We start from the raw sequence: 144179 nt of genomic DNA on the forward strand, positions 1-144179 counted from the left end.
CTGTTTTCCATTTGTTCTTTTGTGCTGAAGGCCTTATCAACAACTGTGTGGTCCTTCTAGCTCTATACAAACCATGAACCCTGTGAGAAATAGAAGTTATTTAAAGGGCAAACAAGATCTCATGCTGTTCTCTCCCCCCACGTTTATGGGTAATCAATGTCCATTTAGATGTGTTCTCTAATGCATGGTGTCTACCCAGTTACATAGAATGAAGGATCTTTTATTTGTATATTAATAGTATTTATTGAATTGTTTTCTCAAAGTGAGAATGGCAAGTTTTAAGCACAGAGTGTAAAGAAATTAATAATTGTTAGTAAATATAATCCCTTTCATCTCAGGATACATAAAAAGCCTATATGCCTAAGTAAATAAATACAGTTTAAATGTCGAGTCCCCAGGAAATCTCTGTATAAGAGTTAAAGTGTAGAAGATATGGGAAAAAAAGGAAAGAACTACATTTGGATGGTAAATGAAAAACCTCTGTAGGCAGCCAGCTGCTCCTTGTTAACAGAGCATCTGTGGAGAGAACCTTCTGCGATTTTCTTCTCTTGAGAAACAAGGTTGAATTTTTTTTTTTTTTTAAGTATAGCCCTATAGCTGTTCCTACAATGAATAAATACTTGATGAAAGAGGAAAAATTGGAGAGTGGAGAAATCCAGAATTGGATTTGAGAAATGGACTGTAGAGAATGTGGGAAAAGTTTGCCTAACAACTAAAAATAGGAGAAATAGGTTGTCCGTTATGGCAAAAGGAAAGATGAGAAATACAATAAAAGAATATGAAAAGAAATGTGAGTTCACACATCTATTCCCATGTTCTTTCACTAAATCGTCACTTCTTACTATCAACAAATGGGAAATGGCAAGTGTGGTGATGCTAGATAGCCCCTACAGTAACATGGGTAATCTCAGCAACCAGGCAGATTTTACTTGATAATATATGACATATTCATGAAGAAATACATCACCATAGTGATATACCATGGCACATCGCTAGGTATAATTATTTTTATGAGAACAACCCAGATCAGTTTGTCCTGGGCCATGGGTATTTGTTAAACTTAAATCTCCATTGGTTGTAGACCAAGTTTCTATGCAACATCCCTACTGGCCTTTCTAAAAATGATGTATTTAAATATTGAAAAGAGGTACTTAGAAGATACAACATGAGGAGAATTAATGTTATTTGAGGAATCAACTCATATTCTTTGGAAAAGACTCAATTTCAAATATTTAATTCTGTAGTCTAAGAATTTCAGTTTGATTTGGCAAAATGTAGTTGAATGAAACAGATGCAAAAATGGGAGATGGGATAAGTAGAAGCAAAAATAGTCAAATAGCACATGTTCATATACTAATTGTTCTTTTAATTGTTCTCTCTACCATATTCTTGATTTACTGCTCCCCCTTCCATTTCTCAGTCTGAAAATTCCAACCTTTCTATCAAAGCCTGTTTTTCGTGTCTCCTCCATGGTGAGAGTGTCCTAAAAAACCTCATTTCACCCTTAATGATAATCGTTTCTTCCTTTGTGAACCCATGGAATGTTGTTCTGAGCATTTATTTACACGATTTTTTCCCCATCTTCGCCTTCACTGAGTCTCTTCATATCCTGGACTTATCATAGAGTACTCAATAAATGTTTGTTAAATGGAATACATAAGGAAACACTGGAAGGACTCGAAGCTGAGAAACATAAACTTTGAGACATTTCCATTACCATCTCTCTTTCCCAGCTCTCTGTCCTTCACTTTTCTTCCTTCCCTTCCTTCTTTTCTTCTTTTTCCATTTTTATCTCCTGTTATTTTCTTCTTCTCTCTCATTTATTGTTTTTCAGTGGAGTTCTTTGGCTTTTAAGAGATCTAAGAGCCTAGAGGTTTTTGTGTTTTGTTTTTGTTTTGAGACAGAGTCTCACTTTGTTGCCCCTGGTAGAGTGCCTTGACGTCACTACTCACAGCAACCTCAAACTCTTGGGCTCAAACAATTCTCTTGCCTCAGTCTCCTAAGTACCTGGGACTACAGGTGCCTGCCACAACACACAGCTATTTTTAGAGACAAGGTCTCGCTCTGGCTCGAGCTGGTCTCGAACACTAGAGCTCAGGCAATCCCAGAGTGCTAGCATTATAGGCGTGAGCCACTGTACCCGGCTGAAACTAGAGCTTTTTAATTAATTGAACAATTTAACTTTTAAGTTGATTTATGTAACAGTTTTCTCTTTGATCTTACATTTTTAAAGAATATAGGAAAATGTATGTTATATTTTCCTCTCTATCCCCGCTTTCCCAAATCCACCCATTCTCCTAAGACTTACAATAAAAGAAAACTCAAGTTATTTCGATTTCGCTTTAGGTGTAACCAGTTTTTTGTATTTGTCTATGAGGAAGAGGCTATCAACAAAAAAATAGTTTCTTTTTCTTGGTGCGCAAGAATGTTTATTCCTGGCATCTAACTATGTATGTGCTCAGTTATGCCTGGGAAATTCTCATTCCTGTTGGATGAATTATAACCCCAAACAGAAGAATTTATTTAGATTCACATATAATCCTGTGAATTTTAATTCTTATGGCATAGGAATAAATCAGCACAGAGAAAATTGTTGATTGGCAGCTTCTACTTTAGCTCAATACCTCAAAATTGAAATTCAATAAAACAATTCACGAAGTTCAAGCTCCTCCTTTTATTATTTTGTTTTGTTTTGTTTTATTTCTCTCCTAGGTAAGCAATTTTGCTGTAATTAGTTCTTACTTGCAAGTATATTTCAAAATAATTGCTACTTTTTTTTCTATTGGAAATAGATCATATTCCTTCTACATAAAAATTATTTACATTTCAAAACACAACATGGGGAGTGTGCTTGCAGTTTTCATTTTTAGCAGTCTACGTTCTTGCTTTTGTTTTTGTTTTCAGAAAAACACTTTTGTTGTATTACCCAGCTCAACCACAGGGTAATTTATATTACTTCTTGACACTAAATACTTTTGAAGGCACTTCTCATCACAATGTCCCCAATATGATAGAAAAAAAATTAGTTATTTTCCTCATTTTATAGAAGAAGATACTGAATACTACCAAGGTCAAGTGAATTTACGAAAAGCATAGACCAAGTGGCAAAGAATATGATATAGAAATTTATAGTTGCTCACATTTTATTAACTCTCAATTATTCTTAACTGAACACCAAAATTACACCTACACAACTATAATTTGGTGTTTTTTTCCCTTTTGGAAGGGAACTTGTTGATCTATACCTTTGATAAAATAAGCATTACAAGATACGTGACACCAGTCCAACAAAAGAGACAAAAGAAATACACAACGTATTTTTTCTTGGTAAAATGAGGTAAGTTTTGTCTTCTGAGTAGGGTACATTGGAAAACATGAGTCACTTTGACATTCCTGTTGACGTTTGGTTGTTAATACCAATACAATTAATCTTAACATATGCACTTAGTACTGGAGAAAGTAAAAATAAATTCCAAAACCATTAACTGTGCATCTTTCAGAACACCTTACTTCATTCTATTGTTCAAGGTTCTCAGTATCTGTCAGCAGAATCCACTTTAGCTCGTTTACACAGAAAAGAATTTATTAAGCCTTGCTGGAGCATCACAGAATCACTGGGCTTTGCAGTGTATTGCCAGGAACGTCTTCTGCCACAGAGAAGGTGGCCTGAGGAGATTCTGATCCTAATGACACCAGGGCAAATTTGGCCATGCCACAATTAAGATTCCTAATCTGAAATGCTGTCACATTACCACATCACACTTCTGGCCTTCAGAATGCCATGCTGCCCTGGGTTGATTAGGAATTTGTCAGTATTGTGACAGAATCAGGAGTCTCTGATTCTATCCAGGCCAGCAAAGCACATTTTCCATTCTGAGCCTATTTCTTCATATAGTTAAATTATTAGGCAAATCAAAGTCCAGGGAGGTTGATTCTCATGGGAGAAACTTAGACCCTCTGTCTGATCTTAGTGGGAAAGCAATTGGGAAATAAATACATTTTATTCATTCTACCTTGAGAGGGCAGCATTTTATAGGACAGGGTTGAAAAACACAGACCTATCAAAATCTGGAGGGAATGTTCAAAAGATTTTTGACATCTCTGAATCACAGATGATCATGATACCTGTGAAAAACCATCACTCTCATTATAGACACATATAGAACAGAAGAAAAAACTAAATATTAACCATCTTCTAAATTTTTTTCATGCTCACAGCCCACAGAATACTGATTCTCACATGCATCAATGGAAAGAGAGTCTGAGGCAAATTTTATTTTTAAATTACAAAGTTAAAAGTGTTCCTGTGTTTTGATTATAGTTGTTTGGAAAGGTAATCAAAGTAGACTTCCAAAATTATGTTATTCCAAAAGTTAAATTATCCTTGGATCTAGGTGAAATACATCTGTTTGACAGTGATAGGATTCATAAAGCATACTGCTTTCAGAGTGGAACCTTCTTTACACATAAGGTACAAGGCTAAACCATGCAGTAGAACCTCCATAGCTGACCACTTCCTTAAGTTGACCTAATTTTCATAGACCTGACGTGCACCACGTAAACATATTAGTCAGCACAGTAGCCTAGTTCCTTAGTTCCTTCTGTTGACCACCTGTGTATGTTGACCAGTTTGTTACAGTTCTTGGGTGGTCAACTTACAGTGGTTCTACTGTATTTTTTTTTAATATAGACTTCCTAGATTTTTCTCTTTATTTGCTAAAACTTTATTAAATACTGTTATTTCTAGATAATTTATTTTAGAAGATATGCTTCATCAATAAAGACATATTATTTTTCCTTGGTTAATTAATCTAATCCATGATTTATTCTCTTATCTCTCTTTTCCACATATTTGTTTGAGCTATATAAAGTTCATTAATTAGGTGAAGGGGAGAGAGTGTTATCATCCAAATCATCAACCGTAGGGAACTACATATTGGCAAAATATTGAGCAAGCGAGCACATTTCCTGGTTCGTTCATTGGTACATTTGGAGTCTACTTTTGACTCTGTAATTAGATAAATAACCTTGAACAAGTCATTTAACCTTTATATGTTGTACTTTTCTACTGTGGTAAAAGGAAAAACTAATAATACATGACTCTTGTTTCCCAAGAATGTTATTAAGATGTAATTGATAGCATCTGTACCCACTTTATGTTTCTTTCAAGAAATGATATGAGATAAATATTAAACTCTGGTCAGTTTTGAGTTGGAGAAGAAGGTCTGGTCTTCTGTGTTTCTGTGGACCATGCATACCTTCCCCCTTTATTAGGCAACAAAACTCTCCTTGCCTTTGGGGATAGTCTCTTCCCCTACTTCACCCATGTGATTTCCCAGGGGCTTCCAAACACAGCACATTCTCCCATCCAGAGATGTGTATGTGTACTTCCAGCCACCCCTGTTGCGGTTTTCTACTTCTCTGCATCTAACAATCCATACAAAAGTTTGAGCATAATGGAAGCCAGGCCATGTAGAGTCCCACTCTGAGATCATTGCATGATAAAAGAGAGACTCTTATTCTTTCCACTAGACCAATGGTTCTCAAATTTTAGCATGCTTCAGAATCACCTGGAGGATATGTTAAGACACAGATTGTGGGTGGGAAGCTCCAGTCCAGAGTTTCAGAGTCAGTAGATCTAATGTAACCAGTGATATGACCCTGAGATTTGCCTAACAAGCTTCCAGATGTTGCTGATACTGCTACTCCCAGGACCACACTTTTAGAACCATTCTTCTGTGGTCACTAAGTGAGGATGGGGCAAGCTTAAAACCACTACTGACTAATAATTCCCTGCAACACAGATAAGATAGGCTCCTTTTTTAATGACATGTAATGAGGCCAAAGCTTAAAATGTAGCAGAGGAAGAGAATAATGAACATATGAGATAGAGAGAGGAGACAGTGATGTCACCATTTAGGCTCTAGAACCAATTGATCAAGGAACTATGCTGGCTGGCTTCATCCCTATGTTTTCTAGTCATGTGAATCAATAACTGTCCTAACTAGCTTGCTCTAATTTAAGAAGGCTTTTGGTTAGGGGAAAAAAATGTTTTTTTACCTGAATTCCAAAAAAAAAAAAAAAAGGAAGATTTAATTTGATAGCAGCATCATTTAATGGTCTATGTTTTATTTTAAAAGGTCCTAGGAAAATGTATGGCACTTTGGCCATATTTGATTCTGTAGAAAGAAGCTATCTAGGCCTTTTTATATACAACAATATTTTGTACCAAAGTAGTTTGTCAGATAAATTTACAATTTCATGTGTCAATCACTGGAATATATTAGCTAGTACAGAGTATTAGTTCATTGGTGATTGGTTTCTTAAGATACACGTAGTTATTTTGAATTATCATTAAAGATGGTATTTAATTTCAGCATAGACTTGTCTCTGAACATCACTCTCAGTTGAGTTTTGAAAGAGCTCATCAACAGAGTGCAAATTTTAATAACATAGAGCACCATAATATCTCACTTACTTATACATCCAGCACTCTAGCCTGGAAAAAAAAAAAAAAACGTAATAAGGGGAGAATCTGTCATTTCATTGGCTTTCACTATCTGTTTTACTAATTCTCCAGTGACTCCAATCACAGAACCTACACAAAAGTTTAAAATCATTTCTGGAAAACAAAGTGGCAGGACATCAGAGAGCGGCACAGACAAGGTGAAGGAGAAGAATTTCAATGACTCTGCTAGGTAATTAACACAACAAGTAATGCCTTCCTTGCATGAGCTCTCAATTCCCCAACAGAGCCAAAATCAAAGTCTTTTCATCTTTTATTTCGCCTCCATTTCTAAGGATCTTTTCTTTACACTTCACTGAAAAGTCCTTCATTTCTCATTAATGCTTTAAGTACAAAGCTGGTTCTGGTGATGATATAATTTTTCCCAAGTCTAAATTAGGTTTCATACAGAGCATTATAAAGTCAAAAGGCAGAGCTCATGCTGTTTTGCTATTTTACTTAGTGTTTATATGAATGAAGAAGCATGGAGTTTCAGAACTTTGGAGTTTATTTTTTTCCCCGTCTTTTCCTTTTTTAAAAAAAGCAAACTTTTGCAATTGATTTAGCATTTGTTCTCTTAAAAATAGAAGTGACAAATTTTGATTATTTCTATCATTAGACATTTTATTCTTGCACAGTTTTAAAAAGGATAAGCATTTCATCAAAAGAGAATGTCTGTGTATATATAGTCCAGAATGGATCATCTAAATTTCAGTAAAGATTTTAGGTGTAATTGCATTGAATGAGACTCTATCAAATTCCTGGTTCTACTAAAACTCCAATTTTTATTAGTTTTCTTGGGATTTTTATTAATTATAATGATATCATTCCACTGATATTACTGATACTAAATTTGGCCCAACATTGCAATGTCACTATAATTTTTCAAGGGCTTATTCAATCTTGGCTATTTATCAGCAAGTGTATATTAAATAAGTGTTTAGAAAAAAAATACTGCATTAGGCATCATTGAAGACACAAAATAAGTTTCCTTTCTCAAATTCAGTCAATGATAGGAAGAATATCCATTATACACACAGTCTCTCTCCCTCCCTGACTCACTGTCTATACACACAAATATTAATATATACCATACATATTATGCTTTTTTAGTATTTTTATAATACTACTTAATTTGTATTTTATGCAGTTTTTGGCTGGGACCAAGTTCAAACCCACCACCTCCGGTATGTGGGGCTGGCACCCTACTACTTTGAGCCACAGGCGCTGCCCCTTAATTTCTATTTTAATTACTCAAAATCCTGGGCAACAATATAATATTAAACAATTCTTGCTTAATACAATAATTTCTATTTTAATGTCTATTCACTAAGGTTTTACCCCCTTCCTGATTGCTTTCTGGAAGGTAGTAATTCCTAGGACACAGTCAGCTTACATTGTAAGGTACAAGAGCTTAATAGGGTAGGGGACCTTATTATCTGTATTCATCCATTATCCATGCTAGCATTTACTGACATGATGATAACTGCCCTTTCTGGTTAAAGCAGAACCATCCCTCAATCTATTTAGACTGTTAGTCTCCAGTCTACTCCAATTCTGTCTAATTCTTCCAAATTTATGGGCCACTCTTGCTATTTCTCTGACTCTAGTAAATAGGAGACTTTCAGTCTATCCTTATCACTTTGGGACTGTGATAAATGTCAAGTTATATCACATTAGCATGTCCGCATGTGAATTCCAGGTCTCATCTTTATCACCTGCTTTACCTCATTCTTCCACATCTCAGGAATGACAGTACCGTCAACCTAGTTGGTCAAGGGAAAAAGCTAAAAGTCTTCCTTAATTATGTGCCCAAGTCCTCTTTATTCCTGCTTCTCATACCAAAAGTTCCTGCCGTGATCCAAGCCTCCATCATCTCCTACTAGCATCACTGAAATAGGTTGCCTACTGGTTCTCTTGCCTTGCTGTTAGTTTTCTCTTACCTATTTTCCACACAGAAATCACAATGCTAATAGTTGCTCAGTGGCTTCCTTAGCATGGCTGTCACAGTCCACAGGAACCTGTCCTTTGTCATTGCTCCAAACTTACTTTGGTCCTTTCACTCTGTCACATCTGACTCAACACCATTGGGTTTGAGCCAGTTAATCCTTCTTCCAGCTATTTTATTATATCAGGAATATTCTTGCTCACCTTTGTTCAGGCTAGTTTCTCTTCCCAGAATTCTCTTTTCTTTTTCCACCTGGCTTATTTCTTATACCTTCAATGTCACTTTTCCAAAAAAGACTTCCATGCTTACACTATCTGGGTGTATCTCCCTCTTCCTCTATTCTCTCTTTCATTGTAGCTCGTATGTTTTCCCTGTGTCCTTTAAATGTTAGATATATTTCTTCTTGTTGTTTATTTGTTGGTCTTTTCATTAGACTGAACAACAGAAACTGTCTTTTTCCTTCATCCTCCTATGACTAGAGCTATTCTTAATTCTACCAAATGGACTAATGCAGAAGGATCACACTCAGCAGGTTAACATTTTCCTCTGAAGCAGTATTTCAAGGACAGCTCAAGATATCCCAGAGATTTATCCTGAAAATTCCTGACCTTTGATTTTGCTTAGTTACCCAAAACTCTAAAGTTGTTCTGGAATCCTCTGTCTAGTTCACTCATCTCTGCTAGTCGTAAATCAGGCCTGGTCTGATAGTCTTATAACCTAAACATTTTGTGAACCTGAACATGTCTGCCCTGGTCCACATTCCTTGTCCAAATCATCACCATCTCTCTCCTCAAGTCTCCTCACAGACTGCTGACCCCTACCCTCATCTCTAGTCTTGCCCTCTTCCCACTGGCAGCCAGAGTGACATTTCTGATCCCGTGGCAGTCCCCTATTTCTTTGGAGATAAAGATAAACCTTAACACAGATGGTGTGATCTTCTACAATCTTGTTGCCTGCATTTCTAGCCCCATTCATACCACTCTCACTCACTTATGACAAATCTCTACCAGACTTCTTTCAGCTAATTCTTCCCTCCAGGCCTCCCTAGAATGTTACTGTCTTTCAGTTAGGCCTTACTTTATCTGGCGTACTCCTAGTTTTTCTCCAGGTATTAACCTAAACATTCCTCTAAAGAGGCCTTCCCCCAACTATACTAATTCCTCCAGCTTCTTATAGTCCTGTGAATTTCTTCCATCATAATATCTCTCATGACATATAGTAGTTATTTATTTAATGTCTATTCTTACAAGCCAGACTAAAAGCCACCTAAGAGTAGAGCCAAAGTCTGACTTTGCGCTGTGCTATACTATTCTCCTTAGCACAGAGTTTACCACAGAGCAGCCTCTCAATCAATTTCAATTTAAATAAAATTTCAAATTATACATAAAAGAGACTTCTACTTGTATAGTTTAAAAAAGACTGTGGATGCACATCAAGGTATGACTCCTCCCTTAAGTTTTCCCACATGCACCCTTCCGACTGTGTGTGCATGTGTGCATGTACGTGTGAATATGTGTGCACTCTTATGAATGCACGTTCTCACCATAGAAGATATTGGACTAGCAGAACCATTGGCAACAAATGAATACTGAGGCCTTCCTGCTCACAGCGGTAAACCCCAAGAATCTTAGAAGACAGAGACTTCCATTTCCATCTTCTAAAATGAGACTATAAGTAGCTATTTCCAGATCTTACCTAGCAACTTGGAACTTCCTTCTTTATTCCATTTCCCTGGCACTGGCATTCCTTGAAGAATAACTTGAAATATCTAGAGAAGAGTTGATGCTCTGTCTATTTAGAGACCTCTACAGACACAGTATCCGTAAGAAAGTCTGACAATTAAGTTCAGGAACTCATCCTAGGAAAGGTGCTACATACCTCATGGCTGAATGTCACTATAGTGACATTCCTTTCAAGGAACTCCCCTTGGAAAGCGATGCACCATCACCAGCACTTAGTTCACCCTTCAAAGCAATTTTGGAGATTCATTATCTGGACTGGCCATAAGAACTGTTATGTTATTACCCCTCATGTCCTGAATGTCATTAAAAGGTCTTCCTTTCAGTATTTCCTTTATCTCTGAGTAAAGAAAAAAGTCATTAGGGGCCAGATCAGATGAGTAGGAAGAGGTTTCAAATGTCATTGTTTGTGTACTGGCTAAAACCTCCCTTGCAGACAGTGCTATGTGAGCTGGTGCCTTGTTGTGATCTTAGGGAGTGAGAGAACTGTTTAAAAGATCATCATTCTCTTCCCTTTGGCTTCACTGCATCTGCTACCATGATAGGATGAGGAGAAGGATGCTCTGTCCTTAAAGGAGCTGTGGCCTGTACACCCTTTAATTTATATTTTCTTCAGCTGCCTTCTAAATTTAGAGATTGCATGACCAGAGCTAATCACATTACTCAGTACATAGCAAAATCTCAATGAATGTTATTATGATTAATATAACTTAGTTGAACACGAAAAAATAAAACCATAGAGGTTTAGTAACTTCCTTAAGATCTCAAAGCAGTTGTGCCTGGTAATTTAATATTCATAAGGAAAATTTTAGCCCAATTTTACCATATTTCAAAGTGCCTTGCAATAGTGTGTTAAAATAGAAAAAAATGCTATTCATATTACAACAAATGTGTCATCATCTTAATCATTCTATATTCCTTTTCAGCACTGTTCAGATGCATGTCAATGTTATAAAATATTCTTTCAGTTAATCAGAATGGAACCTTATCTACACATGGAAATATTTTGAATTTAAACTAAGATTTATTTTTGAAGGAAGATAACTCATGCCACAAATAAATGGGTTTTTTTTTTATTTTATTTTTTTTTCTAATCTAAGGATAGCATGAGGTATTCATGTTTTGTTTACATACTTTGATTTTTGGAAAAATTGAGTCAAGGTTATACGTGTGCCCCCCACCTGTGTGGTGTGCACCATCCCTTATAGGTGTGAATTTACCCTTCCCTCCTCCCCTCTCCCAGACTGATTTTCATTGAGATTTACTTCCATATGTGGATTAAGTGTTGATCAATCATGAACCAAAAGCATACATTAGACCACTAGTTAAATGTTAAAGAGATTGTAGATGGAAATTACGATAATTATTACAATATTAAGGATAATGTTTACTTCCTTTTGGCAAATATCTCTTTACTGGGAACATACCTGTGAATTAACGTAACAAACTGTTAAAAAAAAAAAAACTTACAGAGAATTATAGCATGCTGCAGAATCTGAACAGAATTTTAAATGCCAAAGTAATTTACATCTTGCCTGACTTTTTGCTACTCTATTTTGTCTCTGCAGGAATCTAGATTGTTAAGAATTAAAAGATCTATAACTTGCACTTATTGAAAAAATTCTTTTTTTTTTCCCCCTGAGATTAATGAGCTACTCCTTAACAGCCTAGCCACAGAAAGTAGCCTCTCCCTTAAAGCATGGCTTTCATGAGTAAATGAGACTGAACTAGCCTGTTGTGAATTCTCCAGTTTTAACTATGTATCAGAGACCTGGGTGAATAAAACATATTTCTCACCACACAAAGTGTACCAGTGCAATTAAATAATCAAATCACATAGTTTGCCTATCATGCTATTAAATCATTTCTATGTTGGATTTGGAAAACCACTGAGTGGAGATGATCTAGGAGAATAAATGACCTGGAAATATAACCAGAACTGACACAACTTTTCTCCAAGTTTTGCTGTTCAGAAAATGTGCTTCTCTTTAAACATTTGAGTAATTGCCATTATAAAGAGCTAAAACAAGTGGTGATTTAGACAGCACCCTATATAAAGGCTTAAATAAGAAAATAAACAAGAAAAGCTCAAAATTAATGAACCACTCATCCAAATTAAGAAGTTAGAAAAAATTTATCAAAACAAATATAAAAGAAATTGAAATAAAAATAAATACAAGAGAAGTCATTAATTAAATTGAAAACAAAGATAAAACACACAATAATAAGAAAAGGAAAACTTGTTTCTTAGAAAAGAAAAATGAATGGATGACTCTGGTGAACTTGTTCAAGAAAGGAAGAAAAAGAGAAAGAATTCCCAAAGAATAAATTTAGACCCAGTAAGATTAAAATAATATTAATAATACTACAATATAATTATATATGATATATAATTAATACACTCTAACAATATGAAAACCTACATAAAATGTAAAAATTTATATACATACATATAAAAATCATTATGTATGCATACATAAATCTTTCTATATATACACACATGTGTAAATCTTCGTATATACAAAGAAGAAATATATTTATTTCTTCTTCTAATGCAGTGGTTCTCAACCTCCCTAATGCTGCAACCCTTTAATACAGTTCCTCATGTTGTGGTGACCCCCAACTATAAAATTATTTTCCTTGCTACTTCATAACTGTAATTTTGCTACTATTATGAATTGTAATGTAAATATCTAATATGCGGGAGACCCCCAAAGGGGTCACAACCCCCTGGTTGAGAATTGCTGCTCTAACGCAAGAAGAAATAAAGAGCAGGCGGCGCCTGTGGCTCAGTCAGTAAGGCGCCGGCCCCATATACCCAGGGTGGCGGGTTCAAACCCCGCCCCGGCCCTGGCCAAACTGCAACCAAAAAATAGCCGGGCATTGTGGCGGGCGCCTGTAGTCCCAGCTACTCGGGAGGCTGAGGCAAGAGAATCGCTTAAGCCCAGGAGTTGGAGGTTGCTGTGAGCTGTGTGAGGCCACGGCACTCTACCGAGGGCCATAAAGTGAGACTCTGTCTCTACAAAAAAAAAAAAAAAAAAAAAAAAGAAGAAATAAAGAGCCTGACAAAACTTATATAAAAATATCCAGTTGGTAATTTGAGAGTTTTAATTTTAGCAAATACTACATCAAAATGGTTTAATGGTATATTGAAGTATCCTATCAACAAGTAAATTATCATAGCATTACACAAACACTCCAAAATAATTAATCAATATTGATAAAATCCTGCCAATTTATTCAAATAATTATATTTTCAAAATCTGGAAATGAGAGGATAAGGAAAAAAGAAAATTTATAGGACAATCTAATGAACATAGATGTAAAAATACTAAACACAATCTTAGAAAAATAAATTCAGAGATTTAGAAAAAGATATTTTATGTCCAAGTTGGTTTTATCCTGAAAAGTAAAGGAGGTATCAATGTACAAAATTTGTAAATATAAATTACCACCCTACTAGATTTAAAAATGCATATCTTTTGATTCAAGAAAAAACTTACTTGGTAAAATTATGCAGGCAGAATGGTGACCAAAGATATCATTCTTGGCAAGGAAAAACACCCCCTAGAAAAAGGGAAAAATTAAAAAGTAAGCTGAGTGAGTTGGAACAAAGGAAAGTCAGCTAGTTTAACTTTAAACCAGCCACTACTGAATTTCCTATCTGAGCAAGTTTCTTCCTTTTCCTACAACTCTGGCCTATTGGGGATATAGCTTTCAAACATCCCTGCTGGGTCTGTAAACACTCTAAGGAATAATGGCCACAGAAGATGCCATGGCAAAGCCTGGAAAGATACATTAACTAGGCCATTTCCTACCCAGTAAACAGACTAAGCAAATACCCATTGTGGATATTTGTATTTGGCTGGGGCAGAGATCAAGGGAACAGCTCGAACCCTGATATATGGGCAGGACTGCTTATATCCCTAATCATGGAGGAAGAACCTCTGTGGTGGTGATGAGATGAAAATTCCTCTCTCCCACTAATTCTTCAGAGGAGATTGATGCCAGTGGCATTTTACTCTACATCAGGGGTCCTCAAACTTTTTAAACAGGGGGCCAGTTCACGGTTCCTCAGACCGTTGGAGGGCCAGACTATAGTTTAAAAAAAAACTATGAACAAATTCCTATGCACACTGCACATATCTTATTTTGAAGTAAAAAAGCAAAATGGGAACAAATACAATATTTAAAATGAAGAACAAGTAAAGTTAAATCAACAAACTTACCAGTATTTTAATGGGAACTATGGGCCTGCTTTTGGCTAATGAGATGGTCCGGTTCCATATTTGTCACTGCTAGTTGTAACAAGTAATGCAAGTGTGCATCAGTTAGTCTAGATCTGGTTGGAGATTTCAGATGTTTCATTCTGTAAAAAGTCTGTTCACAGACATAAGTGCTGCCAAAGATAGTTGTCATTTTGAGTGCATGGTTCCTGAGATTAGGATATGTCTCAGAGGGGAGAGATGCATAGAAATTAGGAGCTCTGCTTAACTTGAATGTGTCTTTTAGAGAGTCACAATTCTGCAGTTCAGCCAGTTCCATTTGGTAAATTGTATCCACATGTTCAATGTCAATAGAAAATGGGTTATGGAAAAACTGTATGTCCTGTTCATGGAGATGAAGCCCCTTAAATCTAAATTGGAACTCCTTTTGCAACTTTTCCAGTGAATCCACACGTGTTTTATTTGGGAATGCAACCAATGGATTTTCCACTAACAGATTTTGAGTTGTGGGGAGATGGCAGAAATTTTCCTCCTTCACTTGTTTAATGAGGAAGCCTAATTTTACTTCAAGTGCTTTCACATGTGATTGCATATCACAGATGAGCTTCCCGTTTCCTTGAAATTGCACGTTGAAACTGTTGAGTAGCTCTGTTACATCTGTCAGAAAGGCAAGGTGCCATTTCCATTCTGTGTCATTGAGCTCTGGTACTTCTTTGTTTTTTGAAAGCAGAAAAGCTGTGATCTGTGGAAGTAAGTCATAGAAATGTTTCAAAACTCTCCCTCGACTCAGCCAATGGACTTCTGTGTGGTACAGAACATCTTCACAGGCAACATTTAGCTCAGACAGAAATTCCTGAAATTGTATGTGGTTTAGTGCATTACCTCTAATAAAGTTAACACAAGATACCACAGTTTTCATAACAGAGTCCCACTTCAGTGATTTACTACACAGCGCTTGTTGGTGGATGAGGCAGTGTATGGCTATTGGATGAGAATGGTTATGTTTGTCCATCTCTTGGTTAATGCGAGAAATTACTCCTTTCTTAGACCCCACCATGCTAGGAGCACCATCAGTTGTCACACTGGCTAGTTTTGCCCAGTCCAGCTCCAGACTATTCACAGTTTGGCAGACCTTTTCATAGATATCCTCTCCTGTAGTTGTTCCTTTGATGTTTTGCAGTGCAGCAAGCTCTTCTGTGACTTCGAAATAGTCATTCATCCCATGAATAAAAATTAGAAGTTGTGCAGAATCATGAACATCATTACTTTCATGGAGTGCCAAGGAAAAATAGGAAAGTTTTTTGTGCAGTTTTGCAAATGCTGATGCAAATTGTCTCCCATTTCTTCAGTCCTTCGTGTAATTGAGGATCCTGAACAACTCACTATACTAAATAAATAGGCCTTCTCTGGACACATCTCTTTGGCAACAGAAAGAAGGCATTCTTTAACAAATTCTCCCTCCACAAATGGTCTGCCAGTGCATGCTATTAGCTTGGCAACTTAAAAACTTGCTCACAGTGATGAAGTATTTAGCTGTTTCTGCTTCACAAAAGTATTTTGCTGAGTTGTCAATGTATATTTCAGTTTTAATATTTTATGTTTTCTCACTTCTCCAACCAGCCAATCATATTTATCTTTATGTTGAGTTTGATAGTGTTGACGCAAATTGTATTCTTTGAACACAGACACTATATTCTGGCATATCAAACACACAGCTCTTTCCTTGTACTGCACGAAAAAGTAATCATAAGTCCACTGTTCATTGTATATCCTACACTCCAAGTCAATTTTTGTCTTTCTTGATATCATTGTTTCCTAGGGTTTCCAAACTGCTATTAGTAAAATACCAATATATATATACAGCGCTCCAAAAACAATATACCAGCAATAATTTTGCCCACACAGAGACATATAGACTGCATTGCCCATCAATGCAGTCTGATCAGTGTCCATCAATGCAGCCTTGCCAGTCCACATCATTTCAGCCTCACCAGTGCCCATATTGGTGGAACTCCGCTTTTACCTCAGGCTCACACTGGTGTGGTGTGGGAACCAGCACGATTACAGAGCCAGTTCCTCCACCACCTTTCCAGTTCACACTATCCTGTGCGAGTCGCACTGTGATCTATGAACTCTCACAGGAATCTGACTGCATGGGTGAGAAGACTGCAGGAAAAAAGAAGACATGTATGCCTTTTTTCTTCCTAATCTAATGCGAGTTCAGCCATACAAGCATATGCTCAGAGATTGCAACAGGGTGAACTGGGGCTTACACAGCACGCAACATACAACATCATACACAACTGAATAGCAATCAGAATATAAATGCACTTACTGTCAATTAAATTGGGTTTCCTACTCCTTGGCTGTCTGCAGACCCAGATTAAGTTCCCATGGGGCCCTAGGCAGATTACCAGTTTGGGGCCCCCATGCGATACCACTGAGCACTGACCATTTGCATTAACACTGACTGCTGACAATTTGCGTTAATACTGAGCCCTAACAACTTGCATTAACACTGAGCATTTACAATTATCATTACCACTGAGGACTGTTTGCATTACCTCTGAGCTCTGACCATTTGCATTACCTCTGAGCATTGACATTTTGCATTAGCACTGAATGCTATTTGCATTATCATTGTGATGCAACCCCCCTAGAAATCACCCCCAACTAACCAACTTAAAAAAAAGGCTCTCCTAACTTCAAAAAAAAAGGCTCTTCTAACTTCAAAAAAAGGCACCCCCTATCTGCAAAAAAAAAAGGACCTCCTAACTTCAGAAAAAAAGGCCCTCCTTAACTGCAAAAAAAGGCCCTACTAACTCTTACTAACTGCAAAAAAAAAAAAAAAGAAAAATCCTAACTTGTTCTTACCTCAGTCCTTAAGCAGCAGCAGGCTCTGCACAGGCAACCTAGTGACTCCTCTGATTATACCAGAGACTCAGAGGAAGAGTCAAGAGACAAAGAGAAGGAGTGGAGTTGGAGAGTTGGCATACATTCCACACATGCGCACTGCAGGCCTGGATGAGTGGGCTGCTAAGCAGGATGGCAAAAACACCCAGAGGGAAGAGACAGAGAGAAGGAGGGGCGGGGAGAGACAGAGAGAAGGAATGGAGTTGGAGAGTTGGTACACATTTCACACATGTGCACTGCGGCTCAGGGCGAGTCAGCTGCTGAGCATGACAGGCAGGGTGGCAAAAACACGTGGGGGGCCGGGACAAGTCGGCTGCTAAGCAAGACAGGCAGCTGTGGCAAAAATACCCAGTGGGCTGGATAAATGTCTTCGGTGGGCCACATGTGGCCCACGGACTGTAGTTTGAGGACCCCTGCTCTACATGAACTAGCAGAGTTTAACACTTCCCTAGGAATCTGTTTGTGTGACCTCAGACAGGAGGCTGCCCCAACACAAGCCTCAGGTTCTGGATTTCTCAAGACTGCTCAGACTCTTAAAATTAATGATTATAGAAACAATAGGAGTTGATATGCTCATTCAGAGAATCTGCTGAAGTATTTGTTCCCTTCTTCAACTTACCCTGTGGGCTAATGAGCAAATAGCTTTCAATAAAACCTAAGTGGGGTTTGTTAAAACCCCACAAGTGAGTGGTGGTCCCCTGAGTTCCCAACTTTGAAAATTGTATTCTGGGTGTCTTGTCTCTTTCTTTCTCATTGTTTCTAACTTTATATATATTTCTTCAGTCGGTTGCTGCCAGATCCACAGGTCTTAACAGATCCTGTCCCCATGGTAAGACCCCAGCAAAATTATACATGCATTAGTTACCTAAAAAAATGAAGAAGAAGAAACCATAGCCACATGACAACTGGTCATGTCTCTCAATAATTAGTATCATAAAAATGATTCCTTAAAGAGGTATAACTGTTGGATAAAATGCATCATTCTAGAGGTTTGGATCTGGATATGGTAAAAACGAGTGTAAAGAATATCTTGGGAACATTTTTGTAGTTACTGCAAATGGGATTGTTTTCTCTTTTTTTCTGTTCTTTATTTATTTATTTATTTTTCAGATTACTATAACGGTACAAACAATTAGGTTACAATCATTTGTTAGGTAAGGTCCCTGTGGTAGTTATGTTCCACACCTAGGAACGTGCCATATACTCTTACCTTCTGCTTCCCTAGGTAAGAGCACATAAAACCCTCCTCCTCCCTTTCCTGCTCCCCTCCTTTCCCCCCTCAACTTGAATTATGTTGAGTATTTCCCTTGTGAGGACATGTATTAGTTCATCCACTGGCTTCCTATTAGTATTGAGTACACTGGATGCTTATTTTTCCATTTTTATAATACTTTACTAAAGAGAATATTCTCCAACTCTATCCAGGTTAATACAAAAGTGTAAAGTTTCCATCCTTTTATGGCTGAATAGTATTCCATGGTATAATACATATACCAAAGTTTATTAATTCATTCATGTGTTAATGAGCACTTGGGTTGTTTCCACATCTTGAGATTATAAATTGAGCTGTGATAAGCAATAGTGCAAATGCCCTTATGGTAAAATGATTTTCTTTTTCTTCTGGATAAGATGTCTAGTAATGGGATTGTGGAATCAAATGGAAGGTCTATTGTAAGTTGTTTGAGCATTCTCCATACTTCTTTTCAAAGAGAGTGTATTAGTTTGCAATCCCACCAACAGAGTAAAAGTGTTCCATTATCATCTTAGTTTGGATTCATATTTGGAAAAAGCAACTGTAAAGAATATATTAGGAACTTTTTTTGTAGCAATTACAAATGGTATTGTTTTCTTGAATTGTTTTTAGCTAATTCATTATCGAAGTATAGAAATGTACTGATGTTTATATGTTGACTCTGTATCTAACAGCTTTACTGAATTTATTTGTGATATCAAAAAATCTTTGGTGGGGACTTTGGGTTTTACTAGATACAAATCATATCATAATACAAAGAGAGACATTTTGGCTTCCCTTTTTCCAATTTATTTCACTTGTTTGATTTTTCTTATTAGGATGTCCAGTAATATATTAAATAAGAGAGGTAAAAGTAGCCATCCTTATCTTCTTTCAATTTTTAGAGGAAAGATTTTCAGCTTTACTCTTTTCAGTATGATGTCAGCTGTGAGTTTGTCACATAGAGCTATTATTATGTTGAAGTATGTTTCTTCTATTCCTAGTTTGTTGAGCATTTTTATCATAAAGAGATGTGAATTTTATCAAATGCTTTTTCTGCATCTATTGAAATAATCATATTGTTTTCGTTCTTCATTCTGATGATGTGAAAAATCATGTTTATTGTTTTGTGTATGTGAAACCATCCTAGAATCCTTTGCAAAAATCTCTCTCAATATGGTATGTTATCTTTTTGAAGTGTTGTTGGTTGGGATTTGCTAGTATTTTGCTGAGGTTTTTTCATCTGTGTTCACCAGGGATATTTTCCTATATGTGGAATTTGAAGAGAATTAATGTTAGCTACCAAGAAAAATAAAGTACCTAGGAACAAATTTAACCAAGGAGGTAAAGTATCTGTATGAGGAAAACCATAAAATACTGAAAAAAGAAATTTGAAAGGACATAAATAAAAAGAGATTCTCTACTCTTGGATTGGAAGAATTAATATAATTTAAATGATCATACTGTTCAAAACAATCTGCAAATTCAATGCAAGCCCTATCCAAACACTAATGTCATTTTTCACTGACACTGAAAAAATTATAAGATTTGTATGGAACCAAAGAAGACCCTAAATAGCCAAAGTAATCCTGAGAAAAAAACAAAGCTGACTTCAAAATATACTACAAAGCTATAGTAACAAAAACAGCATGGTATTGACATAAAAACAGACACATAAACTAATGGAACAGAATAGAGAATCCAGAAATAAATCAATGTATTTGCAGCCAACTGATTTTTGACAAACTTTAGAAACATGCATTGGGGGCTCGGTGCCTGTAGCACAGTGGTTACAGCACCAGACACATACACCAAGACTGGCAGGTTCAAAACCAGCCTGGGCCAGCTAAACTACAATGACTACTGCAACAAAAAATAGCAGGGCATTGTGACGGGCGCCTGTAGCCCTAGCTACTCGGGAGGCTGAGATAAGAGAATCGCTTAAGCCCAAGAGTTTGAAGTTGCTGTGAGCTGTGACACTACGGCACTCTACTGAGGGTGACATAGTGAGACTCTGCCTCAAAAAAAAATTGCATTGGTAAAAAGACACTGTCTTAATAAATGGTGCCGAGAAAATTGTATATCCATATGCAGAAAAATAAAACTGGACCCTATATCTTACTACATGCAAAAATCAACTCAAGATGTATTACAGATATAAACTAAGAACCTGAAATATGAAATTGCTAGGAGAAAACATAGGGGACACACTAAGACATTGATTTAGGTAAAGATATGGTGAAGAGCCTTAAAAGCACAGGCAACAAAAACAAAAGCAGATAAATGGGACTATATTAAACTAAACAGTTTCTGCACAGCAAGGAAAACAATCAACAGAATGAAGAGACAGCCCATTGAACATATTCACGAATTTATTATTCAACAAGGAATTAATATCCAGAACATGTAAGAAACTCAAACAACTAAAATTTTTTTCAATTAATAAAAATGCTGTCTATAAGATTTAGCATGATCTGTTTTTTGAAATTATCTTTTACTTTTATTTATTAATATTAGTTGTCTATTTTTTGATACTTCTGATGACTCCATACTGAATCTCAGAGTCAAAGCATTCTATAATAGACATACTCTTATTTGACAATGTGAATGTTGCTTTCTTTGCATTATTATTATTGCTTAATATTTCAATGAAGCAATTGTCTGATTTCTTTTCTGAATGTATTTATGTTCATTTTTACTTTACAAAATTTTTGTTTCTAATCCTTATCTTAAATATTGTTATTGCTATTAAATTTTAAGTCCTTTTAATTTAGTGAAAGCAAAAAAATGGAAACCTAATTAACATGTGTATATGTAACAATTAAAATTAAAATTAAAAAATAAGCAAAGGACATGATTAATCCTTTCTCAAAAGAAGACATACAACTGGCCAACAGATAATATGGAAAAAGTGCTCGAAATCACTAATCATCAGATAAATGCAAATCAAAACCACAGTGAGATGTCACCATTCCCCAGTAGATATGGGCATTATGAAAAGGACAAAAAATATCAATAGTACCAGTAAGGCTACAGAGTAAAGGAAACTTTGATACACCATTACACATTTCCATTCATGAGAGTGTAAATTAGTAAATGGAAAACAGCATAGAAATCCTTAAAAAACTAAAAATAAAAGTGCCATATGATCCAACATTACCTTTACTGGCTATATACCCCCCAAAAGGAATCAGCATATAAAAGGAAAAATTGCACCTCCCTTATTTAGGTGCAGAATCAAGTTAGGTGTCCAGCAGCAAATGCATAGATAAAAAAAATATGATTTGTATACAGAATGGACAACTATTTAGTCATTTAAAAAATGAAATTATGTCATTTGCATCCATGAAGATGAAATCGAAGGTCATTATATTAAGTGAAGTAAGCCAGGCACAGAAAGACAAATACCACATGTTCTCACTCACATTCGGGAGATAAAAATTTAATCTTATGGAGGTAGAGAGTGGAATGATAGACACCAGAGGTTGGGAAGGGCGTGTGGGTGGGAGGGCAGAAAAGAAGAAGTTAAGGGCCACAAACAGTTAAACAGAAAGAATGGGTTACAATAGCAGAGTAAGATGACTAGAGTTAACATAGTGCATGTCTCAAAATAACTAGAAAAGAGAACTTGAAATGTTCCTAACACATATGAATAAACACCCAAGAAGACAGATACCCTAAATATCCTGACTTGAACAATACACATTCTACGCATGTAACAAAATATCACATGTACCCTATAAATATGTATAAATATTATATGATAAAATGGTAAAAAATAAAAAAAGAACATATTTGGGATGGTAAAGGAGATTTAAATATGAACTGGGTATAAAATAAAATAAAAATTTGTTGATATAGAAAATTTGGGATTATTAAATGAAAACAGCATATTACAAATGGCATGTTCAATAAAATGACCCAAAATAGCGTTGGCTTCTTGGGTCTATCTCTGTCTCTCTCCTTCTCTTTCTGTCTCCACTAAAAGCGTATGAAGCACAATTATTTTACAAGATGATAGAAAATATTAAAAGATTGGAAAATACTAATTGTTGGCAAGAATGAGGATTAATGGGAACTCATATATCACTAGTGCAGACGTAAATTGGTTAGCAATCATTATTTTACAAACTAAACCAGATGCCTTAGCTCCATAATTTTATTACATTCATATGTATAATACAAATTTATATAAACATATATATATATATATATAATATGAAGTAGTGATTCTCAAATGTTAACATGCATTGCAATCACCTGGAGAACTTATTAAAGCTTTCAGGAAGCTCCTCAAAGATTCTGAGTCAGGAGGGCAGGTGTGACCTGTGAATCTGGGTGAATCTAACAGCTCCTGGGTGGCTTCAATGCTTCTCACTTCAGAACCACACTCTGCGAACCATTTCACTGGAGAAACGCATTCACACACCAAGAGACATGTGCATGGATATTCAAGACAGCATTGTTCCTAATAGCAAATCAATCTAGAAACAAGCTAAATGTTCATTGACATGGACTATTTGAACTATAATAACAAGTGAATTAGTTACAGGTAATAATAAGAATAGATCTTGGAAAGTTGCACAGGAATATACACAGCGTGATTGCGATTTTGAAGCAAGTACCAAAGTAAAATTAAACAATATATTTTCTAGGCATTATAAATGCATAATAAAATTATTTAAAATGATAAACACACAATTCAAGATAGTGGCTTGCTCTGAGGCTAGAGCAAGGCAAAGGAACAGGTAAATAGTAACCAGGCAGATTAAATTATATGTACAGTGTCTTATCCTTTCTTTACTGAGTGTTCTTTTATTATTACACTACCTTATTCTGCCATTAATACCTTACATCACTTCCTACTCCTTTCTCAGTGTTCTTTTCACGGCCCGAGCAAACAATTTGTACTCAAAAATCTTATCTTGGAGGCTACTTCTGGAGGAACCTAAACATAGAGGAAACAAATTATTTCTTTTTTTCTTAGACAGTGTCACTTTGTCACCCTTGATGACAAAGTGTCCTGGCATCACAGCTCACAGCAACCTCAAATTCTTGGGCTCAAGCGATTCTCTTGCCTCAGCCTCCCAGGTAGCTGGCTGCAGGTGCCTGCCACACGCCCAGCTATTTTATAGACAGTGTCTCGCTCTTGCTCAGGCTGGTCTCCAACTCCTGAGCTCAAGCAATCGACCTGTCTCAGCCTCCCAGAGGGCTTGGATTACAGGTGGGAACCACTGTGCCCCCCAAAACAAATTATTTCTCAGCTCTCTAGGGGCATGCCAGCCGATGCTCACAGGGTAAACCGCCCTCATGTATATTTTCTAGGGAAGGATCAAGTGAATGAATGCTGCTTCCTATAAAGCCACAGTGACGGATGGAGAAAACAACACTCCCCCTTCTCGTGTTTTGCCCCCGCCATTTTTAGCATGTCTGGCTGCTTTAATCAGGGTGTCTTTGGGCACAATATAAAAAGCCTCAATGTAAAATCAACACCATAGAATTCACGAAATTCAGGCCATTCAGAACCCACCATCGTAATTATAATTGGCCCCACTCACTTACTAACCAGCTTTGCTTCTTCATTTATTAGTTTGCCATTTAAGATGTCAGTGAATTATTAAAATATTATCTCCTTTCTGAACCATTATTATGAGGCTATTCTTTTTCTCTGACTTTAGAGAACTAAAATCAAAATTAGATGCAAATTAGTGCCAATTTAGCTTACTTTTTAGAATTTCAAGCAGTGAAGTGTGAAATGGTTGTGATAAAAATATATTTATTCTTTCTGACTCATGGCATCATGTTGCTGTTTTAGGGAGTGAATGTCTTATCTTTCCGAATACAGTTTTGCAGCTGATTTTAATAGACTTTACACAGAATATACTGGCTTCCAAAAATAGGGCTGTATGTCAAGACTATACTTGTATTGTTAGCCTCCAAGATTTTCTATTACTTAACATCTTCACCACATCACGGACCATTGCTCGGTACCATAAAGCGCAGTTATTTCCTGTGGAGAGTTTCTTTTGTGACCAGATTACAAGTTACGTTTAGGCAAATGAAAAGAAACAAAATGTGAGCTTACTGAGAGAAGTAATTAATAAACTATTTCCATTACTTTCGGCAAAACACAATTTAGGTTTGAATTAAGAAAGATGTGGCCGAAAAAAAATGTTATAAAGATAACATATTGCTGCATTTCTTTTTTTTTTTAACATATACAAGTGTTTATTAGGTTTACATTTTTTGCCTTCACAAAATTAAAAAGGCTCAAAATTTAATAACATTGTTTAAGATAAGGACTAGAAACAAAAACTTCGTAAAGAATGAATGAACATAAATACTTCAGAAAAGAAATCAGAGAATTGCTGATTGTGAATGTGAATGTTACTTTCTTTGCATTATTATTATTGCTTAATATTTCAATATTTTCGATGCAGCAATTCTCTGCATTTCTAATTTGCTTCTTTTTGTCTGAAGTCCTCATTGGTCAAAGAGAAAACCCACATCAATTTCTACAAATGAGTGCTATGATCTTTTAAGACAGGTGCTTTCGTGCACACTGTTTGTGAACAATGAAAGGTGAAAAGGATGCTGTCATGAGAGAAAAAGAAATAAAACGGGAAATTTAAAGGCACTTAACCACTTTTCTGCTCTTTAGTGTTTTCATAGAAAGGAATATAAAAAGAGAAGAAGCATGGAGACTGGGGCGCAACAAGAGAATAGGTGCATTTTATTAACAGAGTAATGAGACAAAGACTCCAATGTCACAAAGAATTTCACCTTGCCAAACTTCAATGTAAAGCCTTACTTAAATGAATCGTCTTAGGGAAATTTAATGACATGTTATGGTTCATCTGAACTTGTCAGTTGGCCCCAAGCTGCAATAATCAGCTTTTCAATGTCAGACTCATTTACTCCCCGAAGAATCCTGAAATAGCCATTTTCTCCCCATGACTTTCCCCAGGAATTGGCAGCGATCTGCAGAAAAACAAAAAATGAAAAAGTTGACTATTATACTTTAGTATTTTTTAATCCTGTCTATGAAAATACAGGAAACGCATATGTAGTTGTAAAAGACTGGGACTATTTACTATAATTATCAAGAATTAAATATTTTCTAAATAACAAACAGTTTTATTATGTAGGTAACACATGCCACATTTGAAGATGGTAATGAAGCTTCTACTCTGTGAATAGCCCTGTGGTTGGTCCTGGAGACCAAAGATAAATCACACACTACCCCGTGTTCAGGGAGCGTATCATCTACTGAAGGACAACCACCATAAGGCAAGTGCTAAGACAGAAACACACACAGGGTGTTATCAAGGTCAGAGGAGGGACATGCTTTGGACGGTTTGAGGAAGGTGTTGGGGAAGAAGTGCTTTGTGGGATGTCTGAACGTAAATACACCAGAAAAAAAAGGAAGAGAGATTCAGGTAAAGGGAAACAGCAAAAGCATCAGCACCAAACCACGAAACAGCATGAAGCAGTGAAATGAAACAATAAAATTGTTATAATTAGATCATAAGGAGGAAGCAGGTTGGGCGCAAGAGAGTAGCTAAGGACATTCATACTGAGAAAATAGCGATGAAGATGTGAGGAAGTCATTGAGTTGCTTCCGGCAGGAGAGCAAAGTGGGGAAATTCACATTTGTGTTTACATTACCCCGTATGATATGAAGGTGATGCATTGAAGAGGGTGGAGACAGGAGTTAGAGAGCCGAGCTAGCAGACTATGGGAACTGTTCAGGTGGATACCCTCAGGGAGGCAGGGAAAATAGAGTTAAAGTATCTGAGAAATATTCAGAAAGTTAACTCAACAGGAATTAGAATCTTTCAACTCAACAGGAATTAGAATCTTTCTTTCTTTCTTTCTTTTCTTTCTTCGCAGTTTTTGGCCAGGACTGGGTTTGAACCCGCCACCTCTGGCATATGGGGCTGGTGCCCTACTCCTTTGAGCCACAGGCACTGCCCTTCTTTTTCCTTTGAACATATGAGGATAGTTAGAGTATAAAGCTTGTGTAGATAAGTGCATAGTGGAGCAAAAGCAAAAGAAGGGATCTCTCTGACCACAACTAAACACGATAGAGAAAGCCCCATAATTTGGAGGCTTCACAACAATTGCTCCCATTTACCTCACATTTACTCTACATTGGGCCTAAGAAGAAATTTTCTTAGGTGTTGGCCACATTGACATTTTCAAGGCACATGGGGTTGCGTTGAGCTTCCACTGTGTTCTACCATGTAAGATGGGGGCAGGTTCGCTCAGCATCGGAAATTGTCCTGACAACACCAGCTTTAAGAACTAGGTGATCAGCATCAGCTAATCCATTACCTTCTGCTCCATTCTGCTCTGATCCTTTACGTTCTGCTTCATTCTGTCCTGCTCCTTTACATCATGCTCCATATTTTCTGATCCATTGCATTCTGCAACATTCTGTCCTGCTCCATTCCATTCTGCTCCATTCTGTCCTGAATAATTCCATCCTGCTCCATTCCATTTTGCTCACTTACACACTGCTCCATTCCATCCTGCTCCATTCCGTCCTGCTCCATTCCATCCTGCTCCATTCCATCCTGCTCCATTCCATCCTGCTCCATTCCGTCCTGAACCATGCCATCCTGCTCCATTCCATCCTGCTCCATTCCATCCTGCTCCATTCCGTCCTGAACCATTCCATCCTGCTCCATTCCATCCTGCTCCATTCCATCCTGAACCATTCCATCCTGCTCCATTCCATCCTGCTCCATTCCATTTTGCTCCATTCCATCCTGCTCCATTCCACTCTGCTCCATTCCATCCTGCTCCATTCCATCCTGATCCATTCCACTCTGCTCCATTCCATCCTGCTCCATTCCATCCTGCTCCATTCTATCCTGCTTCATTTCATCCAGAACCATGCCATCCTGCTCCATTCCATTTTGCTCCATTCCAGTCTGCTCCATTCCATCCTTCTCCATTCCATCCTGAACCATTCCATCCTGCCCCATTCCATCCTGAACCATTCCGTCCTGCAACATTCCATCCTGCTCCATTCCATCCTGCTCCATTCCATCCTGCTCCATTCCATCCTGAACCATTCCATCCTGAACCATTCCATCCTGCTCCATTCCATCCTGCTCCATTCCATCCTGAACAATGCCATCCTGCTCCATTCCATTTTGCTCCATTCCATCCTGCTCCATTCCACTCTCCTCCATTCCATCCTGCTCCATTCCACTCTGCTCCATTCCACTCTGCTCCATTCCATCCTGCTCCATTCCATCCTGCTCCATTCCATCCTGAACCATTCCATCCTGCTCCATCCCATCCTGAACCATGCCATCCTGCTCCATTCCATTTTGCTCCATTCCATCCTGCTCCATTCCACTCTCCTCCATTCCACTCTGCTCCATTCCATCCTGCTCCATTCCATCCTGCTCCATTCCATCCTGAACCATGCCATCCTGCCCCATTCCATCCTGAAACATTCCGTCCTGCCCCATTCCATCCTGAAACATTCCGTCCTGCCCCATTCCATCCTGCTCCATTCCATCCTGCCCCATTCCATCCTGAACCATTCCGTCCTGCTCCATTCCGTCCTGCTCCATTCCGTCCTGCTCCATTCCATCCTGCTCCATTCCATCCTGCCCCATTCCATCCTGAACCATTCCGTCCTGCTCCATTCCGTCCTGCTCCATTCCGTCCTGCTCCATTCCACTCTGCTCGATTCCATCCTGCTCCATTCCACTCTGCTCCATTCCATCCTGCTCCATTGCATCCTGAACCATTCCATCCCGCTCCATTCCATCCTGCTCCATTCCATTCTGAACCATGCCATCCTGCTCCATTCCATTTTGCTCCATTCCATTGTGCTCCATTCCATCCTGCTCCATTACACTCTGCTCCATTCCGTCCTGCTCCATTCCATCCTGCTCCATTCCACCCTGAACCACTCCATCCTGCTCCATTCCATCCTGCTCCATTCCATCCTGCTCCATTCCACTCTGCTCCATTCCATCCTGCTCCACTCCATCCTAAACCATTCCATCCTGCTCCATTCCATACTGCTCCATTCCATCCTGAACGATGCCATCCTGCTCCATTCCATTTTGCTCCATTCCATCCTGCTCCATTCCATCCTGCTCCATTACACTCTGCTCCATTCCATCCTGCTCCATTCCACTCTGCTCCATTCCATCCTGCTCCATTCCACTCTGCTCCATTCCATCCTGCTCCATTCCATCCTGAACCATGCCATCCTGCTCCATTCCATTTTGCTCCATTCCATTCTGCTCCATTCCATCCTGCTCCATTCCATCCTGCTCCATTACACTCTGCTCCATTCCGTCCTGCTCCATTCCCTTTTGCTCCATTCCATTCTGCTCCATTCCATCCTGCTCCATTCCATCCTGTTCCATTACACTCTGCTCCATTCCATCCTGCTCCATTCCATCCTGCTCCATTACACTCTGCTCCATTCCATCCTGCTCCATTCCATCCTGCTCCATTCCATTCTGCTCCATTCCATCCTGCTCCATTACACTCTGCTCCATTCCATCCTGCTCCATTCCATCCTGCTCCATTCCATTCTGCTCCATTCCATCCTGCTCCATTACACTCTGCTCCATTCCATTTTGCTCCATTCCATCCTGCTCCATTCTGTCCTGCTCCATTCCATCCTGCTCCATTCCACTCTGCTCCATTCCATCCTGCTCCATTACACTCTGCTCCACTCCGTCCTGCTCCATTCCATTTTGCTCCATTCCGTTTTGCTCCATTCCATCCTGTTGCATTCCATTTTGCTCCATTACACTCTGCTCCATTCCATCCTGCTGCATTCCGTCCTGCTCCATTCCATTTTGCTCCATTCCATCCTGTTCCATTCTGTCCTGCTCCATTCCATTTTGCTCCATTACACTCTGCTCCATTCCATCCTGCTCCATTCCGTCCTGCTCCATTCCATTTTGCTGCATTCCATTTTGCTCCATTCCATCCTGCTCCATTCTGTCCTGCTCCATTCCATCCTGCTCCATTCCACTCTGCTCCATTCCATCCTGCTCCATTCCACTCTACTCCATTCCATCCTGCTCCATTACATTCTGCTCCTGTCTGTACTGATCCATTCGTAAATCTTTTTTACGATTTATTTTTTTGCCCTCTTAATCAGCCCTAACACCTTAAAGGAGCGCTCTCAAGTCTGTGTCTAAAATTATGAATTCAATTTACCACTTCAAAAATGGAATGAAATTTAAATAGGTAGAACTGAGACAGCATCAACGTATGAGAGTCTCAGCAACAGGGAACTAAACCAAACTCCAACTAGAGGAACTCTCTAGTCAGTTCCTCAATCTCAATGTCAAATAAAATTAGTCAAAAGAAAATTGTGAGGAATACTAATATATTAAATTCATGAGTGTATGGTAAGGAACACTGTTCCTGTTCTCCTTTGGATGTCTGAAGATTGTCACTATCCAAAGGTTCATAATTAGTTCTTTGGTAAATACGGGAAGGGTATGTAAAAGATTTTACAAAAAAAAAAAAACATACTAATGAGAGGTAGATTTACAAGAAAGGCAACATTATTATGAAGAATGGGACTTTGTATTAGTGCCAAAACAATAAATCCCAGGATGGGCATTTTGTTTATTAATCTGACCCTTCCTCCTCTCATTCCTTTCATTTCCTCACCTATTATATTTGGTTCTTCCAAATGGCTGCATTTGTTTGTATTTAATTATAAAGTAAAAGGTGGCAATATAAAGGATTCTGAAAATGTATTTCATCTTTTATATTGAGATCTATGATATAGTTATGTGTGTAAAGTCTATTAATCTCAAGAGTATAGTTTTGTGGATTTATACATGTGTCTGTGAAGTTTATGCCTTTGTATGTATATAAAATGTAAAATCTCCACTTACATAAAGATACAAACCACTTATGGCAACCATGGTCCACCATGTTGCCTTCCTGTCAACATCCACCCTCCCTTCACCCATCAATTTTTTCTTGTCATTGATATTTATAAGATTATAATGAAATAACACAAAATATACTCTCTCTTTTTAAACTTTCAGGTTGACGTGAGGGTGCAAATGTTTAGGTTACATTGTTTTTTGTAAGGTCAAGTTGTAGTTGAGCTCTTTACCCAGGGGCTGTACTGTATACTCTAACATTGTGCACCTTAGGTGGGACCCTGCCTATCACCCTCTCCTCACCATTTCTCTCTTTCCCTCCTCCCCCCCTCACTAGAATATACTTATGTTTTTCTTTTGTGTGGGAGGGAAGAATCAACAATATTAAAATGTAAATACTACACAAAATATACTTTTTTGCACATAGTTTCTTTAGCTCAAAATAATATTTCTGAGATTCTGATATTGTGGTATATGTAAGTAATTAGTTTATTTTATTTCTGTGTATTTTCGTTGTGTGTCTATACCACAATTTATTTATCCATTCTCCTGTTGAAAGACATGCTAGACGTAAGTAGTTGTACCATCATTACGTTCATTACTAGTACAAGAGTTGTAGTTACTCTGCATCCTCAATTATGCTTGGTATTGTCAATCCTTTTAATTTATACCAATCTAGTGGATGGGCAATGATATCTCATTGTGTTATTAATTTGCATTTCCCTAATAATTAATAGTTATAACTAAGACCACCTTTTCATATGTCTCTTGGTTATTTAGATTTTCGATTTCCTGAAGTGCCTGTTTGAGAATTTTGTCTAATATTTTATTGAGTTATTTTTTGGTCTTCCTAAACATGTATAAGAATGTCTGTGTATTCTGTAAGTAAATCCTTGTCAGATATTTTTCCAAATAGATCAATGGTTAGGTAGATGGTTAACAGGTAAATTTTTCTGGTTTCTGGCTCACCTTTTCTATCTCATAAGGCTGTCTTTTGAATAGTTATTTAAATGTAGTCTGATAAATTTGCCTCATAGAGTTTATCTGGTTTGTGTCCAATTTAAGGAAGTTTTGCCTAATTGATATCATGAACGTATTGCCTGTTTCCCTTGAGAGACCTTACTATTTTGTAAACACATTTAGGTCTATGTACCATGGAAATTAGTTCTGTGTGTATTTTGTGAGCTAGGGACTGCCTTTTTTTCTTTTTTTTTTCATCTGTATATAAAATTTCTGTAGCATAAGCATTAGCCAACTTTGACTCATGGACCAAATATAGCTTATGGAGCCCTTTAAAAGAGAGGCTAGAAGTCAGAAATTTTGTTTTTCCTAATGGTCTTAAAGATGTAACCTACTATATCGTGAGATCTGTGAGAATGTCTTTCAGGGGTCCATGTGGAAGAAACTTCAGGCACACTTTAGGATCTGAGAGTAGCCTAGTCAGGAAGAAAATGAGGACTTGGCCTCAAAACCACAAGAACTCAATTCCACCAACAGCCATATAAGTTTAAGCAGAAGGCCTTGAGCTTCAGAAAGGAGGACACTCCAGTCACCAATTGGACTGGATCCTTAAGAAGGCCCAGCTAAGTTTACTGGAGTTGTGATCCACAGAAACAATTGTTTTAAGCTGCTGAATTTGTAATAATTTTTGCACAACAATAGAACGCTACTTCTGGTGCTAAGTTTTATTAATGCATTTTCTGTCTCAATTAAGGTCATTGTGACTTTTTTCCTCCTTGACTATGATAATGTGATGAACCATAATGACTGATTTTAGTATTTAAAATCAACCTTGCAATGCTGAGATGATAAACTTCCCTTGGTCATGATGAATTATTCTTTTATGTATTTCTTAGTTGTATACGTGGTTTGGAATTGTATGTTCACAGGAGATGTTGACCTGTAATTTTCCTTTTTTTATATTGTCATGTTTTGGTGTTGATAATGCAGCATTATAAAATGAATTGGGAACTAATTGTTCCTTATTTTTTATTCCCTTAAAGAGTTTGATGTAAAAGTGGTTTTATTTGTTCCTTTAATTTTGGGAAAATTCACCAGTGAAGTCTTTTGAATCTGAGTTTCTTTGTGAGAGTATTTTAAAAGGAGTCAATTTTTTTTAATTGTTTTATTTTAGGGTTTCTATTTTCATCTTTGCATTTTAGTAAGTTTTGTTTGCCAATACATTTATCTATTTCATCCATATTTAAAAATATATTGGCATAACACTCTCATCATATCCTCTTATTAACTACTTAGTATTTATTGAGTCTACAGCAGTGTCCTCTTTTTAATATCCATGGTTATTTGGTTTTGTCTCTCTTTGTTTATTTTTTCAGCTTTTTAAAAAATCTGATCCTTTCAGAGTATCAGTTTTCTTGCTTTGTTGATTTTATTGATTATATGTCTTCTCATTCTTTTTTACCTTTCTTGGATTTGAGTTATTGATCGCTTTTTTCAAGCCTTTAAAATATATCAACTTTAATCTTTCTTTTTTTCTAATACATGCATTGTCTATTAAATTCAGTATTGCTTTAGCTAAACAACAAAAGTTATATCTTGGTATCTTCTGCATAATTTCAATCCTTTGACTTTATTGAGCTTGCCCTGAACTATGGCCCAGGATGTGACCAAATTTGGCAAACATTTCATGTGAACTTGAAATGTTTTTTTAATATCTGTATCTTGACTTAACATTTAGCTGCTATGTCTATGAGATACTGTGAAGTATTAAATTATTCATCTATTTTTTCTGTAACTTTTGATTATACATTTTTGAAATTGTTACTTCAGCTTTTGTTTGTCTAATATGTCTTATTTTTGCGTTTACTTAGAAGAAAATTGTTATCATGTATAAAATTCCAGTTTGATAGGTTATCTTCATCACCATCATCATAATTTTTGTTAATTGATTTTATCCAACACTTCAACAATGTCATTTTGTTGGCTTCTACCTTCCTGTTTTTTTTTTCCTATGTAAATGTTAACTGTTGGTCAATGCTTAAACATTGCATTTATGAATTAAAAAACTCATTTTGCTATTTAGTTGTAAATCAAAATTCTCCATTGCTCCATCTATATTTTTCTTAATGATTTCTTTTTTTGAGAAAGTCTCACTTTGTTGCCCTCAGTAGAGTGCCATAACATCATAGCTCACAGCAACCTCAAACTCTTGGGCTCAAGTGATTCTCTTGCCTCAGCCTCCCAAGAAGCTGGGACTACAGGCACCAGCCACAACGCCTAGCTGTTTTTAGAGATGAACTCTCATTCTGGTTTGGTCTGGTCTCAAACCTGTGAGCTCAGGCAATCCACCTGCCTCAGCCTCCCAAGTGCTAGAATTACAGGCATGAGCCTCCATGCCTGGCCCTCCTTAATGACTTTTTATTGGTTATTTTAAAGTTTACATCTAAAGTATTATTTATTGCTTCCATAGATTGTTTCTTGTCCCTTGATTATTTGTCAATGTTTTTACTTTACTTGTCTAATAATTTTGAAATGTATGCTGGATATTTGTAGCAACTATAGAGACTGGAATTGAAATTATTTTCTACAAAAGATAAGTAGCCCTTTTTTCATCTTGGAAGGTATGGTAAGGAACTATTCACCTCACTCTAGTCACTCAGTCAGGAACTGAGTTGAGTCAGGGCTGAAAAGAAGATTTTGCTATACTCACTCCCTACCTGGTTTCAAGTATGTCAGGGGCTGTTCTTATCAAATATTTTTTTTATGTTCTATTCTGCTGGAACTCTTTCTCCAGGTTTGCAGTGCTGCAGGAGACTTCACTCTGCCCTCCAAACTTTCCTCCTTAGCTCCTCCCTCTGCTCTAGTATTCAGTAAATATTCCATAGGAAAAAGAAAAGGTTATACTGTGTGCTTTGGGTTCTTCTAATTTCCATTCTGGCTGGATTTGCTCCTAAAGATTCTCTCAGCCTATCACAAACCCAATCCTCACCACATGCCCAGGTCTACCAAATGTTCCCAGGACAGAAAATCTTTTCCAGCTTCAGATCTCTCATTTAAAAAAAAAAAAAAAAATACCAGTTTGAGAAATTCTGTTATTATTTTCTACCTATTTAGTGGAATGTACTACTATCTATTACATTTTACTCAGTAGTGGAAGCCATCCAAATATTTTTTTTTTTTTTTTATTAAATCATAAGTGTATACAATGATATGATTATGGGGCATCATACACTCACTTCATAAACCATTTGACACATTTTTATCCCAGTGGTTAACATAGCCTTTCCGGCGTTATCTCAGTTACTGTGCCAAAACATTTATATTCTACATTTACCAAGTTTCGCAAATACCCCGTAATATGCACCACAGGTGTGATCCCACCGATTCCCCTCCCTCTACCCACCCCCCCCTTTCCCACTTCCCCCTATTGTTAAGTTGTAGTTGGGTTATAGCTTTCATGTGAGAGTCCCAAATTAGTTTCATAGTAGGGCTGTGTACATTGGATATTTTTTCTTCCATTCTTGGGATACTTTACTAAGAAGAATATGTTCCAGCTCCATCCATGTAAACATGAAAGAGGTAAAGTCTCCATCTTTCTTTAAGGCTGCATAGTATTCCATGGTATACATATACCACAATTTATTAATCCATTCGTGGATCGATGGGCACTTCGGCTTTTTCCATGACTTAGCAATTATGAATTGGGCTGCAATAAACATTCTGGTACAAATATCTTTGTTATGTTGTGATTTTTGGTCTTCTGGGTATATGCCCAGCAGAGGAATTACAGGATTGAATGGCAGATCTATTTTTAGATCTCTGAGTGTTCTCCATATATCCCTCCAAAAGGAATGTATTAATTTGCATTCCCACCAGCAGTGCAGAAGTGTTCCCTTTTCTCCGCATCCACGCCAACATCTCTGGTCTTGAGATTTTGTGATATAGGCTAGTCTCATTGGAGTTAGATGATATCTCAAAGTAGTTTTGATTTGCATTTCTCTGATGATTAAAGATGATGAGCATTTTTTCATATGTCTGAAGGCCGTGCGCCTGTCTTCTTCAGAGAAGTTTCTCTTCAAATCCCTTGCCCAGCCTGCGATGGGATCCCTTGTTTTTTTCTTGCTGATGCGTTTGAGTTCTCTGTGGATTCTGGTTATTAAACCTTTGTCAGAGTTATACCCTGCAAATATCTTCTCCCATTCTGAGGGCTGTCTGCTTGCTCTGCTTACTGTGTTCTTAGCTGTGCAGAAGCTTTTTAGTTTGATCAAGTCCCAGTAGTGTATTTTTGAAGCTGCTTCAATTGCCCGGGGGGTTCTCCTCATGAAATACTCACCCAGACCAATTTCTTCAAGGGTTTTCCCTGCATTCTCCTCTAGTATTTTTATAGTTTCATGTCTTAAGTTTAAATCTTTAATCCAATGAGAGTCTATCTTAGTTAATGGTGAAAGGTGTGGGTCTAATTTCAGTCTTCTGCAGGTTGCCAGCCAGTTCACCCAGCACCATTTGTTAAATAGGGAATCTTTTCCCCACTGAATGTTTTTAATTGGCTTGTCAAAAATCAAATAGCGGTAAGTAGCTGGATTCATCTCTTGGTTCTCTATTCTATTCCAGATATCTACTTCTCTGCTTTTGTGCCAATACCATGCTGTTTTGATCACTATCGATTTGTAGTAAAGTCTGAGGTCTGGTAGTGTGATTCCTCCTGTTTTGTTTTTATTTCTGAGTAATGTCTTGGCTATTCGAGGTTTTTTCTGATTCCATATAAAACGAAGTAATGTTTTTTCAAGATCTTTAAAATATGACAGTGGAGCTTTAATAGGGAGTGCGTTGAAAGTATATATTGCTTTGGGTAGTATGGACATTTTGATAATGTTGATTCTTCCTAGCCATGAGCATGGTATGTTTTTCCATTTGTTAACATTTTCAGCTATTTCTTTTCTTAGAGTTTCATAGTTCTCTTTATAGAGATCTTTCACGTCTTTTGTTAGGTAAATTCCCAAATATTTCATCTTCTTTGGCACTACTGTGAATGGGATAGAGTCCTTAACTGCTTTTTCAATTTGACTGTTGTTGGTGTATATAAAGGCTACCGATTTATGAATGTTGATTTTGTAACCTGAGACGCTGCTGTATTCCTTGATCACTTCTAGGAGTTTTGTAGTAGAGTCCCTAGTGTTTTCCAGATACACAATCATATCATCTGCAAAGAGCGAGAGTTTGATCTCTTCTGACCCTATATGGATACCCTTGATCGCCTTTTCTTCCCTAATTGCGGTGGCTAAAACTTCCATTACAATGTTGAAAAGCAATGGAGACAATGGGCAGCCTTGTCTGGTTCCTGATCTGAGTGGAAACGATTCCAATTTAACTCCATTCAATATGATATTGGCTGTGGGTTTGCTGTAGATAGCCTCTATCAGTTTAAGAAAAGTCCCTTCTAGACCAATTTTCTTGAGTGTTCTGATCATGAAGGGATGCTGGATATTATCAAAAGCTTTTTCTGCATCAATTGAGAGAATCATATGGTCTTTGTTTTTTAATTTGTTTATGTGCTGAATTACATTTATAGATTTACGTATATTGAACCAGCCTTGAGACCCTGGGATAAAACCAACTTGGTCATGATGTATAATTTGTTTGATGTGTTGCTGGATTCTGTTTGTTAGGATCTTGTTGAATATTTTTGCATCTATATTCATTAGTGATATTGGTCTATAATTTTCTTTTCTTGTTGGGTCTTTTCCTGGTTTGGGGATCAGGGTGATATTTGCTTCATAGAACGTGTTGGGTAGTCTTCCTTCTTTTTCTACATTTTGGAACAGGTTGAGTAATATAGGTACTAATTCCTCTTTAAAGGTTTGGTAGAATTCTGACGTGAAACCATCTGGTCCCGGGCTTTTCTTTTTAGGGAGGTTTTGTATAGTTGATGCTATTTCTGAACTTGATATGGGTCTGTTCAACATTTCCACTTGATTCTGGTTAAGTCTTGGAAGGTGGCGTGCTTCCAAGTATCGGTCTATTTCCTTCAGATTTTCATATTTCTGAGAATAAAGTTTCTTGTAATATTCATTAAGGATTTTTTGGATTTCTGATGAGTCTGTGGTTATTTTGTCTTTGTTGTTTCTGATTGATGATATTAGAGATTTTACTCTTTTTTTCCTGATTACGTTGGCCAGAGGTTTATCTATTTTATTGACCTTTTCAAAAAACCAGCTTTTTGATTTATTGATCTGTTGTATTATTCTTTTGTTTTCAATTTCATTTAATTCTGCTCTAATTTTGGTTATTTCTTTTCTTCTACTGGGTTTGGGGTTGGAATGTTCTTCCTTTTCCAGTTGCGTGAGATGTCCCATTAAGTTGTTAACTTCCTCTCTTTCCGTTCTCTTGAGGAAGGCTTGCAGTGCTATAAATTTCCCTCTTAGAACTGCCTTTGCAGTGTCCCAGAGGTTCTGATAGCTTGTGTCTTCATTGTCATTTTGTTCCAAAAAATTGGTGATTTCTTTCTTAATCTCATCTCTGACCCAGCTATCATTCAGCATAAGGTTATTTAACTTCCATGTTTTTGTATGGGTATGCAGATTCCTGTTGTTACTCAATTCAAGTTTTATTCCATGATGGTCCGAGAAGATGCATGGAATAATTTCTATTCCTTTAAATTTACTGAGGTTAGACTTGTGACCTAAAATGTGATCAATTTTGGAGTAAGTTCCGTGGGCTGATGAGAAGTATGTGTATTCAGTTTTGTTGGGGTGAAATGTTCTGTAGATGTCTGCTAAATCTAAATACTGGATGGTTAGGTTTAAATCTAAGATTTCTTTGCTCAGCTTCTTTCTGGAGGATCGATCCAACACTGCCAAGGGAGTGTTGAAATCTCCAACGATTATGGAGCTGGAGGAAATCAAGTTACTCATGTCTGTTAGAGTTTCTCTTATAAATTGAGGTGCATTCTGGTTGGGTGCATAGATATTAATAATTGAGATCTCGTCATATTGAGTATTACCCTTAACAAATATGAAGTGACCATTCTTGTCCTTCCTTACTTTTGATGGTTTAAAGCCTACTGTATCTGCAAATAAAATTGCAACACCTGCTTTTTTCTGATTACCATTTGCCTGAAATATGGATGACCATCCTTTCACCCTGAGTCTGTATTTGTCTTTTAAGTTGAGATGTGACTCTTGTATGCAACAAATATCTGGCTTAAGTTTTTGTATCCAGTCAGCTAACCTATGCCTCTTTAGAGGACAGTTTAAGCCATTCACATTGATGGAGAGTAAGGATAAGTCTGGTGGAATTTTGGGTATCGAGTTTTTCAAAGGTCCAGTGGACATTTTTAATCCTTTCGCCAGTGTGGAAGTTGGAGTTTGATCCGAAGTTTCTGAGTGAGTTTACTTTTGTGGTATAGGATTGGGTTGGTCATTGTGGAGGATAGGTCTGAGAACATCCTGAAGAGCTGGTTTACTTATGGCAAATTTTTTCAACATATGAATGTCATTGAAGTATTTAATTTCTCCATCATAGATGAAACTCAGTTTAGCTGGATACAAGATCCTGGGTTGAAAGTTTTTTTGCTTTAGGAGATTAAAAGTTGATGACCAGCCTCTTCTTGCTTGAAAAGTTTCAGCAGAGAGATCTGCAGTTATTCTAATATTCTTACCTTTGTACGTTACAGTTTTCTTTCGCCGGGCTGCTTTGAGAATCTTCTCTTTCATGTTAACTTTAGTGAAGCTAATTATGATATGTCTGGGAGATGGCTTTTTGGGGTTGAATCGTGCTGGGGTTCTGAAGCTGTCTGCTATCTGAATTTCAGATTCTCTAGGCATGTCTGGAAAATTTTCTTTCATAATTTCATGTAGAAGGGCCTCTGTGCCCTTGGCTGCCACGTCATCAGCCTCCGAAATTCCTATAACCCTTATGTTATTTTTTTTCGAATTATCTGAGAGCTCTCTGAGTGAGTGATCCGTTTTTGCTCTCCATTTCTCTTCCTCTTTGAGAGATTGGGAGCGTTCGAAGACTTTATCTTCAATGTCAGAAATCCTTTCTTCTGCTTGCTCCATTCTGTTACTGAGGGATTCTACTGTATTTTTCATATCTTTGAGGGCTGTAAGTTCTTGTTTCAGTGTGTCTAAGTCTTTGGTGGTTTTGTCTTTAAATTCGTTAAATTCTTGAGACAGTTTTTGAATTTCTCCTCGAATTCCTAATTCCATTTTATTAATCTTGTCTGCAAACCAAATTCTGAATTCGACTTCTGACATCTCAGCCAGTTGTTTATGAATGGGATCTTCAATCACATCTGCCGTATCTTTTCTTGGGGGGGTTGATCTATTCTGGTTATTCATGTTACCAGAGTTTTTCCGCTGATTCCGCCCCATGGTTTACTCCCTTTGGTTTTTCCCCTGGGGTTTTATCGAGGGCCCGTACAGTGTTGTGGCCTGAGAAACTGGGGCCCTGTCTGGTGTGGTGGAGCAAAGTGGTTCTGTCTTGTTTTCAGCTGGTTTCTGTTCGATCCTATTGCAACTTCTACTCTGGCTTGAAGTCTCAGCTGTGTGAAAAAATCAGCAATTAAGTCACCCCGCCTGCCCACCTCTGGCCCCAGTTGGAAAAGGAGAATCAAACCTTCCTACAATCGCACACCCAGGGCACCACCTGAAAAGTCCTCAGTCTATTAGCCCAGTTCAAAAGGTCCGAATCAACTGTCTCAATCGGCACTTGTCTCAGGTGGAAGGGTTCAAGAGGTCTCTGGGAACTGGATCACAGGGGCCTGGTGACTCCTCTGAGACAGCTCACCCCAGTGCAGCGTGGAGTCAGGAGGAGCCACCCCGCAAACAGAGCAGTCTGGGAAGGTTGACGTCTCCTTCCCCACTTTGCCCCTCCGTCGGACCCAGTCACTGGTATCTCTGCAGATGGCTAACCCAGTTGCCTGCAGTGAACAGACACTCCAGGGGTTTGCACCTGCCTGAATCGCGAGGAAGTCTGCCAGGCCCCCGCAGACTGCCGCTATCTAGCAGGAAGAGATGGGGCCTGACATCTTTGAGTGTTTGATGCAGGTGATGGGAAGGAGGTGTTCACTCAGGCTTAGCCCCGTCCCTGATGGATGCTGCTAACAGAACAGAACAGAACAGACAACTTTGTGAGGTTCTGTCTCTGTTCCTGTCGTCGCCTACAGGAGACGGGCTGTTTTGAGTTCAAACGTCTTTGCTGCTGGAGAATTGCGTCTGAACACCTCTCTGGGTCGGCCCCGCCCTGGAGGCTTCTGGGTTTGTGAGCCGTGACACCGGTGGCCTCCTCTGGTTGCCCAGGGAGACAGGGGGTGTGGCCTCAGAATATCCAGAAGTGAGCGTTCTGCCGTTAAAGAAAAAACGGCTGTTGATCTACCTCCAGGGAACTGCTGCTCTGGTGTGGGCACTCAGGCAACCCTTTTCTCCTCTGTCCCGCGCCCCAGAGTCAGCACTGAGCGGCTGCAGTTTGTGCTGGGTCCACACCCCTTAAGAGATCCCCCAAGAATCAGAACTCTTGGGGGATGGGCCCCCAGACCCGGATTGGGAGTGGGGCGGGGGGAAGCTAGAGTTTCATTCAGTTTCACGCAATACTACGGTCCGGGGAGGGCTCCTGCACTGCACCGCAGGGAAGTGCCGCCAAGGCTTGATTTTCCCTCAGCAGAGTGCCCTCTCCTCGCTCACGTATCCCAGAGTCAGCGCTGACCTGACGCAGCTCAGGCACTGTGCACTCCCCTCGAGAAATCACCCAAGGAGCCGAACTCCGGAGGGATAGGCCCTCAGACCCCGAGTGAGAGTAGGGGCTCTCAGCTCTCAGCGGGGAGGCCAGAGTCTTATTCAGTCTTGTGCCCGGGGAGGGCTCCTGCACTGCACCGCAGGGAAGTGCCGCCAAGGCTTGATTTCTCCTCAGCGGAGTGCCCTCTCCTCGCTCACGTATCCCAGAGTCAGCGCTGACCTGACGCAGCTCAGGCACTGTGCACTCCCCTCGAGAAATCACCCAAGGAGCCGAACTCCTGGGGGATAGGCCCTCAGACCCCGAGTGAGAGTAGGGGTTCTCAGCTCTCAGCGGGGAGGCCAGAGTCTGATTCAGTCTTGGGTCCCCTATGCCCGGGGAGGGTTGGTGCACTGCACCGCAGGGAAGTGCCGCGAGGCGTGACTCCCCCTCAGCCCGGTGCCCTCTCCTCACTCGGCGCGCCTCAGAGTCAATGCTGACCAGTCGCAACTCGGGGACTGTCCACTCCCCTTGAGAAATCACCCAAGGATCCGAAGTCCTGGGGGACAGGCCTCCAGACCTCAGTGGGCGGGAGGGGAGCGCCGGGGATTCAGGGTTGCCGGCAAAGGATTCCCAAAGTTTTATTCAGCCCTATGTCCGGCAGGAGAACGCCACGGCACCCCAGTAGGGGAGGTAGGTCCAGTTTTTAGAAGGTCTCTCCCGTGGAGTGTAGTGGGAGGGCCTTTAATTTCTGCCCGCTTGTTCAATTGTGGGGCTCCAGAGCTGGTCTCATGGGGGAGGGGGACTCCCGTCCGCTTGGTGGTGGATTTTGTACCTTTTGTTTGCGTCCTTGTGATCACAACTTGCCTCAGCGGTGTTGATGTGCGTTCTTCAGCCTTCTCTCGTGGTGAGGCTCAAGTCCACCAGGATACTTACTAAATTCCTGTCCCTTAACTCTCCTTCTGGACGGGAGCCTTTGTTGAAAGCTGGCTTCAGTCCGCCATCTTGTCTCCCTCCCAAATATTTTTATTATAAAAATAAACTGATGCTATAGGCCTATTTGTACATATTTGTAACATTCATATTATAATCATGAGGACATAATACTTCGTTAAATTTCTCAATGCTCTTGAAAAAAGTCCTAGCTTTCTAAGCCACAGAAATTGTATTTAATATGAAGATAGGAAGTGCTTGCTTTCACTTCTCCCACAAATAATTTACTGTTGACATGCTCTAAGAATTAAATCTGTAGCCATTTGTCTAGTTAAATTCTCTTATCTCCTCAAGAGGGCCAAAGAGGGCCACAAAGTCCCCAATTAAGCCTCAAGCTGCCAGAAGAACTGGAGCATTACCTCCCCCGGTGAGTACATGTCAAAGGGACGAAGTTCAGCATTGGGAGACATTGTCTGGGATGTATTTGTCTATCCCTTGGAAAGGAAAGTGCATATTCTTAAAGGTTAGTATGAGAAAACAGGATTCTATCCATCTCATCTTAAAGGAATGAAAGTTTTTCTTTCCTTTCAGGAAAGGAAGAATCTGCTTATTTTCTTTCCTGTATATAAATGAAGAAAATCCATTGTTCTCTCTCATTTATGGGATATAAACCGCCACCTATGTAGAGAAATCCCATTGGTTTTATCACATGTCCTGCAAGACTAAGGTTTGATGCTAGAAGTTATTCTGGCTGGTGATCTGATTGTGAATTTCAATTTAAAACTTTTTGCTTCTGACCCATGTATCATATGGGATAACATCTCAGACTCCTCACAAGTCTTTACAAAATATTAAAATATACTTAAAGATTTAATATTATAATTAAGCTACTATAAACTTTTACACACAAAAAAAAATTGTAAAGACTTTGCTAGCTTTTCCTGAATATTAATCTGAAATGAATAAAAGTTCTTCATTCACTCATTTAATATTTTTCATGTTCCCACTATGTATCAATCAGTGTACTTTGCCCTTGTAATATGTTAGTAAATAAGCAAATATGATTGTGGCCACAAATGAGTATACAATTTAGTAGATAAAAATAGCCTACAAAAATGTACAACTTAATAAAATATAAATTTCTGTCTGATTCTTGTATTCCCAACATTCACATTAAATGCTTTATCCAAAAGAATCATAGCAGAAAAAATCTTGGCAATACCCCCTAGAAAAGTATTATTTTTTTTTTAATTTTTATGTTCACAGTTGATAGTAACTACAACAAAAGTAGTTTAATAGTATAGTGTGCACGTATGTGTTGAACGTATGATAATGAGTACATGTGCCTATGTGTATATGTGTGTGTGCGTGTGTGACCGCACATGTGCGTGTGTGTGTGTGTGTGTACACCCCCTATTGGGCTCTAGGGTAGGAATGATCAGGTTAAGGGGGAGGCATTCACAAAATCATTTTCCTTTGCAGTGTACATTCATATTCATTCAGCACATAGCTATCAAGCGCTGAGTGCTAAGAACTGTTGTGAGCTAAATATGGTAATCAAATAACTTGCTTTTATCTGTAAATATTATAATATATTGCTGCAAGATTGAATATTCAAATTCATGTAATAAAAATTCCACACAGAAACTTAATTATAAGTACTAAAATAATATTTTTTTACATTTTATTTATTTAACTGTTGGGCATTAATGTTAATTGTTGGCTACTCTGAGTTTTATTTTAATGAGGAAAATAATATTTTTCAAAAGCTCAGTATAAATGCAAAGAATTCCTCTACCTAAAAGCATAATACCGTATAGATCAACAACACAAATACAAAATGTGACCACATTCCTGAATGCCTTGTGAAGAAATCTACCAAAAATCATTCAGATGAGTACAGTCCTAGCATTTTATAAACTATACTATGCCTTTACTGTGTACGTTCAAATTTAAATTCCATGGTAAGTATCATCACATAGACTTTATTCTATTTCTACCAAAAAAGTACATATTTTAGAACTTAGGATAATTGAGCAAATTCATTGTAATCAACTATTTGAGGTAATATGTTCCAGTCTTCTCCACATTCTGTTTTTTTAATTTAATTAAAATTCATTTGAATTTTAATTAAAATTGTTTTTTGTAATTTTGGGGAATAGATAGCGGCTCTTTCTCCTTGAAGACGCATGGTATATCATAATTGGAAAACAGAAAAAAATCTTAACCTCTTAGAAAAAAATCTATAAATATATATATATGATATTAACATTAACAAACATCAAGTTAACTGACACATGTGCATATATGTGGGCTAAGCATTACTTCAAATTTAACATAGATGGTACTAGAACATAAAGTCATCCTATTGATTCTCAATTTGAAAAAAATACTAATTCTTCTTTTAAATAATTTGAAATAATAGGAGCTGAAGAAAAATAATACTATAATTTAAATAATTATAACCAGTTGTTTGCTGGTGAAAATCTGATGTTATGAGCAATATTACAGTTACTCAGGATGTGACTAAACAAAATTAAGCAGGAAGCAGAGGAACAGAAGGTTCTAAAGTGGTCACTTCACAGTAGAAATTCAAGTGGAAAGAGTTACATACCCAAAATTTTTCTTTACGCCCTCGTGCTCCTCTCAGTGTGCCCCATCTATAATCAATAACAAGGTTGTATATTAGTAGAGAAAAAATGTTTGATCTGCATCTTGAGAAAATGCAGATTAGGGTCATTTCTATATCTATATCTTTTGTATTTTCCACTTGGCACCACTATTTTTTCACCATAACGTTATTTACATGCACAGAATAGAATCATCTATATCTAAATGGCTTAAAATTCAACTCATTGACCAAAGGAGAGAAATACTAAGGCAACCAGCGTACAGAGGTTTTAAAGCAATTAAAAATACCTCTACTCTTTATATCTAGCCCTCCGAAACTCTCTCTTAAATGGCATAAACTAAATCCTTCCTAGACTGCTGATAAAAACCATAATGAGAATACAAATAGTTTTTAGATGACTTAATGTCATCTAAAATATACGTATTCATATGTATATGTTAGCTTTTAAAGTGGCTTTGTGCCAAACATGTGGAATTTCTGTATACACGTGCATGTTTGGATATGACCTCATATTCCCAGGGCTGGTTCATTTTTAATGTAGCATGTGAGAATTCATATGAGACCTGAACTTAACAACATTTCCCAATTTTTTTTTCTTGACTACACTCAGTGTGGTAGTTGTTATTAACACATTCTATTTACTGAGATAATGGATGGAGACTTACCGAAGATCAAGTCCTGGGAAATACTGAACAAAACTATGAATCACTTGTTTTCCTTAATATGTTACATTATTTTTCTCTTACAAACATGCAATCCCCAACTGCAGTGTGCTCTGAACAGCATTAATTTCATAGAAAGAAAGCACATGGAGTTCCATTTTCATGTAATTTGATGGACTGTGAGAATACAATTAGTTCTGCCCACATACCACCCTGTTAATCTATACCTAATATTCAAAATTTCAAAATCACAGCTCCTTTTACATAAATTGCGGTCTGCCAAGACAGAACAAACATTCCAAGGAAAGATAAAATTTATTGTTACAATATTTTCCAACACTTGTGGAAACATGGAATTTCTAACATGTTTGCACACACATGGGCACAGAATAGAATAGGATGATGGTACAATAGCACTGAGGTATTGCCTAAAGATGATAGGTTTATGGAAGGCCCTTTGGGGCACTCAAGAAAATATAGAATGTATTTGGGTCCTTTGGCATGAGAGTGAGTGAGAAAAATCTTAAGGAGTAATTTTGCTTTTCCTTTTCCTGATTGGCATCTCTTTATGTTCTCTACCGTCCTTGGATGTATGTTGTTTCAAATGTTCATAAATTTTCTTTAAAAAGTCATCAGCACAGAAAATTTTACAATCAAAAGGGCCCCCAAGTATTCAAAGGCTTCAATTAGTAGATCACATATGAAATCTTCAATTTCTCATTTTCTATTCATTTATAAATGACAGCCATCATAACAATCTCATAAAGAATTTACCACTCGTCAAACTGCCTTTCAGATGTTCTGTCTCCCAGTTATGTTAGTTATTTACATAAAATATAAAATCCAATTCTAAATCAGAAGAATCTAAAGAATCATTTAACTCCAAGATTATAAAAGTAGGGGAGAGATCCAGTATCTGGGGTCCCATTAGGTATGACGAAAAGTTAGAGACAGTCCTGTGTAGGCCACTATGGAGCCTCCAAAGATAGAACTCCCAAAGAAGAAAGAGGTATCCAGGCATGACAAGCTTGCCTCAGTAATAACGTCTTAATCAAAAGAGAAGAGTAACTATTGAAAGTATAATCTATTTTCTTTCACTCAAATCTGTTCAAGCTCAGTTCCCAAACAGGACTCAGCTGAGTTTAGAGTTGGGGAATGGGCAAGTCATACTCTTTTTTAAAACTTAAAAAAAGTCATTTCACTAAAAACTTTGTATATTCTGTAAAACACTTTAACAACACTAAAATAGAGGGTAATAACTATAGTGACAAAGGTTTCTTTCTCACTGTGTAAGGTCATTCAAACTTTTTGAGCTCCAGTCCACTGAGGATTGTACACGGGAGGACAAAGTAGCATTTAATGGAGGAACAGAAAAGACGTGCAAGAAAAATATATCATGCAGTAGGTACCACACGTATTCATACACCATTTGAGATTCTCCTAGGGACTCTCAGTGATACTGAGACAGTGTTTTGAGGGGAGAAAGATCTATGTTGCATAGATCTTAGCCCCTTATGCAATTAGGGGCTAAGAGTCAGCAATTTAACAAAATTAAGCACCCTTTCTAATAAGAACACTTCAGAAAATAGGCATAGATGGCACATTTCTTAAGCTGATTAAAGCCATCTGTGAGAAACTGACAGCCAATATCATACTGAATGGAGTAGAACTGAAAACTTTTCCACTTAGAACCAGAACGAGACAAGAATGTCTCTATCACCACTACTCTTCAGCATAGTTCTGGAAGTTTTAGCCAATGCAGTTAGGCAAGAGAAGAATGTTAAGGTCACCCAAATGAGGCCAAAGAAGGTCAAACATGCCTCTTTGCCAATGATATGATGTTATACTTAGAAACCCCCAGAGATTCAACCACAAGACTCCTGGAAGTGATCAAGAAATATAGTTAACATTTCAGGATATGAAATAAATGTCCACAAATCAATAGCCTTTGGATACCCCCCATAGCAGCCAAATTGAGAAGCTAATGAAGGACACAATATTCTTCACAGTAGTTTGGAAGAAAATAAAATAACTGAAAATACATCTAACAAAGGAGATGAAGGATCTTTACTGAGAGAATTATGAAACCTTGAGAAGAGAAATAGAAGACAAATGAAAGAACATACCATGCTCTTGCCTGGGAAGAATCAGCATTGTTAAAATGTCTAAACTACCCAAAGCAATCCACAGATTTAATACAGTCCCCATTAAAATACCAACATACTACTTTGAAGAACTAGAAAAAATAGTACTTTATTACAAATGAAACCAGAAAACAACCCGTATGCCCAAGGCAATTCTTCGTAATAAAAACAAAACCAGAGGCATTACTCTACAGGAGCACAGGTTATATACAAGTCTGCAGTGATCAAAACAGCATACTCTGGCACAAAAATAAAGACATAGACATATGGAACAGAATAGAAAAACAGGAGATAAAACTAGCCTCCTATTACCATCTGATCTTTGATAAATTGAACAAGAGCATACACCAGGGAAAACAATCCCTCTTCAGGAGGTGGGGTTGGGAAAACTGGATAACCAACGGATAAAGACTGAAACTGAACTTGCATCTCTCACCACTTACAAAAATGGACTCAGGATGGATAAAAAGATTTAAATCTGAGATATGAAATGTTACAAATCCTAGAAGAAAGTATGGGAAAAACTCTTGAGGCTGTCAGCCTAGGGAAAGCCTTCATGAAAAAGATTTCATTGGCAATCGAAACAACAACAAAAATAAATAAATGGTATTTAATTAAGCTGAAAAGCACAGCTAAGTACACAACAATTAAAGCAAATAGACAACCTTCAGAATGGGAAAAGATGTTTGCATGTTACAAATCTGACAAAGGGTTGATAACTAGAATCTACAGACAACTCAAATTGATCAGCCAAAGAGAGCAAATAAACCCATTTATCACCAGTCAAGCAATATAAACAGAACATTCTCTGATGAAGACAAAAGGCTAACAAACATGAAAAAATACTCATCATCCTCAATCACCAGAGAAATGCAAAACAAACCACCCTGAGATATCAACTAAACCCAGTAAAAATAGCCCACTTTACAAAGTCCCAAAGCTGCAGATGCTGGTGTGGATGTGGAGAGAAGGGAACACTTTTACCCTGCTAGTGGGACTGCAAACTAATACAGCCTCTTTAGAAAGAAGTATGGAGAATCCTCAAAGAACTCAAAATAGACTTTCCATTTCATCCCACAATCCCATTACTAGGCATCTACCCAGAAGAAAAAAAAATTGTTTTATCATAAGGACATTTTCACTAGACTGTTTTTTGCAGCTCAATTTACAATCACCAAAATGTGGAAACAGCCTAAATGCCAACCAACCCAGGAATGGATTAACAAGCTGTGATATATATATGTGTACACACACACACACACACACACACATACCATGGAACACTATTCAGCCATTAAAAAAGATGGAGACTTACATCTTTTGTATTAACCTGGATTGAGTTGGAACACATTCTTCTTAGTAAAGTATCACAAGAATGGAGAAGCAAGTATCCAATGTACTCAATACTAACATGAAGCCACCAGATGAACACTCACATGACCACAGAAGAGAAAAATTCAATTCAATTCAGGTTGGGGAGAGGGGAGAGGGAAGGAGGGAGGGGATTGGCTTGCTCCTATCTAATGGGCACAATGTTAGGGTATATGGCATACCTCTTGGGGGCTGTACATAATTATAAGAAGGACTCTACCTAATAAATGTAAATCTTATACCTAATTATTTTGTACCCTCATATTAATCTGACATAAATAGAAATGAAAAGTTTTTAAAAAATGAGTCAGCAAAATATCAGACTACACATAATTCTATCATTGCAGCTCAAAGATTAATTTTATGGATATAGAATATTTCTTCACAAAGGGAAAAAAGATACTTTAGAATGCAGTTGTGTAATTTTTCTCATTCTAGAATCACTGAATAAATTAAATGTGAAACAAAGTGCCTTATTTTTAGAAACTTTTAAGAAATATAAACTATAAATTTTACTTTGGTTCAATTGCCAATTTTTTATTGTATTTGTATATTATGATTATCCAAATAAAATTTTTCATATGAGAATAGCAATAATTCTTATCCTGCAGAGCTATCAAGTGTTTGCAGGTGTTGCTAATTTCCTCTCAAGAAGCATGTTTATTACAATTTTAAGATGCTTATTTAAAACACCTGTCATTTGAAACTCAGAGACAATACCAGCACTCTTACTGTATAAGCTTTCTCCAAATAGGCAGAAAAGTGATTAATCGAGTCATTGACCAGAGAGGAGAGAAAAAAATAAAAGTAATGCAACTGAGTCTAATAGTTTCAGAGACTAAGATATTTGTGAAAGAAAAGTTTAAACAAAAAGCATTAACCTTTATGCAAAATTCAAATGGAAAGAAAATATCACACAGAAAATTATTACCACACAAGCTATTGTACAGTTCCCCCAAGTTACAGCCTCTGTGTCAAATGACAAGCAGGCTCCATCCATCACAGGATTTAACATTCGCACTGTGCCCATCAGCTATCTTTCCTCTCTTCTATCTTCTGAAGACAGTTCCTAAGATGGTAATCAAATACTCACAGGGTTGCGATAGGGTGTTGTAAAGGAATAGACCTGTGGGTTGTTTTCTAAATCTCTCATTGTCTGAGAGACTTGGAAAAATCTCTTTGCCCTGGTTGATTGCCCATTGGTACTATAGCAAATACATGAGGTTAAAACATGTATCTGAACAAAAATAAAGGTTAACTAGAGCAAAGCCAAGAGACTGCTCATTCACTTATGGAAGACATTTCCTCTTTTCTTAATCTACACAGGGCATTTCTTCCTGATGTACAGTCCTGAGTTGTGGCACTAAACTTTCACTTGCCATTATACCAACAGGCTAAAATTCTAGAAATATGTGTATATTTCTACAATGTCCTCTTATAAGTCAGTGGCTGTCTTTGAGGACATGAGGATCTTCATTACATTTATATTTGCTCTAAATATAACTGCGTATACTCTATTTCCTTTTCCACATGCCTCTTCATTGTAAGGATTATTTACAAACATTTGATTAGACAGACCAGAACCTCACTCTGTTGATGGAGGTGGCTTCCATACCTTGCTACAACAGTAGGCTCCTATGCTTGAGAAATCATAATACTGGTTTTTCTCTTACTCAAATCACATGATCATTTAAGCTCTTCCTTCAGGGTTCATCTTAAATATTCACTTGTCAGACGCTTTAGAAATGCTACTTTTTATATAATATAAAAAGTCTTTATCAATAGTCCATAAAGTTTCTGCAGAGTAAGATATTAAAACTGATAAAAGAATACTATTAGATTTTATATTTCTAAGGTTATGAATATCTTTATCCATGTTCCTTTTAAAGGAATGTTGTTTTCAAAAAACTGTGCTAAACAATGCTAAATTTCTTTTGCTTTCTTTCTTTTTTTTTTTTTGAGACAGAGTCTCACTTTGTCACCCTTGGTCGAGTACCATGCCATCATAGCTCCCAGTAACCTCAAACTCAAACTCCTGGGCTCAAGCCATTCTCTTGCCTCAGCCTCCCAGGCACTCACCACAACACCTGGCTATTTTTAGAGACGGGGTCTCCCTCTGGCTCAGGCTGGTCTCGAATCTGTGAGCTTAGGCAATCCACATGCCCTGGCCTTCCAGAGTGCTGGGATTACAGGCATGAGCCACCACACCCAGCCCAATGCTAAATTTCTTAAAACCCTATTTTAAGGTATGTCTAAATAATAAAAGTATTAGAATTGGATAATTTGGATAATATTTTAAATTCTTCTCCCCCCTCCCTTGGTTTGGTAGATTTTGCCACTGAGGTTCATATACCCAGTAGTATTCAGATTAGACATCATAAATAAGGTAAAGCTGAAGATATGACTTTATTAAAGTAATATTTATTCTCAAATATTCTTATAATTATGTCTTTTTTGTCGTTTTTGAGACAGGGCCTCATTCTGTCATCTGGGCTGGAGTACAAGGTATCATCATAGCTCTCAGAAATTTCAAACTCCTGGGCTTAAGTGATCCTCCTGCTATAGCCTCCTAAGTAGCTGGGACTGGAGGCATATACCACCACATTCAACTAACTTTTGTTATTATTTTTTTCTAGAGATAGGGTCTTACTATATTGCGCAGGCTGATCTTGAACTTCTGGCCTCAAGTGATCCTCCCATTTCTGCTTTAAAGGTTGCTGGGATTTCAGGTGTAAGCCATCACACCTGACCTATATTCGTATAAATATATCTTTTCAGGGAAACACAGAATCTCTTATGTACCTCATCGATTAATTTCTCTCTTTATTCAGCAAAATACTATTTAGCTCCCCAAAAGACAGATCTCTTGCGTTTAAGAAGCTGACAATCTAGTGGGAGTGATTTCAGGGAATGGAAAACAAGAATACAAATGAGTATAATTCTCTAAGTGACACTTCTAGAGAAGCGTATTTTCAAAATTTCTACAAGTTACAGGTGAAGAAATTCAGTGTCTGCCAAGGGCAAAATGACTTTCTTTACAGAACTGAATAGGAATTTCTTCTTGAAATTGGAGTGCAGAATTTTAGGCACAAGAAGTAAATGCAAAGTCACAAACCTCATGCCATCCTATTCTGAAAGCAGCACTCAGGCCAGAATGACTAGAGAAGTGCGAAGGAGGGGCAAGGATGAAAGTCAGACAGGCAGGTGTGGTATGGTCATAAAGAGCTCTCCAGGCTACTGCACCTGGCATTGAAAAAATGGTGATAAAGAGTCTTCCATATCTGGGGTATGACCTGATCTGGATTGTCTTTTAGAAGGACAACTCCAGTGTTAGTATGAGAGGATCCAGGCTAGAAGCAAAAGATGTACTCACAGAATCCCTTTACCTCCTGTTGGGTTTTCTTTACCGATAGTGGTTTTGGATAAAAACCTTTAAAGTCACAGCTTTTCTGGGTTTCTTTTTTTTTTTTTTCTTTTGGCCGGGGCTGGGTTTGAACCTGCCACCTCCGGCATATGGGACCAGCGCCCTACTCCTTGAGCCACAGGCGCTGCCCTTTTCTGGGTTTCTTAACAGATAATAAACCTAAGAAGCTGATTGTTTTAAAGAAGTTCTGAAAGAGACTTTCTGTAGAATGAGGAATTCTTCTCTGTGATGAGAATAATGGTTTCCTAACTCCCATGTTAAGATCCCCTTTGCTTAAGAATCAGGTACCTTAAAGCTGGTCTCACATCCGTCATCTGTCTCACTCCCTAAGAATCTGGAGTTATGTGAATAAGAAAAAAAATTTCATTTTATTTTGATGGTAAGTATATTGAACTGTAGCAGAATTACCCAGACAAAAATTCTGCAATGCCTTTGAAGATGTGCTACTTCTGGGGGTCTCAGTATGAGCCATAGCAGACTGACAATAGGAATCCAAATTCGTGTTTTGGGCAAACCAATTGTATATGAGTAAATACAGATACAGACAGATTAAAAAAAAAAAACAGTTCCTAAATAGTAGGCATCTAAAGAAATTTTATGAAGTATTACCACTTTAACAGGAAATTTTGGAGCCATCAGGGACCAAATACACCACAGAGCCTGATATGGAATCCAGCCCTTCTTACTAAGGAAATGAAAGTTAGACAGAATGCAAAGATAAACAGGTGGATTCTATCTAAGTCAGTAAGAATAACATGACTACTCTGGATATAGGATTTTGGTTTTAGAAGTGAGGCTGCAGATATAGTGTCATCTCCCTTTACACACAGATTTGAAAGATAACTGGAGTCAGACTCAGGCAGACACGGAGGCTTTTATTTTCTTACGTTCTACCAGAGACATCTGGCAACTTCAATCTTTTAAAAAATGCTCATGCCTAGTAGCAGTGTTGAATAGGACAGGGAGCTATTGGAAAGTGCTCATTAATGCCACATCAAAGAGAGATAAAAATAGACTCCATTAGAAATGCAAACGAAGGAAGGGCGTCCTCACCACACCTTCAATTTCTATTAATACTTAAACATAATGCAATCAATCCAGGATTTGCTACATCTAACAGCAGGTACCTTTGTTGATACATTCTGGAAAAAAAGCTACAAGTTTTATTATTGATTTGAGAATCAAATGACATCTGTAAGATTATTTTTGCTTGACAATATCACAGATGATCACGTACAACTAATATTAATTAATCCTCCGGTGATACTGCACAATGCCTACCATATTCTTTATTCTGCCATATCCTAACAGATCAGGAAGCAAAAGAAAATTGCAAGTATAGTATCACATTTAATTTGACCTGTAAAAATAAGTGCAGAGAAAATTAATAAATGGTTTATGCTCTTGTCTGAATAATTCGCTGGATTAACTGAGATGACTATCCTTCTGCATTTACTAAAATGACAGAATATGTGTTAAAATATTCACCTTCATGTGAAATGTACTAAGAAAAGGGAGAGCAAAAATCAAAACCATCCATCACTATCAACGACAATTCACTAGGTCGATATCTTATGAAAGGAAACTTTAAGAAAAAAATTTCTTTTTGAGATTGGGAGAAAAAATGGCTTTTTTCCCCTTCTCATTAGAATCTTAGCACTACAGGGGAGACTCAGAGATTACATCATACTGTAAGGATTGGCCAGCTATGGCTTACCAGCTAAATCTGGACTGATGCTTGTTTTTGTTAATAACATTTTATGGGACACCCATGTTCATTCATTTACATATTGTCTATGTTTATTAATAGCAGAGTTGAGTATCCAAGACCATATAATGCACAAAACTAAACTGATTCTAATACAATTTCCATATTTCTTAGGTAAGGGAACTGAGGACCAAAGAGGTTAAGTGCCATTTCAAGATCATATGGTTAAGTGGTTAAATTGTCACTAGTATCTAAAGAGCAGTAAATAAAACAAACAATATAAGCTAAGGCTAGAAGGCAGAGAAGGGTGAAATCATTTCTGGCTATGGAGAGGCATGACGGACCTTGAACAATCTGTAGACGATGCCAAGGGAAATAAAGGCTTATCTGGGGGACAAGAGCATAGAATTATACAAGGAGCTGGTTTTCACGGATTCGTAGAGAAATCATGAAAGTTTTACAAGAGGAGGATTGTAGGCAAAAACTGGAGTTGACGAACAAGATGAAAAAAATGGGTTGCTGGCAAGAAAAAACAGTTAAGGCATTATAGGAATAGTCTAATCAGAGTTGCATTTATCACATCCAGCAGTCTCATTTGTATCCAGAAATGTAATGAAGATAATTATTACAGTAATGAGGATAGAGAATTTTTATTTGAGGATCGAAATAAATCGAAGTTGTCACTAAGTATCACAGGTAGTACTCATCCACATCTGCAAATATTGTTTTCCTACGACCCATCCCTTTTTACTGTAGCGCAGACTTGAGCTGAACTTCTCTTTGGTTTTATTGAAGTAATCAGTAATATCCCAGATATCTCTGCAGAAAAGACTTTGCAAAATGCCATAGCAACACACATCTTTTAACGGGTTCATTCATTCGTCAGAACTGTCTTATATATAAGACTTTTGGAGCATAGGATAACATCCTGATCCTCGATGCTGAGATGATAACCTTGTATCATGTCCTCTATACAGATGTATAGTGGTGACCCTGTAAGCACTCTCTCTTTCCAGGGACAATCAATCCACATTTTCATTGACAGAGAGAAGTTAGAATCTACCTAACTTGTTACCTCTCAAATCCCTCCCCAGCCACACCTCCAAATCTCTGGAAATTCATGAACATTACTCCAAAATCTCTGTGTGAATCTGTTGTATTTGAAAATTTGAAGGCAATCCCTACTGCAGAGGCATTAGACTCTGAAACCAAATCATCAAAATGCCTTTATTAAATTAACTTTGGCAGGTAGCACCATATCGTGGGTTAATAAAATTTATCTCATGGGGCCCTCAAAATCTAAAGTATGTACAGACATTAAAACTACTTGAAAGCCATTCCCTAGAACTGCTAAAGTTAACATATCACCTAAAACTTTGGATAACCCGTTGTTCCTAGTTCTCTCTACGGACCTCGCTATAATCACCTTCCTCAATTGAACTATTTGTTCATGTACATCTTCCCTTTGAGGTTTCCCAACTTGGAAACTATTATTTCCAACCACAGTGATTTTATACAATCCAATATAGTTAAAGAGTAAGCGATTGAATTCCTAGTGCTTATATGGCTTTCTTGGTACAAACAGAATCAAATTATCTAAGATTATGAAAAATTACATCCCCTTCCCTAAGATAATTAATTGTCTCCTACTATAGTTACATTTCTCTTTTCTGTATTGCTGTTATTCATCTACTTGTGTTCTTAAGTAAATGTGTTATTAAGTAAATACATAATAATATTTTTTTAAGTAAAAATATATGACATCATGGATAAATACCCACTCATATTATAGTTAGGTTCATCTCTAACTTACATTTTTTAAATAATTCTGAAAATAGATTCAGAGTAATAAAAGGATAAAGAAAATATGAATTCAAAAAACTAAAATGTGAAGGGAGCAACCTATTAGGAAGCGGACACACTGTTTCATGTAATCTTTACAAGGCAGTGAGGAAACTATCATTCCAATAGTTTCCAAAACTATTATTCCCTACCAAGCTCTAGGGAGATTAAATAACTTGTCAGAGATCACTCAAGATGGAAAAATTAACATTGGAACCCAAGCTTGGCTTCAATACCCTTGTTCTCTTTGGTGTACAGCATCCCTAGACAATGAAGACAAGTTGTACCCTTGACCTCAGCCAAAAAGACATCACACACACACACACATACACACACACACACACACATGCGCACACACACACATACACGCATGTTTTGTAAGCCACACGGTTATGACTGTCAAGATAGCTTTCTAAGAATGCTTTTAAGATGACATTTCTACAATGTTTCTACCTGAATAACAATAAAGCTTTTCCTTTTTCTATTTTTATTTATTTATTTACTTATTTATTGTTTTGTCTTGTTTTATTTTGTATAAGGCCGGATCATAGTGGTAGAAGTTATGGAGCAGAACAGACCTGGTCAGTGTTTGAGATGACAAATCAATGAAGGACCAATGTCAAGCAAGAGAAAACAAATGGAGCACAAATTGTCCTGTCAACTTGATTCAGTACTGACAGATGAGGCAATGTGATTCAATCAGCACTGAAAAATAGGGGGAAAAAAAGAGCCCATGTATCAAGTTTACCGTCCCCAGGGTCCTCTCCACTTCTACTTTCCTGTCAGTGAGTTCAGCTCAAACGATCCCAGCAGTCCTGTGGGAACTCTCAGCAGCTTCCTTGAGTGATTAGCTGATAGCTGCATCAAATCAGGAAGTCAGAGTTTTTTGTTTTAATTTTGTTTATTGAGGGTCTCCATGTTATTCTGCTCAGTATCTCTAGAACCTAGCAAATGTCTGGTATATAGGATCATTGCTCAATAAAACTTGTTTAAAAAAATGAGGTGAGAATCACTAAATAATTGAGTTTTTTGGTCGTTACTTACTTTTTTGTTATTGTTGTTGCTGTTGCAACAAAACCCGGGACCTTGTTTGAACCCACCACCTCTGGTACATGGGGCTGGTACCCTACTCATTGAGCCACAGACACCGCCCTCTTCTGGTTTTCTTTTCCTTCCCCGCCCCCCATGACAATTTTCGGGAATTTTGAAACTTCTATAGTTATCCATAAGGTAACTTTTTATTGAAAAGAATTCATATTAAAATACTTCTTAGAACTTATAGTCTAAACCAAACAATGTTGCTGCAGAGGCATGTGAAGTTAATATAGTGATAATGGAGGAAAATGAGACAGACTCAGAGACAGTGAAGAAGTCAGAGCCTGGCCAGGCTCCAAGGTAAGTAAGTAATCATCACGAGATAGAAGAATGTCTCTCCAGCTTGTCTACTTCTTAGTCTTCTTTTTCACTAGCCTGCCTTCCTTCCTTCCTTCCTTCCTTCCTTCCTTCCTTCCTTCCTTCCTTCCTTCCTTCCTTCCTTCCTTCCTTCCTTCCTTCCTTCCTTCCTTCCTTCCTTCCTTCCTTCCTTCCTTGCCTTCCTTCCCTTCCTTCCCTTCCTCCCTCCCTCCTTCCTTGTCTTTCTTTTTCTTTCTTTCTTTTTTTTTGCTTTCTACCTTACCCATAATAAATTCCATCAAGATCCTTTAATATGTCACCTGCCACCTCACTATGGGATTGTGGATTTGCTGCTCATTTTTCCTGGAACTGGCTTCCTCTTTTTCCATATACCTTTAATACTTTCTACTTGTCCTACTAGATGCCACAACAGGACCACCTCTTCCTGGGAGTCTTCTCTGGCCCCCAGAATTGGAATTACATTCCTTCCTATACCATGCACATTGCCCTACTTAATGTGTATCCCTATCCTATCTCCATCTCCACCCTCAAGACATTGGATGTTAGTATCTCCTCCTCCCTCTGCTTCCTCCTCCCTCCCTCCCTCTCTGGCTCTCCCCACCCCCTCCCCACTTTGAAGACAGAGGTAGTATCTTATTGGTATTTGTATCCTAAATACCTGTCATAGTACTTGACACATATTATGTGTTTTTAAAGAGTTTCATGTAGAAAATTAAGCAAAAGTTTTTATATATGTATTAAAGATGTGGGTCAAAGCAAGTAAGAATAGAATTTTAGATAGGCTGGTCTCGAACTCCTGGCTAAAGCTATGCTCTCACCTCAGCCTCCTGAATAGCTGAAATTATGGTCATGTGCCACTGGGCCTACTAAAGCTTGTAGAGTGGCAATTATCAAAATTTCTCAGTCAAGACTCTCTAAAGACAGAACACATCATCTCAGCAGGCCAGGGAGATACAGATGAAGGCAGCTTTCTATAAGCTCAAAATTTGAGTCTCTGTTTTTTTCCTTTAAAATGTATGCAAATTCGGAATTCTCCAAATTATAACTCCATTTGCTCTGCTATTTACGTGTCCCTGTCAAATCTTTTACATTTTCCAGCCACCTTTGCCATTGGGTGGGTCCATTGAATTTCTAGCAAAAGAATGTAAATGGCGAGTTATGGACCATTTCTGAGTCAAGAAGTACACTTGAAAATCTCTCTTCAAACTCCTCTTTGCTGTCCGTAGACTGGATGAAATCATACGCCCCTTACACATGATACAGCAACAAAGTCAGAAGAGCTCTGAAGCCCTGAAACCCACAGAGAAGACCTCCCTAACACCTAGGATCACCCATCTTAATAGAAGTTTATCTTTTGTTCACATGAGAGTTTAATATACTTAAATTATCAAATATTTTGAGTCTATTCCTTGCAGCAGCTATTGTTATCCAGACCAGGGTATCTCCTAGAAAAATTAAAATGCAAGTAAGAAGTATTTTGCATTTCAAATATATTCTAACACCCAAATTAAATGTTTTTGCATTGCTTATACTAATGATTGCACATTTGTTTGCATTTGCTAAATAAGCATAGTAGAAATGTTCATTGAACTGTCTTTAGACTTCCGCATGCATTAAACACTGTAATTAAAGCATATGCTGAGATTTCATCAATTTGCCAAGGGTTACACTAAGATAGCATTGAAATTCAGGCTTAGCATTGAGTCATTATTCAAAAAGACAGAAGGGAAAAGAAAAACAAATGGGAAAAACAACGGATAGCCCCAATAAAATTATGTCAAATAGTTTGTAATTGCCCTAAATAATAATTTGTGCTCCTGGAATTCTTGAAATTTATATGTGTAGAAAATTTATGGAAAATATGGGGACAACGCATTAGAAATTCAACTCTGAAAAATGATTTTTATACCCTTTTAAAGAGCAAGTATCTTTAACTATAAACAAAAGAGAAAAAGAGAGAGAACATACATTTATGACCACACAGAAGACAATCAGTTTGGCAATTTTATTAGGCACCTAAAATATAAAATCACGGTTATTACTTTATAACACTGTATTCTTAACCTATAAAATATTATTTCCTTATTATCGCATGATTACATTTTTATTTTTCTTATAAACAATGATTATAAAAATATAACAAATAAAAAATTAGAGAGCTATAAAATCACCGATGTTACAAATATACCAACGTATACATTTGGTATATACCTTTATATACCAAAGTATATAAAGTATATGTTGGTATATACCTTTATACCAACAATTTTTCTGTTTTCTCTAAGTTCCTCAATCCTTTCCTTTTATTAGTCTCATTAAGCTTTCTATCATTTTAGTAGCACATCATTATTCATATCCTAAAGTCTGTCTTTTTCTGACTCTTTACTGCACCCATCTGGAAAATGGATAGTCCTGGCTAAGTCCAGTTCCCCTTTTCCCTTTGCATACAACTGAGCAGCTGACCACAACGAGAGGAGGTGCATACAAGAAGGCAGAATGGTCACACCGCTATTGCCTGACTGTCCCTTTGGATCCCTCCGCGCTTCTCCCTCTCCTAAACATGCAGATGACCATTGCAAGCATTCTCTGTTTTACTTAAGTTTCTCACAATGCCTTCCTCCCAACACCTTTCCTTCTACAGGAAGGAAGATAACCCAACCTTCCACTTCCTAAAAATAAAAGAAGAAATCTGGTAGAAAGTTTTCTCAACTCACCACTACCCTAAATGCTATAACATTTTCATCTACCCTCACCTTCTCTCTTGGTAACAAAGAAGTGACACCTGGTCTCCTCTCTCAGTCGAATCTATACTCATATCTCTAAATCTCAACCCTTCCAAGGTTCTACCTTTCTAACAAATCTCCCATTTTCTTAACCTTACTGGCCTCTCTTATTCTGATTTGTTAGACTTACACTTTTCTCATCAGTTGTTAAGTATTGAATTTTCCCATGGTTTAGTCTCAAATAATCTCTTTTCTTCATATTCTGTTTAGCTCCACCCATGTTCAACTCTTATCTTTTTCCTGAGATCAGTATAATTACCTGTCTGCTCTGACTTCCTTCTGCATTTTTATGTATGTCTTAAAGACCCCTCAAATCACGAGGCTCAGCAGTGAATTCCTCCCTCTGTCTTATTGCATCACATCCTTCCTACTTTCTCAGGGACGGTTCTCAGATCCTCAATACTAGATCAAGTCTACCATATGTGCTATTTCCACTTTCTACCATGCCTCTTAAAATGTCTCATAATTTTATGTTTGTATGTGTTTTTGTTTAATGACCACCCATACTGTGAGGGCACTCGCCATCCCTGGTATTCAACATACTACCAGGAACATCATGGATTCACTTTTAACATTTGCTGAACACATAGATAAGGGAAACCCATAAATCACCATTCTATTTGTGCCCAATTTTAAGTTATATCACATATTCACAATCAAAGTTTACAGAAATTACTGACATTAATTTTTTGACGATTCACTGAAACTAGATATCTCCACAGTACTGATGGGAAACATGCCCAATTTTTCAGCATTTTTAAACACACGTGGGAGGTGTTCAATTTAATTTTTAAAAACGAGCAATTATTCATAGTCTACTTGAAAAATGTCTTTGTTATATTTCTTAATCTATCCTTCCTGGATGATTTTAATGTTTGCTTTCCTTTCAACCTTCATTTCACAATACTTTGACTCCTTTTTCTTTAGTTATTATTCAATATTTAGAAGTAAAAAAACAATTTGTTACTTTGATCCCAGACACACACACAAAAAGTTTAGTACAAAAATATGGCCCATACTAAAACATATTTTATTTGTTGAAGAGTTATACATCATTAAGTAGAGTATGAATTTGATAAAGACCAGAATCTTTGACTATTTTGTTCACTGATAGATCCCAATATCTAATATATTACTTGGCACATATAGCCAAGTATAAATAAATACTTGTTGTATAAGTTGACTTCTTATAATGCATTGTTGGACATGGCAAAAATAGGCCTAAAAATATTTTATTAATCTCTTCTAGTGATATATATATGTGTGTGTGTGTATATATATATGTACGTGTGTGTGTAGAGAGAGAGACTGCAGACATACATCAGAGATAATGTATGTTTGGTTCCAAAAGACCATGACAAAGCTAATATTGCAATAAAGTGAGTCACATGAATGTTTTGGTTTTCCAGTGCATATTAAAAAAACTATACTGAATTCTATGCAGTCTATTAAGTATGTGGTAGCATTATGTCTAAAACAGCCCTACTAAAAAAGTTTCATTGTTTAAAAATTGCTAACTATCATCTGAGCATTCACTGTGTTGCTATCGGTTCACTGACCAAAGATCTTGCCATGATATTGATGGCTGCTGGTTGATCAGAGTGATGGTTGAGAAGGTTGGGATGGTTGTGGCAATTTCTTATAATAACACAACAATACAATTGGCTTCACCAATTAACTCTTTCTCTCATAAAAGTTTTCTGTATAGCATGTGATGTCATTAGCTAACATTCTACCCACCATAGAACTGTCTTCAAAATTGGAGTCAGTCCTCTCAAACCCTGTCCCTGCTTTATCAACTAAGTTTATTAGTATTATTAATCCTTTGTTGTCATCTCAACAGCACGCACAGCATCTTCACCAAAAGTAGATTCCATCTCAAGAAGCCACTTTCTTGGCTCTCCCATACAAAGCAACTTCTCATTTATTTAAATTTTATTATGAGAATGTAGCAATTCAGTCACACTTGCAACTTCTAACACATTTGCAGTTACTTCCTCCAGGGAAATCTTGAACCCTTTACTGTCAACTATGAAGACTGGAATAAACTCTTCCAAGTTAATGTTGACACATTGACCTCCTTCCATGAATCATGAACATTTTTAATGGCGTATAGAATGGTGAATCATTTCCAGAAGGTTTTTAATTTCCTTTACCCAGATTTATAAGAGTAAATATTATTTATGACAGCTATAACCTTACAAAATTTATTTTTTAGATAATAAGATATGAAAACCAAAATTACTTCCTGATCCATGGGATGCAAAATGGATGCTGTATTAACAAGCATGAGAACATTTATCTCCTTGTGTGTCTCTATAAGAGCTCTTGGGTGACCAGATGCATTGTCAATGAGCAGTAATATTTTGAAAGAATTTTTTTTCTGAGCAGTGGGTCTCCGCAGTGGGTCTCCACAGTGGGCTTAAAATTTTCAGTACACCATGCTATAAATGTTGTCTTCCAGGCTTTGTTGTTTGATTTATAAAACACAGGCAAAGTATATTTAGCATAAATCTTAAGGGCTCTAGAAATTCTGGAATGGTTGAGAACTGGCTTTAAGTCATCAGCCGCATTAGTCTCTAAGAAGAGAGTCAGCCTGTCCTTTGAAGCTTTGAAGCCAGGCATTGACATCTTCTCTCTAGCAATGAAAGTTCTAGAAGACATCTTCTTTCAACAGAAGGCAGTTTTATCAACGTTGAAAATCTGTTATGTAGTGTAGCCAACCTCATTAATGCCCTTAAGTAGATCTTCTGGATAACTTGCTGCAGCTTTCCCATCCATACTAGATACTCTACCTTGCAGTTTTGTATTACGGAGATGACTTGCTTCCTTAAACTTCATGAAGCAGCCTCTGCTGGCTTCAAACTTTTCTTCTGCAGTTTTCTTACCCCTGACAGCTTTCATAGAATTGAAGAATTGAGGACCTTGCTCTGGAATAGGTTTTGGCTTAAGGGAGTGCTGTGGCTTTGCTTGGTCTTCTCTATCCAAACCACTCAAATATTCTCCATATAAGCAATGATGCTGTTTCACTTTCTTATCATCTGTGTGTTCACTAGAATATCACCTTTAATTTTCTTTGAGATCTTTTCCTTTGTATTCACAGCTTGGCTAACTGTTTGGCACCGGAGGCCCAACTTTTGGCCTATCTCAGCTTTCTATATGCTTTCCTCCCATTTCTAGCTTTTGATTTAAACTGAGAAGTGTGTGACTTTTTCCTTTTACTTTAATACTTAGAGGTCATCATAGGAGAATTAGCTGGCCTAATTTTAATGTTGTTGTGTCTCCGAGAATAAGGGGGTCCAAGGAATGGGAGAGAGATGTGGAAAGGGCCCATTGGTGGAACAGTCAGAACACACACAAAATAGTCATCAGTTAAGTTTGCTCTCTTATATGGGCATGATTTGTGGTGGCCAAAAAGAATTATAGTAGTAACATCTAAGATCACTGAGCAGAAAGCACTATAATAGACTTAATAATAATAATAGCTGGAAATATTGTAAGAATTACTAAAATGAGACACAAAGATATGAAGTGGGCACATGCTGTTAGAAAAAATAGCACTGATAAACTTTCTTTAAATCTGCAATTGATTTGAAAAGACAGGATCTGCCAAATACAGTAAAGTGGGTATGCCTGTATATCTCCCATGAAATTCTGCTCCACAAACAGGAGTGACAATATGAAGAAGAGTCGGTGTTCATCCCAATTATTTCTCTTCATTTTCTAAAATAGGTACTGCTTCTAGATCTCTGAGACCACAGGAAATAAAAAATAAAATAAAATAAAATTTTTACTGCTGAATTTAATCATTTGAGTTCCTGTCTGAGAATCCAATGCAAAAGTAAATGGCATCAGAGTGCAACCTTACGTACATGAGACTTGGGGACTAACTAAAGCTTAGAACATTGAGGGGACAGGGACATGGGCGTGGAGTCATGGACCACGACCATAACACAGAGAACACTGGCAGGATGAAAATCTCAAATGCTGTATTTTATTGATTGAAAAACACACTTTTCTCCTTCACATTTTAACATATCTAGAATTATGATCCATCTTACAATCAATGAATTTGCTTAGTTTAATGAGTAATATTCTCTTCTTTTTAATGGTATGTGAAATAAGTCCATATTTCAAAACATATTGCATTATTTATTAATTGAATGCTTTTGTAACTCTAGCATCTGTAATGGGATGAACAGAGTTTTAAGAAAAGAGAAGAGAGAAGAGTGAAATCAGACCAGTAGGAGCAAAGAAAGGCATTACAAGTTTATATCCACTGCCACAATCGTGTGCTTTCTATGTGTGCAAGTACGCAGCTTTTGTGACACTACACTAAAATCAGTTGTGAATACCTCCATCTCACTCTCTAAATGCTATAACACGTGGACCATGAATTAATCTTCCTTGTATTCCCCAGTACTGGTCACTTGATGGAAGATCACATTCATTTGTTCAAGTAAGTTAAATCTAATAGCTTTGTCTTTTACAGAAAAGGAAGCAAACAAAATTTGTTGTGATAAATTTGTTAGGTACTTCTTAGGAGTGTATTAAGTTGTCCGATAAGGAACATTACTTTAACTATTTGGTTACTCTCTAATTCACTGAAGCATTAATTTCCTGAATGTAGCAATTACAAATCAAGAGTTGCTAATGGAGACATGAATTAAAACATACTGCTCCAGGGTACCTAGCAATACTTAAGTGACCTAAAATATTTGTAAAAAGTAAACACATTCTGCAAAAGTAATTTGCCTACTAGCAATCTTAGCCTTAATTGTTACATGTGAAGTAAGTTTATAAAGATCCCTATTTTCTAGGTGTGTATATTACAATCAGCACATCAAATATGTATAATACACAAACAATGGCAGTGATTAAATGTAAACCCATTTATATCTTATTCAAACTGAGCATAAATGCATATAGAAATAGAATGAAGAAAACATGGCCAGCATAGTTAAACAGGTGGTAGAGATGATAAATGATCAGTTCTAATAACTCAAGCAAGGGAGGTTCTCAGGACAAGGTTGGCATTCCCAGAGTTCTCTGAATGACAGGAAACATAAAATCAATCCCATCATATGTGGTAGGAAATTTTTCCCAAATCAAGAATGTCCCTACAGTAGGCAAAAATTGATAATGAAATATTCACAGGAGGAAATTTGGAAGGAACGGGACTTCTGAACTTATGAGGAATAGAACTAAGGTAGAGCTGACTTTCCAGTTACAGTGTTTGTAGAGAGGTATTTTTACTCCATTTATAAGAACATGAGAAAGGATGCACTGGAGGCTGAGGAGAAAACAACAAATTTGGGGACAATGACCAGAAGAATGGGAGAATAAACAGAGTAGGAACCCAGAATACGATTGTCTGGTACTATTAGATAGCTCCTTGAAATTTGTCTCCATAAATTAATGTGAAATCGACATAGTTACAAGTATTTTCTAGCTTGTTCAGATGCACAGTTTAAGGCTGATTTGAACTTAACCAGAGTTGACGTTTTGCCTAGCTGATATGATGCGTCAGGAAGGGACAGAAGAGTAGGGTACAAAAGGAAAAATGATCACGATGATTCACCATGGAATTTAACTAAGTAAGGGCACCATGGAGAAGAGGGACTGTTCAGTGATGATCACACTGAGTGGAATAATTCATGGAAGCATGCGTAGGACTGTCAGGGTAAGAGATGAGAAAGAGCTGCAGCATAAATGTCATTAGAAGCTAGTAGGGGATATGGAAAACCTAGTGTATAAAAATAGGCACTAAGAAGTGAGTATGTTGAATGCAAGGATTTAGAAAAAAGATTAATAGGAATAACCAAGTAGTAAAAAGTTATGTCATTCGAAAGGAAATATAATCATCTGGTTGGCCTGAGAATTTTCTGCATAAAGGGAGGGAGAGAGTGTTCTATTTTTAGTACAGATGTGGTCTTGCTCTTGCTCAGTCAGGCTGATCTTAAACTCCTGCACTCAAGTAATCCATCTACCTTAATCTCCCAGAGTGCCAGCCAAGATAGATATATATATATATATATATATTTTTTTTTTTTTAATTACAACAAGCACCTTGTTGTAATTAAAGCACCACATAACCTAAAAATGTAGGGTAATAATTGGAAGCCACCATAAGCCTTTAAAGAAAAATTTTGCTAACTGATCAAAACAATGCAGAATAAACCTATTAAAATGGAAAAGGAAATGTTTGAAAGAATGTAGAAAACATGGCATTCTTATATACTACTAATGAAAATATCAGTAACATTTTTCTCTCATAAAACACTGTGATATCATATTTTCCTACAAAATCTTTCTTTTATTTTTCTTTTACTTTATTTCCCTCACCCTCTCCTTCTCCCTCTTTCTTTTCCTATCCCTCCATTTTTCTTCCTTCCTTCCCTCCATCCTTCCTTCCTTCTTTCTTTTCTTTCTTCCTTCCTTCCTTCCTCCCTCTCTCCTTCTTCCTTCCTTCCTTTTTTCCTCTTTGTCTCTAGCTATATATCTAGATATGTATTAAAACTACCCCAATATTTCAAGGTTATCTCTAAACAGTGAAAACATACACATATCTGTAGCATGTATAATAAATGTGTAATTATATATATATATACATTTTTCTTTGTAGTTTTCTCTATCTGTAATTTATAAATATCCTACATTAATAAGAAATATATCTTCAATTCTAAGGGGCACATATATTCACATTCTTGAAATCAAGACAAGCCATATAATTAGTGGTATATTAGATCCCAAGAAATGTGATAATTTTGTAACTAAAATATTAGGATATTTTAGGTACAGTAGGGATGATGATTCAAGATACGACAGGATAGCTTGTCTACATAGCTTAAAATTAACTAGAACAGCTTTCAAAGATCAGTAAGGAGAAAGTAACAATAAGGTTGTAGGTGAGGTTGTTTTGTGCAGGCTCAGTAAAACTAAGCCAAGAAGAAAGCCTTCAATAGTAATGAAGTTACTTACCATATAGTCAAGATAGGGAGAGTGTGTTGAATTTAAAAGGCAAAAACAAAAAACAAAAATCTTTTTCTGTAGTATTTTATTTGAATTGGAGTAAGGCATTATTAGACAGAGTTTGCAGACTGGACTCTCAGAACAAGACCCAGAGGCTCTAGGGAAATGACCACAAAGGCTACCCGAGTAGGGCCCATTTGTGAAATTGCCTACTCTTGAAATGTACCCACCAAATTTTGAACTTGATTCTTGTCCTGGCACAGATAAATGTATTTTACTTATAAATTTGATTAATTTCCATAATTCCCACAAAAAAATGAATAACCTCTGAATTAAAGGTGACCATATCCACTCTTCCTGCTTAAATCTCTCCCCATTTGAAATTCCCCTCAAAATCTTTTTCTCAAATCATAGAATGCTTTGGACCATATCCTTCTCTTTCTTTTATCATATGTAGAATTTTTTTTCAATAAATATTTTCTTGTCTTTAGAATAGATTCTTCAAGATATATTCACAAGTGAGAAGCAGGCAATGATAATTTCCCCCAGAATATCAAGTTAGCCTTTTACTAGACTTCAAAATAATGGCTAAATGGTGGCAAGGTTTAGATAATTTTTCATTTGTATCAGAATCTCTCATACAAAGGGAAATTGTGATGTCTAAATGCACTGCATATTCTTTGTTTTATTTCCAAATGGTATTAAATAAAGATTTTTAAGAAATTGCCTTACCCAATGAGTTTGACTGCATGTGTCCGAAGCTTTTGATAGTTTTCTGATTCTTCATGTGTGCTGGTAACATGTCTATATATCCCTGACTTATAATGGAAGAAATCCTCATGGACTTGCATTATGGCTAAAATGGAACACAACAGTGGCATGTGACAAATGGCATGGTATTATAAAATCATCTTTAAAAATATGCAGAAATTCTCACAGAACAATCAGTGGATAAATTTGTAAGAGGTTGGATCTAAGAAAGGATTGTGCAATTCAGCCTAATTTTCTTTCCTGCTTAATTTAACTGGTGCAATATTTTCTTATTCTCTTACAAGTTTCAGCTATTTATAATATTACTTAAGTACGCATTATGCTGTTAAGTGACTGTGTAGTCTTAATCAACAGAGGCATTACCAGGAATTGAGCCCATTTGCAGAAAGGCCCACTACATTTGCTCACCAATTGCCATTTCTTCCGTAACCTTGCGCTTCATCACAAGCCTCTTAGAACCCCAATTAAGCTAGCTAAGAAGCTTGATCTCAGTAAACTGTGCTTACAGCAGCTATTTGTAATCCTTAAAAGTAAACACAACCCTTTCTTTAGTAAGTTTGAATAAAAAAGCAAACACTTGGCAACAGAATACCCAGCCAAGACTTCATCCCCCCACCCCCAAGCTCTGGAGAGCTAATCCATTGTTCCGTGCTTTAGAAAGTAGAGTTTAAAGTTTAGAAAGGTCTTCTTCATTCCCCGACCTAGATTATTTCTCTATTGTGGGCTGCTTTGTTATAGGGCTTGGGCAATTCAGGGTGAAGACTTTAAACTTCTCTTTGAAAAAACCCAAACTGAACATTTTTAATCAAGATGCTATATGTATACCTTAGCAACTGTGTACAAGGTTTGCCTTAGTTTAATAAGCACTTTAAATAAAATTGGAACTCAGATAACTAGGGTTTAATAGATTTTTTTTAAAAAGCTTATATTCCAAAGTTAAATATAACTTTTTAAATGTTCCAATTTTTATTTCACTTGTTTGGTGTTCCACATGATCTCAAACAGGTTAAATCTTCTTTATCTATTCTAAAACACATTTCTATAGGACTTTAGAATGTTTATATCTGCACTCTATGCACATCTCTGCTTTTCTTCTTTGTCCATCACCTATACTTATTTTTAACTATACACATTTTAGAAGAATATACACAATTCTATTTATTTAACATTCTAATACCGTTTACATTTTTTCGTACTGAGGCAGAGGGAAATCTTATATGTTAGGTCAGACAATAATGAACAGAAAATCATGTTTCATCTAGAGCAAAAAGAGTCAATCAGCATTCTACCCACTTACAAAAATATGAAGATATTGCTAGTGGGTTTTCTTTTCTATAGAACCGTTGACTCCTTTAGGTCTTATAATTCAACTTTTCTCTAAGCACCATGAATAAAATATATTCTTCATTGCTGAAAAACTAAACTGCCAACTAAAGAAAAGGGTGAGAAACCACCAAAAGCAGCTCAAAGGTGGCTTCTTCCTTCATTTGAGAGAGCAAAACAGACTCGATGAGCCCACAAGCATGTACCTATATAAGCTATTATACTGCAATTGTACTTTTGGAAAACTGCAGCGAGTCAAGATGTGGAGTTATAGCATGCATCAGGTCAGGATTGCTCTGCCTTAAGAGCTGCTGTGTCTCTTGCTCCTGGCTCAGGCAGTCAGGAAGCAGCTTCTCAACAAATCTTCTCCACAAATTCATTGTTCAATGATTAATGAATGACTTACATTTTTATTTTATTGCTTTGAAATTGTGCCTCTTTATTTTTTATTTATTATGTAAAACTCATGAGGATCTAAGTATATGGCCATAAAATAAAACTGAAGTGCTCTCTATTTTAAATAATTATGAACCAATTTTTTTTGAAGAATTTTTAAAAGAGGTAGAGGGGGGAAGCCCTTGAAACAATAACACCATGATGTAAAGATTCAGAGAAGTTAAGTCAATTACCCAAAGTCAGTTAAGTAACCTGAGATCAAATACCTATGTTCCTTCAGATTTATCACATAAACACCATTTAATGAAGCACACATTGAAATTAGACATGAATTCCTTCCCCCTTATAACAGCCAACAAATTACATAAATGTAAGCTGGGAGAAAGCTTTTCTTCATTTAATTCAGGGTTGGTTGGTTTGTTTTTTGTAAGGTCATTGTTTTTTTAAAATTAAATACAGGACATGTTTAATTTAAGTTTTGGTTTTTCAATAAATGCTAAATGCTGCTAATGATCAATAAAAATCTTTCCAACAAAATTGCAAAATCCATGATTCCTGCCATGTATTGAGCAAATACAGATTAGATCAGCATATGGAAAAACAAAACACACCAACAGTTCCTTAAGTGTATATGAAGTGTTTCAAATTTAATTTGACTTATTTTATAGTTCGCTACATTGATAATGTACTTTGAGCCATTCAGTTTGCAGCCTGAATTTTCATTTTAGGCCTCATTGGATTTGTCCTTCCATGAATATCAAGGCAATGTTTACACAGGAAGTACATTCTGTAAATTTTACCCTTATCCATGCCATTGCTGCAAAATAAAATTCACTAGTTAAGGAAAAGAAACTATTATCAGAGATGGTATAATATAAATTTGTCAATGTACAATAAGTCACTGGATTATTTTATTATTCACAGTTTACTCTTAACCACACACTTACAGAATTGATCAAAATTGAAAGCCTTTTGTAAAACACAAAAATTATGCTGGTTTATTGATTTGTTTTGAGCTAAAGCAAAGGAAAAATATCTACTTTGTTTCTACTATTAATCCTCAATTTTGTTTCTAATCTCTTGCCTAATCTATTTAAATCGAAGGTCGGGAAATCTCTATGTATGGGTCTTAATATAATTGAATGAATAAAGTAAGCCTCATTGCAAATCACTTGGTATTTCATGTTTAACTCTCTGCTCATTCACGATCATTTTGGAAAGACAGCTGACTTTTATCAAAGGTGTCACTAATATTTAACAGTTCAGTTTATGAATGAGTCTATGTTCTAAAAATAAAATGGAAGCTAATGAAGTTATTAGATAAGTATATCTCCTATAATTGCACTCATTTTAAAACAGTTGATCCCTTATGGATACTTTTAAATTATTTTTAATACATTTTATTTATTCTTTTTAGATATAGGATCTCTGTCTCCTGGACTAAAAAGCAATGGCGTGATTTTAGTTGACTGCCTCCTTGAACTCCTGGCCTCAAGCTATCTTCACACTTACTAAGTAGTAGGATTATAGGCATGAGTCCCAGTAGCTGACTTACAAACTTCTGAATACTCTAATAATAAAAGTTTTCTTTCTTTTATTAAACTCCTTTTACATGACCTCTGTCAAGGTCCTGCCCCAGGGGCAGAGTCCATTAGGACCTGTGGATCTGGCAGAAACTAACTGAAGAAATATAAAGTTAGAAATGACGAGAAAGAAAAAGACAAGACACACAGAATAGAATTTTTAAAGATGGGAACTCAGGGGACCACCGCCTGTTTGTGGGGTTCTGATGGTGGCCCCAAGGGTCAGATCCACTCAGTTTTTACTGAAGGCTATTTGTTTATTAGCCCAAAAGGTAAGCTGAGGAAGAGAACAAAGATGTCAGTAGTTTTTCTCAGTGAGTATATTAGTGCTTATTGTTTTTATAATCATTAACTTTAAGGGTCTGAGCAGTCTTGAGAAATCTGGAACCTGAACCTTGTGTGAGGGCAGCTTCTTGTTTGAAGTCACATACACAGATTTCTAAGGGAGATGTTAAACTCCATTAGTTTCATGTGCAGTAAAAACATTGCCTCCAATTACCACTGGAGGCAATTTATTTTGAATAATTGGTGAGAGAGAGGAATTTTCCTCTCATCACCACAACAAAGGGTCTTCTTCTGTGATAAGGGATGTAAGCTCTCTTGCCCATATTTCAGGGCTCAAGCTGTTCCTTGATCTCTGTCCCAGCCAAATATAAATCTCTACAATGGGGATTTGTTTTGACTGTTTACTACACAGGAAACGGCCTAGTTAATGTATCTTTCTAGGCCTTGTCACGGGCATTTTCTGTGGCCATTATTCAGCAGAGCATTTATAGACCCAACAGGGGTGTTTGTTAGTAAGTTGTATCTCCAAGAGGCCAGAGCTCTAGGAAAAGTAGAAAACTTGTTCAGATAAGAAATTTAGCAGCAACAGGTTTAAAGTTAAACTAGGTGACTTTTCTTTGTTCTGTCTCACTCAGCTTACTTTTTAATTTTTCCCTTTTTCTGGGGGTGTTTTCCATTGCCAAGAAAGGGGTCTTCAGTCCCCATTCTGCCGGCAAGCTCAGTATAATGTTCTGTATTAAAGGAATGAATAAAGAAAGCCCATATTTCATCCAAGCTTACCTTGAACTGGCCCATTTTGCATGATTTCTTTCATTATCTCAGTTTCCTAGAAGGAAAAATATTAATGACCATTATCATTGTTACCAGAACATGCTAAAGTTATTGGCTGGTATACAATGTTAGGTGATGTACATTCAATTTAGATGTTATATAATCTGAAGTAACCTGACCATTTTCAATTTCTTCTTAGTCATGCTTTGAAAATACTTGTGAAATTCCACATTAATGAAATTGCAAAAGGCAAGATGTACCCATTTGTTTTAATAACTTTTATTACTAAATAATAATTTTGAAATAAAAAAAAGCAGTAAATTTTTTTATGGTAACAAAGAAACTAATCAAGGTAAATTAAAATCATGTTTAATCAGTGGAGATTAATGTTACCCCTAATCTTTTTATCACAAGACCTATTCCAAATGATTGTTTAGTGATGTTCCTCAGTAGCTTTAGTGCAAGGATTTCTGTGCTACCTTCCAATATGTTTCATTCAGCCCTCAGCAGGGAGGCAAAGCATTCGTTTATTCATTCATTCTTCTGTACATAGTGAGCACATGGTACATACAGGAAACTACAGTAAAAACAAATATTGACCTTGCACCTATCCTCAAGGTATTAAAGTTTTGGTGGAATAGAAAGACAACACCACAACTAATGTCATCAGTTCATGATATACAATAGGGTCTACTACAAAGACAAACACAAAATGCCATGAATACAAACAAAAAAGAGAAATTAACCTTGCCTAGGAATCAATGTAAACTTCATACAAAGAAGATGAAGTTTTGAGCTGGACCTTGGCATTCATGTGGCATTTCACCAGATGGAAAGGTGGAATGACCTCTGGGGTCAGAGGAATTATCACCTAACTAAATAGAAAAACATGAAAGACCAGAGTATACCTGGGGACCAGAGACTAGTCTTATATATCAGAAATATTATTGCCAGGTAGAAGAGGTAGATGCTGGGGAACAGAGACTAGTCTTATATATCAGAAACATTATTGCCAAGTAAAGGAGGTAGATGGTGGCAGGACAGAAGTCTATAAAAGTAACAAGTCAGAACTATTTCATGAAAGCCCAGGGTGCCATGGTAAGAATATTGAATTATATTCTGGAGATAACTGGAGTCACTGGAGGTTCAGAGTTTCTGAAAACAAGAAGACCTAGGTAACCTGATATGATTGAGTAAAATTTGCACATTCTTTTAGCTTGACTAATTGGAATCCAAGAGAGTCTTCTTCCTATTATGGCCATGTCCTCTTTAATTACTTTGTGGAGCAACGCAAAAGAGTGATAAAATGAACTACAACTACAAAAAAGTTAGGGAAAAAGTGTTTTACTTAGCTGCAATTGTCAAGCTTATAGTACATATATGTATGTATGTGTGTATACATACATTATAGAACAAAATTTTAAAACCCTATTTCCATGAGCATTTTTGAATTTAAGCCAATTCTTTATACTGTTAATATTATAGACATTAGAAATCATACCCAACCTGAAAGTCTTCAGTGGATCCTTTAAGAAAATTAAAAAAAAAAAAAATTATACTTGAAAACATAACATTTATTTTAGAATGTAATAGATTTAAATAGTTTTTAAAAGATAAGATCTATACATGTTTAAGAAAGTCAAATGTTACCATTCCTCACCATTTGGACTTACATTGGAAGAGACTCTGTATGGAGGTGAACACTGGTAGATTCTGTTGGATTTCTCTATGTTGTTGGGACATGGCTTTGTGGCATGCCGTTTTCCCCGCCCATCAGACCTACTTGCCATGGCACATCCATTATTGGTAGCATTTTGGTCCTTGAAAAGTGGGTAGCATGCATGGGATACCAATCTATGAGGAATAAGCAAAGAAACAAAGAAGGCATTTAGGAAAGTGCCATAATATCCGGTGTAAATTCAATTTTACTGACTTAAATATTCATAAATTATTCTGATGACTTGCATGCATAACTTTCAAAACATTGACTGACTCTAATACAGAAACTCAATCACATTAAACTCCCCTAACCCTCTCTTATTTCTTCATTGTAATTTTTAAAATCTTGCTTCAATCCATTTTTAGTAAATAATTCTATCTGTAGTACAAGCCAGAAAGAGGTCCCTTACCAAGAATCGAATTAGCCAGCATCTTGATCTTACATTTTGCAGCCTCCAGAACATAAATGTCCATTGTTTAAGCCACTAAGTCTATGATATTTTGTTATGGCAGCCCAAGCAGACCAATAAAGTAAGATTTAATTGGATCTCAATGATAATTTATATTTCTAAACTCCTAATGGTCTTCTATTTTTAACAGCACAATATGGAGGCCAACAAAGCATTAACACCAGGAGGGTATCTGTCCAAATTGCCCTCCTGAAGCACTGCTTTATTAAGCAAAACATAAAAAAATTAAATAATTTATTGCCATCTATAAATATATGGCACACTCTTCAGAACATGTTTTAGAGAAGCCCCAGAGCACTGAGTGATGATAAAGGAACAAGTGAGGAATATCTATGTGTACCACTGGTTATCAGCTGCAATTTTCTTAGCCGAATATCTCAGCTCTTCTGTAGATTAGTAGACACACAGAGTGCTGTGTGAGTATCAGGCAACGTGAGAGGAAGGAAATGGAACCAGCCATTTTTCATCAAATGGGATCAGAAATGTTAATGAATGACATTGATGAGTTGAGACAACTATAATTTATTTGTTTATTTTATTCTGATTTTTAGTCTAATTTTATCTGGCATTATCTGTCTATAAACCTATGTAACTGAAAGGCATAAAAGTGATATTAGTAACATTGAATACTTTATTCTGTCTGTGGAGACTTAATAGGACCATTTAACTCAGAACAACCAGAGAAAATGTTTGAGTCTCCCAAAGTCAAATTCATATTAATTTAGCTAGAAATGTATATCTTCTTCAATAATTATTTCTAAGAGGTTCTAATATTAATAGATAACAAATATAGTATATATTTAAATATAGTGTATGTATTTTTACAATTGTAGCATATGCATTTCCAAATTTGGGTATAAAAATCTTGAAATAATTTTTTTTCTCCTCATTCTAACCCAAGACAACATCATAAGAATCTTAGAAATACATTTTAGGTAGCTATTTACCCACGTTTTCTCAGGTACCACCAAGCCCTATCGATGCTTCCACTGTTGCATCCGTGACGATTCTTGGCACAGCAAGAGATCAAATTCTGAGGGGACAGATTAGCTGTGTATCGACCCTTAGACTGAATTGCTATTCGGTCAGCTGCCACACCTGGTTCAAATAGAATATTGATTAATATTCAAATGGCACATAATATTTCTTATAATTTGCATAGCCCTTTTGTTGAAATGTAAGCTGGTCTTCAAAACAGTATATAATCTAACACTAAGCCCAATATCAATGAACCCACGTCTATGTATTCCATTCAGTTTACTATGTCATAATCAGTCATAATCTTTGTCCTATTTGGTATTGTCCCACTGTCTTATTGACTTCAAGGACTTTCTTAGTTCCTTGTTCCTTTTATGTTATATATACTTCTGAACTCTTCATTAGAAATCTGTCCAGTGAAACTCTTGGAGGGCAAGAGCCATATGTTGCTTTTCCTATTTTTAGTAGAGATAGAGGAGAGTCTTGCTTTGTTCAGACTGGTCTGAAACTCCTGACATCAAAGGATTCCGCCTAATTCAGCCTTCCAGTAAGGCTAGGATTACAGACATGAGCAACTGTGCCTGACTGGGTAAATTTTTTTAATGAATATGTCTAAACTGGGGAAGTCAAAAATACTGATTATAGACATATTACTTAGAAATTTAATCACACTAATCTGATATATTGGAGTAAATAGAATCCTCAATTTTTAAACTGGTATCTAATTTAACCACCCTCACTTAAACTAACCCAGTTTACATATAACAGTTGTATGCCCATAATATGAATTAAAATCATTATCTTAAATATTTTTCAATAGATACAGAACTCAGCTTATTTATACATATATATGGCGCAAAGTGAATATGTTATTAGTTATAGCCATAATAATTATACATAATTCTCTGTCATTGTTGTTATCAGTTCATTTCTTTCTGTAATGCATTTGTTGAACACCTGCAAGGTGACAGGGACTGTAGCACTGGAAATTACAATGACAAACAAGGAGCAAGAGAAGCATAGTTCTGCCCTCACAGAATAATTAAAAAAGTACTGGGAAACTAATCCACCAGTACCTGCCATTGTTTTGATCATGCAGCCATGATAACTCACTTGAGTAATGGTTTGCTCATCATCATAAAAAAGTTGGGGTGTATGCCTTATCAATACAGACTTTTCTGTTGTTAAATAGTTCATACAGTCTCATTCTTGACATGTAATTTCTTTTAACTTTAAATAAAGGCTAACAAAGTAATAACTTTTCTTCTATTTGATTCATTTTTGTCAGTGGAGGTTACAGTTTTTTTTCCTCACCAAAATTGTCAGTGTACTAGAACCCCACTGGTGTTCATTTAGAATTTTTCCAAAATAATTTATATTAAAATAGTTCACTTACAGATGTATCTCTTTATATACATGGTTTTTATGTAACTACAGGATATGTATAGTGCTGTGGGACATTGCTAATGTGTTTTAGATGTTCAACATGTGTTAAATCTATAACCTAAATCCTTTTCAATGCCCATCTATTATTGGGCCAGGATGTATTTCTTAAGAGCAAATAGCATTATACTACCACTGTTGATATCCTCAAAAAAATAATTCCCTATTTCCTAAAACAGTAACTCTTTGTGCTTTGACATTTAGTACAGGAGTTCAAAATCAAATAGAATTTTTTTAAATGTTAGGGTAACTGTGCTTTCATACAGGAAATACTAGAGAAAACAGTTCTCCAGTAGTTGGAAGCCTGGATTTCAGGATTATTTCTGATACTTCTTGTCTTTTCACTTCAGGTAAGTCACTTCACCTATTTGGGCCCTCTCATTAAAACAAGAGGCTTGAGAAAGTGACTTCCAAGATCTCTTCTAGCCCTGTGAATCTGCAGATTTCAACTAAAGGCTAAGTGTTTTCAATTCTAATGTTATGTAATATGTTGCTCTTAGACAGACATTTCTGAATCTCAATGAAGGTTTAGTCCAAATTCACTTGAAATATTTAGAAAAGGTCAGAAGATTTAAGAATGATTCAGTTCTGCCAATTGTTTTCCTCCCTTTTGAAAGCTTTCATAGGGCATTGCCTCTGAGACATTCTTTGTTATTGTCTCTGCTTATTTCATAATGTCTCCAAATCGACTCTGTGACATGTATTACTCCCACTACTCCAAGCACCTTTATCTCTTCTGCTTCTCACAATAGTTTGTATTTTATTTGGTTTGTCTTGTTTATTTCATTTCATAGCTTTTTGTTTCCCTGAGAGATATTTTTTCTTATTTTAACTATTAGTACCCATTCTGACATAATTTTTTAGATCTTTATGAGAACTTAGTTTATTTTTTTCTTTATTTAACACACACACACAAAATCAACCTGATTTACCATACTGAATACATAAAACGGTCCTCTAAAACTACAGAAGGTTTGCAAATCCTCCCTCTGGTGTTTTCCTGACTTAGGGAGGAGGACAATCCAGACTTAGCCCTGTGCAGAGTACACCAAAATATACCTCCAGCCTAGCAAGTGGCTCTCAGTATTCCAGCACTAACAATTTTCCTTAGGCATCTGCAGAAATAACTGGTTTACTTGAAATTTAAGGCAAAATTCTTACCAGAAGATGTAATATCCTAACCACATGAACATAAAATGACTGATGATTTATTTAATTAAATCTCCCCCCACTTATCTGAAACAGGGCTCAGAAAGATCCTGATGTGCGTCCTTAACTTGTTAGCAACATTAGAGAGGCAAAGTGTACTGATGCTGGGGATGTGGGCATAGTATGGAGTTGGTAGATTTAGCCTCTCCTGAGGGGAGTGTGGCTTCCATGATGGTTCGGGCAAAATGACTGTGGAATGATCTGGCTGACATGATGAAGCAATGATATTTACACAAAAATATCAGCACTTCTCTGTCCCAGGGTATGCTGCTCTTAGAAAACTGACTTCTCTGACAGCTTATGTACTCACTTGGCAATACTTCAGCATTTCAAACTTTTGGAGCACCCCTGAAGTTACCTACATACCATACAGCATAGTTTTAAAAAGATATGTGATAATGGCCAATCACCGTAATGTTGAAATATAACCAATACTCTCTTGACGGTAGATTTGGAGACCACATCTTGGGGTTGACCTGAGTAACTCATTGATTTAGCTTGTGAACTTATATGAATGAAGTTCTAAAGAGGACTTTGTAAGTAATAGTAGCATTAATTTAGAAGCTACTCTTATTAAGAGATCAGTAATATTACGTTTAAGTCAAAACCTCTATATTGTATGCATTTGCTTATATTTATTTAAAATAACATAAACCCATTTGATCCATTATTATTTAGTTTTAAAGTATTTATATCAAATTAAATAAATTTTTGCAACTTTTACAGAATAAAAAGAAATTAAGGATTAGGTGGGTGTATCTATATGTGTCTCAGGATTACAGATAACATTATAAATGAAGAACCTTAATACCCTTTTTATTTTCTGGTCTTAACTCTCCATTAGACAAATTTTAGCAACTTCATTTTGTTGCTCTTGTGATTCACTCTCTATGTAAAATTAAACTCTAAAAATAAAAACCAATTTTTAGACTAAAAATGGAGCTTTTACATAATCTTAAGGTTGCTTTCTCCACTCAGATTTATTTTAGCTGATCATACGTTAATATTTTAAATATTCAGATTTTTAAAATCTTTTAATTATCATCTCAGTCTCTAGAGTCAAATGGGGAGTTTTAAAGGATGTAATTAAAATGAAAATCATTACTTGCAGTGGAAAATGCCCACGATGCAGCACAATTTTTTTGATCCAGCGGACCATGAGTCCATCCAGGCCACTTATAAGAAGCAACAAAAAATTCTGGAAGATTAGTTGTTTCAGGTAAGGAAGCCTAAAGAGGAAGGAGAGGCAAATGGGTCAGAATTTCTCAAATGTGTGCCAATAGGATCATAGGAAAATGTCACACCCTTTTATAAAGTTCATAATTATTTGCTAAATTATTTTATACATTCAAGTTTCTAAATGAAGTAAAGTTAAGTAGGATGTCAAGTATATCAAATCATATCATAATACAAAATCTTAAGAACAATACATAGAATGCATTTCCTGGGTACAGTGCAATAATTTCAGCCAATGTCTCTGTCATCTTAAATCAGTTTGGCTCATCCAAAGGAAAAACTATATGGTATTATCTAAATTTGTCTTTTACTATTCTGTCCCTCCTATTTTGGAGAGTGTGTGTGATTCTGAGGTGAAATTAATTTTGAAAGGATGAATTCATGGTAATTATATATTAACACACTTGGAGCCCCAAGGAATACATCAATTTTACACCAGCTGTTAGGAAATGAAACTAGGAGGAATTGGTTGATATTTATAAAATCCTTGAAGATTAAAAAGGACTTCAGACCAAACATACAAGAGTGTGATGTCTTAGGAATCCATGTTGAAGCCTTGGCAGAGTCAATTTCACATACAGTCTTTCCAAGAAGTCAAAATAAATTATATGAAACATGCCCTGTTCATGACATTTAAAGAAAATATACAACACAGAAGTTTTTTCTCTAAACTTTTTAGAGAGTGATGACTTTCACTTACAAAAATAATAAAACTAGAGCCAAATAAGGATTTATTATTTTTATCAGTCACATATACATGTTCATGCGATAACCACACACATACACCCATCATTTTTAGAGTGTTTTAATGTTTTCAAAGTGTTTTAAGGCTTACTATTTTATTTTATCTTTTCATCTTCTCAATATTCCTATGTGATATAATCAGAGAAAATACTATTATCCCTTTTTTTATTAATGAGGAAACTGACTTAAAAGTTAAAAGACATGGGGAAGAGGCAAGACGGCTGACTGGAGCCAGCTTCACACAGAGGCTCCTATCCAGAAGGAGAGTTAAAGGACAGAACTTTAGCAAATAAGCTGATGGTTTGGAGCTGAGCCAAGAGGGAAGATTGAAAAGCAACACATCACCCCTGCAGAGGCCAGCTGCAACCTGAAGGAAACAAACAATAGGTACATAACCCATAGCCAAGCAGATGGGAGTCCCCTCCCCCATGAGAATGGCTCCAAGTATACTTTTTACAAACAAGTGAGCAGAGTTCAGATCTCCTCCTATTTTATCCCATGGGAGAGACCCTCTAAAAAACAGAAATCCTTCCCCAGAGAGGACCCACTAGTGAGCCATGGCACTCTCTACCAGGCATAAAACTGAACATATACTCTACTCAAAATTCTGAACTCCAAGCACTCCCCTCTACTCTCACCTCATATTCTGGAAGCCTGTTCCCCATGGAGTCCAGATTGTTGGGCATTTTTTGAAAGGTGTGGACAGGGTGTGGGCTGTTACAAGTCTGTGCTGAACTGGCAACACGGGTGTAAAGTGGGAACTGTGGAGCAAGAGAGCCAAACGGGAGAGGGAGAGACAGTGCCCTATGGTGCAGTGCAGCAGTGGCAGCAGCAGGAACAATAGGGCTCACACCCCTAGTGATATTTTGAACAAACACTTCCCACCTCTCTCACCAAGCAGAGGGAGCTTGGCCTCTGCTCCAGTGGCAGCCATGGTGGAACAGATCTGGGATGGAAACGCAGGCCCCATGAGCAAAGAGTATGCCTGAGGCGGTACCTGCCAGGCAGGGCACAGCAAGGACAGAGAATAGAATCCATGCACATGTAGAGGCAGCATACTCCCAGGGCTGAGCTGAGTCCAAATTGCTGCTTTTCTGATACCAAGATGCAACTGGCCCCCAGTGAAGTGTAGCTGGGACAAAAGCAGGAGAGGCAGCAGCATTAGCCCAGGGAAGGGCAGGAACTGAGAGCCATTTGGGAGCTCTAACCACCCCCACCCCAACACAGAGTGCAGCGGAGACAGAGACGCCAACTCCATGAGAATTGGCACAGCAGCAGTGGCACATGGTGGGGCTGAGTAGCAGTTTCTATGAACTCTAACAAGCCTGGCTTGCAAGGGAATATAGCTGGGGCAGAAATGCAAATTCTGCAAGAATCTAAGTGGCAGCAACATCAATTAGGGGCAGGACTGGAACTGAGTGAAACTCTCCTGCCTCTATTAAGCACCCAAGGTAGTCTGGCTTCAGCTCCCCCTGTCGGCTGGTGGCAGAGTGCAGTGGCCTGGGCAAGGAGACATAGATCTCCCTGTGACTCAGGCAGGTGCAAACCCTGGTGCATCGGCTCACTGGGGGGAACTGGGTCACAGCCCTGTGGGGTTATCAGGGACTGGGTGTGAAAGAGGTGCAAGGTGAAGGATATATCAACCTTCCAAGACTAATTCATTTGCTGGGTGGGCCCTTCTGACTCCATGGAGCACCAGAGCAAGTCATACTCGAGCTGCCAGCGGACCCCTGCTATCTTCCACTTGAGACTGGGTGCTGACTGGGACAATTGATTTGAACTCTCCCACTTGAGACTGGATGCTCACTGGGACAATTGATTTGGAACTCTTGATCTGGGTCAATCACCCAAGGACCATCCAAGGTGGTACCAAGTGGTGTTGTTGTGGGAAGGTTTGATTTTCCTTTTCCAGTTGTTGCCTATGGAAGAGCAGGGTGTCTTAGTTGCTTGTATTTCTCCACAGCTAAGACTTCAACCCAGACTTACTGATTCACTAGGATTGGACAGAGATCACCTGAAAACAAGACAGAGCCACTGAGCCCCACCACACCAAGCAGATCGCCAGTGTCTCAGGCCATAGCACTGTACAGGTCCTTTGCAAAGCTATGGGGGAAAACCTGCAGCCACCAGTCCTGCTTTTGGGCAAAGGGCCAGTTAATCACTACTCCAGGAGCCCCAAATCCAATTTCACCTTATCTGCTCATCTAGCCAATAGTGAGAAATAATCATGAGTTGGAATCAGTGGAAAAACTGGCAATACGAATAATCAGAGTAGATAACTCCCCTAAGAAATGACAAGACGGACACAACAGAAGATCCCATTCATAAACAAATGGCTGAGTCAGAAATAGAATTCAGAATTTGGATTACAAATAGGATTAACAGAATGGAGGTAAAGTTGGAATTAGAAATTCAAAGAGCATTTCAAAAGTTCTCCCAAGAATTCAGTGAATTCAAAGACAAAATTACTAATGATTTTGGCACATTGAGGCAAGAACTTGCAGCCCTCAAAGATCTGAGAAATACAGTAGAATCTCTCAGTAACAGAATGGAACAGGCAGAAGAAAGGATTTCTGACACTGAAGACAAAGCTTTTGAACACTCCAAATGCACAAAAAGGAAGACAAGTGGAGAGCAAAAACAAATCATTCTCTTAGAGAGTTCTGAGACAATTCGAAGAAAACTAATATTCGCCTTATAGGAATTCCTGAAGGTGACACGGTGGCTTCAAAAGGCACAGATGCTCTACTCCAATAGATAATTGTGGAGAACTTCCCAAACATGGAAAAAGATTCTGAAATTCAGATAGCAGAGAGTTTCAGAACCCCAGCACAACTCAACCCAAATAAAGCATCTCCCAGACACATTATAATTCACTTCGCCAAAGTTAATATGAAGGAGAAAATTCTAAAAGCAGCCAGACAGAAGAAAACCATAACCCAAAAGGGGAAGAATATTAGAATGACTGCAGATCTCTCTGCTGAAACTTTTCAAGCCAGAAGAGGATGGTCATTGACCTTTAACGTCCTAAAACAAAATAACTTTCAACTCAGGATGCTATATCCAGCTAAACTGAGTTTCATTTATGATGAAGAAATTAAAACACTTTAATGACATTCACATGTTGAAGAAATTTGCCATAACTAAACCAGCTCTCCAGGATATTCTCAGACCTATCCTCCATAATGACCAGCACAATCCTTTACCACCAAAGTAAACTCACTCAGAAACTTTTGATCAAATTCCAACATCTACAGTGGTGAAAGGATTAAAAATGTCCATAGGACTTTCAAAAACCTCAATACACAAAATACTACAGGTTTATCAATATACTCAAATTAATGTGAATGGTTTAAATTGGCCTCTAAAGAGTCACAGGATGGCTGACTGGATCCAAAAACTCAAGCCAGATATCTGCTACATACAAGAATCTCATCTTACCATAAAAGATAAATATAGACTTATGGTGAAGGGATGGTCATTTATAATTCAGGCAAATTGCAATCAGAAAAATTCAGGCACTGCAATTATATTCGCAGATACAATAGGCATTAAACCAACAAAAGTAGGGAAAGATAAGGATGGTCACTTCATATTTGTTAAGGGCAACACTCAACATGATGACATTTCAATTATTAACACTTATACACCCAACCAGAATAAGCCTCAATATATAAGAGACACTCTAACAGACATGAGCTAACTTGATTTCCTTCAGCTCTATGATAGTCAGAGATTGTAACACCCCTTTGGCAGTGTTGGATAGATCCTCCAATATGAAATTCAGCAAAGAAATTTTAAACTTAAACTTAACCATTCAACAATAGGATGTAACAGACATCTACAGAACATTCCATCCAATCAAAACTGAATACACATTCTTCTCTTCAGCCCATGGAACATCCTCCAACATTGATCACTTCTTAGGTCACAAGTCTAACCTCAGCAAACTTGAAAGAACAGAAATTATTCCTTGCATCTTCTCCGACCATATGGAATCAAAGGTGAACTCAGTAACAACAGAAATCTGCATACTCATACAAAAACATGGAAACTAAATAACCTTATGCTGAATGATAGCCGGGTCATAAATGAGATTAAGAAGGAAATCACCAAATTTGGAACAAAACGATAATGAAGACATGAATTACCAGAACCTCTGGCATACGGTAAATGCAGTCCTAAGAGGAAAATTTATAGCATTGCAAGCCTTCCTCAAGAGAACGGAAAGAGAGGAAGTTAACAACATAATGGGACATCTCAAGCAACTGGAAAAGGAAGAACATTCCAATTCCAAAAACAGCAGAAGAAAAGAAATAATCAAAATTAAAGCATAATTAAATGAAATCAAAAACAAAAAGATTATACAACAGATCAATAAATCAAAAAGTTGGTTTTTTGAAAAGGTCAATAAAATAGATAAACCTTTGGCTAACCTAACCAGGAAAAGAAGAGTTAAATCTCTAATTTCATCAATCAGAAATGACAAAGACAAAGTAACAACGGACTCCTCAGAAATTCAAAAAATTCTTAATGAATATTACAAGAAACTTTATTCTCAGAAATATGAAAATCTGAAGGAAATTGACCAATACTTGGAAGCACGCCACCTTCCAAGACTTAGCCAGAATCAAATGGAAATGTTGAATAGGCCTATATCAAGTTCTGAAATAGCATCAACTATACAAAATCTTCCTAAAAAGAAAAGCCTGGGACCAAATGGCTTCACGTCAGAATTCTAACAAACCTTTAAAGAGGAATTAGTACCTATAATACTGAACCTTTTTCAAAATATAGAAAAAGAAGGAATACTACCCAACTCCTTCTATGAAGCAAACATCACCTTGATCCCCAAACCAGGAAAAGACCCAACAAGAAAAGAAAACTATAAACCAATATCATTAATGAATATTGATGCAAAAATATTCAACAAGATCCTAACAAACAGAATCCAGCAACACATCAAACAAATTATACACCATGACCAAGTGGGTTTTATCCCAGGGTCTCAAGGCTGGTTCAATATACATAAATCTATAAATATAATTCATCACATAAACAAAATAAAAAACTAAGACCATACGATTCTCTCAATTGATGCAGAAAAAGTTTTTGATAATATCCAGCATCCAAGAAAATGGGTATAGAAGTAACATTTCTTAAACTGATAGAGGCCATCTATAGCAAACCCACAGCCAATATCGTATTGAATGGAGTTAAATTGAAATCATTTCCATTCAGATCAGGAACCAAGCAAGGTTGCCATTGTCTCCATTGCTTTTTAACATTGTAATGGAAGTCTTAGCCATCACAATTAGGAAAGAAAAGGCAATTAAGGGTATCCATATAGGGTTAGAGGAAATCAAACTTTCACTCTTCACAGATGATATGATTGTATATCTGGAAAAACCCAGGGATTCAATTACAAAACTCTTAGAAGTGATCAAGGAATACAGCAGTGTCTCAGGTTACAAAATCAATACTCACAAATCTGTGAGTATTTGTGAGTATTTATATACACCAACAATAGTCAAGCTGAAAAAACAGTCAAGGACTCTATTCCTTTTACAGTAGTGCCAAAGAAGATGAAATATTTGGGAGTTTACCTAAATATTTGGGACATGAAAGATCTCTATAAAGAGAACTATGGAACTCTAAGAAAAGAAATAGCTGAAGATTCTCACAAAGGGAAAACATACCATGCTCATGGCTGGGAAGAATCAACATAGTTAAAATGTCCATACTACCCAAAGCAATATACAATTTTAATGCAATCCCTATTAAAGCACCACAATCATACTTAAATGATCTCGAAAAAAACAATACTTCATTTTATATGGAATCAGAAAAAACCTTGAATAGCCAAGATATTACTCAGAAATAAAAACAAAGCAGGAGGAATCACGCTACCAGACTTCAGATTATACTATAAATCAATAGTGATCAAAACAGCATGGTCAAGGCACAAAAACAGAGAAGTAGATGTATGGAATAGAATAGAGAACCAAGAGATAAACCCAGCTACTTACCATCATTTGATCTTTAATAAACCAATTAAAAACATTTAGGGGGGAAAAGACTCCCTATTTAACAAATGGTGCTGTGTGAACTGGCTGGCAACCTGTAGAAGACTGAAACTGGACCCATACCTCTCACCATTAACTAAGATAGACTCTCACTGGATTAAAGATTTAAACTTAAGACATGAAACTATAAAAATCCTAGAAAAAATGGCAGGGAAAACACTTGAATAAATCAGCCTGGGAGAATATTTTATGAGAAGGACCCCCTGGGCAATTAAAGCAAAACCAAAAATACACTACTGGGACCTGATCAAACTAAAATGCTTCTGCACAGCCAAGAACACAGTAAGTAAAGCAAGCAGACAGCCCTCAGAATGGGAGAAGATATTTGCAGGTTATTTCTCTGACAAAAGTTTAATAATCAGAATCCACTGAGAACTCAAACATATTAGCAAGTAAAGAACATGTGATCCCATCTCAGTGTGGGCAAGGGACTTGAAGAGAAACTTCTCTGAAGAAGACAGGCACACGGCCTATAGACACATAAAAAATGCTCATCATCCTTTAATAATCAGAGAAATCCAAATCAAAACTACTTTGAGATATCATCTAACTCCAGTAAGATTAGCCCATATCACATCCCCAATCCAGAGATGTTGTCACGGATGTGGTTAAAAGGGAACACTTCTACACTGCTGGTGGGAATGCAAACTAATATGTTCCTTTTGGAAAGATGTTTGGAGAACACTTAGAGATCTAAAAATAGACCTGCCATTCGATCCTCCAATTCCTCTATCAGGTATATATCTAGAGGACCAAAAATCACTTTATAACAAAACTATTTGCACGAGAATTTTTATTGTAGCCCCATTCATAATTGCTAAGTCATGGAAGAAGCCCAAGTGCCCATCAACCCATGAATGGATTAACAAATTGTGGTATATGTACACCCTAGAATATGCAGGCCTTAAAAAAGATGGAGACTTTACCTTTTTCAGGTTTACATGGATGGAGCTGGAGCATATTCTTCTTACCAAAATATCTCAAGAATGGAAGATAAAGTGTCCAATGTACTTAGCCCTACTATGAAACTAATTTATAAGCACCCACACTTCCATATGAAAGCTATAACCCAACTATAAACCAACATGAAGGGGAAAGAGGAGAGGGCGGGGAGGGGAGAGGATGGGTGGAGGGAGGGTCATTGGTAGGACCACACCTAGAGTGCATTTTACAAGGGTACATGTTAAATCCACTAAGGATAGAATATAAATATCTTAACACAATAACTAAGAAAATGCGGTGAAGGCTATGTTAACCAGTTTGGTGAAAGTGTTTCAAATTGTATATAAATGCAGCACATTGTACCCTGTAATTGCATCAATGTACACAGCTATGACTTAATAAAAAAAATAAAATAAATGTTAAAAGACATGCTAAGTCCTCTCAACTAAGAAAAATTCCCAGGACTAGACTTAGGTGTCAGAATTCTTAACACTGTGATGCATTTCCATCACTTCTCTACTTTACCAGAAATAATTAGATAATTTATAGCGGTTATAAAATGTCTGTAAAACATAAAATTTCACCTCTCTAAAAGTTTCATGATTATACGTTAAGTTAGGATACTGCTCTGGTAACTTGCAAAAAAACATTACTTTTGACAAGTACCTAATAGATTCAAAGACTAAAGCAAGGAACATTTAAAAATTACATTTCTGCTTGAAAACATGTCAAACAATTTGGAAATTCGTATTTTAATGGGGGAGTTCGGTTTTAATTTAGAGAGCTATTACCACCTAATAAGAAAGTTATTAAATTCTGACTTCCATTACAGGAAACACTGCTATTGAGACGATGGGGGGAAAGTACCAAAAATGTCGAGCAGACCAGCGTGGAGTGGCTACATGGTGGCTTGTTGAGCAGTCGCCTAAAAAGCCAGGTGATTTGGGTTCCAGTGCCATTAGATCACATTGCAGAAGAAATGTACTGCTCTAAGTAGACAGTTTAAGAGATATACATTCACTCTCCAAAGGTATTTTTCTACCTGAGACAGAAAGACAAATAGAACTCATACTTTCCAGTTTTATTAGTATTGGCTTGTCATTGTACTTTTAAGAATTTGTAATACTAAGTTGTCTCACATTTCCAGAAAAATAGGTGGTTTCAGTGATTGTTCTAATTTCTCACTTTGAAATCCCAATTTAATAACATGACTCGGATATTTCCCTTCTGCTCTGTTGGTGCAATAAAGATACAGGGTACTTCAAACACATTTCAGCAGGGTGGGGGTGTTTAGAGTTTGACTTCCACATTTGAATGTCTATCAAAGTGCCTTGCACGCAGGAGATAATAAATATCCTAACAATAATGAGATACATATCTATTAGGCAGATTTCATCCCTTAGAAATATGCTTTTCCCCTGAAAGTCAGTAAAGTTAAATTATAATACCAGCATGCATTTGTTCCTTTTCTGATTATTTCTTTTAAAATTAAAAAATCTGGCTAATCCTTCTCAGTAAGATAAGGCAATAGAGAAACAATAAGCAGAATGACATTTTTATTTAAGATAACAGTTACCAATCTAATAATTCAGATCAATTCATAAATTGATTTATGAAAATTTTTACCACTTATTTAATGCTATTTTTTTTTTCTGAAAATGATCCTCTAGGATTTGAGGCCCAGCAGGCAGATATTACCTTTCAATTTTATTTGCTTCATGATAACAGGTAATCTAATAAAACACAGATAAAATTATATATTTATTTATTTCATAGTTATTATATTCCTCTGTAAAGTAAGAGCAGTTTTTTAGAATTTATAAAGGAAGGTAAACATTACAGAATAATATCTTTTTAGAATTGGTAACAAAAGTTTAGCTTCAATGAATGATACATTTCTTTTTAATTTAATTTTTTATTCTTTGCCAAAGGGCAGCTTAATTAACCAAGAGAATTATACGGAGAAGCTGAGGAAAACAGAAATTCCAGTATGACACTACCTTACATAAGATAAAAAATTATTTTTAAGAGAAACTTATACTATTCCACATGGATATTTTTTAATGCTTTTAATTGTAATGTTGAAAAAATTATGATCTAATTATATATCTGGATCAGTATTAGCCAAATTTGATGTTAATTTTGAGCAATCTCCCTGCTTCATTCAGTATTTCTATTTAAAAATTAGAAATTAAAGATATTATGGGCAAATATGAGAATTAAATGCAATGATAAATACTGGAGAAATGTTTACAACGTCGCCTGCATTTAATTAAATTAAAATCTCTAAAGGAGTAATGTAAATGTAGTCACAGAGCAATTTAGGACAAACTGATGAATTTTCTTGAGAACCTTGGAATAAATTCTGCACATTCTTACTATGGAGTCTACAGCTACACAAAATCCACTACGTAAATCACCCCCTCAATCTCAAGTTACCCTCCCCAACACACACCGACATCTGGATAATCAGAGTAACCTGAGAATGAGATGATGCAACAGAGAATATAATTTGACCTTCGCAATCTAAGGTCAGCAGCCATGAATATCAAGAAACTCCCCAACTACTTGATACTAGGGAGGAAAGGGACAATTTTCTGGTTGCTAATAGCTAAATAATTTTCTTTTTTTTTTTTTTTGGTAGAGACAGAGTCTCACTTTATGGCCCTCGGTAGAGTGCCGTGGCCTCACACAGCTCACAGCAACCTCCAACTCCTGGGCTTAAGCGATTCTCTTGCCTCAGCCTCCCAAGTAGCTGGGACTACAGGTGCCCGCCACAACACCCAGCTATTTTTTGGTTGCAGTTCAGCGGGGTCAGGTTTGAACCCACCACCCTCAGTATATGGGGCCAGCGCCTTACCGACTGAGCCACAGGCACCGCCCATTAATAGCTAAATAATTTTCTCTTCAGCAATGTTTTCCTTTACGCCTTAGCATGTCAATAGCTAGCTACTCTATGATATGCCTTTAGTTACTAATTATAGAGTAAATTTTTAGCAAACTACTGCTTATAAATATAAATAGCTATAGGATTGTGCTATGGCAAGGAGAGCTAGTTTTCTCCAGCTCTCCTCCTTCTTCGCAGGAGTAGAATTTTTGTCTCAGCACGTGCAGGCTCAGAAAAATGACTATCTTCTCCACCCCTCAACCCCCAGCTGCTATTACTAAGTTCTGGCCTATGGGATGTTAAGCAGAAGGGCTATGTGGCAGCTTCTGAGAACTTCCCTTAAGAGACAACTGACATGTGACTTTTAATACATTTTTGTGATCTTTTATCTTGTCCTGCTGGCAGAAATTTGAGCACTATACTTGGAAAGAGAGCAGTCTTATTGAACCGTTATATTACCTTAGAAATAAAGGGCCAAGGCCGTGGAGCAACGAGAAAGAAGCATGGGCAGCTGACACCACAGAGGGCAATTCCAGCACTGGGGCCGTGTCCATGGGATATGTTTCTACCTTATTTAAGCCACTGTCATTTTGGAATTTTGTCACCCCAGCCAAGCCTCATCATAACTAATATAGCATACATAATTATCATTATAGCTGCTAAAGAAATGCCATATTTCAATGAACTCAAGATATCCTCAAATATTAATAAAACATCTTAATTTTAGAGGTGTTAAAAATGTGCATCGAAAATGGTCGAACTATGATATTTACTGAAATGAGCTTTTTAGAACATTAGTTCTGGGGAAATTTAATAGATAATTGCAGAAGGAGTTGATTCATCAAACATTTCTAAGAAAACTGATTTTGAAAATTAGATTTTTGCCTTCAATAGTTTTTATAAACTGCTAACGTATGTGAGACTCTGAAAAGTAGAAATAAGTTCATTATTTTAAATGTCCATGATGTGGCCAAATGCAAAATATTTTATTTCATAACATTTTTATTGTGAAACGGATCAATAAACTGGTGTCTTATAGGACATACTTCAGTAAGAACCGGAGTAGAAACAGCACACATTCCGACACGTTGAGTCCAGAGAGTAGCTTCCTGTTATGTCAACATACAAAATCACTTCAGAAATCTACTTTTTAGCAGCCCAAAATATTTATTCATAGAGAGGATAAAGTAATTTTTCACATATCTTTTTGAAGATTTGTCCTGCCGTGATCAGTTCAGTCCCATTGCGTTTTTCATGCCAAGTTCAATTATACCACGGTCTTTTGCATCAGACTATGACTAGTACAAAAAAATAAAATTGAAAACCCTCAAACTGATTTGAAATGTAAGGTAGTCATTCTGCTGCCGGTACAAGTGAATAAGGAGTGAGGCTGGGTATATGTTTTCTAACGTGTACCAAAGATGTGGGGTTGCAATCTAAAGAGGAGGGACAGAGAGAAAGAAAAAAGAGACTTGAGAAAACATAAGTAAATGTTTTGATGGCCTTTGAATTTTAAAATTCTTAATTCAGTGACAACAAGAGCAACTGGCATCCTATTCTGTCCTTGGCTCTTTTCTGACGTGGATGAGAAGATTCTGAGATGAGCAGAGGGAAATACGCACTTAAACATACACTCCCGGTAACATCTGGCCATGCCCTCTTCTGCAGCGCTTAGTACTTAACTGTGTTTCAAAAGCCTGATATCATATACTTTATGGTCATGCATGTGGGAACTAAACATTGATTTTTATGGGAAAAATGGTCATTTTTGCTCAATGTTTTGTTCACATAAAGTACATAACTATGTAACTGTGTTTTTTTCACTTTCATAGTCGCATGAAAGCCATACTTTTGGATTCTACAGAGGGCTCTGTTTATAAAGGTGACATGTTTTGGACTCAAGTAGATGTTTGTTCAGACATTTTTTGTTCAGGGTTATTCCTAGTCAAACCCCAAATTCCAATAACCTATGAGCAGTAAATACTACATTTAGAAGAATTTACTCTGATTTTTCCAAAGGAGTTTCTCATACCTCAGTACTTGCTACCATGAAATATATTTCAGAAGCTAAAAGCAAACTCCTCCTACTATAACTAACAACTAGAAAAGTAAATCAAGTCAAATAACTGCTATGTGTTATGTACATAAAGCCTCCAGACGATTAAGTCAATTTTTCATTTTTTACCTTAAAAATCAGAGGTTTTAAATGGTATCATATAATATATAAAATATTATTTTACTTTACCTTCCAAAAACTAATAGAAAATTATGACATTATTTTTTTTGTAAATAATACCCAAATATGCATTTGTATTGGATAACTGAGAAAATATGTTTGTATGAGTTAACTCCAAGATGGATGCAAATAATTTTAGAACATTTTTACTTATCTATAGGTTAAGCTTATATTTACTTATATTAACATTTTTACTTATCCATAGGTTTTAAATGCTAAACAGCCTTCTTAATATTTCAATACTTCTCTACTAGCTTTAGTAACCTAATTATTCTCTTTGGGGGAGATAAAAATAATAACAAATTTTAAGCCAAATATAGACATGAACTCAATTTTCACCTTGCTATGTGAATGATATTTTTTCATTCAAAATAATTTTCCATATTTATAATTAGGATATAATATAGTGAAGCTTCTGGGAACTATCCCCCAAATTCAACAGCACTTGAACATTATGTCTGGAAAAACAATCAGGTACATAGTTGTTTTGATTTGATTTGATGTGACATGATTTGATTTGTTACAGCAGCATAGTGGAAGAACTTTCAAGTTCACCAGAAGTATATAAATTACATCAGGGCCAATAATCCAGGCCTACACTTTTCTTTATGAAATAAAATTCTCTAAATAATAAATCTTTGGATAATTTAGTCTTTGTAGAATTGACCTGTTTCAGAAACCTGCTAGTCTCCCAAATTTAATACAAGGGAGAAAGAGCAACTTCATATACCATTTATCAACGTTTATTTAACACTTTACTATATACTAAGTACTTCATGACCACTTCTCACTCAGCATCTCATATGACTCATACAACAATATGAGCTCATTCCTACTTCTGTTCTCATTTTATTCAGAAGGATGCTGAGGCTGAGGCACACTGGCTGCAGAGCTCACACTCTTCCTGCATGGAGTGTGGGATGCTACCACAGGAGTGAACACACTGGCTATCCATGCCTTTGACATGACTTCAACTGTGATGTTCCCATTGGCTCAAAGGACCTCCATCAATGACTGTTTCTCCAACAGTCATAATAATTGGTTGCCTCTATTGTTTTCTTTCTGGAACACTAAAGAAGTTCTATTTTTCCCCAGAATACCTTGCTGCTCCCTCCCGAACTCGTATTTTAATATCTCAGTTAGGTCAGTATTTCCTAAAGTATGCTGTATGTGGAATCTAAATCCTGGAGAGTATTAACAATAATTATAAACAAAAAGAAGATGGAGGAGGAGGGAGAGGGGGAGAAGGAGCAGGAGAAAAAGAAAGAAAAAGGAACGGAAGAAAAGAAAAAGGTAAAGAAGGTTCTCATCTTATAAATTTAATAAATATTGGGTGGAAAAAAAAAAACCCAGTTAATACAAGAAGAATTCTCAGCATCTGCAATATCCTAATGAATGGTAGGAATCTTCAGAAATCTTTGCCATTTCACAAATGCATTGGACCATGGATGGGATGGTTATAGTTCTGCAAGTTGCAAGCACCTCAGAAAGACTAGCTCAAAGTTCAAGTAAAGAATGTAATTCATCTTTTGCCATCCTCGCCAAGCCCTTTGCCTTGGTGTATCACTGTTTCTGTTTAAAGGGGTTATTTTCAGTTAATAATTCCCTCAAAGGAAACTACCATTTTCCATGCCCTGTGCACTTAGGACTGCATCAACTCATGGAGGGATTTTCCTGTATTGCTCACCGAGCAGCTACACGGTTTAGGTGTACCCCACACCCTTCTTTCTGCCTCTTTAACTCCTCTTACCCACTGTGTTTGTACCCAGAGAGAACTATAAGTTTTGTATCTTTTTGTCTGCCCTTACTTAGGATTGCCATCCAGGAATTCCCTCATCCCAAAGTCTCAAGTTATCCTTTTCTAAATTCCCACTAACAATATATTTCTATTCCTTATTGCTACTAATCACATTCAGCAAAAATTCATTTGGATTAAACCAATTCCTACAGGTGAAACAGATCTTTCATACTTAATCAATCATGGAATATTGGCATTTCTCTATCTCATACTCAGTAGACACATTATGGGAATAATGACTTATGCTAAGGAATGAAGCCAGGAAACCAGCCAAGGAAGGGAAGAGCTTTCCCAGGAATCTGGGATGACTCACGGCTCATCCTTGAATCCCAACACTTATCCAGGCAATGTAGTCAAGGAAATGGAGATGTTTCGGGGAGGAGGTGCAGCGGAGTTTCTCAGTGTGCCTGAAACCATATCACTATTGACAACTGCCTACCATAACTATCAGATAGCCTGTTAAATATTAAGAAATGGTCTTCAAATGAAAGCTTACACTGGAGTAAAGAATATCTATTCAACAAATGATGCTGGGAGAACTGGATAACTACGTGTAAAAGACTGAAAATGAAGCAGAACTCGTATCTCTCACATTTGCAAAAAGGCACTCACGATGAATAAAATATTTAAATCTAAAATAGGAAACAATAAAAATTCTATAAGAAATCCTGGGAAGGGCGGCACCTGTGGCTCAAGGAGTAGGGTGCCGGTCCCATATGCCGGAGGTGGCGGGTTCAAACCCAGCCCCGGCTAAAAAAAAAAAAAAGAAAGCCTGGGAAAAACTCTTGATGATATCAACCTGGGGGAAGATTTTATGAAGACGACTCCATTGTCAATTGCAAAAACAAAACTAAGTAAATGGTACTTAATTAAGCTGAAAAGCTTCTGCACAGCTAAGGGCACAACAATCAAAGCAACAGACAACCTTCAGAATGGGAAAAGCTATTCACATGTTGTGAATCTAACAAAGGGTTGATAGTGAGAATCCACAATGAACTCAAATTAATCAACTAAACACAGCAAACAACCCCATTTATCACCAGACAAGAGATATAAACACAAGCTTTACTGAAGAAGACAGATGAATGGCCAATAAACACATGAAAATGTGCTCATCATCCCTAATTATCAGAGAAATGCAATAATTATCAGAGAAGTGTAAATCAAAACCACTTTGATATATTACCTAAACCCAGTGAGAATAGCCCACCTCACAAAGTCCCAATGCTACAGATGATGGTGAGGGTGTGGAGAAAAGGGAACACTCTTACACTGTTGTTGGGACTGCAAAGTACTACAGCCTCTTTGGAAAGAAGTATGAAGAATCTTCAAAGAATTCAAAGTAGACCTTCCATTTGATCCCACAATCCTATTACTAGATATCTACTCAGAAGAAATAAAATCATTTTGCCACAAGGACATATGCACTAGCTTGTTTATTGGAGATCAGTTCACAGTTGCCAAGATGTGGAATCAACCCAAGTGGCCATCAACCCATGAATGGATTAATAAACTGTGTTATATGTATACCACGGAGTACTATTTAGCCATAAAAAAGATGGAGACTTCACATCTTTTGTATTAACCTGGACGGAGTTGGAGAACCTTCTACTTAGTAAAGTAGCGCAAAAATAGAAAAGCAAGTATCCAAATGTACTCAATGAAACCAGTAGATGAGCAAATACCCACACAAGAAAAAAACACAATTAAACTCAAGCTGGGGGCAAGGAGGTAAGGGAGGGGTAGAGGAAGGAGGGCTTGGCAAGCTCTCACCTAACAGATGCAATGTAAGGATATATGGCTTACCTCCAGGGTGAGAGCTACAACTACAACTTGGACTTTACCTTACAAACACAATCAATGTAACCCAATCATCTGTACCCTCATACTAAACTAAAGTAAAAGAAATAAAGAAAAGAATGGTTTTAGCTGGGTGTGGTGGCTCACACTTATAATCCTACTGACTCAGGAGGCTGAGGTGAGAGGCTCACTTGAGGCCAGGGAGTTGGAAACCAGCCTTGGTAATATAGTGAGACTTTTCTCTTAAAAAAATAATTAATTAGCCAGACATGGTAGTATGTAACTAGTCCCAGATACAGGAGGCTGAGACAGGAGGACCACTTGAATCGAGGAGTGAGAGGCTGCAGTGAGCTCAATTACACTCCTGCACTCTAGCCTTAGTAAAAGAGTGAGACCACCATGGAAAGAAAGAAAAAAGGAAGGAAGGAAGGGAGGGAGGGAAGGGAGGAAGAAGTCTAGTTTTTAAATATGTTGGGGAAACGTGGCAGGAAAATCAGTTATCTAGAAGTATACCCACACGAAAAAATTCATTTTCACTGTACTTACAAACAGTTTGACATCATATATTGGGTGTTTTCTATGTAGTTACCAGGCTAAGAATAACCCATTTTACTTCTTCTTATAACTCAGTTCATATTGATCCATATTCTTCCTAGAAATACTTATTATTTTTCACTTAACCAGATAGTAAGGACAACTCTTCAATACTCGGCAACTTAATCCTCAAGCTACTGTGCCCTAAAAACAAGATGTGTTTCCTAGCCCTGTATCGTAAGTGGGTGATGGAACTCTTACTGCTGCAGCCGAATTTTCTTTATTGCCTCTACGGAATTACTCGGCAATTCTAGAAGTCGCAACTATCTTACAATAATTCATGGCACTAGGTAATTTAAATTCCCCCCAAGTAGTAATCATTAAGATTTTTCATTTAAATATTACCACAGTGACTTTTATGCACACAAATCCCCAGGAGCCAATAAATGCTTTTCAAATTAAATTGCCTATTCTTTGCTAGGAGTGGCAACTTGGGAAAGAAATGTACCTCATTTTCTCTAGACTATAAAATATTCCAAACTGCAAAAACTAATGTTTAAAAAGGAAATGTTAGAAATAACTTCAAGAAAATTTCAGACACCAGAATGAGTGTTTGGCCTTCAATAAAAGCAAGTGAAACAGAATCCTTATAAAGAGATATCTTTTCTTTTTTTGCAGGTTTTGGCCGGGGCTGAGTTTGAACCCGCCACCTCCGTCATATGGGGCCTGCACTCTACACCTTTGAACCACAGGCGCCACTCTTTTTTTTTTTTTTTATTCTATCTTTTCTTTCCTTAAGAGGGCTGCCTATATTTTTCCAGCTGGGCAGGGACAAAAATGAGAAAGAAAACAACCAGTAAAAAAGAAAATGACTTTTTTCCAGTTAATCATACAGTTAAGTCACCAACATAAATCTGAGCCATATCTCTAGCAGTGGTTCTCAACCTTCCTAATGCCGCGGCCCTTTAATACAGTCCCTGTGGGTCGGGACAGCGGTTGAGAACTGCTGGTTTCAGCTTACTGTTTATAGGAAAGATTCAAAAATACATCTAAGTTGATCATTTAAAAAAAATTTAAAAGTCTGGTTAAGAAATAAAAAGACTTTTGCTGCTTTGAACCTGCACAGACTCTACTGGAGTTGTATTGCCTTTTGCGGGGAGAGATTTTTTTTAGCTGTCCTGGTGCTGCAATTTAAGTAATTCTATGGCAGCTTTTCACTCCTCTCCATTTCAGAGTGACTTAACCTCTCTCACCTTCAATTTGCTTATCTTTAAATGTGGATTAATGATAGTACCTGCTACATCGAGCTGCTGTGGGAATCAAATAAGGTAATGTCTGAGAAGGCTGAAGTGCTTATCACACAACTACTCAATAAACCTTAGTCACTGTCTTCTCTGACATGAGTTATGATCTAGTTAGCAGGCCCTATGACCGAAATTTGAGTTAGAATAACTCAAGTGATCAAAGAACATCAAATACGTATTTAAAGAGAAACCTATGGGTTTACACTTAGCCAAAAGCAGACAGCAACCCTGCTTGGGAGAGATTCTGATTGCAGCCAGGTAACCAGAATGTGGTGTCATCACCGGGGAGAGGACAGGCTACACTCCAGAGGCCTGAGTGTCCAGCTCTGCTCCAGGCACTAGTAACAGACTCAAGGCTTGTGCAGGCCAAAATCTCAACTGGAGACTGTATGTGCCTGAGAAACGCCACACATTGGTTGGTAAAACAGCAACTCTGTGACTAAGAGGTTTGTGATAACCAAAGAGGTACAAGATTCTTTGTGCGAGATACCTATTGCCAGACCATAATACTTTTTAAACATGAAGGGAAAAACAATACATCAGTACAAAGCATAAGAACTTTAGGAGTTTGCCTGGTCATCTGGCAAAATTTGAAAATATTCTTTTTGTTTTTCTTTTTTTAGAGACAGAGTCTCACTTTATCACCCTCGGTACAGTGCCTTGGCGTCACAGTTCACAGCAACCTTCAACTCCTGGGCTTAGGCGATTCTCAGCCTCCAGAGTACAGGTGCCCGTCAAAATGCCCAGCTATTTTTTTGCTGCAGTTGGCCGTGGCCAGGTTCGAACCTGCCACCCTTGGTATATGGGGCCAGTGCCCTACCCACTGAGCCACAGGCACCACCCTGAAAATATTCTTCTAATAGAAAGTTTGAGGATTATTGAGGAAAAACTATCACTAATTATCATAGCATATGCCTCTAAAGCTACCAGCATTATTTTATTCTCGTGCGATAAGGGTTATTTCATGAGACATCAAAGTTTTGATGACTTCGCAAAATAACTATTTTTTAAAAAAACAAGAACTATGACTTGAAGCACTGGTACACTGAATAACCAACAATTAGAAATATGTATTTCTGTGAGTCATCAGCAATGTAAATGGACATACAAGTCATTCTTTAAAGGAGCTATGTATATAATTGATAATAGTGAACTTTCAAAGCCCACATGAGATTTTCGAGGATATCTAAGAGCAACCATTTTGTGAAAATAGTTTTGGATTTATGTGAAAAAATTATGACTGCAAAAGCTCAAAACTCATTATTTTAGTTATTTAAAATTTGCTTTAAAAGCACAAAGGAACGAACCTATACAAACATATGCACATTCATGAATCAGAAAGATCACTTACGGTCACTTCATTCATGCTCAGAAGCAGAGGGCTAGGTGGCAAGGTACCAAGGCGAAATTTGAAACCATCTTCTAAAGTCATTCCCCAAAACTGGCTATAGTTCTGTGCTGTCCATCTGCCTTACAAATAAAGGAAAAAGAAAAATGCATATAGGTTATATGATAACACTTTCGTACATTGTCATATATATTTCTGATATTATTCAGCAACAAATCTCACAAGGTGGGAACGCTTGCTATAGGCTAGCTTTCTTTATATAATTATATATTATTGATTAATAATCAAGGCTGTGAGGCGCCGTTCCTAAGTTAAGTTCATTTCCATTATTTTACTGACTCACATAAGAATCATAATGTGGACTAAATGTGGGCTAAAACACATGAAATCTTCACATACTCTAAGGAGATTAAGTGGTAATAATGCCAATATATGCAGTTTCCTTTAAATGCCATTGAAAGCATTATAGAAAGATGATTGACTATACAGCAATGTAGTTACAAATTAAATAGAGTAACCTATTTTCTTTATAATTTAGATTTGAAGAGAAGTTGATCAGGAAAAAAAAGCAACCATGACAAATTGAGAACAAAATAATTATACTTTAAGAAAATGACAACAGTGCTAATTAATTAAATATTAAAATATCCTTTCTTATATTAAATGAGTTAGTTTGTGTTAAATGCTCATTAATCTTGGTTATCAATAATAATAAAATGTAAAATTAGGTAACAAAAAGTGCATATTTTTCTAGAGACATATTTTGCATTCTTACATAGGAAAGGGAACTTTGATTTCAAAATTTAATATTAAAATTTGAAGATAAAAATTTCTTAAGAGATGATTGTAAATGAAAATGGAAAAAGATAAAAATAATTTAATCAATGCTTTTTTGAATTATCTACATCTTGAGGGCAGTATATCTTCAATACTTAAGTCAAATCTAAACTTTATCCCCTTATAATAATGCAATAGACTCTTAAATCCGATTGAAATTCCACTCAATTTTCAATAATTTGCTTAGTGAGTTAACATTTTTCTTTTGTAAAATCTGTTCATAAAATTTTAGCAACTTTCAGCTATAATTTAAAGTGCAATCTCTATTACCTAAAGAATTTCAATAAGCAAACCTCGGAATATATTAGATAACGTAGTATAATTCAAGAGACTAATGAGAGTTTTCTAGGGCAAAATTGTGACATCAGTAAAGTATGTTTTTGTTTGCTTATGCTGGTTGTTTTCAAACAGAAGCCAGAGACATAGATCATTTAATCAGGCACTTAATTTGGAAGGCAGGAGTGAGAATTTTTTAAAAAGTAAAAGAAGTTAGAATAAGAAATAGTAGAGTTTATTGCAATGGTACAGTAAGTACTATTCTTCTCTCTCTTCCATTCTGTGTGTGTGTGTGTGTGTGTGTGTATACTGTATAATGAAGAATGCATCAGGCGGTGCCTGTGGCTCAGTTGGTAGGGTGCCGGCCCCATATACCGAGGGTGACGGGTTCAAACCCGGCCCCAGCCAAACTGCAACCAAAAAATAGCCGGGCATTGTGGCGGGCGCCTGTGGTCCCAGCTACTTGGGAGGCTGAGGCAAGAGTATCGCTTAAGCCCAGGAGTTGGAGGTCCTGCTGTGAGCTGTGTGATGCCATGGCACTCTACCGAGGGCCATAAAGTGAGACTCTGTCTCTACAAAAAAAAAAAAAAAAAAAAGAATGTATGTTTTACTGCGACTTACACTCAAAAAAGTAGGAAAGACACCGTGATCCTTGACCTAGACTTATAATTTCCCTTTAATTCAATTAAGCATTCAATGAACTTTCTGAATTTATCCTGTTCTCTGATAAACACTGGAAACATAGCTGCGAATAAATTTATCTACACCCAAGAAGTTCATACCCTAACAAAGACTAAAAAAAGAAATGGCTTTAATGTGTGTTCTTTATTAGCAGTAGGTAAAAATACGATCAGATTCAACGTTACTCTGCTTGAAGGAGTTGGTACTTATATATATATATATATATATATATTTATGTAAGTGTCTTATATATATGTGTGTATATATATGTGTCTATATATGTGTGTGTATATATATGTCTATACATGTGTATATATATATATATAGAGAGAGAGAGAGAGAGAGAAAGTGAATTTAGGAGACACACATAGGTCAACGGGCAGGGCGCTGGCCACATACACTGAGGTTGGCAGGTTCGAAACTGGCCTGGGCCAACTAAAACAACAATAACAACAGCAACAAAAAAATAGCTGGGTATTGTGGTGGGCACCTGTAGTCCCAGCTACTTAGGAGGCTAAGGCAAGAGAATCACTTGAACCCAAGAGTTTGAGGTTGCTATGAGTTGAGTTGTGACGCCACAGCAGACTACCCAAGGAGACAGCTTGAGACTGTCTCAAAAAAAAAAAAAAAGTGAATTTAGTGTTCACTCTGGAAGGATCAGAATAAGGTTGGCAGCTAGATGTGAAAAGAAGAGAAGAGAGCATTTATTCTAAACAAAAATAACTTGAAAAAAGCATGTGTGTTTGAAATTGGGTGGAACATTTTGAATATAGCAAGTAAGTTGTATGCTTAAACTATGAGAGGGGACACAGACAGAGGGGCTGAAGAGGGTGTAAAACGGGAGTTAGTAAAGGAACATTTGGGATAGGGAGTTATTTATGCTAAGGAGGGATAATTACATTCCATAAGCAATAGAGTACCATTGATGATCTTTGAAAATAGACAAAGAAGGTCGTTTCGAACTAAGCTTGATAGAGAGATATACTAGAATATAGTCTAGAAGTGAGACTAATAAATATCTGAGAGAAACTTTGAGTGTGGGAATCAGGAACACCTGGTGACTGAAAGTAACAAGGAAGGAAAAAAACTAAACTAACTTCCAATTTTCTGGCTTAGGTTGGCCAGAAGGAGGGAGATGCCAATAAACAAAGTTTGGTGGACGTTAATCCTTTCAGTTTGGATTGTGCTGAGTCTGAGAAAGCAGGGAGATGTCAAGGCAAACTTATCAAGTAGACTAGATTTTGAGTTTATAAGAAAACTTAAGTAAAAATATGTTAGATTAAAAAGGGCCACAAATTACTTGCAGTACTTTTCATCCAGAAGTCTATTTCTCTAACCTTTGAATGTGGACTGGCCCCGAACTTGCTTTGTCCAATAGAAAGCAGTCTCAGGAGAGGACTTTTGCAGCTTCCACTTGTGAACTGTTGGAACTACGGCCACGAGAAGAAGCCCAGGCTAGCCTGCTGGAGAAGCATGGCCTAACCACAACTAGCGCCATCCACCAGACATGGGAATTAGGCCAGGCCACACAATTCAGCCTCAGGGGATGCTCCAGATCTCCATAAACACAATCATGATCCCAGAAGACACTGCTAAAAATAGCCTCAGCTGAGTCCATTCTAAATTGCTGATTCAAACAAATGAAAACTGTGCTTTTAGACTGCTAAATCCTGAAATGGTTTGTGGCACAGCAGCAGATACTGAAGCAGCTGGGAGCAGCAGGGAGATACAGTATGCAGCTCCCTTGGTCCCACTACTTTGCTTATGAGCACTTGGGTCACTAATTGGGCATTTATATTCTGCCCTGTCATTGAAAATCCTTTTATAAAGGTATGCCATGTTGGCTCCTCAATGAGATGGTGAATTCCTCTAAGACAGAAATTATTTATTTGTAACCCCAGCAACTCCACAAATGGAAACCATGTTTTACTTGTATCGATTGGCTGCATTGAAAAATAATATGCTTCAGTAAGCCCTGAAGTACATTATGTAGAATGGAGAAAGACTTGAATCTAAAATACTGTCAAGATGTAGGAAAGAGAGACTTTTAAAGCGAAGATTGTATATTTCTATGTAGGCTATTTTTTAAAAGCACTTAACAGATATTGAATGATATAATATTATCTTATGAAAACTATTAGAGTATCATGAAGATACTCTTGCAAATTCAAGGATTTTCTCTCTTCCCCCCATAAATATAGTTTTATTTATTTTCTTCATTGCTTTTTCCTTTTATTCGACTTTTTTTTTTGATCTGTGTATGTTTCCTTTTCCTCCAATTACACTTCACTTTCTATTTATTTAGTCATGCAATGTTTTAATGTTTGCTACTAAAATGCAAAGCTCATGCTCTTAACTAGGCCTAGAGTAAGCTCAAAATAAACCAGCAATGGAAAGAAGCTTCTTCCTGTAGCATTTCTAACACCTTCCGTGCTTTTGGTGCACTCCCTTAGCACGCTGCTTTAGACTGCGTTTGCTCATGTATTCTGTGACAGTGCTTACTGTTTCTTGGAAATGTGTGCTAATTAGGTCCAACATTTGAATCCTTTTAGGAAGCTCATTCAGATAATTTCTCAAAATGACACATACTCTCCTGTTCTTTGAGTGATTTAAATATCATTTAGCCACAGAAAATTATAACTGATTTTTTTTCTAGAAATCCATAAAATTTCATCAAATTATCACCGAAAATATTAACTACATACACACTCACAGAGTAAGAGAGAGGTATTGAAAATAGCTTAAGAGTAGTAAGTCAACAAATGCGATTTCCTATATTTTATGACTTCCAAGAAAATAGTTTGGGTACATTGAAATTCAGTGTCTTCATTGTGCTGGGAAACATAACATCTATTTGTGGAAGGAAATGATAATTCTATTTCTAAAAATCACATCTCAAGATTATTTTACTTTTTGTGTCACTTAATAATAGATCTTCTTAAGTGAAGTCTCTTGCAGAATGTAGAAGATGTTATCAAGGGTATACAGAGATGTGATAAAGGAAAGTGAAGAAGCCCTGAGGCAGATACCAGCCAGTCTATGAATCTTTCTTTCAGTTCTATAAAGAAAGCCAGTGTCTGGTACCTACATCCTAATTCCTTTAGGTAAGCTGAGATGCCACCTAATTGACGAATCTGTAGAAGAGCATCAAACAGTTATTTCCAGTGTTTAAGTGTCAGTCATCACTACCTTCAAGTTGATTAGCAAAGTAAAGTGGCTCAACTATGAATAAAATTGCTGAACATAAGTCATGTCAGTGAAGTTGTCCAGATTAACTTGTTACATGGGGGATCATGAAGACACCTCCTTATAATGTCAAATTCCACCAAGGGTACCTAAGCACGTGGCTGGCTTGCTCAGGACAGCCACAGAAGGTGAGATGGTTAGCAAAAAAAAAAATCAATTTTGCCAACTTCCTAATTTTGCCTAAATACTTATCCAAAGTAAAACTCCCTCTGCTCTCTTTAACACCATTATGTTGCTCTTTCCTAGATGATTTGTGACTGTGTTCTAAACTTCTTTTTTATTTGTGCATTTTAATTTTAAATTACTTAATGTTTACCTTTGCATTCCAGTTTTACACATCTCCTTTCTTATATCTCTCCCACTCTTTCTTTTTAAATAATGAACATTTTTAGATAGTCAATAGATTGTTTGAACACCAAGGAATAAATTTGTGTGCCAAGAAGCATTTAGAGCAAGACTTCTCTCACCCATAGTCTCCTTTATTGACATTTTCAATTAATTCTGGACGAACAAGGCATATGTGCTGGGAACATTTCCACTGCTGTCCGGAGCACGTGCTGCAAAGATACAACAATGAAAAAGTGCTCTGGCCTTTATGAAGTATGTTTCAAAATTAGCAGTAAGAGTTGCACATGGTTAAGGCATAAAACACAATTTTTTAAATCAGTGTTAGTCGGATGGCTATTTGATTCTTGGCAAAAGTGCCCATAAAACATACATTAGCTACCACTGAACATGCTTTTATCGTCTGTCCCAGGCAATTAATAAATGAGATGATCAGACATCCGCTGAAATTTGAAAACATAAGACAATTTGAAAAGCAGGTTCATTTACTTATATTTGGAAATTTTCTGCAGGCTAATCTTTTTAAAGTAGCAGATTTTTATACATTGTTATTGTGCTCAAAAAAACACAAGTTTGCCTACAGTATATTAGACTGCTTATAATTAAGAGGTATATTTTATGCAGGCCTGTTGCATGATGTAGTTTCATTATCAAGAACATCAAACTCAAGCATTAAAGGATGTATTCATGATTAAATTTTCAATATTCATTAAAATTAAATGTGGTTGTAAAAAGTTACAAATAGGTGATGTTTTACGACATATGATTCTGCTTATATGTGTTACATTGTATATTTGTGTGTTTTGTTTCACAAATATTCCTTTTATTGGAAGAAAACATACATAGACATAACACAGTTAAGTGCCACCTAAATTCCTTACCAGGAATTGCAGTTTTCTTTAATGACTGATCCTTCTTCATGATGTTGACCATCTCTGAAGCAACCTGTTGACATAACATATGAATGAATGAAGATTCTAAATTGAATATTTAAGTCCATTAACATGACAAGTAATCTAAAATTTTGGTTAGCTTTTCAAATATACAAAAGCGTTGAGTGCCAATATGATAGAAATCTACATCTGGTAGGAGTCAAGGTTCACATACTGAATTCTGGAAGTGTTCCATAAGCTTTTAACTTTAAACTGCCTATTACGTTCCAACAGAGAAGATTTGAAGCACCAAGACTGGATTGCCAAGGAATTAATCACTCAAAAATAATTAATATTCTAAATAGATAAACAATATAATAGTATTTGAATCAATTTGTGGCATTTCACATTAAAAAAATTAATCAAGTCTCATAAATGATAATAATTAATTGGATATGACTAGAACAAGTAGCCTAGAGCTTTGAACCAAAAGACCAAGACACATCATTGAATTTACTTTACAGAGATAAAGTCTATTTTTTTCTTCAATATGTGGATCAGGAGAAAAATTCATGAAATCAATAAGCCATTATTTGTCTTCCAAATCCAAATGTTATAGCCATTTATTTGTCTTCCAAATCCAAATGTTTCTGAACTACTAACTGAAAGTAGTTGTTAACTGGTTTGCCCAGATTATATAAATTACTCATAAGAGAGGAATGGGGCATCATCAGATGAATGGCATCAGTAAGATATTGTGAAAATAGGACATTGGTTATGAATTAAATCCCCTTCGAAAATGCAACCTGTCACATTTAAAATTAACACTGAATTAGCAAAGGGGACTCTACTTTGTCTCATGAAACTTTTTTTGACAGAACATGTAATTGATATATCATATCAATGACCTTGACTTAAACAAAATGAATTCTAATTCTTTATTCATAAAACTATAAGGGAAAATACATGTTTAGAAAGTATTCCAAGGGAGCCATTGTAACTTCTAGCCACAAGGTCATAAAAGCCACTTAAAAAATTTTCCATTATTTGATTTTCAAAAAAAAAAAATGTTTCATAGGAAACATTTCCCAACTGCCCCTCCCCCACATGTACTATGTTTCACAGTTTAATTTTTTTATTTTATGAATTTAGTTTTGATGTGTTTACATTTATTCATTCCTTTCCCATCGATTTTCGACATTCTGCAATCAGAGGGCAAGAGAAGGAAATCCCACTATCTCCTGACCTCAGGCTTCCTAATGCAGTGAGCCCTGGAGAAGGGGAAGATTTCACTTTCAATCAAATTTAGAGATATAATTTTTACATAAACTAGATGCTTTTAATAACTGAATTGACAATATGTTTGTAACTCAGAGAAGCTCTAGGAGGTTTTATTAACTAGGAGTAGCAAAAAAACTTACACAACTTATCCAAGTTTTCATGTAAAGGAAAGGAAAGTGTTTTGCTGACAATTCTTATAATGAGAGTGGGGTTTAAAAACAAGAAGCGGATTTTTAATCATCCCTCAGGAATGGTGAATATTCAACATCTAAATTACATGGATAAAGAAAACAGAAATGACCCAGGTCCTAAAGGAAACAGACACCCCTTTCTCTAACTTGTAGACCAACTGATAATTTTAAAGTCTAGAGAATGTCATTACTAGGCTACTCCCAATCATTATCACGATTATCTCAGGTTAACCAAATCTTCACTTCTTGGTCATCTTTCCCTAATATCAAGTCAGAGTTAACTATGAGACTCCATGTTCACTTTATTCAACCTCACTGGAGAATTGTTCTCTTGAGCAAAAGCCACATCGGTTACATCTGACCATGGTTGAAGCGCTAAAACAGTAAAGCATCAGCTTCGATAAAAACTGAGATGCATTCACTTACTCCTTTGCTGCCCTCCTTTCCAACTCCAGCGTTGGAGTTCCCCAATCTCCACATGGCATTTAGAGATCTTTTAAAATACGTATCATGCCACTTCCTACCTAACATCTTAAAGTTATTTCCTATCAAATTTAGAATGAAATCAAACTTATTATCTGACCTACAAGGCCTTACCCCACATGCCTCCTCTCCTAATCTCTGCATCACTCCTGCTGAGCCAGCTGGGATGGAGATTCCCAGAAAAATAAAGGAATAGCATAATGGGAGGGAAGTGAGAAAGAAATGGATAGATATAATTTGGGGGTGAGATGAATGCGATGATTTCCTTATGGATTGAAGCTAGGGGATGAGGAAACAGGGGAATCAAGGATGCGTCATTAAGGCTTTGGCTTGAGCAATAGATGGGCGATGAAGCTATCAAAGAAATAAGAAACAGGCTTTGTCAAAAAGTCAAGAGTTCTGCTTTGCATAATGTAGACTCAGACTAAATCCAGGCTAGACATGCTAATAGTGATGTCAAGCAGACAGTAGCTTATGGAAGATAAGAGTTAAGTCAAGGGCAGGGCATGAATTTGGGGATACCAATGTATGTACTGTATATATTTTTTAAAACCAAAAACTGATGAAAAGTCATTCAGAGAGAGTGAATGTAGGTAAGAGAAAGTGATCCAAGACTCAGCTCAGCTGACAGACATTCAGAAAAGACAACCCAGAAGAACTGGTTTGTGAAGAAGCAGGGAATTCAGGAGTGGATGCTGTCAGGAAAAGCAGGGTAGGAAGGTATTTCATACACACAAGACGATCAGCTGTGGACAATATTGCCGATAGGCCAAGGATAAGAAAGCAGATATCTGAATACTGCAGATATCTGAATACTGCATTTGGTAATGTGGGTGTGGCCAGTGACCATGCTCAGAGATCTCATTGAAGTAGCAGAGAGTGACATCCTGTAAGGAATGGGTTGATGGGAGACACGGAAATAAGAAAGCAAATTTTTTCTTTCAGATATTTTACCATTAAAAGGAGGAAGAAAATGGAATGTTTACTGGTTAAGGACATGAAGTTAAAGGAGGCCCTTTCTAAAGTTGGGAGACAAAAACACATTTTGTAAAGTTAAGTCAGGGAGAAAAAAAGTGATGCCGAGAGAGAGAGAGAGAGAGAATTGTAAGGATAAAGATTTTGAGACTATAGGAGAAGATGGGATTCAGAGCTCAAGAGGAGGAGTCTATTCAATGTTAGCATAACCCTTAGAGAGGTAATCCAAAAACTATGCTAGTACAGATATGGGAGGACTCTTGCCTGGTAGCTTACTTTTTCAGTAAAATATATCTGAAGCACGTCAGAGTTAAGTTAGTAAATTGGTTACACAATTACTATTAATATTACTATTGGTTACAATTAGTAGCATGTTGACCAAAATAAAATAAAAACAAATAATAAAACAAAAATTCATTACTACTGAAATTAAGGGAGTTTTGCAACTTTAACAACCTTTAATGCGGAATTAGCCAAATCATATATTTAGAGAGTGAAATAGTTGGTCTCTTCGACTGAGAAAAAAAATGATGATATAATATCTGTAATTTATTTTAAAATACTTCACCAGGGTATGTTATAAATGTCTGTGTTGGCCTGAACTTTGCCGTAGTAAAGACAGTCACTTGCTCTAATCAGGAATCGTGCCCCAGGGGTGGTCAGAAGCATTCATTCTGAAAGGCCAGACTTCAGGGCGGCTGCTACAAGTGCTTCCTTTATCCATATTTTGATCGACACTAGAGTACTAGTATAATAAATGTCAGAATTGGGCTTTCATTTGTTAAATCAGTGGCTTGTTAATCAGCATAATGGAAATAAGTTATCAGCTGTCATTGGTTAAATTAATAGCATTTAATTAGTGTTTAGCTAAAATATTTCAAAGTCACTCTTGTCCAGTTTAAATGTCTCTTAAGGTCAGAAACCTGTACTCTTAGGCCTCATATCCTAGGACTGATCTTTGTCCTCTGTCCTTTGTCCAGCCAACTGGGTAGGAAGATTTGTCATTGCCCGATGCCCACTGTAAGGGTAGCAGAATCCTACCTCGGTCATATTATCATATGTGCCTCCAATAAATTTTTCACACAGTGTAGATGCAGGAACATGTCAAAGCTTACAGAGGTTGAATGAATTAGTTTGTGTCAGATTTTTGCAACTGTCAGTATGTGTGGCAGAGTTTAGACTCCTACTTATTTTCATTATTATATGGTTAAGGAGGTTGTGAAAGAGTAAATAATCCTTATCCAGATCAGATGTGTCAGTGGCTTACATACATTTTTTACCAATGCAAACATATTGTACATAATCAAATTAGCCCAAGTCTGCTCACAACAGATGGTATACTAGACTGTTTCCTTAATATCTGCTACACCAAAAGATTATGTCTAGAAAATACACCCTGGCTCTATTTCAAATTCTGTTTTAGATTTTTGGTATCTGACATTTGAAATCCTCCAATTACTGGACATTACCCAGATATAGGTTAAAAAAACACACGCAAAGGAAGAAATTGACCAATATATTCTCTTTCTAATTAATTGTAAAGGGACATATTTTTTAATCCTTAGGATAAAGTGTGTAGTTTTAAGTCATTGATTTAAAGACACAGTCAAGTGGGTAGAGGGAAGGGGATTGGTGGGATTACACCAGTGGTGCATCTTACAAGGGTATATGTGAAACTTGGTAAATGGTCTGTGAAGCTAGTGAATGATGCCCCATGATCATATCAATGTACACAGCTATGATTTAATAAAAAAAAGAAAAAAAATAAAGACACAGTCTAAAGAACTAGATGATTCCATGTAATTAGATCACTGAAAAATATCTAATTGATCAGTGAATAAAAAAATATAGCATCTCAAAGTTGCTTTATACATGCAAAAATAGTACAAATAAAATGCCACTGATTTTTATTTTCATTAATTGTCCACAATTTTAACACTGCATAGCATTCTTCTTTTTAAGCAGCTACTTTCAAAAGCAATATAAAAACAAAAGAAAAAATTATCTTTGTGAAAGTAATTACAGTCTAATGTGAACTTTTTGCTACTAAATAAAATGATTAATTGCTTCTCTCCATAATGAAGTGAGTAAAAAATATATCTGAAACCTAAGTTCTACCTAAAAATGTGACCTCAAATTACAGTCTTAACAACATTCTACAGTTCTCAAGCAAAACTGAGTATTGAAGAAGTAGCAACTCCTTTTGTGAAGAGGCTTATTTCTTAATAAGGAAAGCACAAATGCATTTTAGCACATTAAAAACACCATAGCTCAATACAATGATATTAAGACTCATGCTAATATTAAATTGATAACAATAACATTCATCAAAAGGCAGATGTGTAGTCACTGGTTTTCGATTATTCTACATTCTTCATTTGTGTCAGAGAATGTTGATTGTTACCAGTATCATTTCCTACTTTTTTTTTTTTGTAGTAGAACCCAATTCATAGCTAAAACATCACTACATAGCTAAGCAAAACAAATTTTGGTGCTCAAGCTCTCTTGACCATTGGCATGGCCATGTAACTGTTCTGGCCAGAGATGTGCACTTCTGTGCTCTAGAATGTCTCCTTACTATCCAGGCACCATATCTTCCCTTTCTCATTTCATTGAGTGGGTCTTCAATATGATTTTGAGGGCATGTAGAGCTAAATTGAATCCTGAATAAAAGGCTGTGTGCTAGCAATGGTGGAGTACAAAGCTAGATGGAACCTGGTCTCTAATGACCCAGCAAATCCAGGCAAAATATCGTATGTGTTAAAAAATATGTACATTAATTAGGGTTGTCTCCAATCTTATGCAGTCTTCTCTGGTACAGAGTATTTATTAAATAGGTATTAATTATTTTAATGTACTCAACTTTCCCATTCAGAATGTGGGGTTATGGTACTGGCCACACTGAATTCACAGGTGGCATATTGCTTACATGCAATTGTTTCTACTTTTTTCACATACCTAAGTCTTCTTATTCACATAGATCATAAGTTTCTAGAGTCCTAGAACTTTATAATACTTTTTTCATATCACTCTCAATGCTTACCACATGATGCATATATAACACACTTTAAATATTATCAATTACTTTTGTTAAGCTGCCAACTTCTAAAAGAAGGTACGAATTGCTTGTTGAAACTATGGATAAACAATAATACTTTATAAATATCTTTTAAAACTACTTGATGTAGGAAAAAGTATGGTTTTGAGAATATTTTTATTCTTTCAAATGGTATGGGAATAAAATTAATATTTAATTTAACAAAGAATTTGAAAACATAGCTAGGCGATTTGATCTAAATTCAACCAGCATTTATTTACTAAGCAACTTCCTCTTCATGGCACAGTAATTTTTTATCCAATAAATAAACTACCATATTTAATCCCAAGAAGCTTTCTATATAATTGATATAAAATCATTCTCCTTTTTTTTTTTTTTTTGAGATACAGTCTCACTATGTTGCCCTTGGTAGAGTGCCGTGGCGTCACAGCACTCACAGCAACCTCAAACACTTGGGCTCAAGCAATTCTCTTGCCTTAGTCTCCCAAGCAGCTGGGACTACAGGTGTCTGCCACAATGCCTGGCTATTTTGTTGTTGTTGTTGTTGCTGCAGTTGTCATTGTGGATAAGCAGGCCTAAGCTGGGTTTTAACCTGTAAGCCCTGGTACATGTGGCTGGTGCCATAACCACTGTGTACAGGCGCCGGGCCCATTCTCCTATTAAACAAGGTGAAATGAAAGAATGAATAAGTTAATACCTAAAGGCACTTGGCACAATTGTTGGCTCCAATCTTAGCTAGTAGAAGAAGACACAGTAGGTTAAGTAAGCCAATGAAAAGCATGCTACTCTTAGTAGATTTAACTTGGGCTGTAGTTAGGTTATAGCTTTCATGTGAAAGTGTGAGGGTCTATAAATTGGTTTCATAGTAGGGCTGAGAAAATTGGATACCTTTTCTTCCATTCTTGAGATACTTTGCTAGGAAGAATATGTTCCAGCTCCATTTATGTAAACATGAAAGAGGTAAAGTCTCCATTTTTTTTAAGGCTGCTTAATATTCCATGGTGTACATAGTTAACCAGTTTGATGAAAGTATTTCAAATTGTATATAAAACCAGCACATTGTACCCCATAATTGCATTAATGTACACAGCTATGATTTAATAAAAAAAAAAAAAAGAAAGAAAGAAAAGCATGCTACTCAGGGAATGCTATAGAGACGTCTACTGGTTAAGTATCTGTCATGTGCAAGGTTCTCTAAAAGGTGAATTTCCCTTGACTTCAGGGCCCAACCTTGTTAGAAACTATGCCCCCATCAGGGGTATGATCTCTAACTGATCCTGGACCCAGGACTCTATGACGCCCTATGTATTATCCTCCTGTTGTCAGTATATATTATCAGCATGTTATTTAACTTCACCAGTTCTTTAATGATCATACTTACATTTTAACAGAAATCATCTTTTTTCAAACCCAAAGTAAATACAACAGTGAGTGGCTTAGGGTCTCCAGGGGCAGTTGCGTGATTTGTGTATAACAAGAAGGAGCTCTGCTGACAGAAGCTACAGCCAGACTGACCTCCAGCAAAACAAGAGAGAACTGTCGCAGGGAGAAAAATAGCAAGAGATGGGGCATATGACAAAATGGAAAATACAAGTGTTACCAAAAGGTGACATCCCAAATTTACCTCCAATTGATGGTTCTCATGTAAGACCCACGAGCCCAGGATTGCCAGATCTTTCAAGAGTAGCTTAGCAAAATAACTAAGAAAATGCTACGAAAGCTATGTTAACTAGTGTGATGAAAATGTGTCAAACGGTCTATGAACCAAGTGTATGGTGCCCCATGATCATACTAATGTACGCAGCTATGATTTAAAAAAAATAAATTAATTAATTAATAAATTTTAAAAAAAGAGTAGCTAAAAACTGAACTTTTAAATGAAAATGTCTCAATTTTAGATGTTTCCAATTCTTACTAATGCTATTTCCTACTGGTTTTATTTTTTTCTATGTGGATCATCACATTGTCTGCAAATAAAGATTTTATCTCTTTTCTTCAAAATGTTTCATTTAGATTTTTTTCTTTTAAAACCTTAACAAGGACCTCCTTGTTAAATAGTAGCAAATATAATAGACATCCAAGTGTTGTATAATTTGTGTTTGTACAGAAAATTTGTTATATATATTCCACCCTCCTCCCACAACTTAACTGTGATTTTCATGGACTCAAGAGCTTGTCTTTTTTCTCTTCTCCTCTGTGGCCCCAGCACTAAGCACAAGGCCTGGCACAGCAGAGCTACTCAAGGAATAATTTTTGATGAATGACTAGATCTCTCATTTCTACAATAGTATCTGCCACTTTGTAGGATAAATAAATATTTTCTGAGCTATTTATTGGTAAAATGAAAAGGCCTGGGATAAATAGCCATTCTATGGAAAATTTTAAAATAATACATATGTGTTTGAAAGAAACACTTTCTTGATTTTACAGAGAAGATGGCATTAAGAAGGAGAGCAATGGCATCTAGATTTTTGAATGAGATACAGATTTTGAAATAAAGATTCTCAGTTCCTAGTTCATCTTAAATTCTCCTCTAACTGTAATTTCTGGTCCTCATCACCCATTTCCAGTAGTGTGACAAGCCACTGATTAACCCTGAATTTCTGCTGAGGAGGTTCAATAAAATTGGGGACAGAAAAATATAAGTCTCATCGAAGTGTATTTGCAGGGTTTTGTTTTGTTGTTTTTATTCTAGAGCTTGGTCATATTAATTGCTCAAAATCAGTAGCCATCCTCCTATAATTAGACCAATATTATAAATACACCCCTCTCCTTATGTCATATTTAAACACTCAACCTTAGAGTTTTCAAATATTCTATAGGAAACTCTCCTTTCCTCTTGATTATTTTAATATCCCCAAACTGTCAAAACAAACAAAAAATAGACATGAAGGATCTATTTGGTATTGCTTAGGCAGGAAGGGTAATGGACTTTATTTTGCTTTTGTCTTAGTTTTAATGACATTGCTATACCAATGAGTCTAATACTGTAAATAAACAGTAAATAGTAAAATAAATCTTCAGATGAGCAGGCTTTTAATTTCTTGAGATTCTCTTAAGAGGTTATACTCAAAAAAGGCTTGAGCGTTCAGATGTGAATATATTTGGAAGGAAGGAAGGAAGGGAGGGAGGGAAGAAATGGAAAAGAGAAGGAAAAGAGAAGAAGAAGAGGTAGGAAAAGAGAAAGGAAAGGGAGAGAGGGAGGAAAGAAGAGAAGGAGGGAGGGAGGGAAGGAAAAGGAAGACGGAGTTAAGTAATTCTTGTATAAGCTGAATGGAGAGTGCAAAGCAAAATCCAGACCAGTAATCAGGGCTTATCAGATCAGAACTTTCCCGAAGGTACTGACATGACACAGGCACCTTGCATCCAAACCAAAGCACTTTAGTAGTCCAAAAATTTATCTTAGCAATAACAATACTTATTTTCATTTCATTGAAAGAAGGGAAAAAAGAAAGAAGAAAAATAGAAAGTTTGTCATATTTTATTATGAAATAAGGTAACGCATAAATACTTTCCCCAAGCCTACCTTCTGGATACCAAGACGGTGTGTGAGAAGGCCATTCTTTCTCTTCACGGCAAAAGGACTTGTAATCAGGACAGCAATCAGCATTTTCTCTTTCACAGAATTTATCACAGTAACACAATGCATTCGCCTCATAGAACTGAGTGACACAGCTATCATCTCTGTCTTCACAACAGCCAAAATTTCTACAGTATTGCCCTTGGAAAATGGCTCTTTTGAATCGAGTACCTTCCAACATGGTGTGATTTCTAGCAAAATAAGCTTCTAAGTCAACTTTTCTTTGAGATAAATACTGCTCCATCCAAATTTCTGTCGTAAAATAAGAGAAGATTAAGATCTTATATCCAGTCCACATTCTCTGTATGTTGGGTACAGTTTCCACTTTCTGCTATATCCAACACCCTTAGCCTTGGAGGCTCCTCCTGGGAGCTTGAATTCTAATCATCAAGACACCTTAGCCTGAACCCTGAAACTGATTCTTTACTTGAACTGAGTATATTTCTTGGGTTAAACATTAATCAAGAATTTCAAAGTTTGCTCAAGATAAGTGTTAGAAATAGACTACTATTGTTCCTTCACAGTTAAAAATTGATAATATTTCATATAATGTAAAAATTCTGTATGATCCTCAAAATACCACATAAAAGCTTATACATAAAGATACATTGAATATTGCCTATCCCTTAAAAAGTTTATATTCTTAAATCAAAAGCCTCCCTGGGATATACATGGCCCAAATTATGGTTGTAATAACCACTGGCAAGGTGCAAGAAATTTAAAAGTCAAAAACATAATGATTCATTTCACCTACTTGCACTGCAGCTAAAATCCGAGTTCTCATGAGGCTGCCTCCTAGGATCTGTCGTATCACTAACAGTTGCTCTAAATCATGCCCAGTCACACACTGGCTTGATTTCCCATCTGTACTCCATTTACCTACCAGAAGCATTTTGATTTCAAAACTTAGTGGAGCCTCATTCAGCTAGAAATTCCCTGAGGGTGACCTTAGTTCTCTCCACCTGATTCCCTTACTTAGCATCAATGTGGAAACCTTCAATGGGAAAGCAGTTTATAGTCAAGAAAAGTCAACACATGGTACTAATGAGCAGTGTGGTGAGGGAGTTGTAAAGGAAACTCAAAGGTCAAGATGTCTTAGAGTTTCTGTAGAGCTGTGCATTTACAGCAGGTTTGCCTTACTGAATTTATTCATTAACTACAATAACTCCCTTTGGATTAAGGGTAAGTAAGCAGCAGACGATGAATCAGCAAGAGCAGCTTGGAAGACTAATGGAAAAGCCCTGTCTTGGCAATCAGAAACCTGAACTCTTGTCCCCAAGCTACTGTTTAATTGGCTCTATGACTTTGAGTTCACCATTTACTTCTCTGGTCCTCAGTTATTTTTCTATAAAAATGAGGGTCTTCCTCTCCAAGGCTATTTCATAATTCCAACCCTTCAACTTGTTCCCTGACCTTGCCCCATAATCTATTCAACTCACATCTTTATCTCCATTGTATCACATTCTTAATTCTTACAGCATCTTCCTCTCAGGCTATAAACCAGTGTTAGTCTTTCTCCTTTTTAAATTCTACATCCTCTTTGTTTCACTATTCGTAATCCCCTTGTCTCTTCAGTCCAACACCTGCTAAAGGTGAAATCAAAATGCACTTTGAAATCAAAATGCTTCTGGTAGGTAAATGGAGTACAGATGGGAAATCAATCACCTTCACTTCTTTGCTATCTGGAGTCACTAAACTACTGTCTGCATTAACACCTACTTATCCCAATGACCTCCTAACATCCAATTCCCATGGACTATGTCCAGCCTTATCATACATGCATATTCTCCAGCATTCAAAGAGGGTACATCTTAAGCGAGTGCACCAAAACATAAAGAGAGGGAAGGAAGACATAAAGAGAAAGAGCAACAGAGAGAGAAGAAGGAGAAAATGGAAACTATGTGAGGTGGTGGGTATGTTCATGAGCTTGATCATGGTGATTATTGTACTGTGTATATGTACATCAAAACACCAAGTTGTATTCCTTAAATATACACAATTACTATTTGTCGAGTATACTTCAATAAAGCTAGGGGATGAGAAAGAGAACAGAAGTATGAGTTAGATTAGTGGAATTCAAATCCTAGTTCTACCTCTGGGTAGCAGTATGCCTTTGAGAAAGTGGCTTACTGTCTCTGCACTTCAATTTTCTTATCTGTAAAATTTAGATAATAATATTTATTACCACATTAGATGAGTGGAAATTTACATGACATAATGACACAAAGAACTTAGCATATCTCATGTACTAAATATAAATATTAGTTATCATTAATAAATATAACCCCCCACCTAAAAACTTCCTCCTTTGTCTGCTATGCTTTTAGTCTCTCTTCATTCTTGTTCCAGTCTGAACAATGTCCCTAATTTATCTGCTTACTCTTGGAGTCACTTTCTTCCTTTCCCAGTCAGTGACTATTTGAAATATGCTTTCACTAACCTTTGCAACTCTTCTCTGGGCCCAGTCCTCAGACATCATCTTACCTCAAACTTCTAAACCTCAATCAACTTAAAAGCCATGGGCTACAAGACCCTACCCAAGGACCTCCAACCTTGCTATCTCATTGACCTTAATTTATATCATTTTACCCAGAGATTATATTGGTACAGTCATCTGACAAAGTTTCTTGCCATTCCTCAGACATGCCAGGAACACTCCTGTCTTAGCACCTTCCCACGTGCTGTCCCATCTGCTTGAAACATCCTTTCCCAGATATTCACATGACTTCATCTCTTTCTAGTCTTTTTTTTTTTTTAAATGACACCTCAGAGAGATCTTTCTCACACTCCCTACCTAAAGTAAAATTTTTTCCTCTGCCCCAGCACTCCTCATTTTCATTCTCTCTATTTAGTTATGACTAAAATACTGTAATTGTATTCATTGGCCTTATGTGTTTTCTGCATTTCCCTTCTAGAATATAAGCTCTACAAGATCAGAAAAGTTTTTCTCTTCTTTTCATTGTTTAATCTCCAGCTTCTAGAAGAGTTTATGAGCTGGAGATAAAACATAGTAGGCATTTAGTATATACTTATTCAACAAATGAGTCAATCCTGCAATTTTCATTTACCTCTCTACATTTTCTACTGAGTCCTACTGGAGATGATTTGCTACACCATGGAATTTTGGATTGTTTTGGTCTTAGTCGATCTCTTAAATGCACTCATATTTCTTTGTCTTTCCTTTCCCTTAGTCACTATTATACATAAATCTCCTTGATTTTATAATTTACTCCCTCACTTTCTAGAAATAACCTTCTAGAAATGTCAATCCCACAATTTCCTGTCATCAAACGCACAAATGTACTTACACTGGCAGCCATCTTTTCATCTTCCTTCTAGACTCAGAATATAAGGTCTCATTTCATTTCATAAATTCTCTCATTTATTGTTTTTAGTTTGCCACAATTTATTTTATTATCTTTCCCTTGTAGTTCCCATACATCTTAAACCTCTGTCTCATCCAATTCCTTTAATCTGTTAGTAGGACTGAAGCACAGTCACCCAACCCCCTATATTCCCCCCATCCTTAACATCTTGGTACAAGATGCCTGGAACTTCAACTACATGGAGTATTTACTGGCCAGTAAATCCTTCCCCTCTCCCACCCATGGCATAACAAGCCAGAGTGTTGAAGAATTAACACCTTCCCTTGACCCAGAAGCAGCCTTTATTTTATTTATACTTAATTGATAATTCAAAACTGTGTAATTTATGGCATACAACTTAGTATTTCAAAATATGTATGCATTGTAGGATGGTTAAATGAAGCTAACCAAAGTATGCATTACCCCACATTTTCATTTTTTTCTTTTAGACTTTCTTAAAAGTAGACTTAAAATCTACTCCATTAACAGTTTTCAAGGATATGATATAGTTGTCCCCCGGTGAGTATGTAGAATTGGTTCTAGGACTTCTGCAGATACCAAAACCTGTGGTTGTCTAAGCCCCTTATATAAAATGGTATGGTATTTTGTGTATATGTACATCAAAACACCAAGCTGTATGCCTTAAACATACATAATTACTATTTGTCGAGTATACTTCAGTAAAGCTAGGGGATGAGAAAGAGAACAGAAGTATGAGTTAGATTAATGGAATTCAAATCCTAGTTCTACCTCTGGCTAGCAGTATGTCTTTGAGAAAGTGGATTACTGTCTCTACACTTCAATTTTCTTACCTGTAAAATTTAGACAATACCTAATACAATGTAAATGTTACACAAATTGCTATAATACTGTATTATTATTTGTTTTGTTGTTGTATTTTTATTTTTATTGGTTTTCTTTTCTCTTTTTAAATCTCAGATTAATATGTGGGTATAAACGATTAGGTTACATTGTTTGCGTTTGTAAGGTAAAGTCCACTTTGTAGTTGAGACCTTCACCCAGGAGGTGTGCTACATGAAAATTAAGTCACCATAAGGAGGTGGTCCATGTAGGGAAGTGATCAACTATGGAGGTTCTACTTTATTTGAACTAGAACTCTTAGAGAGATATTGGGTTTTATTTTCTATAATGACTGTACTAATTTACATTCCCAACGACAGTATAAAGTTTACTTTTATCCAAATCCTTACCAACACTTGTTATCTTTTGTCCTTTTGATAATAGCCACTCTAACAATAGAGAGGTGATATTTCATTATGGTTTTAATTTGAATTTCCTTGATGACTAATGTTGAACTTTTTCATGTACTCGTTGACTACTTGGATGTCATATTTGGGGGGGTTATTTTGATGTTTAGTTTTGTTTTGAGGACTGCCCATTGAAGTCTATTGCCTATGTTTTAATACGGTTGTTTTCTTGCTATTGAGTTCATTGTTGGAGAGGTTTTTAAAAAAAAAATGTATTTTGGATATTAACTCCTTATCAGATGTATGGTTTGTAAATATATTCTCCAATGAACCTGTTGTCTCTTCACTGTTAATTGTTTTCTTTGCTATGCAGAAACTTTCTAGTTCGATATAATTTTATTTGTTTATTTTTGCTTTGGGGGGTCGTATCCAAAGTGGAAGTAGCCTTTAAATAGTATCTAAGGAGATTACATATAAGAACTTCCCTCCCTCTATCCTTATATGTGCTATCTTTGATACCCCCATCAACATCGCCCATATACTGAGGTCAGAATGAGAACACTATAGTGAGAGGGATTGACCTGGGTATTCCTGCTGATGTGTTTACAGCACATGGCTAAATATAGCATTTTATCTGTGTCTGCTAAATATATCTACTGATATACACAAAAGCTTTTAAAAATTCCTACAAAAATACTTCACATTGGAAGTGACATATTTGACACACATTTTACTACTAATGTACTTCTTTCAATTAGTGGTTCTTAATAGGTGATGACCCTTCCCTTCAGAATAAGTTTAGTATGTCTGGAGATAGTCTTATTGGGGAGATGCTACTGGCAGCTAGCAGGTAAAGGATAGAGATGTTGCTAAACATCCTGGAATGCACACTATGGAGCTCACAACAGAGAATTAGCTAGCCAAAAATGGCAATAATAATTCATTGTAGATAAACCTTAATTAAGGCAAAAAAATTATTTCAAGAAAGGAACTAACAAGAAATCAGAAAAATTATCATGCTTATTTGCAATTTGGATTTACCTAAAGATTCATCAGATGTATTCCCAACAAGTGCTGCTTTGAGATATTAACTAATGATAGCAGTACATATATACTAGGAGTGCCACCCTCAAAAAATTTGGGTACAGCGCACATATGACTAGAAAGGTTAGAGTTCATCATGTCACACCCTCCTCCAGTTTGAGTAATCTCCTTAAATGAGATACATTTCAGATGAGAAGAAAGGTGCTGCACTCCCTCTTCCTATGATTACTTTTAGTACATCCTCTGCTCAAAGAACAATGGAGGAAGTTGGCAGCAATCCTGATTAGACCTTGGGAAGAATGAAGTTGATCCAATTACCTCACCCAAATAAGATTTTAGCTGGATGCTATGAAACCAGACAGTGGAGATTGTAGTTTACATTTTACATGTTTACAATTGGCACTTTCCAGGTATATTTAAATATGAAAAATATAAACTGGAAAGAGGTAATATCATATTCTACCAAAACCACTTTACCTGCTCTGTGGTTTTGTTGGGACATGCCATAGTTCCTTTTTCAAAGTAGTGCAAAGTGTTGAGAGAGCAAGAGAGAGAGGGCAAGACCAGGAAGCTCTTGCTGAAAATAATTGATCAGGTTGGCTTATATACTGTCAGTAAAGATTTGATATTTTGAATTATAGAGTCAGCAATAATTTTGTTTGGTAGTAAGGATTCTTTGGTAAGATAACGTAAGTAATACAAGTTCACTTTTGGGAATTGGGGCTTGTCCTTCTCTTTTTGACAAGAGATCTAGGATGATATTACAAGTTGATAAGAAGGACCATTGCGGTGGCAAGGAATGGGCAGGGATAGACTGGCTGAGAACCCAGTGCTTTTTCCTCACACATTGGTTACCTTTTTGAGTGAGTTAATTCAAATTTTAGAATAAGGAATTTCAATGAGACAGAAAGGAAATGTTCTGACTTGAATTAAGCTACAGAGAGAAATTAGGATTTCATACATAATTATAATATACACCAGTATATAGACATGTATATGTCTACATCACATAAAAATATAAGTGTGTGATATATTGTATTGATAAATTGACAAATATATTGATATTTTGTAATCTCATATGATCCTTGCAATAGTCTGTGATGGTAGAGAGTGTAACTGTCATCCCTCTTTTAGGTTTTACAGATAAAGAACTGAGGCTCAAGTAACTAAGCAAGGTGACATTGGCCGATGAGGACTATTTGACACTAAGCTCAGCCAGCACTTCCCTGTCCCTTCCTGTCTTTGTCTAAAGATTCATCCAGCCCTTCTATCTGAAGTCTGAATTTTCTTCTCATATTATTTGAATAATAATAATAGATTAATAATAATAGATGTTATTATTTTATAATAATTATTATAAAAATATTATATTAATAATTATTAGATTGATAATCATTATTAAATAATAGTTATTATCAATTAATATTATTAATTATTAATAATAATTACATTAATTATTATAAAATAAAATTATTAATTTATTATTAATAATAAAATAATTATTATTTATGATAATTATTAATTATTATATTTTATAATAATAATAATAGATTTGAATAATCTTTCCAAATCCTTTTCCAACCCAGGGATTCCTAGGGTGGGGGTTGTATGGAAGGGAGACGGGAAGTAGGGGTAGAGATGCAAGGAAGAATCATGGAGCTTTTCATTGATTGGTTGTGTTTATAAAAACATTCACCGTGAAACACCACTCTTCTGTAGAGGTTTACCAGTTAATGTAGATTTGGTCTCTAATTATATATCACAGAGAAGATTAAAAGAATAATTAAAAACTTAACAGATCTACAAAATGGAAAGAGGATGCTGGTCCCAAGTCCAGGCTTTTGGAAATTTTGCTCAAGACCTTCTAACCTCCCATTATAAGTGAACAGGTACTTTGGTCTCTACTTTTTTCTTGTTCTTTACTTTTTCTGCAATAGCAATTTCAAAATCATTTTCCATTTCTTATTTCCCCACACTGAACTGCATGATATGGTGATTTATGTAGTGTTCATTTGCTGATTAAGACAGCCTGGAGAGAATATTTGATCCAAATAATCAAGCACCAAGGAAAACCTCTAATGGGACCAAGACAATACATCCATTTAAGGCTGAAGGAACAGAAAAAGAGGCACTAACAAAAGCAAGCCTCCTTTCACTTCCCGTCCTATCTCCACCCCGGTGCAAGGGCTTACCATAGAGATTATGTTGCCATTTCTTTGCCTCCATGTAGACTGGGTAGGAGCTATTCGAACTTCATAATGACAAAACCCCCAAAGAATCCAAAACAACAATAGCAACAAAAGAAAATCCATGAAGGCAAAAAGATTAGCAAATGACTACCATGGAAAAAAAATTTAATAGTAAAAAGTTGTACATATAAGAACAAAGTTCTCATATGCAGCCTTAAAGAAAGATGGAGACTTTACCTCTTTCATGTTTACATGGATGGAGCTGGAACATATTCTTCTTAGTAAAGTATCCCAAGAATGGAAGAAAAAGTACCCAATGTACACAGCCCTACTATGAAACTAATTTGGGACTCTCACATGAAAGCTATAACCCAGCTACAACTTAACAATAGGGGGAAGTGGGAAAGGGGGGGGTGGGTAGAGGGAGGGGAATCGGTGGGATCACACCTGTGGTGCATATTACAGGGGTATTTGCGAAACTTGGTAAATGTAGAATGTAAATGTTTTGGCACAGTAACTGAGATAACGCCGGAAAGGCTATGTTAACCACTGTGATAAAAATGTGTCAAATGGTTTATGAAGTCAGTGTATGATGCCCCATAATCATATCATTGTATACAGTTATGATTTAATAAAAAAAAATAAATAAAAAAAAAGAAAAAAAAATAAGAACAAATTCTCTTTATAGAACAAGGAGAAATGCCAAACAGTTGATAAATTTTGTAGTTAGTGCTTTGTTTCATGAGAGGTACTTGAAAATAATACATCTACTATCAAATTATCTCAGCTTGCTTCTGATAGTATAATGTTTTGAGAAAAGTTAGTTTTATTCACTTATTCTTTTGTTCAGAAAACATATGTTCAACTTTAAGTGTATCTCAGGCACTGCGCCATATTCTCAAGATGCACAGATTAATGAAACAAGATCCTAATTTTTTTCCTTGATTTTTCTTTTTTTTTAATTTTTTTAACGAGCTGTAAAATTACATTTGTGCCTGACAAGATCCTAATTCTTAAAGACCAACACATTATAGCCAGGAAGGATAACTTGTAAAGAAATAATTGCAACAAGCCTTAATAAGTGTTATTATTGGGATATGTAGAGGATTTAACAAGAGAACAAAGAAAAGAATACTCAATCTTTCCTTGTGGAATTAGGGAAAATAACACCAAGAAAATGACCTTTTGTTTGAATCTTAAAGAGTAAGTAGCATAATTGCCATATAAATTAGATAGTAGAATTTCTAGACTTGTGACAGAGAAAATTGTCTGACCAAAGGATAAAAACGTCTGTCTCTTCAAAAACCCCTTTACCCTTTTGGGGAACTAAAATCTACATCCCTGCCCCAGGCCAGTGGTCAGAAGAGGCAGGGGAGTGCCCTTTGTTGTTTGTACCACAGTAGGTGAAATGAATCAGGGTGGAGGTCAGTATTGCTTTAGCCCAAGTGGGATTAATCAGAGCCATCCCCTTCAAAACCTCTGTATTTCTGCTCAGATGCGGGATATTGATACTTTCAAATGGTAGTCTGACAGCTTCTTCACCTGCCAACAAATCAGTAACCTTCTCTTTCCTTCTCCTCAAATCAATTGTTCTTATTCTTCTAATGCTGCCTTGGAGACAAATGCTGCACTTTGGGTATCAGACTGAGAAGTAGACTCTAAACACAGAGTCTATTTGAAAAGCTGTTAAGGGCCAGGTCGTTTTGGACCTTGAATGGCAAGGACATAATAAGAAGTATGGAGTTTAAAAATGAAGAGGAATATGAATCAGTTGTTTTTGCTCTCTCAACAATTCCTTTTTCTTTAAATAACAATGCAGAGTCTTTTATGGGGGGAGATCTACTCATTTCCCATTTTGCAAAGTCTTGGTGAGACCATCAGTCATAGACCTTCAACTTCACCACATCAAAGAGGAATTGCACACAGCATAAACAAAGCCAGGAACCCTCTGCTGACAATGTGAATCTTTAGTGGAGGAACTGGTATGCAAAGAGCTGTGAACTCCAGACACAAATGGTCCCCAAATTAACTATAAATAACCAAGATCCCTGGTCATTCACTTTTCCTTAATTTCTATTAACACTAATATTCTTCTAACAAATTAAACCCCACTTTTTTCCTGACTTAAGGAAAGTCTGTATCTGTTGTTTGCAACCAAATAATACTTGAAACAGAAATGTACGCCAAATTCATAATAGGACAGGAATGTGGTCAGAAAGGCACTTTTTATAGATCATTATGTTAGTGGAATAAAGTATGGATTGGATGACAGTGAAATTGGAAGCTTGATGGGTCAGGACACTATTGGAGTGTTCTAGACGAAAGAGTATAAGAACTTGCCCTTGAGAAGTGAATCTGGAAGAGAGAGTTACATAAGAGAGATACTAAGGAGATGATACATATGAAATGTCAAGTTGGATGTGGGGATAAAGGAATAGGGGTTGCCTAGGGTGAATTTCTTCCATGAATGAATAGATAGTGACATTAGCTTAGGAAAAGCAGATTAGAGCAAAGATGAGCTCAGTTTGAAACCTATTAAGTTTGATTTTCTAGTGTGTTATCCAGATGGATATGACTAATGAAAAACTGGATTTTCTATCTTTGCTATAGTGTATATGCGGAAGCCATCAACATATAGTCGATAGTAAAAGCCATGAATGTAAAGTGACATCACGTACCATCAGTCTACTCTGTCAATAATATATTTGAACAGTCTAAATGTATTTGTAAGTCTTCTACAAAGAATTTTATTTTTTCATGGGCCCTACTGAAAGTTAAAGATTTTTAAATAATTTCTTTCATAACCTATATGAAAATTTCAAATGTTCCTCATATATTAGTTTTATGAGCAAGATCATGGTATAACAGAACAAGTCTTAGCTTTGGATTCAAATAAAATGAGACTGAAATTCCTTACTAGCTGGGCAACATTGGTCATGCTAGTTATCTTTATACAGGCTTGGTAAACTCAAATAGGAAGTATAATACCAAACTAAATAAAGTTGCTCTGGGGATTAAATAAGGTATGAAAAATGTATGAAAAAGTACTAGAACAATGTAGAGGCTCCTTTACTTGTAAGGATTTGCTGAAAAATAAACTCAGAATACAGCAGATTGATAAGATCAATCCTATCAAATTTATTTTAAGGTGTATACATAGGAACCTTCAGAAAATGAAAATTCAACTCTGTTCTGGGGCAATGAAGCATTACTAGGAAAGATGAATGAATGGGGGGAAAGGATGTACTGGTGTAGTTCCCTTTGGAAATTAAGTGAATTTGAGAGATGGGACATTATCTTCTTAAAGAATCTGTTCAAATGTGGTCACATCCCTTATTTAACAGGGAAGGATAGAAAAGAACAAGTCATCTCCTAGGTGGTCTGGATCTCAGGCAGATAAAAACCTCCAACATTCTGGGAGAGCTGATGGTGGTGGCGAGAGAAAGTCAGAGAGACCTTGAGGCTTCAAATATGTGTATAACAAAATGCCATATTTTGGGGGAAACTCTTTCTAATTTTCTTCACTTGTGAAGAATTAGTTTGCAAAAGGCTGGTCTTAAATTGATGCATTTTGAAGTCCAAAAGAACTTGGAAGGTTTTAGCAAAGTGTGATCCCTACATGTATTTCCCATAAGATGACATAAACCAAATGTAATCTTCTCCTCTTTGCTGACATATGTTCAATTAGGAATCTTTTTCAAAATATGACTGCTTTATCTTTATAAAAATCTATGCATAATATCAGCCACTTCCCTAATTATCTGTACACTGGGGTAAGGGAACTTCTTGGCATATGGTATCAGTATTCACTGTCTCATCACTGGTTTTGAAGTGGAAGGTTGAAAGGGATTTGAGCCTATGGAATCACAATAGCTCAAGAAATAGTCCCAAATTTACATCACCAGCACACTTTTGCTTAAAAGCCCTTTCATTTACAAACTTCATTACTCCTAATCCAGTGTTTTTTACACTGATTGTGTTAGGTAGATAGCAAGAGATCTCTGAGACTCTTCTATGGAACAAAAGGATGCTTTGCTTTTGGTGCTTCCTCAAGCCATTGCCCCACTTGGGAAGAAGGACAAGGTGGGCCCTGTCTTGGTGCTGCCTCCTCTTATTCCTATCCCAAGCAATTTCCACATCTGGGAAAGGAGGTGTAATCAGGCCCCCCAAGCAAAAAGGATTTGGATTATCAAGTCATTATCTGTTCATCTGTGGAGGGCTGCTTACCAAATGGCGGAAGGAAGGCTGAGTGACCGCGCAGCAACAGAGCGCTAACCTGAGTCTGTGTTTATTACCCAGCTACTGATGACGCGGTGGTAGGCTGAGAGTCGAGGAGCAACCTCGTGGAGAACTACTTCCCTAGCAACTGCTGAGCTTTTAGCCCCCAAGAGGCCCATAGGTAGAAGGCCTGGAAAGTCCCTGAGTGTAAACACCAGATGCATGGGGGAGGGTGTGGATAGGATATATAATCAGAGAGCTTGCTGTGCAGAGGGGCCAGCTGTGCCGGGAGGAAGAGGGACCTCGAACAAATTGGGCGCAATATACTGCACCTCTTCCCTACAGCCGTTGGTGTCTTCATTCCCTGCTGGTCAGGGGTGCAACACCGACAAGTGGTGCCGAAACCGGGAATCTTCTTCCTCTCCTCTTCTCCTAGACGTCTAAAGGTAAGTGCCTGTGACAAAAGCAGGGGGCGGCCCCATAACTAAGACAGGGGGCCGGAGTCCGCGACCAAAGCGGGAACCGCGTTCAAAAGCGGGGGTGTGCACACATCATTTGCCACGACAATAGTGGCGGGATCATTTGCTGCGATCACAGCAGCGGGATAGGTTAAGTGTCTTGTCTTGTATTGTGTTTTTCGTTTTGTCTCGTGATAATTGTCGGAAATGGGTAATGAAACATATGGAGTGCGGCTCCAAGCCCCTCTAATGCTACATTACAATTTGGGCCCACGCCTGTATGCGTGGCGCCCCGCTTCTTCTTCTTGTTGATAAATGCCAGTACTGTATTCAACCATAGCGCAACAATTCAGTGTACTAACCAAACTTGTTTTTTGAGTGCCTGCTGGAATGCTACTCGGTTTCCCCTTGCTGCAGTAGTCCGCATTCCTACCCAAATACCCATTCCAGTCACCGGGGCAGAAGAATCACTCCCGGTGCTGCTGCGCCAGAAGCGAGATTTTGGAGTGACTGCAGCAGTAGTTGCAGCGATCGTGGTGTCCACAGCAGCTTTGGCCATGGCGATACCGACCGCGCAAGCTGTGTCCAATGCAGCCCAGACTATAGCGGCTGCTCTGGAAGTCCAGGCACTGGTTAATCAACACCTGCACTCGGGACTGCTACTTCTCAACCAAAGAGTGGACTTACTCCAAGAACAAGTGGACATTTTAGCCAGTACTCTGTCCTTCGGGTGTCTGGCCCGTCTCCCCGGTGTCTGTATAACCCCCATTGAGTATCAGAATGTGTCCCTTGCAGCAAATTTGTCAGGACAGTTAGGCCTGCAGTTGCTGGGTGAGTGGGATGCTCAATTAGATAACCTGACTCAGCAACTCCGCCGCAGCATCATGGCCTTCAACGCCACTCGTGTGCCAGTGGCCACAGCTCATGGTATTTTACACTTGCTAAGCGCTTTCGCTGTTCATGCAGGTAACTGGGCCGGCACTGCAGCGTTAGGAATTCTGTTCCTCATTGCCGCCGCCATCAGCCTCAAATGCCTCCTAGCCATCCGTAGCCGAATGTGTGATTGTCCAGCAAGCCCTCCTCGCCCTCCAAGAGGGAGGTTCCCCCCAGATCTGGATTAGTATGCTGGACCAGTAGTCAAAGACGGGTAAGATCCCCCCGACATAGATCAACCTAAGACAGAGGACGGGCCTGTGCTGCCGTTTCCTCCATGACGGGTAAGACTATGCTCAAGGACAGGGACAACCTAAGACAGGCATGGTCCCAGATGAATAAATAATAAAAAAGGGGGAGATGTGGAGGGCTGCTTACCAAATGGCGGAAGGAAGGCTGAGTGACGGCGCAGCAACAGAGTGCTAACCTGAGTCTGTGTTTATTACCCAGCTACTGATGACCTGGTGGTAGGCTGAGAGTCGAGGAGCAACCTCGTGGGGAACTAGTGGTTCTATGGTAACATCTGAACTATGAGGAGGGCCCAACCCAGGCAAAACAAGAAAGGAATCCAGATTATAACCAAAGCCTTTTCTGTCATGAGAAGGGGGCCCGTTTCTTGTCTATGGTAAATGTATCTTGCTCTGTAAGCCTATAACTTGCTCATGTTCTGTATATCTACCTTTCTCTTCTCAATAAACTTTGTTCCATGATTGCCTTTCTTTTTTTTTTTTTTTGTAGAGACAGAGTCTCACTTTATGGCCCTCGGTAGAGTGCCGTGGCCTCACACAGCTCACAGCAACCTCCAACTCCTGGGCCCAAGCGATTCTCCTGCCTCAGCCTCCCGAGTAGCTGGGACATGCTTGCCTTTCTTTGGTGGGTCTGATCATTCTTCAGCCAAGAGCACACCAAGAACTGAGAACACAGACAACTACCAGGACCCTGACAGTTGGAGATTAGAATCACCGGGAAGTAAAAAATTACAAAAAATAAAAATTAGGCTACGTTTCACATCTTATCTTAAGAAATTATGATTTCACCTGTAATCCCAGCTACTCGGGAGGCTGAGGCAGGAGAATCGCTTGAGCCCAGGAGTTGGAGGTTGCTGTGAGCTGTGTGATGCCACGGCACTCTACCGAAGGGCCATAAAGTGACACTCTGTCTCTACAAAAAAAAAAAAAAAAAAAAAAAGATGAAATATTTAAAAAAAAAAAGAAATTATGATTTCATTTGTATAGAATACAACATCTGACAATTAAGTTTGTGAACTCATCGTAGAAAAGTACAACATAACTCATTGCTCAATATCACTATGGCCACCTTTGAAGTACACCCCTTGGGAAGCTCTGCACTGATGCCAGAACCTAGTCCATCCTTCAAAGCAATTTTGGAAGTCTTTCTTCAGAATAGCCCTCAGAGCTATTATCACATAACCCTTTTTTCCTGAATATCATCAAAATGTCATCCTCTCAATATTTCCTTTATCTTTGGGTAATTAAAAAAATCATTGGGGGCCAGCTAAGGTCAGTAGGGAGAGTGTTCCAATACAGTTGTTTCTTTACTGGCTAAAAACTGCACCATGGACAGTGATGTGTAAGCTGGTGCTTTGTTGTGACATAAGAGCCATACCTTTCCCATGCTAGGATTTTAGTTAAGATTTTCCTAAATGTTTCTCTATCAGTGTTTATTTGGTCTGGTATGCTTCTCACAGTCAACTAATTATTTTGGTACACAATTTGACAAATTTTTGGAATGCTTTTGTCAATTCTGCTCAGAAAAACATTTAACCCATTTGTGCACTGCCATTTTCTTCATGGCATTATCTCCCATAAACTTGTACTAACATGTGCCCGATTTCACTTCCACTCTTGCCACAAAGAGTTGTTTCTTTAACAACAAATTTAATGTTTATTCATTCCTCTAATTTAAGTTCCAACATTCTCACAACTGCACACAAAAACATTCAATAACGATAACGAAAGCCACTCAGCAAGACACCCCACCATACGTTGACACAAATATAGCTGTGAGACACTGATATACCAAGGACATGAAACTTTATCAAGTTGTTTGTGCAGTGCTCCTGACATAAGTGCATAGTGATGGGCTGGTGACCTTAATTATAAAATGGAGTCAGGTGGAAAACAACTACTAGAGTCCCGCACTCAAAAACGCAATCAATTTTTCTTATCTTTTGCCTATTAATTTTTTTTTTTTTTTTGGTAGAGACAGGGTCTCACTTTATGGCCCTCGGTAGAGTGCCGTGGCCTCACACAGCTCACAGCAACCTCCAATTCCTGGGTTTAAGCGATTCTCTTGCCTCAGCCTCCCGAGTAGCTGGGACTACAGGCGCCCGCCACAACACCCGGCTATTTTTTGGTTGCGTTTGGCCGGGGCCAGGTTTGAACCCATCACCCTCGGTATATGGGGCCGGCGCCTTACCGACTGAGCCACAGGCACCGCCCTTGCCTATTAATTTTAATGGTTCACACACAGGACCTTCATGTATATTGTGATTTGTTTGATACATCATTTTAATTTTTTGAGACAGTGCCTTGATGTTTTTCCTTGTCTACAGTGCAGTAACACTATCATAGGTCACTGCGGTTTCAAACTCTTAGGCTCAAGCCATCCTCCCACTCGGCCTTCTGAGTAGCTGGGATCACAGGTGCACACTACTGTGTATGATGGGGTTAATCATAGCAATAAATTACCTCAGAACTAACACATGGATAACAGACTTCCTGTGACTCTAGGTAAACGATGACCAAAATGACCTAACATTACTGCTAACCCCATCTATGAGTATCGGGCACTTTTGATTGGAGTATAATTTTGTTCAAATAGTGAGTATTCACAAATTGAAAATATATACGTTGCAAAGCTTCTGCACCAGATACGTAATTAGCACTCAGTATATATTAGTTTCCTCTCTAAATTATTTCCTTGCTTTGCCCCTCCCTTTCCTATCATTCACCTTTGAATAATAAAAGCATTAGGCAGATCTTGTCTAATCTTAAATTCTAATCTCCAGTGGGCTGTTAATATTCAGCAATCATATTTCTTCTATTTGTAGAATAGAAAAGAGTCTGTATTCATGAGCGGGAATCCTCAGAGTATTCATATCCTATTTACTCACAGGTATGGCGATAACAACCTATTCAGAAATGATGATGTTCAATGAGAATAGGACTAGAAAATGAGATGAAACACCAAATGACACCCATGCGTGTGGGTTGAGGGAAGGATAATGGTTCTGGACAAGGACAAAGCTCCCAGTTTCTCACCGGAAGTAGGCACCTCTGGGAGTGTTGTTACAGAGATGTTATGTCTTGGGTCCTTGCCCCCACTTCATGAAGCAGGAACCACAGTTAATTGGAAAAGCTGAGACATGTCTGAGTAGCTGTTCACACAAGAAGAGAGAAAAGAGAAGTGTTTCCAATATCACAAACAAAAGAGGGAATGAAGACTAATACTCTCTGAAATGATTCTAAGCTCCAAGAACCAATGTTTTTCTCTTAACAATTTTTTTATTAAATAATGCCTATGTACATTAATGCATTTATGGGGTACAACGGGCTGATTTTATACACAATTCGGAATGCTTACATCAAACTGGTTACCATAGCCTTCAAACTTTTTTTTTTTTTTTTTTTAAGGAACACGTCCTTTACACAATATGGAGGGATACAAATACCACACCTCCATTGGTCTCATTTAAAAAAGTGTGGTCAGAAAGAGAGCATTTAGGATTTGGAACCAAAGACAACCAAATGTGGGTTCTGGCATTGACCTCATCTTTTGATGTATTCTGGGATTAAATTTATAGTGAAAGGATAATAAATATACCAGTTCAGTATATTTTTCAGCATAACATTTAGGTTATTTGTGTGAAGGACATCAAATCACTTCCTTGTTTCTACCTGTCTTGCAGCATGGTGTAAGCCTCATGCCTGCATATTTTACCACTGAACTCAGTCTCACTTTAGGCATCTAACAACTTACTATTAAGCAGAAACATTTACATACATCTGAACAAGAATAGGCAATAGTTCAAGCGCAGGGCAGGCTGAATTCATATTGGATCATATCACATTTCTGCCCCCAAAAGTCAGGCAATCAGCAACACCATGACATCTGGTTTAACCACATAAAATTTACATTACCAAATAACTCTCACGGGTTCTGTGTCTAAAGCAATAGCATTCAGGTTAGTTTATAACTACCTACAATAATGTATTGGTTTATTTTAACTCTGTGTAATCAAACAGCCCCTTTGAAAATTTTTCAAAACAACCCCTAATTTGAGTTTGAGATGTCCCTTTAAGGGAGAGAGAAACTGGTTGCAGATCTTCAGTGATAATCATTTACCTTGTTTGTTCTTCTATGAGGTTGAAGATGGCTACTCCACTTTTCCAGCAGGGCACCCTGATGGCTCACAATACCAGGAGGCAGGGAAAAATGAAAATCTCCTTATAAAGTTGGCTTTTATACTAAATGAAGTTTTAAAAGTAAAGGGGGAAGCTTCCTAGAATTCCACTACTTTCTAAAAAGGGCCAAAAGACTCATTACTAGGAAAAGAATATTCTCCAATCGTGCTACATCAGTGTTTCCTTACGTGGCTGCGCTTGCTGACCACGACGCTGTGTCGTAAAATCTGTGTCTCTCCTCCAGGTTCAGTTTCCTATTCTTCATCCATACTTTCAACTGCATACTGGACATGCCCAATTAAATATTTTTCTGTTATTTTAAATTCAACATTCCTGAAACTAAATTCACATTTTTTCCATTTCTGCTCACTTCCTTTTATCTCCCCAAACCTGCCTCCTAACCTACACACACAGGAAATGCACACGAATTCCTTCTGTGTTTAGTATTTGTCAGAATAGGCCACCCTTATTCTAAAGTAACAAACAGCTCCAAAATCTCAAAAGCGTCCTATATACAGTTGATTTCCAGCTCATACAAGGTTCCAAAGCAGCTGTCCTCCGGGAGGTGACTCAGGGCTCCCAGCTGCTCTGATTCTGCAGCTCTCTAATCTCAACATATGGCCTCCCTGCTCCTTGCCAAGGAAGAAGAAAAGACCTAGAGAATGGTGCAAGGTTTTCTATTGCTTCATCCCCCAGGTAACACACATCACTTTCATTTGCCCTTCATGGTTCCTCCTATCTGCAAGGGCATTGCCAAGTACCATTTTCCATGTGCTAGAAAGGAAGAATAGAAAGCAATGGGGGGAAAAAAGCACATTGTATTGTCTTCACCCAAATTTCCTATTTCAGATTCCCACATCAGAAACTATGATTTTCTCCATCTTTTTCCATCAACTCACCTCCCATGACTTGGTAAGTAGATACCATTAATTCTGTATTATCCATATCTCCTTAATTGATTCACTTTTCTTCATTCTCATTTCCACTTAAGAAATTCAAACTCCCATCATTTCTTTCCTCGAGGACTGCAAAAACTTCCTAACAAGACTCTCTGCCTCCATTATTCTTTCCCTCAAATCAATTTTGTGCACAGCAACCATAGTGATCTTTTAAAAAGTACATATGTGATTATATTGATTTAACCTCATGTTTAAAACCCCTCAGTAACTCTCTATTGCTTTTCTAAACAGTTTCAACCCTGCAAATGTGGTTTGTAAGGCCCCATGTTACATGTTACTGCTCACTTCTCTAACTTCCTCTGTTGGACATTCATTCCTTGCAGTGGATGCTGAGAGGCACCACCCACATCCCCCTGCATGTCCAGGTCACTCATTTTTCCAGCCCCTGGGATGCTGCCAGCTGCCATCTCACAGATGAAACCCTATGCTGAGAATTGCTTTCACCCAAGATTACCCTTTTACCCCTGAATATTTATCCAAAGTTAGTGGAGGGAAAAAAGCCCCCCCCCAACCTTGCTTGATTTGAGACAAATCTGAAGGGCCATCCCAGCTCTAGAATGCACTATGGGGTCATTTGCGATCCCTGTTGTAACCATGTTGCAGGCCAACTTCACCCACTGCCCAATCCTGTCTCCTCTACTCCCGGATAGGTGTTGTCATTAAAGCCCCTTTCAGATTTCATTGAAATTCTCCATCCTAGAGTCAGTTTTACAGGAAGACTAAGACATGCCTCAAACTCTATGCAGCAGCCGTTTAAAATACAACACCTTAGAACATTCATTTCCCTCCTAGACATTGGCATGTTTGGTGTCTGAGGCCTGGAAGGCCAATACCTCCCTTCTAATTTCATTTGAGTAATTCCTGCTTATCTTTTAGAACTTGGCTGAAACATCACGTCAACAAAGCCCTCTCCTTCTTAGGTACTGCATATATGTCCTTCCTCCCCACCATCCCTACCTAAACTCTGAGCAATTCATTCTTCTTCTCAAACTGTATTATAATTCCCTATGTGGTGGAATCACAAATGCCTTCAAGCTTTTCAAAATGAAAATGCATTGGAGGTGATAGGACGGACACACCATTAGAATCTGTGACCCAGTTATTAGTCTCTGGCTTAAGCACAGAACAGCCTGGTCTCTGCTTGCTCTCCATGCTCACAAGCACCTCTGATTGACCTGAGAACTTCTGGTTCACCTGAACTCTGAATCTGGGCCTCCAGAGACAGAGGGCTATCTGGCTTCCTTCTGCTACACCTCCCCCCACCATGTAGGGATCATTTGGATGTGGAAACAAGCTTAGAGCTAGGATTCTTCCAGATGTTTTCATCTTCTCCCATGTTACATCTTTCTGTCCTCTTTGCTTATCAAAGTCAAGGCTTTCCACATCCTTCCCCTATATCCTCAGATCTCTTTACTCCTGGCATAGAGAATCCACCTTTTCCATCCAGTCTTTTACTTATCCCTTGATACATTAAAACAAGATCAAGTAATTTAGAAAATTATTTCCTGTCTCATGACCTCTTTTAGAACTACTGACTCCCTGGAAAGGTCAAGAGTGTCAGCTTTTAATGTAAGACTAATTAATGACCTCTTTTCTAGGCAGCACTTTTCTTCTTCCTGGTGAAGAAAAGCCTGGTGGCTCAGCCTGGGATAAGGTTGCAAGAAAACTCATTTAGGAAGAATATGAAAATATGAGTGTTTAGTATTTGCCAAGACTTGGTCCCATCCCTCATTGTAGCTTATTCATGTGTCTGCTGCTCTGGAGTGTAAGTTTTCTATCAGTATTAAGCATTCTTATTTATCTTTGCAAATTCAGTCACTAATGTAGTTGCATAGCACAAGACAGGTGCTCCAACATTATTCGTTGAAAGATACTCAAATTAACTCTGCCTCCTACTTTAGGTCTATTATTATGTCTCTCCTCTCCTGATGAGCTCCGTCTGGTTCATCTTCAAACTCATGCTTCTACTCACTTTTAATTTCAACTAAAATTCATTCACTCTTCCTAACTTCTCTGTTTTCACTGGTAATCCACCCATGTGTTTACTATAAGAAAAAAAGATTAGATCTCTGTACACAAGAGAAATGTGCTGTCATTTTCTTATTAATTTGACTCGTAATGTATATTCTAATAACTTTTTAATGTTTGTTAAGCACTTATTGTGTTCTTCAACTGTTTTTCCAGCTCTTCCATTAAACTCCAAATTTCTAAAGACTGGAAATCGTTATTTTTCTCTTCTGTCACTTGTTCTGCATAAAAGTTTTCATATAATTAAAAACATGTTAACGAGCATGCAGGAATATACAAGTAAAATAACTTGGGGTATTAATGCCAATTAGGTGGGCGGCACCTGTGACTCAGTGAGTAGGGCACCGACCCCATATGCCAAGGGTGGCGGGTTCGAACTCAGCCACTGCCAAACTGCAACAAAAAAATAGCTGTGCGTTGTGGCAGGTGCCCGTAGTTCCAGCCGCTCGGGAGGCTGAGAATCGCCTAAGCCCAGGAGTTGAAGGTTGCTGTGAACTGTAACGCCAGGGCACTGTACCAAGGGTTATAAAGTGAGACTCTGTCTCTAAAAAAAAAAAAAAAAAAGAAAGAAAAAAAAATTAATGTCAATTAGGGATTGAGGCACATAAGACTTTTAAATAGAGCTAATGTTCTATAAGCTGTAAAAATAAAAATTATAACTAACCCTTAGTGAGCTGTCCCTCTCAGCCAGACAACTTATTTTACATGGACTACTTCCTTCAAGCTTCACATCACTTTACAATGTTACTACTAATTTCCTTCCCTTTTTACAGATTTGAAACTGAGGTACAGGGAGTATAAATAACTTGTTCAACATCACACAGTGGCTAGGTGTCCAAATCATGACTCAAACTAAGATAGTTTAATCTAGAATTCATATTTTTACTTATGGACAACACTTCCTACTTTCCATGGAGCTGAGTGATTTTTTTGGTTATTACTCTGACAATGATACACACTACTTTTGTTGCTATACACATTACTTTTCCAATGTGATGGTTATGGTTATCATACACTGAGGTTGTTTAAACTGATCCTGAATCCAGTATTTAAATCCAATCTGGAATTTTCTGCTCTAAACCCAAACTCTTCCTAAGGCATGTATTAACAGAAGCTCCCACAAAATGTTCCAATTTATCCTAACGAACCACACTCCTTAATAAATCTCTGCTGAGCTAAAAGTGAATTGGAAAAGCCGGTATTTAAACATCGTTAGAAGATGGGCAACCTTACCAGCAGTAGAGAATGTTGCAGGGCATATAAACACAATACAGTCTTTGCAAACAAGTTATTTGGCTCTAAGGGCTGTAGTGTCCATCCAGATTATCAGCCTGGGAGTTTTAATATCATTATCAGTCAGTGATATTCAATTTAACCAAACTCCTTTTGGCTATAAGTAACAAAATGCAACTTGAATTTGTTTGAGCGGACAAACTAAAATAGGGACATTTATTGGAAGGGTGCCTTCAGGCAGGGAGGCAGGTGACCCTTTGAGACCAATGAAATCAGTGGCTGTACAGCCAGAGAGAATTCAAGTTAAGCTTTCTCATCTTTATTTTCCTCCATGCATTTCTTTCATTGATCTCTCTCATTATAAATCACACTTCTCACTTTACTTTTATCCACTGTGGAAAATAGCTCTGAAAGCTTCTAAGATTGACTGTTCAATATTCAGCTACCTACATAGAGAAATTAATTCTCTCAAATCGAATCCAACTATCTGGGGAAGTTTATTGGGCCAGCCTGAGTCATGTGCCCATCATGACCAATTAAATGTGGACCAGGTGAGATTTTTGAGCCCAAGTTTCATTCTACAAGGCACATAACAGTTGTACATACACCAGGCTCCCAACATAATCATGTAAGTGGTGAATCAGGGCATATAGGTAGGCAACTGGGGGAATTTCTAGAAAAAAAGAATTTGAAATAAATTACTAGATGTTCAGCTCAAACATTGAAGACGGAAAGCATAGTTGTAATTTGCCAAACATGTCTGGATGTATCATACAGATTGAAGGCAAAAACAGCATTCAAAATCACAACCTCCAACACCGGCTTGCACTGAGCATTAATGGGCATATACAGGATATATTCCTTCTGTCTCCTGAAAACTCTAATCACAGGGTTTGGCTGAGTAAGAGCAAATCTAAAAAAAATAAAAGACAAAGGCATTTATTGGGGCTTACTCTTAGTAGGGGTAATAGGAAGGACAGCACAGAAAATTAATCCTCATTGTGTAGGGTGTACATCAGCTCTTGCCACTTATTATCCCATTTAATCCTCACCGCAGCAGCATGAAGTAGGTATTAGATCTCCATTTCATAGATATAAAAACAAAGCCTTCAAGAGATAACATCATTCCCCAAAGAAATAATAATAATTAGAAAAGAGGATTTAAATTCTAGTCTGTCTTATTCTAAAGCTTGTGCTCTCTCTTTTTTTTTTAACCACAGAAATGCATTTTAGAATGAAAAAGAAAAGAAGTGAAAGCAAAACTCAGGTTCAGAACAATTTTGGTGGCAAAATATAAAATGTAAACAATCAGAGAAGTATACAGACGAAGAAAATATTAGTGGTATCTGGGTATTGGGAAAAACAGGGAGAAGCTCTAGATAACAAATTTATGAACAAGTAGAAGAGAAAGCAAGATTCACCGTACAGGTTGCTGTGGGCATTGATGAAATCTGTAAGGCATGCTTCTTTCACAGTTAAGAAATTCCATTGCCTTGGAAAATAAGATCATGTAACTCAGAACTTGGAGATCTTGGTTAATGAATAGTTTGTTAGTGAACTTTGAAGTTCTGACCACAATTCTCTTGGAGCCAGGGTTAAAAACCTCACTCAGTCATTTCTGTTTAGTGGAACATTGGTTGGTACATATTAATCGAGACTCTCAGAGTGTACATGCCGGGAGTATCCTGAGATATTGCTGGCAGTGGGTGGAGGGATGTTCATTTTACAGATGAGAAAACAGAAAGCCAAGGATGGAAATGGCTATGAGACGAGAGAACAAGGCTTGGGTAGCAGAGCCCCGGGCGCATCCAGGCCTGAGCTTAAGGCAGGGCTGGCATGACCCCACATAGAGGCCAGGCCTGCCCAGCAGGATAGAAAGGGGCCCCTGGGACTCTGAGCCTTCACACGGTCAGAGGGGCTGTCATCAAGTCAGGGGCTCTGAATTTAGAGCCAGTTATCAAAAGACAGTTCAGAGCCTACAGATGGGCTCAGACCTAATGAAATATTCGTGTTCAATAGACTTTCTGTTCTGAGAATAGTCTAATGTTCTTATTTAAAAAAACCACTCAGAATTTTTGAGTTCACCAAGGCAGATCTCTTCTCAGCACAGGGATCGTTGCCACTTAGGAATCCAGTCTTCACAGCTTTCTTATGATGGAAACTTACTACTCTTTTCTGAAACTTTTAATAAAGTAATAAGACAATGACGCCACGAATTCCCTTGCACTGGCACTAACTCAGCCCTCTAGTTCCTCACTAAACAAGTCTGAATGTGGTGTAATTTCAGTTCAAATTGACCTGGAGCCATGCGCCCATTATTCCCTAAGTGTATTAAATCTGGGTGTTGTTCAGATGACAGAAGACAGAGAGAGAGAAAAGAGAGAGATTCATTTCTCATAAGTTCAGTTCATTCTAGGTTCACTTTGGGTGCAAATATTGGATTTGGGTTGGTTTGGTTGTTCTAATGCCACTGGTCCTTAAGTGGGATCTACACGACCAGGGGTCAGGTTTAAATACTGGAAATAGTCAGAAAAGTGTTCCTGGCAGATACCCTCCTCATCTGGGACCCATGGCCTTTATGGCAGTTTCCTTTGTCCTAATACTTCCACTGTCGTCAGCCTGGCAGACTGTGCTTTATCCTTCGCCCTCCATTCCTCCATAGACCCGCCCCGTCCCACTGCTAAACACTCTGGCAGCCGCTCCACGCACTGTGAATACAGCCAAGTTGAGTCAGGCTGAATGTTGCCTGTGCCCCAGTAGCACAGTCCCTGGCACAGGGTAGATGCTCAACAACAGTGACAACCAATCTGTGAAAGGATCAAATGAATCTGTTAACTAATAAACCCCAAACACATTTTCTACACCATTCCCTTTGAAAGCCACTCTTACTACCTAAGTGAGCCAAAAATCTTTCTTAGGTGAGTGACATTTCAGGCCGATGGGGCTTAATATCTGTGTAAACTCAGTCATATTATACTCAGCATCTCTGTGCCTCAGTTTTCTTACCTGTAAGATGAAAATAACAATAGTAAACAATGATATGACAAAGGCAGACGAATGACTTACAGTAATGCTTGGTACGTAAGAATTCAATTAGTCTTTTATCTGTTCTCATTGTTGTAGTAGTGATATTACTCTTAAGAATGTGTGATCGAATTAGGATTTATAAATATGTTTTTTAATAAGATTTTTTTATTAAATCATAATAGTGTAAATTAATGCATTTATGGAGTACAAAGTGATCATTTGACATACAATGTGGAAAGCTTACATCAAACTTGTTAACATAACCAACACCTCACTTACTCTACAAACTTGTGGTAAGACATTTATACTCTACCCTTAATAGTTTTTAAATGTACCATTGCATTATGTACAATAGATGTGGTCCCACCAAATTCCCTCCCTCCTCCCAGTCTCCCCCCCACCTTCCCCCTTCCACTATTTCTTTCTGGACTACAGTTTTGTTTTATCATTCATATGAAAGTACAGGTGATTATATACTGGTTTCATAATAGTACTGAGTGCATTGTATACTTTTTTTCCATTCTTGAGATACTTTACTAAGAAGATGTTCCAGCTCCATCCGGGTAAACATAAAAGATGTGAATTCTCTATCTTTTTATGGCTGCATAGTATTCCATGGTGTACATATACCACAATTTGTTAATCCATTCATGGGTCGATGGGCACTTAGGCTGCTTCCATGACTTGGCTATTATGAATTGGGCTGCAGCGAACATTCTGGTGCAAATGTTTTTGTTGTAAAATGATTTTCGGTCATCTGGGTATATACCTAGTAGAGGAACTTTAGGATCGAATGGCAGGTCTACTTTTAGTTCTTTAAGTATTCTCCAAACTTCTTTCCAAAAAGGTTGTATTAGCTTGCTTTCCCACCAGCAGTGTAGAAGCGTTCCCTTCTCTCCACATCCACACCAACATCTGAAGTTTTGGGATTTTGTGATGTGGGCCAATCTTACTTGAGTTAGATGATATCTCAAAGAAGCTTTGATTTGCATTTCTCTGACGATTAAAGATAATGAGAATTTTTTCATGTGTTGGTAGGCCATGCTCCTGTCTTCTTCAGAGAAACTGCTGTTCAAGTCTCTTGTCCACAAGGAAATGGGATTATTTGTTCTACTCTTATTGATTAGTTTGAGTTCTCTGTTGATTCTAGTTATCAGACCCTGTTGGAAGCATAACCTGCAAATATCTTCTCCCATTTTGAAGGCCAACTGCTTGCTTTACTTACTGTGTTCTTGGCCATGCAGAAGCTTTTTAGTTTGATCAGATCCCAGTAATATATTTTTGGTGTTACTTGAAGTGCCAGGGGATTCCTCCTCATAAAAAATTTTCCCAGGCCAATTTCTTCAAGCGTCTTCCCTGTATAAGTATGTTCTTAGTATACTTTTTTTGCTCAGCTGACTGAATTATTTATTATGAAGTGAACAACCTTATAAATACCCAGGTCAAAGAACATCACTTTGAGGCTCAATCCTGTAATCCTAGCATTCCAGGAGACCGAGGAAAGTGGATTGCTTGAGCTCAGGCTTCAAGACCAGCCTGAGCAAGTGCTAGATCCTGTCTCTACTAAAAATAGAAAAACTAGCTGGGCATTGTGGTGGGTGCCTATTGTACTAGCTACTTGGGAAGCTCAAGCTAGAGGATAGCTAGAGCCCAGGAGTTTGAGGTTGCTGCAAGCTAAGCCATGGTACTCTAGCCTGGATGACAGAGCAAGATTCTGTCTCATAAAACAGCAACAATAAAAACACGATTTTGCCAGTCACACAAGAATCCTCCAGACAGGCTCCATCCCAATTGCAGCATTCTCTTTCCCTCCCAGAGTGACAGTGACCTCTACGGTCATTGTTTCTTGTGTTTCTTCATGCTTTTATCACCCAAATTTTCATCCCTATGTTTTGTCTTTTTACTTCATAAGTTTTTATAGCCTAGTTTAATCTCCTGGCTCCTTCTCCATCCATCTCTTTGTCTTTATTTTATTTATTTTTATTTTATTATTATTATTATTATTATTTAGCAGTGTCTGCTGAAGATCTCAGGGTTTTGTCCTATGAAGTTTCCCCCACAGCCTGTGTTTTGTTGATTGCATCCTCACAGGACCACTACACTCATTCATCCATCCTCCTTTTGGCCTGGAAATTGGCAGTCAGATTCAGAAGCTTGATCAGACTTAGCTTCAATGCATTTGGAAAGACTCTGCGTTGTTGTATGTTCTTTAATCAGGAGCCACATAGTATCTAACTTTTCTTCCTTTTTGATGTTTGCAGACAGTGATGCTCAAGGCCTAGATCCCTTCAGTTTGCTGAGAGTTTCATAATGGTAATATCCCATTATTTTATTTCCATTTATTACCTGAAATAATTTTGTAAAGAAACAATACCCTTCGTTTACTATTTAATTACCCATGCCACAATTCACATAGGAAAATCAGAATAAAGCTTTGACTCTTTTCTTTTACTTATTCAGTTTTCAAGATAATGAATTAATTTTTCTGACATTCTGACAATGATGACTTCTTGCATGTTGACCACTTTGTAAGTGCCACTTATACTTGGAAGACAATTTTGTTGAATATAAATTTCTTGACTTACATTTTTCTTCTGGAATTCTGGAATTTTCTATATTAATGTTGAAAACCCAGAGGATAATCTAATGTTCCTTTGCTTATAGGCCATGTATTTTCCTTGCCCTGACATCCAAAGAGAATTTTGGTGGGTATTTTCCCATGAGTTTTTATTTTATTTTATTTATTTTTGATTTACGTCTTTATTGTGATAGAATTCACAACAATAAAATTCATTCCCGTGAAGAGTATGACTTAGTGCTTTTTCTTTAGCATTTTCACAAAGTTGTACAACTATCATTATTACTTCATTTTTGGATATTTTTAACACCCCCCCAAAGAAACGCCATGCACATTGGTAGTCACTCCCCTCCCCCAAATACCTGGCAACCACTAATTTTTTTCTATCTCTATGGATTTGCCTATCCTTGTGAAATACTAGAATATGGGCTTTATGTGATTTACTCTTTCACTAAACACAGTTTTCAAGGTTTATCCATGCTGTAGCATATATCACTACTTTATTCCATTTTATTGCCAAATAATATTCCATATGCTCATACAGATATACTACATTTTGTTGATTTATATATCAGTTGATGAATATTTGAATTTTTTCCATCTTTTGGCTGTTATAATATTGCTACTCTTAACATTCATGTAAAACTTTTGTGTAGACATATGTTTCCTTTTCTGAGTAAACACAAGGGAATGAAATTGTTTAACATGTTTAACATGTTGTCTTCATTTTTTTTAATTTTTAAATTATTTTCTATGTTTTAACATTTGATATCATTTGGCATTCCCCAGTGAGCTAACTCCCATTAACTAAGGACAAATCTTTTTGTTTTTTGGCCGGGGCAGGGTTTGAACCCTCCACCTCTGGTATATGGGACCGGTGCCCTACTCCTTGAGCCACAGGCGCCACCCCTTTTATTTTTTTTATTGTTAAATCATAGCTGTGTACATTAGTGCAATCAAGGGGTACAATGTGCTGGTTTCATATACAATCTGAAACATTCTCATCAAACTGTTCAACGTAGCCTTCATGGCATTTTCTTAGTCACTGAATGTAGACATTTGTATTCTGCCTTTAGTAAGTTTCGCCTGTACCCATTCTAAGATGCACCGTAGATGTGGCCCCACCCATTGCCCTCCCTCCATCTTAACCTCCTCCCTCCCTTCCCCTCCCTTGGCCCTTTCCCCATATTCTTGTGCTATAGTTGGATTATAGCCTTCATATGAAAGCTATAAATTAGCTACATAGTAGGGCTGAGTACATTGGATACTTTTTCTTCCATTCTTGAGATACTTTGTTAAGAAGAATATGTTCCAGCTCCATCCATGTAAACATGAAAGAGGTAAAGTCTCCATATTTTTTTAAGGCTACATAATAGTCCATGGTATACATGTACCACAATTTGCTAGTTCATTCGTGGGTCAATGGGCACTTGGGCTTCTTCCATGACTTAGCAATTATGAATTGGGCTGCAATAAACATTCTGGTACAGATGTCTTTGTTATATTGTGATTTTTGGTCTTCTGGGTATATACCTAGTAAAGGAATTATAGGATCAAATGGCAGGTCTATTTTTAGATCTCTAAGAATTCTCCAAACATCCTTCCAAAAATAATCTTTACAAGTGATTTATCTGTTTAGAAATGTTAAGATGCAAGTAGCAGAAACTCAATATAAAATGGCTTAAGAAATAAAAGGTATGGTTAATTGGGCAACTTAAAGACATTGTTAATAATCAAAGTTGTCTCTATATTAGTACTCTGTCATTTACTTCTCAACATTGCAAAATGACTGAAGTAGCTCAGGGTGTCTTCG

General features: G+C 37.1%; 1 protein-coding gene across 3 annotated transcripts; it reads right to left on the bottom strand.

The window, feature by feature from the left end:
* Positions 1-25222: 25222 nt before the first annotated feature.
* Positions 25223-115690, bottom strand: TINAG (tubulointerstitial nephritis antigen). Of its 3 annotated transcripts, none has more exons than XM_053603681.1 (12): positions 115583-115690; positions 114646-114951; positions 105141-105204; positions 104382-104471; positions 98878-98992; positions 79065-79188; positions 75277-75427; positions 73814-73994; positions 72150-72195; positions 67744-67867; positions 44675-44720; positions 25223-25543 (listed from the first exon to the last, which is right to left on the bottom strand). In XM_053603681.1, exons 2-12 carry the CDS (start codon positions 114941-114943, stop codon positions 25409-25411), a joined length of 1374 nt encoding a protein of 457 aa, XP_053459656.1. In that variant the 5' UTR covers positions 114944-114951; positions 115583-115690; the 3' UTR covers positions 25223-25408. The 3 variants fall into 3 exon arrangements, with proteins under 3 accessions (XP_053459656.1, XP_053459657.1, XP_053459655.1); XM_053603682.1 differs by lacking the exon at positions 115583-115690 and adding an exon at positions 115454-115579; XM_053603680.1 differs by lacking the exon at positions 115583-115690 and having other exon boundaries at positions 114646-115144.
* Positions 115691-144179: the final 28489 nt, after the last annotated feature.

This window comes from Nycticebus coucang, chromosome 9, assembly GCF_027406575.1.
Source record: "Nycticebus coucang isolate mNycCou1 chromosome 9, mNycCou1.pri, whole genome shotgun sequence".
In the NCBI taxonomy this organism is placed as follows: domain Eukaryota; kingdom Metazoa; phylum Chordata; class Mammalia; order Primates; family Lorisidae; genus Nycticebus; species Nycticebus coucang.

Excerpts from the sequence above, each read along its gene's own strand:
- TINAG (XM_053603680.1), bottom strand. The coding sequence starts at position 114,997 with ATGTGGACTGGATATAAGATCTTAATCTTCTCTTATTTTACGACAGAA. Across the intron at positions 105,205-114,645 it reads ACCGTCTTGGTATCCAGAAG|GTTGCTTCAGAGATGGTCAA; the intron begins GTAGGCTTGGGG and ends TTATGTCAACAG. Across the intron at positions 72,196-73,813 it reads CATACAGAGTCTCTTCCAAT|GAAACTGAGATAATGAAAGA; the intron begins GTAAGTCCAAAT and ends TTTTCCTTCTAG.